At 40.6% G+C, this 125,325-nt stretch overlaps 2 protein-coding genes across 4 annotated transcripts; one reads left to right on the plus strand and one right to left on the minus strand.

Annotated features, from left to right (window-relative positions):
- Positions 1 to 6,411: 6,411 nt before the first annotated feature.
- Positions 6,412 to 121,468, minus strand: LOC148026711 (pentatricopeptide repeat-containing protein At5g67570, chloroplastic-like). Of its 3 annotated transcripts, XR_015692880.1 has the most exons (10): positions 120,230 to 121,465; positions 80,827 to 81,018; positions 69,598 to 69,679; positions 69,281 to 69,472; positions 46,493 to 46,606; positions 46,262 to 46,355; positions 46,025 to 46,182; positions 7,873 to 8,307; positions 7,291 to 7,622; positions 6,412 to 7,091 (listed from the first exon to the last, which is right to left on the minus strand). XR_015692880.1 is itself a non-coding variant. In XM_087691195.1 (9 exons), the coding sequence occupies exons 1-9, from the start codon at positions 121,369 to 121,371 to the stop codon at positions 7,377 to 7,379; spliced, it is 2,655 nt and encodes an 884-aa protein (XP_087547321.1). In that variant the 5' UTR covers positions 121,372 to 121,465; the 3' UTR covers positions 6,412 to 7,376. The 3 variants fall into 3 exon arrangements, 2 of the variants coding, with proteins under 2 accessions (XP_087547321.1, XP_087547322.1); XM_087691195.1 differs by having other exon boundaries at positions 6,412 to 7,622; XM_087691196.1 differs by lacking the exons at positions 6,412 to 7,091; positions 7,291 to 7,622; positions 7,873 to 8,307 and adding an exon at positions 29,546 to 31,696 and having other exon boundaries at positions 120,230 to 121,468.
- On the plus strand, positions 17,061 to 28,040 carry LOC148026712 (uncharacterized). Its single transcript, XM_087690646.1, has 2 exons — positions 17,061 to 18,062; positions 27,849 to 28,040. The coding sequence occupies exons 1-2, from the start codon at positions 17,061 to 17,063 to the stop codon at positions 28,038 to 28,040; spliced, it is 1,194 nt and encodes a 397-aa protein (XP_087546772.1).
- Positions 121,469 to 125,325: the final 3,857 nt, after the last annotated feature.

The following is a 125,325-nucleotide window of genomic DNA, read 5'->3' on the forward strand; positions in this document are numbered from 1 at the left end:
TGTATATACTCACCAAGAAAAAAGGTGCATGTCGGGGGAGATAATGGAATAAAAGAGATGTGAATGTCCCTCATTATCAAAAATCTCAAAGGGGTGCAACCAATAGACCCATAGGGGGACTTTTCCCACCTTGTAGTGACTCGAAGCTTGTGTAGGGAGCACGCTCCACTGTTTTTTATCCCTCACACAAGTATCGCAAGTAGAGAAATTAAAGACTTGAATATCTCAGCTACTAAAGATTTTTTTTTAGAAATCTAAAATATCACCTTGTTGATTAGTTGGTATGGAATTTTAGAACAATAAAATTTGACAACATAATGGATTTCTTAATAATAAGAATATATCACAATTCAAATATCAATCTGTTTGGATGTGTTACAAGCTTTTGGGATGTGTTTGAAAACTTGGTCAATAGATTGGATAACAATATCATAGTGCATTTACTCAATTCCAATAGCACTTCAACATTGATCAAAATTCTATTGGCAATCTAGTCTCTTGATTAATTAGGTTCACCCATCTATAAGGCACTTTCATTAGGGAATCGCCCTCCTACTTCCTAGCCATGCACCCAAGTTAGCTACTTATCTATTTAGGGTCCTATCACAATTAGTAAAGTTACAACTTCATTAATTAAACTCTTTAGCTTAGGTTTGTTAAGATAACTTAAGCCGTGGATATGAAAATAGTATTAACCAATCTTTTAGAAAATGCTTGCAAACATACATGTGAATTCCGTACTTTCTTGAAGATAGTATCCCTAAACTAAGACCTTTATTCAAAACACCCAAATACCAGAATCTATATGTATCTAGAATTGGGTCTTCTAATGTCTGCTACAAAAATTAGGTCGGGGGTGTTTCTATCTTCTTCAGTCTTCTTCAGTTTGAGCAATTGGCCTTTGCACAACTAAACTTTTAGTCATTGTATCAAGTAGTGCCTTTCTAGGTTTCTTATGTTTACCAAAAAGTGAAACTATGGAGGTTATCCATACCCATACAATATCCCTCATTTGAACTAGTCACATAGGCCTTAGAACAAGCATCATCTCCTCCTCAAGAAGTTCTTATTATCACATGAGTGGGGTCTCACAACCCACTCCATTGTGAGTGGCTAGTGATCTTGAAACTTAATTGACACTTCTAACCAATCACCTTAACATGTTATATTGAAAACAACATCACGATCTAGTCTTAACAAGCAAGTTACAACTTTTAAACATCACACAATTCTAATGCAAAGAGAAAATATTCTTCAATCTATGTCCTTGTTTAATCCTTGGGGGAGCCTAGAGAGAATACCAATATTTTGATAAGGTTTAGTCACTCACTATAAGTTATTCATAGCTTATTATTATCGTAATAGGAAGAGATACTTCAAGAGACATGGGATATTTAAATAGTCACTACCTCTTAGCTCATCAAATTTTCTCTCAAAGTAACCTCTCTTAGCATATCATTTAGTAGTTCTTGACGGTGAACCCACAATCTTATGCTAATACTTTCTTTAAATTCTCTAAGGGTGCACCCTTACACTAATGCTTTCTTTAAATTCTCTAAGGGTCCACCCTTACACTAATGCTTTCTTTAAATTCTCTAACCATCATTTAGAATAGATAGGGATCTTTAAGACTTGATGTGCATATTCATTAGAATAGTTCAATAAAAGTGTTTATCAAATTCGGTGGCATGTGGGAGTCCTAGATTAGTGTGGATCACCTCATAGTCACATCCACAGAAGGGATGTGTGATCCTTTGCAAGCATGCCTGGATTCTCCTCTTGGGTGCCATGCCCACTCCCTTGATTCTTGCATCTTTATCCTCTTGTGTTTTTGATCCTTGAATACTACAAAAGGGCATTAACAAATGTTCCTTCACTACCAAATGACATTGACCAATGTTCCTTCACATTGGTGGTAGAGGAGCGGTATGCTTTCGTGGCCAAGTAGGGGAATGGTGGGAGTATTAATTAGTAAGGTTTGCTATATGATTAATCACAAGCGTAATATAAGATAGAGATGCCATTGAAAATAAGAGAATAAAGGCCATATGATGTGGATAGTAGGAAATAAAGAGAGAGGCTTGTTAAGATTTAATACATGTAAAAAAGGTTAAGTAGAGTAAGATTAAGAGGAATAATTAACATGGAATTCAGGAGGAATTGTGAAGAGATGATAAGGAGGAATGATGGGTGGACCAAATTCCACTAAACATGCTAGAATTATGCAAGTTGTTGAGCTAGTGGTGGCCATGTTGCTGTGACATACGAGAAGCTAATCTCTTACTCCTTGAAGAGTTTCCTAATAACCCCATCTAGTTGTGGACAAACTTCCATTAGGTTGTGCTTAACCATCACAATGACCTCTTCATCTCCCTAATTGGTGAGAAACGGGTTGACATCGAAAAATAAAGTGACAAATCTATGAATGATGAAGAAGACTATACCACAAACATCAATTCAATCCACTAGGATAGCGATGGCCAAATGATAGAGCAAATGTTAGTTGACCAAAAGCCCTCACAACCAAAAGGTTTTCTCATTGATGTGGGTATAATTAGACCTAGGTCCAAAGTTGATTGATTGGACTACCTAGAAGTATTACACTATGAGCGAATGGGATATTAACCCATTGAACTGGTTCTTTACCGATATTCCATCAAACTAGTTTTCAAGTTTAAACTATTCTTGGTGGATAAGTCAATATGTAACAATATCTAGGCTTTGATGCTCCGCGAACAAGGAATATGGACTCAAAACTAGATGAAGCACTGATGGAGACCCTAAAATATCACCTTGTTCCAAGCCTCATGTAAGAGGCCAAAAGAGGAGCCTCGATGCATCTTAATCAGCATAGATACCTTAAAGAAAGAGCCAAAGGATCTCATTGTGCGCTTTGCACATTTAAAAAATGGAGATTGAGGTTTTTTTTTTCTCTTTTTGTTTTTAAGGATTAGAATAAAATATTTATTATTATCACTTGTGTTATCACCATTTTCCCCCTAATGCTTTATTGAGCTAAAGCCAATACAAAAACTTAAATACATTGTTGACACAATTGTTATTGTTGTAGCTGGAGATTCTCAACCCACACCTCCTTTGCATGAAACCAACACAAACAGAAGGTGGCAAGTAACTTGATCTTTATCGATGTCCTTTGACGACTCTTCTAGTTTGGGTAAACATTTATCAATAACAATGGTTGAACCATCGCACATTCTCCATGCAAAAGAGAACCTTATGGAATCTGTGGAGCCACTCTCTCTTGATTGGAGCTAGGCTCACATGTACACATCATGAAATCACATGTGGACTAAGACCCCTAATTGGTTCGGTACCGCTATAATATAAAGTGGAAGCATGTACACATTAGTTTTAAAATTGCTATCAATGGCCCATGCATCATTGGGAGACAAATACATCATCTCCCACATCCACTTGTCCAGGATGATTTTAAAAGAATAGTCCCTAAATCTCATTATTCGTCATGGGATTGTAAGGTTGAAAGGTCCATCCCCTTTTCCACATCCTTAGGTGCCCACTTGATCTTAAGCATATGCATCATGGTCCATTTGGCTATTGAATTGCACATACTTCATTTTTCATCCTTCTCCATGTGCTTTGAGTGTATCTTGTGTGACAAGCATGGACTCAATCGACTCTAACTCTATCAAAGAGTAACTTCTTTTGTTGAACACAAAGTAGTGGTATGAGACATGCGCAAATTGATTTGGCATACGAGATCATAGTATATCAATCCCATTAATTTCCTTGCACTCGGATGGTGTGTCCTTACTAGTTATGGAAACATAATCAAATAGTGTCTTATTTGTATCATCAACCAAAGTATACATATCCACAAAGATGCGATAACAACAATAATCCATAAGATTCCAACCATATATAGAGCACCTATATATTTTGCCACTCCAATTTGACCAATTCAATAGGTGAACACATTGGTAAATGGCTCTCAATGTCGCATAACCTACATTTTGAAAGACTAACACAGATCACTACCTATGACACAAGCTATGAACAATGCAAGTGATTGCATTGATGTAAGCCACTTGTATCACATTTTGATGCCACATGCCAATCTAGTTTACTTAAAAATGTGACTTTAGGGCTACCCATTTCTTGTATTCAAAATACATTCATGTTCCATGGAGCCACATAGTAAACTCTCATGCTTCCATTGATGGATTTGCATGGCATGGTTTATTCAAGTCAACCATGAGCCTTTGATTTTGCATGATGCTCCTCAATGATCCTTTAAGAATAGATGATTGATTCAAGTCAAGCATATGATTTCGATCTTGCACAGTGCAAGTCATTGAACCAAGAATGGCGTGCAACCATCTTTGTGAATGCACATAAAAAAACTGACCAATAGTGACCCAAAACATGAAATTACTGCCACCTACCTATCTTTAGGATACACATTTGATGGTCTCATAGATGAAGGCTTTCATTTCAATATATTGACATTTGATGTATGGATCTAAATTGGAAATTTTGAAATACCACCCACTAATAATGCTATTGACCCATATCAATACTAGGGAAGTGCAAGGTCTTAATGAATAACAAGACTAAAAGCATACCATTGATGTTTTTCATGCTCCCTAACTTGAAAGGACTTTGGGAAGGAGACTTTGTTTGATAGGACCTTTAGTGAAGGGCTAAGTGCAACACTAATTCTAATGCACAAAGAATCCACCTTAGCCTATCCAATGTCAAAATTATTATTGCTTTAGCAAAAGGAGCCATATGGCCTACCCAAACACTAGCAAGCAAGGTAGTGTTGAATGAATTCATCAAAGCCCAATGGGAGACACAAAAATTGACAAGCCAAGTTCTCCCACACAAGAAAAGAAATTTCAAGTGGGTAATAGAGCCTATCAAGATTACAACCTATGTTTTTGCCAAGAGGCAACAGCATGCAAACCAAACCACCTAGACCTCTTCATTGATGGTATCACAAGGAAGTCAATGTAAATCCACAATGGCTGCCTAAAGCCCTATTGCACACTCAAAAATATTGTCAACAAAACAGTTGGATCTGACTACCAAGGGCTTGACAACAAACTTCTATTAACCCACCACCACTTCCAATTATTACATTTAAAAAGAAATTTTGGAAACACCCACCATCAAGTAAAAGGTTACTAAATTCAAAGTCTTTCTTGATTTTGAGTCCAATTGCTTTCTTGTATTGACTTTTACCATGGCTAGGAACCACTTAGTAATATGCACCTATCAATCATGACAAAGTAGCATTCCCTAGATTGATGCAATTGATTTATTTAATACAGTTTTCATCTTTCACTGTTAAATCATTCATCCAAGTGTCATTTGTACTCATTAAAGTGATACTGATTATCGTAAACCCTGTTTTTACTATAAGGGTTCAGCATGTTACTCTTAAGGACTAAAGTTAAGAGAGTGTTTCTGAACTACAGTAGCATGGATTTCTAAACTATGAAGTGCACACAACCAAACACAAGTTTTCTGGTAAAACCATTGTTACTTAATTCATCAATATACAAGGGATAGTCCTAAAAGCATCTCAGACAATGAACAAGACAATGCAACACTAGTTTATGCTCCACTGGACTGTACTTTTAAGAAATTTCAACAATTTAAATGAGTTATGCACCCGTTAGAGAGCATTTAACATTGCAAATCCATCCATGGATGAGATGCACATGCTTGTAGGTACTACTTTTTACTTTTCTCACGAGGGAGATGATGGTACCGTCTGCTGATATTGATTTATGATTCGTGGCAAGCTCACATCATTAGCAGACACATGAAGATAAAGGTACGTATCCAAGATTATCAACTACACCAACAATTTAACTGATTGCTGACTAGGACATTTAAAGCCTTCACAAGCTCTTTCAACCACTAGTGATTTACCAAATCAGGCTAAATTTACGGTTTCCAATTGCATGGAGTCACCATTGACAAAAAGGGTCTTCTAATCTTGTACAAAGTTAGCTCGGCAGAACCTGGGAGGGTCAAACAACCATACCAACTTATTGAACATGTATACAACAATATGTTTAATTACTGAACAACACTAACGTTCAGTGAATTATTATTGTATCAAAGGGATACAAAAGGCTACACTCATCCAGGGCTCATCTGAAGCATAGTTCACACTATGCTGGTCTTCTTAGGTAGGTTCACCAGTCAGAAGGATAGAAATTGTACTTTAAATCTTACTTTGACAACAATTGAGTGACCTTGATATTTTTGAGCTTCCAAACTTGAAAGATTTGTGGCATACACAATAAATCATGAAAACTAGACAGCATAGCAGTACACTAGAGCATAGTAGACCTCACATACTCAAGGAGAAGCACATAGAAGTAACCTGACACACTTGAGCTGAAAGATTGATGCTGAAATACTAAACTGCCACCAGTAACTACGTCTTCATATTTTCACATACAAGTATAATTTACAATGCCAATAGGAAGCAACTTGGACTGGCCCTCAAATTGCCAACCAACTAAAGACTGAATTACAGATAATGATAGAATGAATGAAGCAGCTAATAACTACAAATAAGAATATGTACAACCCCTTGCGATGGTGCAACTGATCATACAGAAAAGGTTATGGAAAACGATACCACAAAGGTGCCTGCTTGCACATGAAAATTAGAAGCTTGGATGTATCTGAGTCATCATACTGGACAAAAAGGAACCAGCATCTCCAGAGAGGGATAGCTGTGTAACGCGAGGTGGTCAGTTTTCACTGTTAGCTTTGTAACCAAGAGTTTTTAAAAGACTGGTGTAGCCTCATAACAAGATGTGGTTCAGTTCTAGTATCAGCCTTAGAGCTCAAGTCACTCCTTGCAAGACTATGATGTGTTAGCGGGGTTCTAGCCCTGTCTCCAAGAAGACTCCCAATCCAGTACTCTAATTCACTTCAGCCGGTTACATACATAACCAACTGCTTGACTCTTGCCTCACCCATCGCCTGGAGTATGTGAGTACGTATGCTGGCTAAGAAGGGCTCCAGCTTGAGGCTGCATGACTGCTGCTTTTTGAGAACCTCAAGGATAGCTTTTTCCTTCTCTAATATACATAAGTGAACCACAACACGTATATTAACATTCTGGCTGGATGCTGCAAGGATGAGTTACTGAGCATAACATATACACCACCCTTGATATATTTGATTCCCAGACAAACTTGGTCTGACACATCTTTGTTTCATGAAGGAAAAGTTTAATTTTAGAAGGGATCACAAATGGTACTTTTTCATAATATTCACCTGTTGGAAAACGCTATAAATGTTTCCTCTTGAACTTGCACTTGGGTTAAATTAAAAGCAGACCAACTGAGGAATGGTGCAAGTCCCTAGCTTCTGAGCATGTCAGCCTGTTGCAAAAAGCTATCAAATGCCTCCTCTTGAGCATGCACTTTGATAAATTTAATAGCAGACTGAACATCAAGTCCATCCTTTTCCATATCATTAAGATATGCCACAGCCTTCCAGATGAGATCTCGACATAAACACGACAATATATGTGCTTCATACAACCTCTGGTCAGGAGTTTCTCCTTTATCTCTTAATCTCCGCATAATGTCATCAACCAATTCTATCTGTAGATACATAAAAGAACGTTAAGGTACCACAAACAAATGTATGCACTGTACAATAATGGCCATTCTAGCATAAGCCAGCGTGCATGCATGAACATCCCTATCTAGGTCTCACAATCCTACAAACCATGCAACAAACTTACTGTTTGCTGCTCAAGGAGAAGTTACAATCTTTCATGCACTTTAATTAAAACACAACATCACGTCTTAGAGAACTAGGCTGCAGAAGCAAGCTGTGCAAGGTACCCACCCGTCCTTGATCTGCAACTTTCACCATCAGCCATAAGCTTGTTGCAGCACTTAGATGATAACGGTGCAAAATCATGTGATTGTACACACAAGCAAGGTAGTCCCACTCTCCTGACACTGCTGAGGCCTTCATCATTAAATCAAAGGTCATGGAATCGGCAATCAGCCTATTTTTTCCTTTATAACATTTATGTGCCCCCAACCAACCCCTTCTCACAGCTTCATAGATTGATTTTGCCTCTCCAAACATGTGATTCCTTCCATAAAGTTTTATCATCTCATTGCATGTGCTCACATTTGGACTACATGTCTTCTGCATATGTTCAAACAGAAAGATGGCATCCTGTATGCGCCCTACCCTCCTGCACACCTGGATTAAGCCTGTGTATGTAATAACATCTTCCTTTTTTGAAGGAAGCTCTTGCAATTTACTTACCTGCAAAAAAGATCAATCTTTTCAGATATACATGACTTTTTTATAAAAGAAAGAAAACTGTTTCCCAAAGATGGGACTTCACATTATGTATAAAACTTGAGAGAGAGAGAGAGAGAGAGAGAGATTTAACATTTCTATTACGAAAAAAAGAGAGATTAACATCTTCTTTGCTGTGACTTTTGTATTCCTTTTGTGATTTGAAATAATATAACTACTCATTATGGGAAAAAAAAAAACATCTGCAGAAGGCCATCAAGGCCTATGAGACCTGAGTTTGTGGTACATTTACCAATGACATCTTGCCATCAATTGTTCAAAAGATGATATGCATACAATATGAAACTACATAATGTCAAAGAGAACATCAAACAAAAGAACTACTCTGATCTAATCTAGAAAAGGCAATCTGTCTCAATTTGACTCAGAAGTCTAGATCTGAATAAAAAGACTAAACCGTGGGCTGTCATCCATAAGCATCCAATCATAACATCTAGTGTGAGGCCACCCCTCCAGTCTAGAGTATGTCCTTCATGAAATGGTATCACCATGCTCTTCTCTCTTATTCTCGTTTCCAGCATTCAGGGCTTCCTACACTGCAGCCATCTTCGTCCAGAGCAGCTTCCATCTTCATCATTGACACATCTCTAAATGGACTGTGGTTCCCTCCCTTCACAAGTGCTGCCAACTGATGAGTCAGGAATGCACAGTCATCTTCGAGCCTTGTTCAAGTCATTGACTTGGTCAAGAATGCACAATCATTTTTGAGCCTTGTTTGACATCCTTGACTTGTATTTGCTGACCTCTATACCAGTCTATGAGAGAGAATCCTGAGGCTCCATTTTATCTCTGTCTCTGTGTTTGTTGTACACACTTTGTGTCCCTCTCCGCAAACCCTATCGTTTCTCCACATGGTATCAAAGCAAAGGTGCTCCAAGAGCTAAAGATCCCCATTGATGTGAAGGCAAATAAAGGTTATGAGAAGCGGCATCACTCTCTCAGATTTCCAGATTCTTCATTCCGTTGCATCATTCTAGAGAATTGTCTTCTTCTCCCTTCCACCCTTCCATGACAGGTTTGACTAAGTGGTGCCATGGTTTCTATTCCCAAAGGTGAGCACGGACCACTGGGTGTACCTACTGTCGCAAAAAGTTAGAACAATCACTCCACCGAAGGCTCTTGTCATCAACCTACCTTTGCTCCCTATGCCAACGAAGTATATGCATCTACCTCCAAGCACTCCATGTGCCACCTCACTGTTCTGGGGAACAGAGATCATTTTGCAACTGCTGCCAAAGTACTATGCTCACAGCAATAAGACACATATAATGCACACCAAGCCGATTTGAGCAATAGGAAGCTCTAAGATCTCATGAGCCAATACACCCTCCTAGAGACCACTGCAACAAGCTACAGAGGTCTCCCCCACTTGCTTTAGTGTCTAGTGGCTTCCAAGGCCCTTACCTTTGCCGTCACCCATCGAGGGGCAGTGGTTGTTCACCATTACCTTTGACTCCAGAGTCGGCTCCATCAAGAGAAAGAGGTGGTTGTCCAATACTTGTGGCTACACAACTTCCAATTTCCACTCCTCCCTCGTATGACTCCAGGGACACCGTCTCCCATAAGGGCATCAAGGAGATCATCTGTGAACCACTCCCTCCCTCTCTAAGTGGATTTGTGATACCCCTCCCTACCTTCCCTCTTCTCCTTAGATTCAAGAGAACACTCTGTGTTGAGCTAAAAAATGCATTATAAACTGATTAGATCTTTAAAACGGCCCCAAAACATGCAAATTACTCAAAGTTTCAGTCCTAGAGAGTGCCTATGTCACATAGGCCAAATCCTAATTTGTGAGGTTCCATTCATCTAGAAATAGACAAGCTGCCCATCACTCACCCTCATCCCTTGTCTTGCAGGTTTCAATCATCAACTCTCCCTCTAGTGGCTGTCCAGCCCATCACAGCTTTTGCCACATCATCAACCGCCCCAGCTGCCCTGTCCACTGTTGCTGCCTATTGACTCCAGTTGCTGTTTGCCAGTTTCTGTCCCTTGTGACAGCTGCGTTTACAGTCTAACAGAGCGCCCTGAGTCCAGCCACTTCCAGTGCATGCTACAACTTTTTTTTACTGCAGGGCAGGCCCAGTAGCATCCTTTTCACCTTTCTCCATGTCACCCAGCTTTCTACACCCTCCACTAATCAGCTGCCTTATCTTCAGGCAGTTAAAGTGTTGGATTTACCAAGTCAAACCCCAGAGACTACTGAGTTTTGGTTTCCAGCCTGCTGCCCTTCCATTTTCAACATCATCTCAGCTCCAACTAGTGGTTACAACACTCCGGATTTGTCTTCAATGGACATCACACTCCGACTACTCCCTTAACCTGCTTCCACAAGAGCCAATGGCTGTTGGATAAATCTACCCTTGAGCATCTTGTACACTCTTTCCTTCATTTATAGCATTCATTCACTCACTTTAGAGTTCTCTTTCTTCTATGTTGTGTTTTAACATTTTGCATTTTTGCGCTTTGTGTTTTGTATTTGTGTTTGAGTTCTGAATATTTCACCCGTGGTTGTACACTCGATGTTTTCTTTTGCAAACCCTAGCATATCTCCACATGGTATTAGAGCCAGTGCTCTTCTAAAGAGTTACCCAAGGCTATCATGGATTGGTTGGTTCGTTCTTGATTACACTATACCTCAAGTCTTGATTCATGATGGCTCTGACCACTCCATCTTCGGATCCTCTTTCTCAAGCTACTCCTTCAATGGAAGCTTTGTTTAGGCATTATGGTCTTGATTTGGAGGACAAAACTTTATTTTAAGGATCATTCATCGAGACCCAACTCTTCTTCATCTCATATTCCTTCACAAGGTGCATCAAAATTGGAGCACTCCACTGACAAGACTAATCACCTCTCAATTGAAGAAAGACTATCCACTCCAGACATAGCTAAAAGCTCAAACTCTTCACAATCAAGCCCAATAGCAAGTTTTTACAATCCCTTTTGTGCAAGTCTAATTACATCTACATTGCTCCTTCAATTATGCAAGAACCCACTGTATTTCACCTTAGAGACCCAATTCGGTATTAGTATGGATTTGAAGAAAACTCTATGTTCATAGATGTTTCACAAGGTAATCCTTTATCCTTCGTTTCATTTAAGCCTAAGTTTGGTGCTTCCCATTCACCTTCACACTTCCTGCCCTTTCTCCCACTTTCACTTCACATTTAGATCATCTACATTCAATCTACCCTTACTTTAGATCTACCATAGATTATCCTATCCTAGCTCACATTGTGTTTGATACATATTTTGATTTAAGTCTATCACTAGACACTCCGAGGTGTACCACTTTGCACCATGGTGCTTTGTTGCTGAGGATGCCAACCATACACTATGCACCTTCTCCATATCCACAAGTGCATTGCTCTCTTTCCTCTAGTCCTGTTGTGTGGGATTCCCCCCTGTACAATATACCACCTCCTCCACCAGTCAAATGCATGAATCCTTTTCCTCAGTTGATGACCCACCTCCTGTATTGAAGGACTCAAGGACTGGAAAGGGATCACCAACACATTTAGACCTAGTCCCACCCTCCCCTATTGATCCTAAACACAAACCATGTTCCAATGCCAATGCTTAGTCTCCTTCCTAGAAAAAAAAAGGTATTTGTAAAGTCCAAACCTCACAATGAACCTCCTAGCATTACTTGCCTTTAAACAATAGATTATGAACATTTTGCTAGAAACCCAACCATGTAGAAGACAATTGTATAAGGCACTAACGCATCCGCTCACGCCCGTCACGTTGCAAGCTGCCTCCACTCCGTCTGATCGCGATTGATCGCGCCCTTTCATTAGCTCGCCCCCCCTCCCCCCCCCCCCCCCCCCCCCACGCTGACTCCCCCCCACCCGACGACTCGCAACAGCCCGCCCCGCCTGCCTGTCTTTCGCCCCACCCTATTAGTTCCAAACCCCCCCCCCCCCCCCCCCCCCGGGCGCCTGCTCATCTTTCACCCCCCTGATAGTATTTTTCCTTTTCTTGTTTCCTTATGTATTTGATTTGATTTTGATTCTCCTTATGATTCAAATTATCCTGATTCACCTTATCCCCCTTACCCCAGCCTCCTCGATGAGAAGAATCCTTCCTAGGATTGAAGGGTAGAGTGTAGAGAGTGTTCTATGCATGGGTATAGTTCTTTACTTTTGCATGAGCCAAGCATAGAAGTTTGGATTATATTCCATATGAGCGTACCAGCCCATGTCGAAAGGTCAGATGCCGACCAGGGTGATGTAAGTAAGGACATCAAGCAAGAAGTCACCGGAGTCTATGCGACTAGCAATGTGCAGTTCCTTCTCGGTGAGGATGCGATCTAAGTAGGGGTGTACCTGAATATGTTCTTCCATGGGTCAATCATGAATGGTCGTTAATACCCTATAAGAGGTTGCAACGAGTCGTACTCCGATGCTTTGATTGCGCGTCATTGCTCGGTATTTGTCATGATCTAACATCCCTCGAGCTCCCATTGAAGGCGAAGAGTATACCATTTTTTCGAGAAAGGGGAGTTGCTAACTACAAGCTGTTTCAAGTCTTCTATCTCCTGATCGTTGGCATAAGCTGTGTACTTGTCATATGAGGTGATGAGGCATTGTTTCTGCGCTTGTTTGCGGGAAACCTCAATGGCAATTAGCTCCTCGGCTACCTTGGAAGCCTTGACAAACACAAATTCCGATTCTTCCCAAGAACAAGAAAGTCCGTCGCTATAGACTCATTCAAGAGTCCCAAGTCTAAGCGGTCATAGCTTTTAGCAAGCGACATGAAGGTGGCATGTAAGCTTCTTAGGCAAGCAACCAAGTCGTCCCCTGTATTTCCAGCCAAGTCCGCAGCCAAGGTTAGAATTGATCGTCACTCATAAGAGGGTTTAACGCTACTGGGTGGTTGAGGTTTGGCAATAAGTAGAAAGTTTCAGCACCTAATGGTTACTGTTGGATTTGCTCCTGAGGTTGTAGCTTAGCCTCATGTTTGATAGGTTTGGTTGTAGCTGCGGGTATCACGCTACTAGGTGCTTCTAAAGTCTGAGGAGCATTAGCGGGACTAGATTTGAGTGGTTTGTTAGTAATACGCTGCAATTTTGGGCGATAGATCGATATAGGCCCTGTTGATCTAGGCTTCCGAGGTTCTATAGACTTAGGGGCTTGGTTCTCTTGTGGCTTAAGTGCAAGACTTGCCAAGATGGTTCATGTGGTCAAGTTTGAAGGTGGCTTTTGAGGAGCACCTTTGGCCATCTTGCCTTTAGGCACAGACACAGGTGTTACCCTCATAGTAGCGTTGCGCTTGCAATAAGATCTTTGAGATCCATCGCGGCTTAACTGTTCGTCGATATCGATAGCTTCTACTATACCTCCTAGGTTTCGTGTCTGGGTTCTAAGCTTTGCAAGGGCGTGGGTGTCTACTTCTAGGTGGCACTCCTTGATGTTTAGGCACCCATTTAAACTGAGGTTCATGGACTTCAGCGTTGGGTTCAACGGGTTGCTGGCATTGAGGCTTGGCAAGTTGTGACGAGTCACGACCCCCCTTCTTAGACTTCACGGTGGGGTTCTCTACTGGTCGCTTTGAGGACTTGAAAGGAGTCACGCCGCCCTTGCTGAAAGCTATAATTATGTGGACGTTGCCCATGGCTAGTTGGATACACTACGACTCCTAGTCGACATTGCAATGAGCTTGCTTCTTAAAGGTTCGTTCTAACAGCGACTCTATGTCTGCATCTTTAGTGTTGGACAACACATAGAAGATCATTGGCATGCTTTCAAACTCGATAGAAACTAGAGCCTTGCACTTTTCCAAGAGTGCATATGATGGGCCCTCATATGGGCTGAGCTTAGCCCTCGTGGGCTGTAGCTGCAGTTTGCCGATTTGGATCCAATGATCATGAGTCAAGACATTAAAGTCAGCTCCCTCATAGATCAATGCATTGATGGTGCATGTGTACTCGACAATGATTGTTATGCTTAGGTAAGCTGGTTCTACAACTTCCTCATCCTTATCATCCATCTCAGTGATAGTGGCTACTCGTACTTTGACAAGGGATGCTAGCATTGGAGGCTCATGCAATGGGTGCGTGGGAGGGAAGTACTTCTTTACACGGCTACCATTGAAGAAGCCTATGCCCTCACCTTCTAGGGTTTGAAGTTCTACGTTGCCAATTCGGCTAATGGTTCGAACTCTAAAAGACGGAGCCCCAAAATTTCATTTTCTGTTTATGTCCCTTGACTGAGTACAACAATACTAAGTCGCCTCGTTCAAAGTCTCGTTGCTTGACATGCTTGTCAAACCAGCTTTTATATCTTTCCTTCTCGCATATTAGCGCATGGGTGGCTAGAAGCTGAGTTTTCGATAAGCGTTTGAGCTCAACCAGGTGTTCCATCCATGCCTCCTTCCCATTCTATCTCTCTTGAAGGGCTATCCTTAGGCTAGGGATGAAAAACTCTAAGGGTAGAATTGCCTCAGTTCTATACGTCAACCTAAAGGGAGTCTAACCCACATCCATTTTACAAGCCGTGTGGTAGGCCCACAAGGTAGCCATCAACTTGTTATCCCAATCATTGCACGAAGCAGAGACTACCTTGGTCAGGACATTCACCAAGATTTTATTTATGGATTCAACTTGGCCATTTGCTTGAGGATAATAAGGCGAAGACTTCCGATGGATGATTAGGAAGGTGGATAGAAGATGAGCTATCACTTCGTTGATGAAGTGTGTGCTTGGTCACTAACAAGTTCAATGGGGCAACCGAATCGAGAGAACACTTGCTCCCATAAAAGCTTGGTAGTGGTCCGAGCGTCCTTTATTCTCGTAGCACGTACTTCTGCCCATTTCCTTAGATAATCGGTGGTGACAATAATGTATTTAGCTTGTGAATACTGTGCGGCGAGACTAATGGGTCATGAAGTCAATTCCCCATTTCTTGAAGGATTGTTGTGCATAGATTGGGGTTAGCTCCATGTAATCCTTAAGAATAGGGACCTTAGTCTCTTGGCACTCATCACAATACCTTACGAATTGTGTATTGCGATGTAAAGATCCTTTATTCACCTCCGTGTATTTTACACATGTATTGTTATGTTGTACATGTGAATGCACCCTTACAGGCCCCAAGTATAAATACATTTTATTCTTTGTGTACCAACACATTGTTAGTACACCCAAAATCAGTTCGTCACTCTTACTCTCACTCTCACTCACATGTTCACTTCCTCTGCTCTGCAAATCTTCATGCTTCCGCTACCCGTGCGCTGCAACAACTGGTATCAGAGCTGAGGTTAAGGTGCTCGCACTCCTCGAAGTCCGTGTGAGACATCACCAGCTCTTCGCTCGCGAGAAATCAGTAAGTGGTCACTCATACAGGTCAGGTCGTCACTGTTTCCAGGCACGTGTATGTGCTGGACAGTCAGGCGGCAGTGTTGTAGGTCACGTTTTGTGCAAGCGACAGCCTGATAGATAGGCGACAGGTCGTTTTTGACCTGGCAGGCAGGGACAAGTCGTTTTTTGATCAGGCAGCAATCAAACAGGTCACGAGCAGCCAGGACAGGTCGTTTTTTATCAGGCGGCAGTCCAACAAGTCACGAGCATCAGGCGCAGGCTGGACAGGTCACGCGATGTTGTTTTTGTCACGTTTTTGAGCAGGCGACAGCTCACGCAAGGCTGCCGCAGGCAGCGCAGGTCAACAACGGTTACAGTTTGACACGTTTTTTTTTTTCTTCCAGAAAATTTTTAAATTTTTTTTCTAAGGTTTACTGTAAGCAACCTCTTTGCCACTCACGGGAGTTCGCGCGCGCAAGCACAGTTCTCAGATTTGGTCAAATTTGAACCTGAAAATTTGGGGCTTTTCCCAGATTTGATGTTGTTTATGCTTGGCAATGACATCTGTGTCACAAATTGTAGACATTGTGCGCATTGACCTCAATTAATTTGGAGATTTTTCAAAAAAATTTGGAATTTTGCTCATCCGAATAAAATTTCTTGGCATTGGACCAAGGAAAATTGGGGCTTTTCATGTATTGATGCAATTTTGCTCAGCTGAGTCAGTTTGGCTAACATTTGCGCACATTTGAACCTGGAAATTTGGGATTTTGTGCAGAATTTGATAAATTTCTACATTATTTGCCTGTGCAGTGGCTGGTTTATATCAAAACAGCAGAGGATTATTGCTGGTTATGTAAGAATAGTAGTGTATTTGCTGATTTATCTTGTGCTCTTGCAGTTCAGTGCTTTTACACTTGTACTTGTGAAAAAATGGCTGCAACTTTTTCCAGTTCTGACATTAAAAGTTTGATGGAAATCAAGCGATTTGATGGTCAGGGCTTTGATCTTTGGAAAGACCGTATGCAAGGCATACTCTTCTTAAAGGATTGTGAGGATGCTTTGCAAATGGATAAACCCGCACAAATGTCTTGAGGCGGATTGGGCCAAAGTCAATAAAAGGGTTGTGGCTTATATAAAGATGGGTGTCATTGATGACATTTCGACAGACATTAAGGGTTTAGACACTGGTCATGCAATATGGGAGAAGTTGAAGACTACCTATGAGATCACCACACCTGTTAATCAGGTGCATTTAATGCGTAAGTTGGTGAATATGCGGTTGGATGAGTCCAAGCCTGCAGCTGAGTACTTGAGTGCATTTACTTGCATTTTAAATCAGCTCAAGGATGCAAGTTTGGATTTTGATGATAAGTTGAGGGCGATCTTTTTGATCATGACATTGCCCGACTCTTTGGAGACTTTGGTTGTTTCTCGCAGCAATAACCCCAATCTCACATATGATGGTGTGAGGAGTTCGATCTTGAATGAAGAAATTAGACGTAAGTCTAGTGGAGAAGGCAGCAACTCAGCTTATAATGTTAGAGGCAGGGCTGAAAAGAAAAATGCAAATGTTGGACAGAGAAGCAGGAGCAAGAGCAAAGGAAAAGAAAAGAGTGATGTTACATGCTATCAGTGTGGTCGGAAGGGCCAGAAGAAGTCTGATTGTAGGTATTACAAGAAGGAACAAGAGAGAAAGAAGAATGCAAGAGACAAAAAGAAGAAAGAGGAAAAGACAGACGCATCTGAGGCAGGTAAAGGCAAGGAAAAGGCCAATGTGGCCTCCAGTGTTGTCATACAGGAGCTCTCAGATGCACAGGCTGATGTATTATGTGCAGTGGATTATGACGCCCTTGTATGTCACATGCAGGATATCCAGATCACCAAGGCTGATGTGATTGATGCACTTTTGTCAGTTGATGATTGTGTCACTCAGACTTGGATTGTAGACTCAGGTGTCACTTTCCATGTGACTCCATGCTTAGAGTGTTTTGCTACTTTTGATGCAAGCTGTTATGGCAAGGTTTACCTTGGAAATAATCATGCTTGCAGCATTGATGGGATTGGCACCATACACTTGTCTTTGGATAATGGGCAAGAACTTGTGTTGAAAGATGTCAGATATGTGCCTGGCATCAAGAAGAGTTTACTATCTGTTGGACAGCTTGACTTGCATGGTTACACCACACTGTTTGGTGGTGGTTTGTGGAAATTAAAAAGGGGTTCCATGCTGATTGCTAAAGGAACCAAGAAGGGCACTCTGTATTGTCTGCACTGTAAAGCTTTCAATGGCAAGTTTCTTGCAAATGCTGAAATTGGCTGTCATTTGGAGTTATGGGATAAGAGATTAGGCCATATGAGCCAGAAAGGTCTTGATGTCCTTATCTTTTTGAAGAGGGTTGATGGAAAAGGCTCTAAACTTGATTTTTATAATGACTGTCAGTTTGGAAAGCAAATGAAAAATTACTTTTACTCTGGTGTCTCCCATAAGTCAAATATATTGGACTTAGTGCATTCTGATGTATGTAGCATGCCTTTGAAATCGTTGGGTGGTGCTGTATACTTTGCCTCTTTTATTGACGATTGTTCCAAGAAGATTTGGGTTTATTTGTTGAAAAAGAAAAGTGCAGTGTTTGCTGTTTTTAAAACTTTTCATGCATTCGTGACCACTCAGACAGGTAGAAAGTTGAAATGCTTGAGAACTGATAATGGGGGTGAGTTCATATCTAATGAATTTAAGTCCTTTTGTGACTTGCATGGGATCAAGAGGGAGCTTACAGCCCCTTATAGCCCTTCTTCAAATGGTGTGGCTGAAAGATACAATAGAACTCTATGTGAGAGAGTGCGGTGCATGCTGTCCACTGCTAATCTTCCTCATGAATTTTGGGGAGAGGCACTTAAAATCGCGGTTCACATTTGCAACCGCTCTCCAAACAGGTCCCTGAATAATGGCATTCCTGAGGACGTTTGGTCTGGCAAACCGGCCTCATATGACCATTTACGAATATTTGGCTAGGATGCTTTTGTGCATGTTAGAAATGAGCTCAGGAATAAACTTGACACGAAATCCACCAAAGGCATTTTCATGGGCTATGGTGATGAGGGTGAATTTGGCTATAGAGAGTGGCTACCTCAGTCCAAGAAAATTGTTCGCAGCCGTAATGTTGTGTTTAATGAGGCAAAGTTGTTGAAAAGTACTTTAGCCTCTGATGAAGACATGAAAAAGGTCAAATTTCAGAATTCGCAGCCACCTATTACTTCAAATGATGAGCCTCATGGTGTTGTACCACAGGCTGAAACTGATGATCAGCCGGTTATCTTTGAGCTAGATGATGATGGACAGCAAATAGAAGCACAGGGAGGTTATGGACAGCAAGATAGACTTGCTGATTATGAAAATGAAGGTGCTGTACAACATGAACAGCATGCTGAAAATGGCTTACAGCAGCCAATAAATGCTGAAAATAACATGCCTCCAGATGTAGATCCGATTCCTGAGAATGTAGATCATTGGGTACGGAGGTCTACACACCTAAGAAGGCAGCCACATAGGTATGACCCCTCTTTGCATTATGTGATGCTTATTGATGAGGGTGAGCCTTTGACATATAAAGAGGCTAAGTCATGCAAATTCAGCAATAAGTGGGAGCTAGCTATGCAAGAAGAGATTAAATCTCTGTATGCTAATGATACTTGGGAGCTTGTGTCGTTGCCCAAAGGAAGAAAGCCTCTTCCAAACAAATGGGTTTACAAAGTAAAGACAGTTGATGGGAAACCCAAGTACAAGGCAAGATTGGTTGCCAAAGGTTATGCACAGAAGGAAGGGATTGACTTCCAGGAGGTCTTCTCACCTGTTGTGAAGATGACCACACTACGTGTGCTTTTTGCTCTCACTGCTGTATTGGATTTAGAGTTGTACCAAATGGATGTGAAAATAGCTTTTCTACATGGTGGCATTGATGAGGAGATCTACATGAAACAGCCCGAGGGTTTTGTAGTTCCTGGAAAAGAGCAATTGGTGTGTAAACTAAAACGCAGCTTATATGGGCTGAAACAAGCACCACGGCAGTGGTACAAAAAGTTTGACACTTTTATGGTCTCTCATGGGTTTACGCGCAGCCATGCAGACCATTGTTTGTATATGAAAAAGGATACAAATGGCAGCCCTATCATACTTGTTTTGTATGTGGATGATATGTTGTTAGCTGGGAAGAGAAAGACTAGCTTGGATGCTCTCAAAGATCAACTGAAATCAGCTTTTTCCATGAAAGATTTGGGGAATGCAGAGCATATATTGGGCATGAGGATTTGTAGGGATAGAACGCAGAAATTGCTGTTCTTATCTCAAGGAAAGTACATTGAAAAGGTACTGGACAGATTTAACATGGCTGAAGCTAAGCCTCTCGGAGTACCCCTACCTCCATACCCTAAGCTTAGTAAAGCCAACAGCCCAAAAGATGACATGGAAGCCAATGCTATGAAGGGAGTCCCTTATGCATCAGCTTGTGGCTCTCTTATGTATGCTATGGTGGCTACTCGTCCAGACATTGCTCATGCAGTGGGAGTTGTTAGCAAGTTTATGTCAAATCCAGGTAAACCACATTGGGAGGCTGTCAAGAGTATTCTTAGATATCTGAAGGGTACACAAAGAAAGTGTATTTGCTATGGGCAGGGTGTACTTAATTTGCAGGGTTATTGTGATGCAGACATGGTAGGTGACTTAGAGACTCGCAGGTCCACTAGCGGGTATGTCTTTACAGTTGCTGGAGGGGCCGTCTCTTGGTGTTCCAGGTTGTAGAACATTGTCGCACTGAGTACTACTGAAGCTGAATACATATCAGCTACTGAAGCTTTTAAGGAAGCTATATGGTTGCGCAGACTCGCAGAGGATCTCAGCATGTCTATGAGTACTCCAGTGTTGGGATGTGATAGCCAGAGTGCTCTGTATCTGGCTAAAAATGCCATGTATCATTCACGCACAAAGCATATTGATGTGCAATATCACTTTATCAGACAGATTCTGGAGCATGGTCTAATCACATTGACCAAGATCAAAACACAGGACAACCCTGCAGATGTTCTCACTAAAAGTCTAGGCAAGGCTCAACATGAGCATTGCATACGAATAGTGGGAGTTGGTTAAAGGTTGTTGGGATGTAAAGGTTCTTTATTCACCTCCGTGTATTTTACACGTGTATTGTTATGTTGTACATGTAAATGCACCCTTACGGGCCCCAAGTATAAATACATTTTATTCTTTGTGTACCAACACATTGTTGGTACACCCAAAATCAGTTCGTCACTCTTACTCTCACTCTCACTCACCTATTCACTTCCTCTGCTGCAAATCTTCACGCTTCCGCTACCTGTGCGCTCCAATAATTGTGTTCCATCTCGGAAAAGAGTAGGCCACCACAGTTAGGACTACATCACTTTACGGGCTGCCATGTCTCTACAGAAGTGTCCTACAATTCCATCGTATGGCTCTGTGAGTATGTCCTGCATTTCATGCTCACACACATATCTGCGCAACAACCCATCTTGACTCTTGCCTCAACCTGTAGAGTTGGCCTACTATCAGCTAATAGGGTTGGATCTTCAGGATGAGCCTCCTAAGTCGTGCCTTTTCTATTGGTCGTTCAGGTGGTCTCTACTCAAGCACTTGGACTATATCATCTCTGCCCAATACAGCGTCATGTCGGCCCTAAACAAATCTTTTTCACTGGATAAGCGAAATAAATGCATGTTCGACAATTCGTCCACAATACCTTCACCAGTACCTTCTCCCATGGGGATGCGAGACATATGGTCAACCATATAGTATTGCTTCCCTTTACATACCACCGCGAAAAAGTCAAATTCTAAAAGCAGAAGTAGCCATCGAGCGATGCATCGTAATGCACAAGGTTTATTAATAAGATATAATAGGGCTTGATAGTCAACAAAGAAGGTAAAGGGCGTAGCCAAAAGATAATGCCGAATTTTCTTTACAACAAATACCATGGCCAAACCCTCTCTCTCCATTGTTGAGTAATTCATTTCGGTCTCAGTGAGTTGTCTACTAGCAAAGCTCATTGGATAGTCTAGGTTGTGTTCACCAGGTTGGCACAATACAACTCCTACGACGAGTTTCGAAGCATTAATGTGCACATGGAACGTGAGTGTCCAATCTGGGGCATATAGAACTGGTGCCATGGTCAGAGCCTTTTTCAGTTTCTTATGTGTGTATTGGCATTCCTCGGTCCATTCAAATATGATCAACAGCTTGTATAGAGGTCTAGCAATCAACGCATAGTTCAACACGAAACGTCGATAATACCATGTATGACCTAAAAAGCACTGAACGTCCTTGTAATCAGTTGGGGCTGGAAGATCAACAATGACCCTGATCTTCCAAAAATCTGTAGCAATGTTGTTCTTCAACACCACATGTCCTAGGATGCATCTATGTTTCACCCAAAAACTAACACTTCAAGGGGTTCAATGAGAGACGATATAGTCAACATCGTTCAAAGACCGCTCGGAGTCTGTCTAAGTGTTCCCTCCAAGTAGAGTGAACATACAAGTCATCCATGAAGTCCTCTAACTCCTTCCTAAGCATGTCTTTGAATATCATGCACATCAGTCGTTGAAAGGTGGCTGGCGCGTTAATCAACCCAAAAGGCATAACTATGTAGGCAAAGACGCCCCATTCAGTGGCGAATGCGGTCTTATGCTTATCATTAGGATGCACTTGTACCTGATTGTATCTTGAGAAGCCATCCAGAAAACCATAGGCCTCTTTACCATCCACTCTCTCGAGCATGTGCTCAATGTACGGCAATGGATAATTATCTCTCTTCGTAGCTGCGTTTACCTTCTTGTAATTGACGCACCCACTAATATTCACATTCTTCTTTAATACGATGACTATAGGCGAAACCCAGTTCGTGTGTTCAATTTCATAGATGAAACTTGCTTTCATTAGCTTGCCAATTTCTTCCTTGATGGCATGGGCATACTTTGGATTCATCGGATAGATTTGCTACTTGACTGGTATTGCGTCAAGTGTCATGGTTATGTTATGAGTCACTATACTCGGGTCTACCCCTTTGAGCTCTTCTAGGAACCAAGCAAAGACGTCTATATACTCTCGTAAGAGAGTAATGAGACTTGCTTCCTCTTCCTCAATCAAGTCATCGGCTACAAAAACGGGTCATGGTGTCTCCCCTTCCCTACCTAAGTTAACCTCTTTGACCTTGGTGGGTCCTTCAATTGGTCCACTTGCTTGCCCCAATTGTTTGGCTCCCAGGAAGATCACCACCCTATCTCCTTTTTTGAATTCCGTAAATCGCTTTGGTAGGTCTTGCGGTTTTCGCTACTCTTATGTCTGTGTTTTCTTTGGCGGCTTCCACCGTTCCTCCCTTAACCGTCCACATCTTAGATGGACGGGTAGGTCCCTCTTAGTGCGTCTAATCTTGGAAGATTGAGGTATCTCAAGATCACTATCTGAGCTGACTTCAAACTCAGAATCCGTCTTCGCTAGAAGAGTCTCTCCTAGTGGTCGCAACTTAGAAGGTAAGTCCGTTCTTGGTAAAGGTGTGTCACTCGATTGGGCTAGGCCTATCTACTCGTAGTCAATTGCACCTATGCGCTCTAAAAGTTCGATCGCAGTCCTTGCGCATGACTCCTTTCTCTATCCTAAAGGTGTTTTGCTTGCATGGTCTGGAGTCAACTCATATTTGTTCGATTACATGTACCCCATCGTCGTATTCTATAGTATCTATTTCCCCTTCACTCTCATCACTGAAGGAACAACGGAGACTAAAGCCCAATTGAACCTCAAGTTTAAATCGTGCACCTTAGACCATCGCCATTTAGGCTTGTCCAAGAGATCGTTGAGTGGCCTGAGATTAGTTGTTGGATTGCCATCCAACTTATCCATCAGATATCCTAGGATTTCCAAGAGCTCTCGTCTATTGTTTGGGACTTGGAATGTGACAGGGTTGGGCTTTCTGCAAAAGCTTCTAGCTATCATGCAGACTAATACTGAGGGTGTGTCCTTGGGCTTGCCGATTGCCTTGATGGCTTGTTCATACTCCTCATTATCCAAGAACGGCAAGTCAATGGTAGCAAGAACATGCATGCAGCCTCACTCTTCCTAATCTCACCATCACCCTTCAGCATCTAGGTCACCCTTCAGCATGGTGGAGATGGCATCTAGGTCAACTGACGTAGTCTTCCAAGTGTCCATCTCTACTCTTATGGCCACTGTTGGATTGCCTAAGAAAACGAGACTATTGCCCCAATCTTCTATGACTATCGTGTTACACATCCAGGGTCCGTCTAGCAGGATGTCGTAGTCCACTCCCTTCATGGCTATAAGTCAACAAAAAATTGGACTCCCACAATCTTCACTGGTCAATTTTTTAACACGCCAAATAGTTTTACCTTCATTCCGTTGGCCAGCGTGACATTAAACCTAGCAATCTCGATCGACGAATTACCCTAAGTTTTGAGTACTGCATGGTTTAGCACACTAACTTTCACTCCCCTATCTACGATTCCCTTTCTTGTGACATCTCCAAGAGCTAAGACTGGCAGGACTGCATGTATCTCTATACCTTCCCAAAAGGCATTCGCGTGCAAGGACTTAGGTACGGAGTACAGCATTAGACTAGATATTTGTGTTTCCGCATCATGCTCGTACAAGTCTGCAATAGCTTGCTCATTTGATTCTTCAACCCACTGTTTCAGCTCTTGCCATAGCATTGGATACTGCCTAAGCAGGTCTCCTAAGCTTAGAGTCATAGGGATGGTCATCAATGTATTAAGGAGGTTGCTATCTACTTGCCTCTCTCCTAACCCCGCGGTTCCTAGCCAATGGCCTTGACTAATTTGCTAGTCTGTAGCATTTAGACTTTGTCTAAGCGGCACTGCTTGTGATGCAATCGCATCCCTCAATCTTAGTTGGTGGTGGAACTGATGTGCTTATGCTTAAGAGATCATCAATCTCATCGTCTAGTATGGGCTCAACATCTTTGAGGTGCTCTTCGGCTTCTTTCACCCACTCCTTCACCTTCTCAATGGCTTCGAACTAACACTTCGGATTGGGATACTCCTCGATCATGGCACTTCCCATTGCAGCCGTTTTCAGAGCTGACGTTTTTGCCTCTGCGTTAGTGACTTGTCTAACAGGTAGTCTCGTAGCACTTTCAGTTTTGAGCTTGATCTTAGCGTCTAGTCTCCTTTTTCTCTGTCTCCGGCTCTTCCTTCTAATTAAGGTTGCATCGAGATTGATAGGCCCTAGCAATGATATGCCAGCCTGCTTTGTTTGTGCACGGGTCATGGCATGCAACAGAATGGGTGTGGCCTTCGCATTGAGTGTCTCGACACCGAACAACCCCAATGGGACCGATGGCTCGTTTGACGAACTAGAGGATGGCTTCCTTCTAGGGCAATCGACAAAGGGATGAGTGATTCCACACTCCACGCATCTTAGGTCAATCTTGTCTCTATTAGCTTACTCCCTCTCAAGACAACGTGAAAAAATGTATCCTAGGTGACCGCAAGTCCAACATACAATTGGCTCTTGTGTCTGCCCTCCTAGGCCTCTTCCCCTCCCTCTACATAACGCCATCACCGATACTGGTCGGTGGTCCGCAAGGACTATGTTGCCCTCTTCATTGTACGATACATAAGGTTTTACATAAGGCTCATCGCCATTCAGCTCCTCCATGTAGTGAACTGGAGTATCACTTGGTGGATGGGTTACATAGGCTCCAGGTGGTCTAGGGATACCTGTAGGGTTTATCTCCATCCTAGGGATGGTCCGCTTAGCGTCATTAGGTGCTAGGAGAGCCAATGGGATTCCCCTTCCAAAGAAGTTCGGTAGCTTGTTTGCAAGGTAGGGTTGACTTGTAAGGCTATGAGTATGGGTTTCTTCGAGATAGTGGACAATGCATGGCGTCATGGCCGAACCTAGCGCAAGGTCATGACCTAGGATCTTGACACTCCACTGGCAAGTGGTTTCCACCACAATGCACGCATTGCATGTGTGGGCATGTTGGTTGTCTCATCATCTCTTGCAATTTGGCTATTTCCATCTTCATCTCTGCTAGCACTTGTCCTGAATCACTGCCCTTCCCTTTATCCTGAGCGCCTAGACCTGATCTCTCACTTGGCATTGAGACCCTCTCGGAATTCTTGGCGCTGGACTCTTCTTGATTCAAGCACCTGGAGCTTCTCTCCTTGAGCTAGTCGTCCACTCTAATAGCTTCTTCAAAGACCCTTGTCAGTGCGTCTCGATATAAGCTCGAGTTGCCTGCCAAGTCTTTGTAGCTCTTCGCTCCATATTCCATTAATGAATACCGTGGACACCGCTCTTTCGGTTGGTCTCTCGCCCATAGGGATCCTCTTGAAGAGGCTCCTCACATGGGTCACGTAATCTTGGATGTCCCTCTCTCTCTGCTTGACGTTCATAAGTTGCACTAGTAGGTTATCGGAGTATCTAAGTTTGGAAAATCTCTTAATGAAGAGATTTTTCAGGCCATTGAAATTGGCACACTTCATAGCATCCAGACTTGTATATCAAGTCCAACCCTTATCACCCAAGCACAGACCAAAAACTTGTCAGTGTTGAGTGGGGTCAATAAGGCCATTAGCCTTGCAAACCTGGTCGAACTACTCCACATAGCTGTACGGAACGTCATTTGCTTGATATTTGCCCAATTGCTTCGCCACCACGGGAATTTTTTATTGGCTCTTAGAGCTTTGGTTAACTCCTAATCCTACCAGAAGCGATGTTGCTAATGTTGTAGCGCTCTGCTCCGCTGCCGTGTTATCTAGCAGCCACTTCCTCAGAAGCTAGCTCAACGTGAGGCCTCCTTCTAGCGCTCTCTCGCTCTCTCTCTGATTTTTGCCTGCTAGGGCTAGCACTCTCTGGATCTCTCGCATTTCCATGCTCTGATGTAAGCTCCTAGTTAGCTAATCCTGGTTGTACGCGACTATGCCTTGCAGAGCCTTGCGTACTAGCTTCCTCTCCTCCTCAAGATCTGCTATGATGTGCTCTGCAGGTCTACTACGGTATTCTAGCCAGATTTAAGTATCATATTTCTTCACTAATTGCTGGATCGCCTCAAGAAGGTCTCCTAGGTCAAGTTCTTCGTTGTCTCTACGGTCTGAGCTGCTCTCTTCTATGTCTAAGACTTCCTATTCTGGCAAGTTGTCAATCAAGTTGATGAGGTCGGGTAGATCCACTTCCCCGACAGTGTCCATCCTTGTTGCGTCCGACTTTTCAGTTATGTCCTTCGCTTAGTCCTAATTTTTGGGATTTCGATCACTCGTCTATAAGTCTTGGGATCTTCTCTTAATGGTGGATTCCTTCAAGTTTTTAAGCTTGAGTGAGCTCCTTGTTAGTTACAAATAGTCCTCAACTTACCCTCAATCTGTGCATGTGTGTATGTGTATGTGTCTTCTTTTCCTTGCATTTTACACAATTAGGCTTTTAGCTTTTCTTCAGTGCATTGTAAGCGCTGGAAATCAGAGCAAGTGAGAAAACGAAGTATCTAAGTGGCTCTTGCACTCTCGTTTATGGGTTTGGCTTGATAGGCTTGTATATTCAGTTTCTGGCCGTCCTCGCTGGTTTATAGAGTTTTCGTTGCGCCTCCTGCTCAGTCAAGATTCGTTTGGGGTCTCCAACTCTGCTTGATGCCGCTAACAAGCTGGGTCACTAGATAGTTTAGTATCACCTTTATGTCTCTGTTTCGCCGGTTCCTCTATTCCTTGTGTCTATCTGGCCTTCAGAGGTTTGCGCGGCCAGTGTCTAGATGAGTCTAGTCCAAATTGTAAAATTTAAAAAAAAAATCAGATTCGGCCCAACAGGTCTGAATTGCAGGGGCCAAGTGATTGACTCTTCAACCCTTAGCTATAAGGGTCCTTACCCAGGATTGCTCTTCGGATGCATGTGAGAGAAATTGGAGGGCCTATTCTCTTATTCACACAGATTTACAATCGGCTTAGCACATGACAGTTAGAACGGCTAGTCTATTGCCACACTAGCTTACGCATGATGAGGGCTATGATGAGCATGGGTAGTCTGAAGAAGGTAAAGATTAAACACTTAACCATAAAATTTAAAATTTTTTATTTTAAACTTTGAACTTTGAAGTTTATACTTTAAAATTTAGACTTGAGCATTATATAGGTGAATGTTGATACATTCAAGTTAACGAGCGGCACTCTTCCGAGTGCACATCAAGAGGTGCATGAGGAGAAGGAGATGAATCTTGCACAGCTCTATATCGTCGTTATAGCAACAGATACTCATGACACTCTCAGTCAGAATGCTCGTGGGCGACAAGTTCGACTAGGTGGTAGCAAGGGCATGGTCATTTGATGCCCTCCAATATCGAGGGGTGGTTCGAGTGGCTTACAAACGTATATAAGATGAGGCTCTAGTAGCTCACATTTTATGCCTTGTGATGACATCCTATCCTTGCCTACACAACCATCACCTAGGAAGCCATTATTTGACGATGACGGTAATCTCATCAATGAGAATAAGTATGCATATGTCTCATCATCCAATGCTGAGAAGTCATCTTCAGACTCTCTTGATGTTGAGAGGTGGAAAAAACTAAATTTTTGACTAATTTTTGTTATTTTTGAGGTTTGAATGATTGATTTTTTATGGATTTAGAGTAATGTATGGTTATTAAAGAAAGTATTTGAGAGTATTTTGCATGATATTGATTATGTTTTGGAAACTCATGATAATTCTTAGTGGAGATATGAGGTTCTATGATGTTCTGTTGAGCTTCTGATTGGTTTTGTACACCTTCTGTATAACTTCTATTTTGTTCTCATTGTCTTTTGTATGAAGCATGGATTGATGATTGATGAAGATTGAGATCTTCTGAAAGTTTATTGAATAGTTTTTTATAGTATGGAATGATTTAAGTATGAGTTATGAGGTTCTGATGACCTTCTGTAGAGCCTCCGTCTCTCCTCTGTCTCTGTACTGTAACTGTACTGTAGCTATTCTGTAAACCTTTTATAAGTGTTCTGTAGAATGTATGTGTGACTTTGGGAAAGTTTTCTAACCTTTGAAAATGATACATCTAAGTTCAAAAGAGCTAAAACAAGTGGAAGAAGCAGGTGCTGAAGACTGAAGAGAAAACTAAGTGACAATGATAATAGTGAGCTGTAAAAAGACACTGTAGTGGCTTTGGTGACTCTTCATATCAGACATACCTCTTGGGAGGTGCATCCACAACCTAAGAAGGATTATTAAGGGTTATTATGAGAGTATTGTAATGAGGAGATAATGTATTATTGATAGGAAGAGAGAGAGAGAGCCAGAGATAGCAAATTCTATCAAAACAGTAACTGTATATGAGAGATTGAGAGAGAGAACTATGAAGACATTGAAGATGAATAATATGTGATTGATTTCCATTCAAAGATGGTGTATTCTTTTGTGTTCTTTGTTCTATTGATGGATTCTATGAAGATGTTGAAGATTATGGTTGATTCTATCAAATCCGTAGGAGAAATCTACTATGATACTGCGTGAAGAATTATTCTTTTCTTTGTTTTGATGATCAAAAGAATGAAATAAATGCTTGTTGATGTTACAAGATAGATTTTCTTGCAAGAGAATTCCCTTTTAGTTGGTGTTCCTCTTGGGGCTCCATGTTTTTGGTAGTCTTCAATAATCTCTCCAAAACACGACCCCAACTTATCACCTGTATCTCATAGAAGAAACTACTAAAGGAAAACTTTTCTTATTCATTAACTCATCTAATTAATCATTTTTAAAAAACCATAACAAATTTGAAAAGAATATGAGAGGTTCTCTTCAGCTTTCCACCATAAGCTTTCCACTCACCATCAATCGCTTGAAAAGAGCTCTCGAACAAGTTATTCTCAATCAGCACGAACTCATCACATACAATTATTACAACACACACAAACACTAACACAACCATCTGAATGACACCTCCAAAAAGAAATATATATCATTAAGAATCATCCAAGATACATTACAAAGGCATCAATGAAGATGATCCCTTTTCAAGGCTTAGTGGTTTCGAAAGCGATCCACAGAGAAGGATTCATCTACAAATGTCTTTGGAAGATTTTGAAAGAACTGCAAGCAGCACATCCTTTCTAGCAAAACAAGGTATCTGCTAGGTAAACATAAGGCATGAAAATACAGGACATCCAACTAGTGGGAGTCAATGTTCACATTGACATTCATACAAAGTTTTGGAATGGCCTTTTGATCTTTATGAGAATGCCTATGCATGTATGCTAGATACCAAGCAAAATGAGCTGTCAATCTCACTGAAGGATCTAGAGATTGTGAATATTGGTGAGCAAAATGAAGATAGTTCTGGTATGCTTGACTGCAGTTATCCAACCATCCTCTGGAAGAGGAAGATCCATCGTGGAAAGCTTCATATAAAATGCCAACTTTTGCAATTAATAGTAGACAAAGAAAGAATAGTCCGAAGGAACATATTCTTGAAAATGCTCAAATGCAGACCATAGCACATCCATCATGAACTGCAATCGTTCCACTTTATCTTGGAATAAAGGATACAAGGTAGCCTGTCTCTGGAGAACTGTCAAGTCCTGCTTTGAGAGAGAAGGAATAAGTGGAACATTAGGGCTTGAAGGAACAGACCGTGACTGTGCCAGTTGGTCTTGCAACTGCTTGATTTGGAAACCTTGTGATTCTACTGTGTCATTAGCAGTCTGTAAGGCGGAGAGTTTTGCATCTAAAAGGGTCTGAAACTCTTACGCTTCATTAGACATCCTCTCGTTCTCCTCTGAGATTTTAGCGACCTCTGATTGGACTCTATTAACTGAAACTTTAAAAAAGATATCTCTTCTCTTTGGGTCTCTATCACTTGGGTTTATTACTTCATCTGCTTAAACAGAACCGCGAGTGTATCTTTAGCAGAGACTAACTCTGATATTACCTTATGCAACTCATCTTTGGACAGCATCAATTCTTCATAAAAGGAAGCATACAGCTGTTGAACACAGGCTGTCACTGAAAGTCCAATTGAACTCGGAATGTATTTACAGAGGAATGAAATGGCATCGCCCGACACTAAACTGTTCAGTGAAGGGACTGATATGCACAAGGAACCCTCTCTACATGCCCTGAACAGGTTGTTACATGTGAGATACGCAGGAAGGTCACTGCCAAATATAGCAGAAATTGTAACCGAAGAAAGAACTCAATGAGCTTTATCTGTCACCCGCTTCAAGCGTTTTCGCTGAATGACCAGGGAAGGAGGAGAATCTGGATCCTTTATATCAATAGGTTCTGACTCTTCTGAAGGTGAAGGGGGAGGTACTGGATCAGATGGAGGAGGTGGAGGCACACCATTTTTTAGGCCTGTGTATGTCAAGAAAGCAGACACGTAGGACCCATTTGTGACATTGGTGACATTTCCCCTGGTTACTTTGATCCATCTTGGTGAGTAGGTAAGTGCTCCAATCAATAGCTACTCTCTTTAACACGATCCTGAAAGTTGTAAAGAGCTCTTTGGACAAGTAATGGGATGGTGTTTTGGCAGGCATAAACCTATCTTGAAGGAACTGGCAAACCAACTTCCACACAAGATCATTGATTACTTTCTTAATATTCAGAATTTCTTTGGTCTATTTCTGTAATAGCTTCAAAATCTCATCATTAGAGAATAGTTGTTGAGTTGTAACAAAAGGCTCTCCTTTGTAGGGAAAAGACAAAGCCTTCCCTAACTTGGGGTATCAATGTCATGGAAGCAACATGGACTAGTCCCGACTTCTTGTTGTATGAGGCAAGGAACTCATCACACATGGATGGATCTTCTGGAATCAAGGAAAAGGAAGCAACAACGAAAGTTGCGAGTCCTGCCTTCACTATAGGCTCAAAAGTGAGTAGAAAAGAGAATCCCTACTAACCTGTGGGACATACTGGATAGGGAGAGAAGCGTGAGGCACCATTCAGATGGAAAACACACACACCACAACACAAGCAATCCAAAAGAATGCCTGCAAAACAACCAAAGGGCTATCAAAAAGAAATCAATTAAGATACGGACACACATACAGACATAGACGTAACTAACCCATTTACCACCCCAGACAAAACACATCCTAGAAAAAATTCGGTATTACCTCTACACATATGCAACCGAAAACTTCATGCGATGCAACAAACAAGCATCCAAATCCCCTATCAGACAAGAAAGAAAAAACTTCACACCGCACCCATAATCATAACACAGACAAATCTAACTACTATAAAAATGTACCTCAAAACCGGATCATAACCTTGGCCATCAGTGTCAACTAAAATACGTTTACACATCCATCCCACGAAGCGTGTTTATTAAAAAGCTAGAAAAAGTGCAGTGAGGGGAAATTATTTTAATGAAGGGGTTGATTTTAAGAAATTATTAACAATTGGTAACATTTTATTAGATTATAAAGCTTAATAAGAAAACGGCGATTCCTTCTTAAAAATTTAATTACAAATTATGATAGTGAAACGGTACTTTAGCGCAACCCAGACTACGATTCCCAGACCGTGTGTCTCAATGAAAATTTCTTAATTAAAAATTAAGCGTGATGTGGAGCATTTTCTTGCCAGTGTGTGCTTCTTCATACAACGCATTCATTTTTATTACAAATTAAGGTGCTCCTTAAGCGCACATAACGCGTGCAAAGTGAATGACTGGTTGATTTTTAAATTATTAAATTGTGTGTATAACCGAATGCGCGTCGAAAATATGGATGAATAGATCATTCATTTTAGCAATTAATTGTGATTAAGGGGGATTGAAAATAAATAAAACTCACAAAATAAATACCTGGTAGGAGTGTGTATGCAATGCCTTGAAGGTGCACAGAGAAGTCCCCCAAAAACAATAAATCCAGTCAAACCAAATCAAATACCACTGACTAAACAAAAAAGAAAACACCTTAGAGGCTTTATTAAATTTTAATGTATTTTTAATTTTTTGATTTTGTGTTTTGTTTGTTTTCTATTTATTGTTTGGCTTGGTTTATTTGGTTTATTATTTGTTTTTTGTTTGTTTGTTTCTTATCGTTTTGTTTTTTAAGATTATTGTTTGGTTTGTTTCTTTTTTTTTCCTTTTTTTTAATAATAATAATTAAATCAAGATATATAGCAAATGGATATATGATGAAGGAAAAAAATAAAATTTCAGCCATGGAGGAAATGACTACCAGTTTTGTTATGAAAATTAGGGTTTTTTTTTCAAAGAATATTTTAACCTTGTATGAAAATATGTTAAAGTGAAAATTTAGTGAAAAAAGGTCAGGAAGGGTTAGTGAAATTGTTTTAGCTTTTTTTGAATTAATTTTTGGATTTTTACTCATTTTAAATGAATTTTATGCATTTTTCAAGTAATTTTTAGATGAACTTTCAAAGTTAAAATTTTTTGCAATTTGGTTGGTTCAATTTCCACCTGACAAATATTTTTAAAAACTGCAAAAATATAGGGAAATTTTTAAAAGTTTTTCTAGAATTTTTTTTGAATTTAAATAAATTTTTTAAATTAACTAAATCAATTAAATGAGATAAATCAAGTTAGTTGTGTAAGTAAAGTAAAATCAAGTTAATCTAGATAAGTCAGGTAAGTCAAAGTAAGTCAAGTCTGAACTAAGATTAGATTAGTCATGGTTTATTAGGTTAGTCTAGATTAGTTAGGTCAATTAAGTTAGTCTAGGGTTAGTTAGTCAAGTTAAGTTAGTCTAAGCAAGTTCTAACTAACCAGGGTGGGTTAGTGGGGATGGAACTAATCTCACTTAGGTTAGTGAGACTAAGTACAGTTAGGTTAGTGAAAACCTAACCCTAGTTAGATTAGTGGGAACCTAACCCTAATTGGATTACTTGCTAACTACAGTTAGATAGGTGAATTGGAGTGGGGTTAAGTTAACTAGATGGAGGTTAATCTAACTAAAGTTGGATTAGTTAAAATTAAGCTAGGTTAGTGTAACTAAAGGAAGGTTAATTGCTAACCTGGCTTGAGTTAGATGGTGGAAGGAGAAGGAGGAGGAGAAGGAAGAAGAAGAAGAAGAAGAAGAGGAAGCACGCGCAATCTCAACGGCCACAGATATGTTTTTTTTTTTTCCTTATTTTTCTTTTTTTTTCTTTTATATTTTCTTTTATGTTTTCATGTGTGATTTTAGTGTGTTTGTTTTTTTTTCTTTGTTTTCTTAGTTTTCTTTAATTGTTTTTTTTTAATTGTATGTGTGTAGTTTAGGTTTTTGTTTTAAATAATGAAAAAAAATAAAAATATAACAAAATAAAAGAACACATCTCCGACTCGTGCGCATGCGCGGGCAGGACTAAAAAATTTTGCAATGATGTGGTCACACAGGCAGGGACAGGAACGCGCGAGGCATGGACGCCACGAGGCGTCTTAATGCGCGTAAAACCAAAAACAAGCGCGTTTACGCGCAAGGCGAGAAACGTCCTTAACAGGAAAAATGATGAAAAATTAATCAAATCCAAACCATTTGTAGAATCAAAAATCCGTACAAAGGAAAAAATGGACCGGGAGACGAGGAAAAAATGTTAGAAACATGCGACACGGGTTCCAGGACATAAAGAGAGTGTTCATATGGGAAAAACGCAAAAATAAACCCGAAAACACATACGGGAATTAATATCGAAAAATCCGCGCATCGGAATGAAGTACGGAAAGAAGGAAAAGTGTGCGAAACAATGTGTCCAACAATCCTATCACGAGAAAACACGGTTTCGAGCGAGATAGGACGCATTCATGTTGGTGAAAACCCTACAAAATGGACCCTAAAATGAACTCGAAAATTAATACGGGAAAAACCGTGCGTCGAAATATCAGGTAAAAGGAAAAATGTCTGGAACAAAGAAATCCACAGGATTGGCGTATCAAAACTCGATGTGGGGAAAATTGGGAAGGGTTCACATGGAAAAAACACGAAAAATGCATTTAAAAACACTCGGAAAAAATAATAACTAAAAATCCGACAATCAAAAGAGGAGGGAGGAAAAAGGAAAAAGTGGAAAAAAGGCTGGCAGGATACGGTTGTCAAATCATACTGGAATTCTGGTGAAAATAGAGCAAGCTCATATGAAAAATTGTGAAAAATAGACACGAAAAAGACTCGAAAACCTGCAAAAATTAATAACGGATAAACCGTGCATCGAAATGACACGGAGTAAAAAGAAAAAATGTTAGGGGGAAGGGGCAGAATAGACCTGACTCATCAGATCAGGGTTCCGAAGCAATAATAATGCGTTCACATAGAAAACTGTCCAATTTACGGGAATTACTTCAAAAATTAATAACTAGAGAACCGTCTGTCAGAACAGGAGTTGGTAAAAATGAAAAATAAGCTGTTCAAAGGGACGAATAGGGCTGTAAGGTTGGATTGAGCTTTCAATGAACGTAAGGTCCATTCGTATGAAAGAAGCGCAAAACCAAGAATAAGGGCAAACCATCAAGGAACAACCCTGAGGACAGGGTGAAAAAGAACGTAAGGGTGAGGAAGGGACCCCATCAGGGTAAAATGAAATCACGGCATAGATGCATAATTAGAACAGGGTGTATCCATGGGGGTATGCAACATGGACGCGGAGGGATACGTCTCCACACTTCAGACCCTAACAGGAAGGGTAAACCGAACTTCACGAATCTAGTACCCGATATCAGACCAACCACAAACGTCCCCACACTTAAGACATAACCAGTACTAAGAAACAGAAGACGTAGGATTAGAAAAACTTGGCCCATATTGCCGAGAAGGAATGTCGACTATCAAGGTTGCGTCTAGTGTCGTTATGTCTGTTGCAAGAGGTAACAAAGTATCTGCACAGCACACGTTCTTCGTCCTTTGTGGCAGGGATCACGCGGCAGCATCCAAGAAGGTAGCTGGTTGAAGGAATCACATGAAATTCGTCGATAGCGAGGAATATTGTACTCAACTCAAGATCACTCAAATCGATTGAAAGAGCAGTCACTCGCCCCATTACTAACATTACTCAAGGAAATAAATATGAAAACCTAGAGCTCACACCCGGTTTAGAAATCGGCAAAGAAATGGTGTAAAAAAAGTATGCCAGGGTGCACAATTGATGGTGAATCAGTGCGTCCAATCCGCCTGGCATAGGTACAAGGAGACAAGCCAAGGAACCTTGTAGTGCAGTGTATAGAACAGAGTGATGTATCATGTGCTGATGGCAGAAACCCAGCCCGTAGGTATATAGGAAAATGGGAACGTACTTGACTCGAAAGGTCGTAACGTCCCTCAATCCTTACCTATCGGAAATTGATTGAAGAAACACCAGTTACGCTCAGCCCAGCCGCCGTCTCACGCTCGGTTAAAAGATATAGAGAGCAGCCTGTTCCTGAAACCCATCGATGTAATCCTCACGGTCGCTTGTGCAGAGGTTATATGCCTTGTGCGCATTTGATGGTGCAGTTGTGCATCCCACCCTGTGCTACTAAAATCTCAGAGGAGAACGAGAGGATATCTAACAAAGCGCAAGAGTTTCAGACTCTCTTAGATGCAAAACTCTCCGCCTTACAGACTGCTAATGACACAATGAAATCACAAGCTTTCCAAATCAAGCAGTTGCAAGACCAACTGGCACAGTCTTACGGTCTGTTTCTCCAAGCCCTAATGTTCCACTGATCCCTTCTCTCTAAAAGCAAGATTTGGCAGTTCTCCAAAGACAGGCTACCTTGTGTCCTTTATTCCAAGATAAAGTGAAACGATTGTAGTCTAGGATGGATGTGCTATGATCTGCATTTGAGCATTTTCAAGAATATGTTCCTTCGGACGATTCTTTCTTTGACCACTATGAATTGCAAAAGTTGGCATTTTACATGAAGCTTTCCACGATGGATCTTCTTCTTCCAGAGGATGGTTGGAGTGGGGCTTGGTCTCCTGAGTTACTCACAGAAGTGGCCCGAATGGTGTTTGAAGATTCTGTCACGACGGATACCATGTTGCTGTCATACATGTATGTACGGGGAGATCTGTTGATTTCAAATGAAGTAGATAGGGTTGGTATGTGGGAGATGTAGTTTTAGAAGCTGTTTTGTATGTCAACTATTTCGAGTTGCGAATAGATGACATGTTCCAGAGTTACTCCTCAAAAGTGGCTACTTGCCTTGAGAATTCCTGGCACTCAATGATTGATTCTGTGGTCCTGAATCAACATCAGAACACAGCTTCTACCTATGTACAGAGCACTAACTGAGGGTGGATCTCTTAGCTCACCTTTCCAAAAATAATCCATTTGATTCAACCTTTTTTTATGCCTATCAGAGAATATCTATCTAAGGTCCCTTTGTTCCTAGCCTACTGTATTACCAACAAATGGCTCACCGCTATGATACCTATCTTTCCCTTTATCAAACCAATTCAACCACAATCTTACCCCTTTTTTTCCACCTCAATCTTTTTCTCAAATTCCCATATTTACCTATTGCTCTTTTATCGAAGAGTATTTTTCCCTTCTCCACCATGCCCTTCTCTATCCATCCATGTACCTTCTACCTTTTCTATTTATCAATTAACACCCTTCCTAACTGATTCTCTAAAATTTTCAGCCACTCCTTTAATCTATTCCTCCTTTTATGATTTTGTCTACCCCTCTCTTCATCCACTTTTATTTATTCCACTTCCATCTCTTGCCACTTCTATCTCTCAACCCCCTCAGTTGGTTAGTGAATATAAAAGGTTTGATCAACAGATTTCCAGAAGACGAGGATAGAGCTTGACTGATTCTCGTACAGAACCTCAAATAAACTAGCCAATAATTCCAAGAGATTGGACAACTGCCAAGCATACTAGAACTACCTTCATTTTCCTCACCAATATTCACAAACTCTAGATCCTTCAGTGAGATTGACAGCTCATTTTGCTTAGTATCTAGCATACATGCATAGGCATTCCCATAATGATCAAAAGGCCATTCCAAAACTTTGTATGAATGTCAATTTGAACATTAACTTCCACCAGTTAGATATCCTATACTTTCATGCCCTACGTCTCCCTAACAGATACCTTGTTTTGCTAGAAAGGATGTGCTGCTTGTAGTTCTTTCAAAATCCTCCCAAGACATTTGTAGATGAATCATTCTCCATGTTTTTGAAACCACTAAGCCTTCAAAAGGGATCATCTTTATTGATGCCTTTGCAATGTATCTTTGATGATTCTTAATGATATATATCTCTTTTTGGAGGTGTCATTCAGATGGTTGTGAGCACTTAGATGGTTCTGATGATGATGATGATGATAGTGATGACTCATCATAGATTTATAGGTCTCTCTTTTTTTTGTATCACCTATCATTGTATCCACATGCATGATACTACTATGACACACTAGAGTCTAGATTCTAGTTGTATCGTATATTTTACACAGCCCATACAACTGCAATGGTCACCCTCATGTATTCATCTTATTTTGAAATAAAATGGCTATTTCCACTTTAAACATGTATTCTATCATTTAATGATTTATGGTTTTTTTAATTATGTTAAATTTTTTCGTACTAATATTGTACCATACCTTATAAAATCATAAGGTACCATTTTGTGCCATATTTTATCATATCATACCATATCATACCTTTCGTACCTGGCAACTTTGCTCTACCTACAACTTACAACTATATAGATAGCAGTGGATATATCATACATGAATGATTATACAAATAAGAGAAGTGTGGGCTTCAGAGAGAGAAGGTTGGGAGAAATTGTTTGAATCTCAAATAACCTAATCTCATGCGAGAATCCTATTAGTATAAGGAACATTTAGCTCATCCCAAAGTGCACTTGGAACAGAAAAAGATATATCCATTAAGTCGGTGCCTTATGGTACTAATATGTAAGATACAGTACCCAAAGTATGGTATGGTATGAAACCTTTCATATATAGTACTAGTGCAACTATGGAACTTCAGAGAGAGGGAGCGGCTAGAGAGTGAGAGAGAAGCTTGTGTGTGTGTGTGTGTGTGTGTGTGTGTGTGTGTGTGTGTGTGTGTGCGCGCACGCGCGCGCGTGAGAAAGAGAGAGAAACGAGAAAAAAAAAGTTGTAGGTTTGAAGGAGAGTGGTAAAAAAGTGTTTATTTTTTCATACTAAATCATATTGATACGTACCATGTCATACGGATCAATCCGTGCTACATATGGAGACAACCCTTGTACCTACCCTTTGCATTGCATGATCATACTGATCTTTGTAAAGGGACACTTTGACAAGAGCACAATTTTGCCACAAGGAACACTATCCAAGCAGCACCTGTTGCATGCGCATTCTAATCATGTAGCATTACTCCATGCATCTGCGTATAGGCTGAAATGCCTAAGGTCAAATAATGGGGGTGAGTATGTCTCTAAAGCCTTTGAGCAATTTTTTTATGAGAGTGGTATTGAGCGTCAATTGACCACCCCATACACACCACCCCAAAATGGTATGGTTGAACTCATGAATAGGACAATTCAAGAGCAAGTTCACAACATGTTTACCACAGCATTTTTAGGCTAAGACAATTATTACTATTGTACACTTTATAAATCAGTCGCCATGTACTAATCTTGACTCACACTAGAGAAAAGTATGATTTAGACAACCTCCCTTATATGCTCATTTGTGTGTCTTTGGTTGTGAGGCTTTTCTACCATGTACCCAAGAACAAGCACAATAAGCTAGATTCTAAGTCTAGGAAATGCATCTTTCTTGATTATGGAGATGTATGTGAGATGGGTTGACACCTATGGGATTTGCAGGCTCAAAAGGTTATACATAGCCATGATGTTGTTTTCCATGAGGAGAAAATGCATAAGCAGTCTAAGCATGTCATAGAGGTACGCAAGGTGATATTTCAAGAGGAGCCTCATGTTACTGTGTAGTCCACTAGACAACCTGCAACCGCCCAGGTCTCTGATGCTCCACATGATATGCAAGCCCTACCGCTAGCTTTGAGGCGGCACCTTTGAGCCGGTCTACTAGAGATAGATGACAGCCTGCACGGTTTGAGCCCTGTATGGATTATGTTATGGTGATAGATATTGGTGAGTCTCTTTCTTATGACGAGACCATACGCAGAGGTGGTAGTCACTCTTGGAAGAGGGCCATATAGTCAGAGTTGTTGGGATAAAGGCCCGCTTTAATCTCCATGTATAGTATGCGCACATAGTACATGTGAATGCACCCTTCCATGCCCTAAGTATAAATACATTTTATTGTTTGTGTACGAACATATTGGTTGGTACACTCATATTGCTTCATACTTTCACTCAACTCTCACTCTCATCAGCTACGACTCACTCTCACACTCTCCTTAAACTTTTATCACTCAGTTGAGTTCCACAACAACTGGTATCAAAACTTCAAGTTTCGCATGCTTCCCGGTATCTTACAGGATCAGCCAGCAATGCTGACGAACAGCAGCAGACAATTCGAGCCCCTAGCGACCAATGTATCGCACAACTGACACGACGGGTCTAGCGTCGGGCAGGCACAATGGTCGTATGACGTGCGACAACGCAGTCAAGCAACAAGGCAAGCACACGCACAGCGTGTCAAGCAAGACGAGACACCGTGGGCTGAAGCGCGCGACTAGACAGAAGCGGCCAGTCATGTCGCATGACTAACACGACAAGGCGGCAGGTCAACGGACCCCCACCCCCCCCTTCCAAACCCCCTGTTGCGCACCCGCTCGTCAATATTCTAGTTAGAAATTTCTTCTTTACTTTTTCTCATTACTTTCCCTAATGGGAGTTCACGCACTGGAGGCACATGTCAGATATCTGTGCAAATCTGGCCTGAAAATTTGGGGCTTCTTCCAGATTTGACATTGTTTATGCATGTCAATGATTTTCGAGTTAGAAATTGCAGACATTGCGTGCGGTGACCTCAATTAATTTGGGGATTTTGACAAATTAGTCAAAATTTTGCTCTTTTGAGTAAAATTTCTTGATATTGGATCCCATAAATATGGGGCTTTTCATGTATTGGCAAAATTTTGCTCACCTAGGTCCAATTTGCTGACATTTATGCAATTTTGGACTTGAAATTTTTAAGGATTTGCGCAGAATTTGGTAAATTTCTACATTTTTGTCCATGTGGTGGCTGGTTCATGTACAAATAGCAGAGATTTATTCCTCATTGAGAAAGAACATCGATGTATTTTATTGATTCAGCTTGTGCTTCTGCAATTTAGTGTATTTACTCTTGTGTTTGTGATAAAATGGCTGCAACTTCTTCTAGTTCAGACATCAAGAGTTTGATGGAAATCAAATGGTTTGATGGTCATGGCTTTGACCTTTGGAAAGACCATCGTATGCAGGGCATTTTATTCCTAAAGGATTGTGAGGATGCTTTGCATGAAGATAAACCCGCACTAATGTCTGATCCAGATTGGGCCACAGTAAATAAAAAAGTTGTGACTTACATAAAGATGGGTGTCACTGATGACATGTTAGCAGACATTAAGGGTTTAGATACAAGTTATCCAATATGGGAGAAGCTGAAAACTACTTATGAGATCACCACCCTTGTTAATCAAGTACATTTAATGCGCAAGTTAGTGAATATGCGACAGGATGAGTCAAAGCCTGTAGCTGAGCACTTAATGCACTTACAGGGATTCTAAATCAGCTCAAAGATGCAAATTTGGACTTTGATGATAAGTTGAGGGCATCCTTTTTAATCATGACACGGCCTGACTCTTGGGAGACCTTGGTGGTTTCACTCCACAACAAGAGTATGACTCCCTGCAAAAGAATCATATGTGAGATTTGGTTCCTTTGCCTAGTGGCAAGCATGCTTTACCATGCAAGTGGATGTACAAGTTGAAAAGTACCCCTGGAGCTACAAGCTAGGATACAAGGCCAAATTGGTTGCTAAGGGTTTCAAACAAGAACATGGTGTGGACTTCAATGAGTTTTTTCTCCTGTTGTGAAAATGACTACTCTACGCTTGGTACTGGCTTTAGTAGGTCAACTTGACTTGGATATTTATCAGATGGATGGCAAGATGGTTTTTCTTCATGGGGACTTGCATGATGAGATTTACATGGAGAAACCTAAGGGCTTTGCAAAAGATAGCACGGAACACCTAGTATGCAGATTGAGGAAGAGCCTTTATGGCCTTAAGTAGGCACCTTGGAAATGGTGCCGCAAGTTTAATGCCATTACACATTCATACGGGTAGTCCTGCAATGATATGGATCCCTGTTTCTACACGAAGAAAGCTCGTGATGGCAGCCTTATGATTTTGATCCTCTATGTGGATGATATGTTGATTGTTGGAAGTGCTCATGATGAGCCAGATGGCTTGAAAGGCCAGCTCAAGAAGAGCTTTAAGATGAAGGACATGGAAAAGACATGGGATACAGGAGTTGTGGGATACACTGACTCTAATTATGTCTTCACCTTTGTTGAAGATGTTGTTTCTTGGATGTCCACGATGCAAAAATGCACAGCCCTATCTCCTACAAAGGCAAAGTATATTGCAACCACTAAGGCTTGCAAGAAGGCTCTCTGGTTAAGCCATCTGATGGCTACCTTGGCATGACTAATGTGGCCCCTACATTCCATTCGGATTCTGAGTGCTATTCAGCTAGCCTCTAGAGTATTAGTGTTTAATGAAAATGGAATGAATGAATGCTGCAAATGGAGAAACCATATGACGGTAAAATGAGTTTTTACGTGAACGAATGAATTGTATCTACAAAGGCACACAAATATTCTCTAGGACCATGCACCATTTAATGAAACGTTTGATAATTTGCATGTTTTGGGGCCCTTTTAAAGAGCTAATCGATTTATAATGCATTTTTTAGCTCAACATCCCCTCTCAAGACCAAAACTAAAACCAAAAAGGGAGTCTAAGCATAGATCAAGCCCATAATCACTTTGATGCAAGATGTGCTTGTGGATGAATTGCCTAATTGTTTTTCCCCCCTTCACACCTACATCTAGGATGCATGCAATCTCTATTTTTGCATTCCTTTGCGGCTCCCTAATGAAAGATAGTGTGCTTGAAATACCTCAATGAGAGTGGCTTCTTTCTTAGGCCTCTTGGACCCAATTGTAGTAGCAATGAAGGCTCTTGATGCGAAATGGAAATCGGAGGAGTTGATGAATCCCTCCATAGTAGCTATAGCTCAAGGGGTGGCAGAGTTGATGTACATACGTCGGGTGATACAATCTCCTCTTGACCTTGGGCACTACCTATGGACATCTTGCCGGATGCCTTTGAAATGGGAGAGTCCATAATCTCATCAACCACTGCTTGATGAGGGATCTTCAGAAACGGGCCGCATTCTTCACACAACTTGGATAAGTAGATGTGAAACCTAGTCACACTACTTTGGATATTCCCACAATACTTATAATTCTATCAATAGGCATTGATTCTATTAGCAGCCATCTCAATTTGAGAGGCGTGTAAGGCAAAGGCTTCTTAAAGAGGCTTAGGCATTGTGATATAGACTAAGCATAGATAGAGGAGGTGGTAAGAGAGAGAGGACAAGACTCGAAAGGAAGGTGGTAAGAGAGAGGTAGGGGAAGAGGAGGTGGGTAGAGAGGTGGAGGTGGGGGTAGAAGAAGAGGAGGTGGTAGACAATAGGGGACAAGTAGAGCAAGAGGAGATGGTAGTCCATATGAAAGAGGTAGAGGTACAGGAACAGCAAGTGGTAAGAGAGGAAGAGGAAGAGGAGCTTGAGAGGTAGAGGTATAGAGCTTAGCGCTTGCTTGAAGTTGAGGTGAGAGCTTGAGCCTTGAGAATTAGAGATCAATCTTCAAAATAGACAGCTTGAGGATAAAGTTTGAAGTGTGAGAGTCCATTTTTAAATGAGGGCTAGGAAAAAAAATGGCTGAAAAATGGTCAACAACAGACTGCAACAATCCAAAAGATTAAAAAAGGAGTCAGAAGTCAAACAGACACCGTTTTCAAACTGCCAACAATCAAATCTTTATGGTTGTCGGACAGATTGGATAGATCCGGCCAGACTGGATGGATTGGATGAGATGGGTCCATATGCAGATGGGATGTAAACCCGACCTTGCCAAGTAATTGTCATTAATTGTTGATCCTAATTGTGTTTATATTTGCCATACATTTTATAGCACTCAATGGGCAGCACATCTCTCTCCCCTCGTACGGAACCTTTTTGGGCTTGAGAGGGGATTTTGAGCAACCAAAATCCCACCAATTAATTGTGGCACTACCCCTAATTTTGCTCTTCATTAGCAGCCCCGACAAGGCATTATCTGTTTTCATTGGCTTTTATTTTACATGGTAGGACAAATGCCCCGAAATCCCCTATAAAAGGGCATGTTGTGGGCATTCATCCTTACTCCCACTTATTCTTCATTCAGATCACATCACTCCTCTTCTCACCCTCTAACTACTGCTCACACCCATTCCGGAGGACATCGCAGTTTGTGGAGGTTTATCAGAGTGCTGCACTACTGTCCACCTGGTCTCTATCAGCAGGCAACCTGATTGGAAGCTTTGCAACTGTGGTGTTCTCACCGTCCACTGGCCACCCTGCTGTGCATGTCATCTGCCCATGCTGGTGACCTGGTCCAGACCCTCTACTACAGCTTTCGCACAGTCAACTTGCTGTGCAGCTGTTCAAGGTGATCTGCAAAACCCTGCATTTTGCTGCAGTAACAGGCTGCCCAGTATACCAGCAGTCTTCATCCAGCACTCTTCTTCTGTCTGGAGGATTGTATCTGCTGCCAGACCTATATTTTCTGGACAGGCTGGCCACCATCTTGTTCAACCCTCCAGCTATCTTCTTTTGGAGTGCTAACATCATTATCAGAATAGCATATTCTGTGTTTCTAGCATTCAGGGATTCCTATATTGCTGCTATCTTTATCAGGAGCACAAGGACTGTGTTTCACTGCCTTCAACAGTATTGCTGCCCATGTTGCCGCCGGTCAAACCGGAAAGCACAATCTTTTTCGAGCCTTGTTCGACAATGTTGACTCGTCTCCACTCACCTCAGTAGTACTGGTCTAGGAGACAGGGAACCTTGAGGCTCCATTGTACCACCGTTGTACATGATTCATTATTACATTCCTTCTCTAAGTTTCTATGTTATTTATCTGTGTCTGCCACACACTCAGTGTTCCTCCCTACAAACCCTACTGTTTCTCCACACGTTCCTAGTTGCCAAGTAGTACATCCTCTTACAACAAGATAGAGATTTGGGAGCTCCTTGGGGATCTTACAAGATGGCATATGTGGAAGGGAGGTGTGAGCTAGTCTTCACAGGAGTGGACCCTGCAGCCTATACTATGGGGGCAACAAGAACATTCTAATTTCTAGGGATACTTCGACCACCAACAAGAGCTTTGACAGGCCTTTTTTCCCACTTGGGGACCACCACAGCCTTCTCGCTCATCCCTCACAGAACACCCTTAAAGATATAGATAGATTTTGATGTTAACTCTTTAGCTCCAGCTACTTTGTTGAGCCCTTGACTTCTTTGACTTTGAGCAATGCAAATAAACAGTTTTTTGTGCAAACCCAAAGAAAAAAGAACAAAAACAACTCTAAAAGTGAGGGCACCTGAAAAATCTTTTGCACAAGTCATCGAGTGTCTGAAAGTGACACATCTTGACACTTGCAACATGCCAGCCATGTGACATGTGGCGGCTACCACAGCTGTAAACAAGGGTCTCTCATATAAAAAAATCTTGTATGATGGACTTGTATTACAAGCATTCAAGAGGTAATCTCTTTTATGTGTATTTCTTAATCCCAACTTAACTAAGTGATCATTCACCTCTCATTAGGCCCCAATGCCAAATTCATGCCAACATTAGAATTTCTTACAAGGGTACAGCGTGACCTCTATCAAAGGCTACACATTGCCTAGGTTCTTACAAGGGTACGGCGTGACCTCTGTCAAAGGCTACACATTGCCTAGGTTAACATTTTTCTAAGTCTATAAAGTCTTAGGGCACCTAGCCTAGCCCGGCAGAACACCAATGGCTTGAAGGTATGTCAGAATAGCAATGTGGGCCACCTGCCAGGCTACATATGAAGATGGATAGTGGCAATGCAATTCAAGCATCTCTGCAACTAAGTTGTGTGGCGGAATGGTGACAACATGGGTTGAAGCTTGCTTTCCACATGACTTTCTTGATTAATTAACAATAAATTGTTTGAGCAAAAGAACTTTGCAAGTACTTTTACCAATGAGGAAACAGACTGCTGAGTAGAACTCATTATTCATATTCAAATACAGCAAATACATTTCCCTAGGGAAAAAAAAAACAGGAAGAATTACAAATACAGTTTTCTAAGAATCAAAAACTGGGAACCAACCTGAACCAGTGCCTCTTGCAGTCTCCCAGCTATACACAGACTGCATGCAAGTACATAATAAACACTTGCTGTTGCAGCAATACCCAACTTTTGCATGTTATGGAAAAGTTCAGTTGCTTCATTCAGTCTTCTAGCTTTCCCAAAAATCTCTATTAAGCCTGAAATAAATCAATGGAGCTTTAAGTCAGTCTGAGAATTATGTAATGCTCCATATATTCAGAAAAACCAAGTTCCTACACTTATATGTCTGAGCATTGGGAAGGAAGCCTGCCCTCTCCATCCTCTTGTAATACTGGACTGCCTCATCAAACTTTCCTGCTTTCACCATTGCCTAGCATAAAATATGAGACAATCAAGTTTAGGTGCAACTCCCAGCCTGCTGGCATACAAAATATTATAGATTGCTGGATCTGATTCTGGTGTTTCAGATTTTGAGCAGAGAACACAAAGATGTTCTTGGAACTAAACCTCTATAGTCAAACCATATGTGGCACCATTTGGTTTGATATTAGATCTCTCTATTCGTTTCCAAGTCCATTGTATACCCGCCCATTGTTTTGTAGGTATGCAGGCATTCAAAACCTTCAAAGGTAGAACAAGCGTCAGATTTGTGGAGCTTATTTTGAGAAACAAACAAAAAATGCATCTGCAAGACATTCTTTCAAAGCCCCTACCATGCAGCAGAGCAATAAGAGCCCACTAACTGCCTGAGCTCCTGTGCCTACTTATCACAACAAAATGGTACCCAAAGACACTCTTGTACCTACAGCATTGTGATGCAAACATGCTGTTGAATATTTTGTGTTGTGCCTCTCTCTACAAATGCAAGCTGGCACAATAATACAACTTTTATGTGAGCAGCAACATATAACTACTTCTGATACATAGAGCAGCATATCAGGAGCCGAGAGATGTCTATCACTAAATTTTTGTCATTTTTGAAGATTTTTGACGCATTTCACCTTAGCAATTTTGTTTCCAAGGCTCATTTGGATCCCTCCTTCCCAATCGGGTGGTATATCCAAAACAGGGAACATCCTTAGGCATCTCTACACAGGGATCTCCCCAAACTGACTGCCCTAGGTCCCATTGTAATCTCTAGAAAGGCCTCAAACCTTGGAAGAATGACACTTGACTGACTGAGGGTGAGGGCTTTGAAGATATGCTAGGGTTTTTTCTAAGGAAACACAAAAAGTACCACCATGACTGAAACACAAAGACTCAAACAAAGACATGCAAAACTCAAACCCTAAACGCAAAATGAAGAACACACAAACACAAACAGAGAAGAGAGAAAACTTTGAAGTGAATGAATGAATGTTGTAAATGAAGCAAAGAATATACAAGATGCTCAAGGGCAGAGCTGTACAACAACCGGTGGCTCTCGAGCTAAGGGAGGTGTCGATGTGTACTGTCCAACGAAGATGGGACTTCAGTGCAGTAGCCACCAAGGATGATGAAGAAAAGTGCTGAAAATACAAAAACGACATGATGAAGATGATGGCAGATTATCATCGGCAGCTCTGGAAGGCTACGTGACAACATAGACCACGTAGCAACAATCCTACAAGATAAGTGGAAAGGGACTGATGGCCAAAACCTACAAGACAAGTATAGGGCTGAATGGTGGGCGACCTGTCTATTTAATAGTTGTCAAAGGATCCTTCCAAATTAGGGTTTTGCATGTGGAACATAGAAACTTCTAGAACCACTCCCCATTTAATGAGGTTTTTGGCAATTTACATGCTTTGGGGCTCTTTAAAAGAGCTAATCAGTATGGAATGAATTTTTAACTCAATACCCCCTCTTAGGCCCAAAACTCAAACTAAGAAGAGACTGCAAGAAAAGCTCAAGCCCATTTTCACTCCAAGGTATCCCACCCCAAAGCAACCACAGCATAGGACAAAAGGGTGCACATCAGCTACCCAATGGCCGACCAAGACTATAGAGACAATGGTTATCTTACCAAGGGAGTCCAACTGATCACCCCCGAGATGCCAAGAAGGCATCAGACAAAGGATGCTTGTAGGCTGCCAAGTGGCCTGCAAAGGCAGATGGAACCACATTGAATGGTTTTTCTTTTGGGTGGGTAGTGGAAAATAGCTATGGTTACAGCCTTTCAATTAACAGTGCCCTGTGGGAAGAATGAAAAGGGATGGTTAGATCCAACACATTACAAAACAAACAAGCAAACCCAACCACTTGTGGGTGTCATAATTCATTTTACGAGGGAAAAGGAGATGAAGGATGATAAGCTGGTGGTGAAGAACTGCCAGTGGAGACAACCCAAGATCCACCTAAGTCTGCTCCATACAATGAGATGCAAAGTAAGCATACTACATGAAGAGAATGTGCATGTACCCCTGAGAGGCCAATAAGGCATTAGACAAAGGGTGCTTGTAGGCTAACCAGTGGCCTGCAAAGGCGGATGGAACCACATTCAATGGTTCTTCTTTTGGGTGGGTAGCGGAAAATAGTTATGGTTACAGCCTTTCAAGTAACAGTGCCCCGTGGGAAGAATGAAAAGGGATGGTTAGATCCAACACATTACAAAACAAACAAGCTAACCCAACCACTTGTGGGTATCATAATTCATTGATGAGGGAAAGATGGATAAAGAATGGTAAAATGGTAGTGAAGAACCGCCGATGGAGACAACTCAGGATCCACCTGAATCTGCTCTACACAATGAGATGCAAAGTAACATGAAGAGAATGTGTATGCATCAAGTGCCACTTGGATAGTGTCCCTCTTGGGAAAATTGTTCGCTTGCCCAAGCACCCTTTACAAAGATTATAAAACCATGCAATGCAAAGAAGAAGGTACGATGGCAACTAAGGATTCACCCAAGTGTGCTTTGCACAATGAGATGCAAAGTAGTATACTACATTATGAAAATGCACATGCAGCAGCTGCCACTAGGACAATGTCTCTCTTGGAGAAATTGTTCACTTGCCCAAGCGCCCTTTACAAAGATGATGAAATCATACAATGCAAAGGAAAAGGTATAACAAGGGGGATGCCAATGTCGAAGAAAAGTGCCAAAACCTATAGAATACCAAGAAAAGGTAGGAACCCCCTCCCAACCCTCGATATAGAAGAGCAAGGTAAAAACTCACCCCCATGATAGCATCAAGAGAGATGCTACACGATCCACCTCGAAAGGAAAAATCTCCATACTACTAGAAGAGCAAATCTCTTTGAAAGATGAAACCACGAAAGGAGCAATGTGCATCCCATGTCCCCAACACAGCATGGACTGATGCAAACTTACACATTATCCCTACACCAAAATACAAAACCCTATAAGAGACCCTCAAATCTACAAAACAAAGGTTAGAAGTGAGATGCTCCAAAGCAAAACAAAAATGAGAGCTAAATGAAAAAACAATGCAATGAGTGTGTATGTATGAGTGAATGCAATGGAAGATTGAAGAAGAGAATACTAAAGATATGGCCACCATCGCGCATACATCCATTAGTAGCAGGTCATTGCCAATGATACGCCAAACATGTAGTGGTCCTAGATGAAAGTGAAAAGGATGACCTGAAATTGATGCAAAAAGTGCAATGGGGAGAAGCTAACAAATCAATCAGCTAATCCTTCATGGATACTAAAAGATATAGACTACCAAGACTATCCACGTGCCACATATTCGACAACCCCTAGGGCAAAAGGAATAGATGGGGCAGCATCAAAAGGCATAGCCCTACTGGACTGTCCAATAGGAGTGGAGGGAATCATAGCAGTCTGTTGAGGTTTCTTAGGAGGAAGACCCTCAGTCTTGGCACAACACTCGTCGTCCAAATAGCCCTATCTTTGATAGTGTATTTAATGCCAGATGGGTTTTGATTCTTTGTTTCCGCAAAGGAAGGGTGTCACCCTTGTTTTGGATTGCCTTCACATCTTATAGGTTCTTGCCACCTCTGGTTTTCCCTTACAAAGAAGAGGTAATCAAACCCCTCTATAAATAACAGTAGGTGGAGGACTTCTTGTGGACTTGATCGTGGAACCTAGCATAATACAAGAATTGGCATTCAAACTCATAGAAGGTTGACAATCGAGGCAACAAGATAATGTGCTAAATAAAATGAAAGTATTTTTCATGCAACTAGTTTAAAAAGAACATAACCTAATCATCCCCTGACTTCGAAGAAATGGAAAACTCCTGAAGGTCAAAGTCGAGATCGATATATTGAGTGCAATCTTGCACCGCATAGTGGTCAATGAGATGATTTCCACCCTCAAATGTGAGGGAGAAATGCTATAACTGAGAGTGAAACTCAGGAAGCAACCCCTGCATAAGCTTAACATTGGTTGTGGCATTACGGTCCCTCCATTAACAAATGTAATCAAGGTAAGCTAATCAAGGGTCCCACATAGGGTCTAGACCAATGACCAAATCCCAAGTCCCAAAAGTCTTAAGATTCAAGCACTTGTTGCATGAAGTTCAACCGTTGAAACAAGTTTTATCCGTGAAGGCATTCTTGGTCTAGCAACAAGAGTGGTAATGCTGTAAGAACGAAAATGTGGGTCGCGGGAATAGGGTGTGTAGGGTGGAGGGTGGAGAGTGGAGTATACTTGGGAATTAACCCCAGAGTGCCCGCCATGCATACATGAAGTGTACACAGTGGATCCAAAGGTGGGAATGGACTGACTAGGCATGGGTATGGTAACCACACGAGTAGCACATGGAAGACAAATGAGGACATGTGGAGCAGAAGATGGAAATCCCACATTATGAATCAATTATCTGTCATTTGTGTACCTCACACAAAGCCAAGTCTCCATAATATCCATAGAAAACTCTTTACAAGAGTACCACCTCTAATACCATGTGAAGATATGCTAGAATTTGCACTGAGAAAACACAAAAAGTACAACCGCGACCGAAATGTACAAACTCAGACAATGGCACACAAAGCTCAAATCCTAGATGCAAAGCGCAAAACACGAACACAAAAGAGAGAGAACTCTAAAGTGAATGAATGAATGCTATAAATGAAGGAAATAATGTACAACATGCTCAAGAGCAAAGCTATCCAACCGCCAGTGGCTCTCGTGGGAGTGGACTAAGAGAGGTGTCAATGTGTATCATCCATCATAGACAAATCCCCAAGTGCAATAACCACTAGTTAGAGTAAAGGCTAATGAAGAAAAGTGTTGAACATACAAAAACGACCTGATGAAGATGATGGCACTTCATCACTCGCAATAGTGAGAGGCTAGGCTATAGCGTAGACCATGTAGCAAAAAATGATGAGGGTTGGATAGCTAGTGGAAGAGGATTGATGGCCAAAACTTGCAAGACAAGGATAGCGTTGAGTGGTGGGCAACCTATCTATTTATAGGTGTGGAAGGATCCTTCCAAAAAAGGATTTTGCATGTGGAACATCGAAACTCTCTAGAACTACTCCCCATTTGGTGACATTTTTGGTAATTTACATGTTTTGTGGTGTTTTATAGAGCTAATCGGTATGGAATGAATTTTTAACTCAACAAGGGCAGCACATTGCTCATAAACAAGGCAAAGGCAGGGAACTACTCCAACCTGAAATGAAGATCAGACCACACAGCAACAATTTGGCCAACTTGCTGCCTCTTTGACAAGTACACTAAATCATGTCAACAACAAGCTCAATATGGTGAATTTTTTCATTTCTCCATTATTCACATTCGAAGATTGTGCTTGTTGTAGTTTAATAGATGTCTAGTAGACTCAATGTTATTTCCTTCTCCACCCATTGTGCCTGTGAAGGCTTGCTAAAGAACTTAAACTCCATGGCTATGGCCAACAAATCTTCATAAAGCATGGTGGAGGAGATGCAAATCATGTAGGAAAAATGGGTTTTACTATACAGAAGTTATATAACTCCACCACTCTCCTAAAAGTGCAACATCAATGAGTCAAATTAATTTTTAACCCTAGAATATGACCTTTTTCATTTCTCCCTGAACAAGGATTTTTGCGTCCAATTATATGACATGTTGAAATACCTGTTTTCTATACTTTACTTTGTAGTATGAGGTCTCCCAACAATTATTACATTTTTTTACACTCCACATTTGTGATACTTGGGATCCACCAAAGGTAGATACAAAAGTATTTGATTGTATGTCTTCTTAGTGCAAACACCATCATATCTTCACATGGAATCAAAGGCTCCAATGCAATTCTAAGGAGTATCTTGTGGCTATCATGGAGACTTGGTTTGTGCGAGATACACAGGTAACACATAACCAACACACACTAGTTGAGACACCTTACTCTTGAAAAGCTATAGTGTCTTCTCAAGTTTCTCCTTCACCGAAGTCCCTATGGCCTCATTATGGTCTCAACAAGGAGGGCAATGTATCATCACCCTCACCTTCAACAAATATAGAGAATCAAACGCAAATTCATAGGGTACTTGCAAAGAAGTCTAAAGATGGTGTCTTATATTTTGAGAGAGAGAGAGAGAGAGAGAAGCATAAATGTTGCTAAGTCTCTTTAAGATGCATATGTGACTAAAATGTCATATCTTAAGATTAGCTAGAATCCACTTCGAGATACCGCTAGCACATACAAAGATGTGTGTATATGTGTTTGTGATGAGTTGAGAGAAATTTGTATATTTTCTTTTGTTTAAGATCCAACAAAATCTAGGTAGACCCTTAGATGCCCAATCCAAATGTACGCTTGCATCATCTAGATTAGATTCACTTCCTTCAATTTCCAACACAATAGGGTTAGGATCTTTTGTTTCTATTCCTTGTACATTTTCATTTCCAATTCCACATGTTCCTATTAGCAGTTTTGTCAACTCATGAGTGAGTCTCAGCATGTGGTTTAATGGGCTAGGTTATTATAGATCTTTTAGGCATTTTTTTTTTGCCATTATTATGGTAATTTTGGCATTTATGGCTGGCCAACCTGCATTTATTGCTGGCCCACCTAATGCATTATTTGCATTATTTACTGCCTATTTATATAGCTCCCTCCTCACTCAAATCATTCATCATCTACAATCTTCCAAAGTATGTCCTTTTGAAGAGAGGGAGCCGATGCTACTGCCCACATAGCTAGTGACTCACTGTTGTATGCAACCATCTCGTATTTGGCATATGGATTCCATTTCTGAGCATATCTCTAAGTTCTCCCTTTGCAGTGTTCTTTTGTTTTCTTCTCTTTTCTCTTCTCTCTTACATTCTGCAGTCTATTGCAGCAGTCGTCTACGCTTCCATCACAACACCCACTTCTGACATGGTATCAAACCTCCACATTCGGGATCCAAGTGCTGTTTTATGCTGTGGACAGTCTGCCCTCACAGTTTTTTGGTGCTGGCCTACCTTCATCTGTCTGCTGCAGCCTCAGCAACCAGTTCTGGATATTTTCTGCCTGTTTTCAGTCTTCAATCTTCTGTGTTTTAGTGCTGTAGTCTGCATTTCGATTTTCTGCAATATTTTAACACTGCACAACTGCATTCAATCCTATTGCTGCTGCATTTTTGTCATCCGACTTCGCATTTTCAGAATTTTGTGCTCCTGCAGTCACCCACAGTGTTTTCAGCCTCTGTCAGTGTTTGTTGACTGTTGTCAGTCTAATTCTCCCAGATTTTGCAAACGTTTTGGGATCAGCTTCCTTTGCCACTACTTGCCAACTCATACTTCATGTAGTCTATGTTGTGCTTGGCTGTCTCTTTATCTTCTCTTCCTATCCTCTCAGAAGGCTCCTACCTGTTGTTCTACTAATGACAAATTTCACAGCCCTGACTACTTTACCTGGAGTGCTATTTTGAAAGCATGGTTTGTGCAAAAGCAATTGTGGTACATGGTTTCTAAACCTATTGAGCATCCTCAGCCTCCCACTTCTCTTCTAGATGATTGGGACCAGGACAACCACAAGGAAGTTGTGCTTACATGGGATCCTAATTATGCCCATGTGTACTCTACTCTTCTCTCATGTATCTTTAAAGCAATTCTACCAATAGTCACCCCCTGAAGGACAACTTCAGTGCTATGGGAGAAGCTCCAAATGTTGTATGAGGCTCCCTCAACCATGCGTGCAGTTAACCTCTATGGATACTATCTAGACATTCTTGCTTCGTGTTACATAGGTACAAGATCAGCTTCGTCACATACAATTTGCCCTTCCACAAGCTCATCTTGTGGAGATTGTGCTCTATGAGCTCCCTCCGGAGTTTGATGGAGTAGCCAATGCTTTGCAAGCCCAAACATCATCAATGCCAATGAGCTTTACTCGTATGTCCTCATTGCTACTTGAGCTAGTTACAAGGGAGGCTTCCATCTCAATATAGTGGCTCCAATGAGGCATTTGCAGCTTCAAAGGGGTGACAAGAAGAAGATTCAAAGGCCTAGTGCTATCACTATGGTAAGAAAGAACATTTACACAAGGATTGTAAGGAGTCAGAGGCTTCATGGAAGGAGGAGAAGAAGCAAGATACAAACTCCTCCGCCGAGTATCAACCTCCTCTAACTTCGTCTCGGATCCTCCAGCTAAGATGAAGGCCAAGGCACATAAGGGGTCATCTTCTTCAAACCGAGAGAAGGGGTTCATCAATTGTCCTTTTATTGCTTTCTAGTACAAGTGATGTGGTCATCCCTCACGACTCTCCATTGCTAGAGAGGGAACATGAGAGGGTGCTAAAGTGAGGTAAGTGAGCATCATCTATATAGGTATCTAGCTGTGAAGGATCCGAAGAGGGGCGTTCCTTCCGCATCAATTGAAGTTTGACCATTTGAAATCTAGGAGCTAGAATTGAAATTTGGCATCCAAGTTCATGATGGACTAGTTTTTTACAAAGAGCATGATTGGCTCATGGTCCGAGCTCACATGAGGAGACACTTTGGCAGTCTGTGGCCAAAGGCGGGGAATCCATGTTCATGTATACTCAAAGACATTAATGACAAGATTTCATATATACTACCATGAGGCATTGTTGACACACAGAGCTATTAGGATTATCATTGGTCAATATCAACATCAAGTTCTCTCCAAGGCACCTTGGTAGTGGCTTGATCACCAACAGCTTGGGTATCATTGGTCCTGTTCTAGTGGTCTTTTTTGTATGGACTATGATGTGTCATTATCATTGTATCATTGTATCATATCAAATCACCCATATGATTTGAGAGAGGATGTTAGCAATTTTGTCAAAATCATGAATGAGTTTGGGGATGTGGTTTAGGAGGTTGGGTATTACAAATATTTTTGACATTTTTAATTTGTCATTACTATGATGATTTTGACATTTATGGGCATCCGACCAACATTTATTGCTGGCCAACCTGATGCATTATTTGCATTGTCTATTGCCTATTTATACAACTCCCTTCTCCTCAATCTAATCATTCATCATCTGCAATCCTCTAAAGCAAGTGTTGTTGGAGAGAGGGAGACAGTGTCAATGCCCACACAACCAGTGACTCGTTGTACGCAATCGTCTCGTGTTTAGTATATGGATTCCATTTCCTAAGCATATCTCTAAGTTCTCCCTTTGCAATGTTCTTTTGTTCTCGTGTTGTCCAATCTTCTACAACAGTCTTTTGCGCTTTTGCTGTTAGACCCACTTCTAAAAGTTCCCTACTCTCATGTGAATGCCACTTTGGCCCAAGGTACTACGTCATCACAAATGCCATCCATCCACAATGTCCCATACACATATCCGCAAGTGAGCACACTTGTATCCTAGAATGGTTGTGTTGGGTATCCCCCTCATTCCCCCTAGACATCTAACCACAACCACTCAGATGCATGGGCTATCATTCTCTACTTATGGTATGCCTTCACATATTCCATGGACCACTCCAACACAAGGACTTACATCCCTTGCTTATTATGCACCTATCCATCCACCCTAGGCTACTCGTATGGTTACCATGCCTATGTCTAGTCAGCCCACATACACATCGATCCAGTGTGCACGCATTTCCTATCCAAGGTAGGGGCAATTTGGGGGCAAATCCAAGAGTATACTCCCATCACCCGCCCTCACCAACCTACTCACCCCTCAATATGCTCACTCCACTTGCTATGGCCAAGAATGCTTTTACTAATAAAACTCCCTTTTACAAGTCAAGTTTCATACTTGATCCAAACCTGGTTCAATAAGTGCTCGAGACTCAAGTCTTTGTGACCTAGTACATGGTCTCAAGGCTAAGCTAGCCAACATACCTTGATCGTATCTATCAATGGAAGGCTTGCAATGCTACAACAAATGTTAAGTTGATGCAAGGACTACTTCCAAAGTTTCACTCACAATCACGACACTTTCCCTAACATCTAATCATTGGAGTCATCTCATCGACTGCTATGTGACGAGGGATCGAGCTAAAGGTATCAATCTTAATCACAAGCTGCACAAGTTTATCATTACCGAAGGTAATGCTCTGAAAATCAAAATGCCAAAATATAAAGAATTACTAAGTTCTTTATACAACAAGTCATTTCACTATGCCAACTACCAACCCTTCATGAGTACAAATACTAACTCTTTCATTACACGAGGCTACATGACCAAGTCCACAAAAGGCCTCCCCACATTCTCCACTATAAAGGGAACTCAAGTATCCTTAAAGGGGAAATTTGGAGGTAGCAAGAATCTAAAAACGGAAAGCAACCCCTATCAAGGGTGATACCCCTACCTCCAACTAGTAGCAACTCCCTAAGAATGGGTTTAGCACTCGCTACCAACACTCAAGTCATGTAGATAAGTATCATAATAAGGCCAAGGGCCTTCTATCTAAACACACTCCATGGCACATCATAACTGTACCCAGGAGTGGTACTCACCTCGGACAACTGAGAGGGGATTCTCCTCCAACCATTGCACCTACTACTCATATTCCTCCTAGGTACCAACCACCTTAGTGGCACACCACTAGACATGTGGCATATGAACAGCCCCCACCTTTCACAACGTCCTTAAAGGTTTGGGTGATTGGTCTACCATACATGCCCCATTAGACTTCACACCACAAGCTCTTCTAGCCACTCTTCTAGGACTCCTAATGCAGCCCCACTTAGATCCATTTCTCCTCCTTCCTTGCTTTGGCAAAGACCTATTGATGGATGTGCGCAATAGTGACCACATCCTTAGGTTAAACTACCCTTTAGGCTACTTAGCTTTAGGATTTTTATTTGCCTTTTGCTACACACTTTCCTTTACTAAGTTACTCATTCATTTTTTATCTTACTTTTCAATTAGCTTTGCATTACTCTTTCTTCGCTTAGCACCAAAGGAGCTAAATATGAAGCATCGATATACATGTTCTAGTCTTTTTGTAATACTTAGATGCTGAGTTTTGTATTTTGATAATAAAGGACTAACTTTGTATGTTTGCATGCGTCCTTACTAGTTGAAGACATGGATTGTTAGTCATTCCCTTGTGGTCTCATCTTCCTTTGAGCCTTGTTTATTCTACTAGCATGGAGGTTTCATTTCTCTAGGAAAATCTTGGAGTATATCATGATGCTACAATAGTAGTTGCTTCTCCCTAGATCTTCCAGATAAGGTGTTTATGCTTCTTCTTTCTTCAGTACATGGTTCTCCGTACCACATATAAACCAGCATGAAGCTCCTCCTCCTTTGGCATCGACAATCATGGGAGATGGGGTTCCCTCCCTCCATTGGGTACCTACAAGTTTTGCCTTTGGCAGGCTTCTCGAACATGGTGGGGGGACTTCCAAATTTCCCTCCCATTCACACTTTATGCCCCAGCTACTTCAAAGGCAAGCAACATCGGCAACCTCATCCACAAGTTGCTACTCAGAGGGCTTTCACACCACTTGAGTTGGTTCGCCGCGACCTTTGTAGATCTATGGGCATGTGTTAGCCAATCATTTCCCAGACAATACGGACATCAATGCCATGTTAGCAAGTGCCACATCAGCACCGACAGTCGGACAGGTTGCTGCAGTTTGACAATTTTTACTGCAGTTGGCTGCATTTAATGCAGCCGAACTGCTGCAATTATTTCCTATTTTTCGGCTATTTATAGCCGCTTTTGTGGCACACTTCAGCATTCATTATTCAGATTTTGATCTTGAGATCTGTTGGCTGAGACAAATTGTGCTCGGGCTGACGGAGATCGAGCTCATCAAGTCGGAGAAATATGCAGATATTTCCTTTGCCCCCTTGTGTATTTCTACACTCTTATACAGCATACTACACCGCAGATTTTCTGCGTTTACAGTCTCCTTTTCTCTCTCTCTTCTCTCTCTGTGTTCAGTCTCTCTCGGTCATTGTCCTACGCTTCCACATCGCTGCACTCTGACATGGTATCAAAGCGGTGAAGATGGACTGACCGAGGGTTGAACGCGCGACACAAGGCTGCGTTTCCAAGATTCGAGGGCGAGTGGGAGGGCTGGGCATCGGATCAAGGCTGAAGCAAGTGTGGGCGTGCGGGAAAGGAATCTGATCGGATTCAAACCACTTTGTAAAGTAGTCTATTGCTACAATGATATAATGCTTCTGCGTTAGTTGATGAAGGATATATTAGTCCAACAAAATCAATATCCCATTTTTCAAAGGATAACGTATTTAAAATAGGGTTTAGTAGTCGCTTATGATTCTCCTTGGCATCATGTCTTTAGCAAACACCACATCGCTTAACATCATTAAAAGCATCCTGAAAACTTGATGGCCACCAATATCCAGCAAGGAGAGCTTTCTGGGCAGTAAGCCATCTAGCCCCACATGTTGAATCATGGCATTCCTCAAGAATGAATAAATGGTATCTCATCAGGTACTACACATCAAGGATGAATCTCGTCCACACCTTTCCGATACAAGACACCTGCTATAATCGAGAAGCATAGTGCTTGCTACTTAATCTTTCTCTTCTCAGACTTTGATAGAGTGGCCCCAACCACTCCTATAGATAGATAATACATTATAGCTGCATACCAGGAAGGGATGGAAGCTATATCAATTTTGAATAGACCTTCAATGTCACTCCCTTCATCCAAAATTTCCTTTGGCTCCCTGAAATCCACAAGACATTCCACAATGCCCTGTAGCTTTGGTGGCTTACTTCTAATGTCATAATCGAACTCTTGCAAAGTGATTAACCACTTTGCTAAATGGTCAGGTGGTTGCAACTTGTTTATCAATAGTCTAAGTCCCTCCGCCTTCATAAAAAATACCACTTTCTCATAGAGAATATAGTGTCTAAATTTATTTGTCATGAAAACCATTCCAAGGCACAATTTCTCCATATAAGTATACTTAATTTTAGATATCTCCAATTTATGACTAGTAAAGGCTTTGTTGCAGGTTATTGCTATTCGAAGGGGAGGAAGGCTGCATTTGAGGCCTTCCATTGCAGATTTTACATTTTCATCGCCTCCAGCGGGTGAAGAAGATTTGGGTAGCGGAGGAATCAATCCTAGAAGACTGTTTCATCGCCTCCGGCCGGGTGAAGAAGGTTTGGGTAGCGGAGGAATCAATCCTAGAAGACTGCATTTTCACAGTCAGAGGGGGCTGCTTTTGCGTTTATGCAAGTATTGCAGGTTAACATGTCTGCAGAGACTGATTTGAAGTTCCAAGCGATCATGGACAGGAAGATTCCTATCCCACCGGCTCTTCCAATGGATCAAAATCTTGATGGTGACAATTACCGCATCTGGCGGGTGATGATGTTGGCCATTTTAGAGTCTTATGATTTGGCGGAACTGGTGATGGAGGAGCGGTTAGGGATGAGTCCAAACTCTCTTCCAATGCTCGTGTGGAGTTGACCAAGGCCCAATCTCATTGGGACAAATTGAATGCCAGGATTTGATCTTTTCTGCTTCTGTCTTGCACCACAGCAGTGATAGCTCACATCGAGCACTTAACAATAGCTCGTGAGGTATGGCTGGAGCTCGACCAGATGTACAACCGGATGACCCTTATGAAGAGGGTTTCTTTGGAGGTGCACATGCGGACTTTGTCCGTGAATAAGTCTTTTTCGCTCTAGTGCTAACATCCCATTCCATGTGGGTGGACTCTCATATAAATGGAATTGTTTATGTTTCTTTCATGTTTTTTTTAAATTGTTTTAAAAGTTTTGTTTTGTGTTCCTTCTGTAATTAATGAAACTTTCGAGTCTCTAAATTGTTTCAATTAATTTATAGTTGTGACTTTCCGTTATTTCAAACAAATAGCTATAGATAGATAATGTATGAAACAACTTGTTAGGTGCGGAGATATGGCAACTCCAAGAATTGTCAATATAAGTATGCACCAACATTTAAATTTTAAATGATAACCAAATCTGCACATAAATCATACACTAACCAATACATTGTTAAAGGGTTGGATAAATAAATATTGAAACTCCCCCACACAAAATAATTTTCATATGCTCATGTCACAATCTCAATTAATGGATCTATCCTAATTCTTCCACTGTCTATTTGTTTATAGCATTGCATTTCTCCACTCGATAACTTTACCCCCATATAGTCACTTTACTTGGGAGATATTGCAACAGGAGTTTGACATGGCAGATCTTGGGATCCTTCACTTCTTCCTTGGTTTGGAGATTTATCAAATGGCACAGGGTATCTTTATTTTCAAGTACATGTATATCTTCAAGTTACTTTTACACTTTATATGGTAGAGTGTCGGCCTATATCTTGCCCCATGGACCCTGAGTCCAAGTTATTGGCAACAAGTGATCCCCTTCCAAATGTTATCCATTACATGCGCCTTGTTGGCTCTTTGATCTGATTGATTCGCACTCAGTCGTACATCTCTTTTATGGTGGCATTGTTGTCTTCTTTCATGAAGACTCCTACTCAAGCTCACTAGAGAGCCGCTTTGCACATTATACACTATCTACAAAGGACTCGATCATGTGAGATCATGTATGAAGGGAGGGTCATTCTTTCTAGATGGAGTAATTCTAATTGAGCAAGTAATGTGGATTTGCGGCAGCCTACTACAGGTTTTTCTTTCTCCCTTGGTTTGAAAGCTATCTTCTATAAAGGTGGAGTACCACACACTTTGTTCGACTACTATGGAGGTTGTGTGGCTCTGTTGTATATTGGCAGAGATTGGCTTTTCCCAAACAAGACTCGCTTAACTACGCATGGACAAGCAAAGTGCCCTAGCTTTGGCTAAGAATTCTATGTTTCATGCTTGCATGACACAAGAGTGGTCTCTAGCACTGTTGGAGAGTGATGCAAGGACACTCTTTTTTGCGGATCATGGATTTTGACAAATGGGTGGCCTACTGTTCCATCGAAAACAACACAACGAATCTCTTCAGAAAGCCTTTACCCAAGGCTTTTATGCTTTATCACATGAGATTGTTGGGTCTTCAAACACTCCCATGATCTGAGAGGGAATGCTAGCTTGCCCATTTTAGGGTTGTCAGTCTATTCTCTCCTGGTTATCAACTCCTAGCGATTCAATTTGGTTATTGCTTGACATATTTTAGTGAATTTCACTTCACACCTTAATTTTCAATTGCTTCATCTCCACTAACACTTGTTCACGCGCAACCCCCATTTAGGCACAAATTCTTGGGGATTTTGCAACAGGCATCAATTTTTCCCAAATTTCTTCAAAAATTTTAGGGCTTTTACCTAAAAACCCCAAATCTCACCAAAATTTTGGTGATTCTACATTCCATGCTTAGAAATTGCTCAATCTTGCACTAAAATTCAGGGCTTTTCACATTTGAGCTCAAATTTCACCAAATTTCACCAATTAAATTTGGGGCTTTTGCGATATTTTTTCAAATTCATTGACATCAAGGCCAATTACATGTTTTACACCGATATTTACACACATCGGAACCCTTTCTGCTGCAAATTCTTCATTGATACCATGAATTTTCTGATAATTTGTGAGATTTTGCTCTTTTCTTTGCTTGCATGCATTTACAAACTATGATTGGGCTGGTTATTTTGACGCAAGAGTGTCCACTAGTGGTAATTGTTTCATGCTTGGTGATTCATGCATTTTTTCACTGACCAAGAAGCAATCTACAGTGGGCACATCTAGCTGTGAAGCTGAATACAGGGCAGCATTTACAGATACATTGGAATATGTACGGCTCACACCTTTTGGTCGGCCCTAGTGTGGGACAGCAATCACCCACTCCTATCTATGCTGGCACTCAAGAGTGCCATGGCAATTGTGAGGAATCCAATTTTTCATGCTCGCCCTGAGCACACTGAGTTGCACTATCAATATATTAGAGAAAGGCTCCATGAAGGGGAGATTGACTTGGCTTATGTCCCTACACAAGACAACTTGGCAAATGTGTTTACAAAAGTTTTTTCTAGAAAGAAGTTTGAAGCCTTTCACAAGGGTCTCGGCTGATACCATTTGGGGATTGATCTACCTATTCCTTGTATATGTTCACATCATTCACTCGAGGGGGTTTTGTTACACTTATCGAGTTCCTCCTAAGTTCTCGTGTGAACGCTCCCTTATCCCATGGGCACTTTTACCTTCTAATTGCTAAATCCTAACCTAACATCCTCATTCTCTCATCCCCTTGTTACCGTTTGGTGCACACACAAACGCATAGAGCTACATATTGGGGCTGATTGTTGCAACCTTGTACCTTCAGCCATTGCAAACACATTGTTTCTTCTCTCTTATACATTCTCTTTGTCTCCTTCTCTCCGTGTTTACTTTCCTCCTTTCACTGCACACTCACACAATATCTCACTTTATAGAGCACCCATAAGCACCTTACTCACTTTAGATCTTGAGCATAGTTCAATCACGTACATACCTTTTCTGCATTACTTCAACTTCAACACACTTGTGGATGGTTGGATAGTTTTCCTATTAACAAGCATCTGAGCTCACCATTACTAAAGAAAATTAGAAGTCTTTTTTTAATCAAAAGAAAGAAGACTCAAAAAAATAACCATCTCCTCTATAGTCTCAGTGGATTATTGAGTAATCAACAAGCACACATTGATTGATGTCATGGCTTCTTTGGGATAGAACCTCTCGGGGTAAAACACTAGTACTTCCTGGTCGTCATCATAGTCTCGATAGGCCATTGGGAAAATGTGCATCCTTGGTCTAATTACCTAGCTCCTTTGGGGTGAGACCTCTTGATCCAATTATCTACCTCCTTTGGGAAGAGGCCTCTTGGTGGAGCTATGCTTTACTCTCCCTCTCTTTAAGTTTTTGGACTAAGAGGGGGTATTAAGAAACAAAGGATCAACTAACTTTAACCCCCCTTTTTCAGCCCATTAAATATCCCCAAACTGCCACCAAAGACAACTCAAGCATCACCTGGACGCTCAGTTGGCTCATGTGTCTGTAAATACGGATCTATCTAGCCACTTTGCACATGCTAGATCCGCTTTTCAACACACTTCAGTTGTTGTAGCCATCATTGACTACTGTGTTTACTGTCTACAACAACCCAACCTACTAACGTCAACCCTCAAAGATCCTCTACTACTATGTAATGATGTAACTAGCATTTTGCATATCAATTGTTACCAAGACATTGGCTCAATGATTCAAATTAATTTGATGCTCATGTACTCTCAAAGGCGATTTGTATTATTTGAATGGTCCAAATATGATTAAATATTCATCTTTCTATTAAAGGGTAGCCAATGGTCAAAATGCCCTATAATCATACTTAGGTCGTCATTTGCAGGATGCCTAAGAGAAATTAAAAGTTTAGTCAAGCGGTCAGATTAACTAGAAAGCTCAAATGACTAAGACTTTTACACTCAAATAGTCACATTGACTAGAAGCCCATATAATGAGTAATTTCAAAAAGTAAAATCAAATGCTCTTAATCAAACAAATAAATCTAAATTTAAGGACTCCTAAAATTTACAAGGTTACTATTTTTGAAAGTTGCTCAATTGGAAATTTTGTTCATATCAAAGGCTTAAAAATTTTGCAGGGAATAATTTTTTCGTCGTGAGTTTTTCCAAATTTTAAACCATTTGAAATATTTTTAGAATAGAAGGTTTAGAAGCTTTTTTATTTAGAAAAGTGACATGTGGCATCTAGAATAGCACATGTCATTTGGAAGAGACAAGTGTCCCTATACTTGCATTTTCAGCAAACACTTGTTATTCGTAGCCACTACTTTTCACTTTTGAGCACTCCAGTCATGTCTCCCTCTTCATTTGGAATAAGCTCTCACGCTCGACTTTCAATCACATGCTTTGGACTCTCTTATCTATCTCTCATTCAACAAGCACTTTCTACTTAGCTTGATCTAATATTCAAGCACTAAAGAAGAAAATCAACTTGCTGACAAGAGTTTGCAGAGATTAATGTCTTGAAATACTAATTTTCATAATTACAACAAATCAACCCTTTTGTATACGGTTCAAGCACTCGGTACCCGTGGTTTGTTTCAATAAATTACTAGGTGTGTGTGGTTTTGGGAAGGAGGGAAGGGGAGGGGAGAGGAGAGGAGGGAAGGGAAGGTGAAATCCCCTCTTAACGTGGTGTCAACTCTCTCTCTCTCTCTCTCTCTCTCTCTCTCTCTCTCTCTCTCTCTCTCTCAATTTTCATGGTAATAATTAATCGAGTTGATTACATTTAAAATATTGTCATTCTCTCGCTCTTTCCTATGCTTATATATGTATCAAAGCAAGGACTTATTATTTGCAAGAACTTTTCTAGGTGGCAAGACCTTTGGGCATAACTTTCTCACCATGTCAAGAGACCAAGGGAAGAATTTTGGTGAATAATCGAAAGGCTCCCAACACTCTGTATTTGTATGCTTCTCTATTTATAAGAAGATACAAAGATACAAGGAGTTGGAAGCTGATCCAAAAATTCAAGCTTTGATGGAGAGAATAACTAAAGCATAGGCTAAATTGAAGGTCTTTGGAGATTTCCTTATTCAAAAGGCTCTTGAGACAAATGGTATTACGGTTACAAAGGCCTACCTCAACATGAATAGTATCAATGTTATCAATGCAACTAACTCTATGAAAGGCAACACGTCACCTTTTATTCGAGGATCCACCCAAGCAATGACTTCAAGTCTCATCATACACAAGATGCCTTCCCTTGTCTCAAGAATCCCTTCATGTAGAAGGGCAAGGAGAAAGTCAAAGAACCGGCTATTTCCATGGTAGCAAAGAAAAACGATACTAAAAGAGACTTCAAGCCTAGAGAGAAGACCATCAAGTTTCTCAAAAAGCTGTGCATTTTACTGGATAATTTAATGCCACTTTTGGTACTGAAAATTATACAGAAAAATCAAAGATTACGATAGGAAAAATGCATCTGAAGGATGCCACTTTAAATTGGTGATTCCAAGTTATCAAGAGGGAAAGGAACCCAAGTCTTGAAAAGAGTTTAAGGAGATGTCCAACAAGAAGTTTTTGCCTTTATCCTTTGAAGCCGATATACAACAAGAACAGGATGAGCTAAAGAAAAAGCCAAGAAGACAATGTTGAAACATATATCAACAAGTTTGCAACTGTTTCTCTTAAATTTACATCTCTTAATGAAGTCCTTCCAATATGGAGTTGAGAATGTTTATCCATGGATTATATCCAACAGTATGGCAAGCTATCAAGATGACAAAGCCCAATACTTTGAAAGCAGCCCAAGATGCGGCCCTAGAAGTTGAATAACTGCATATGCCATGGATGCTTGGTAAAGCCTCAAAAGAAGAACCACAAAGGAAGAAGACCAAGATGTTTGACCAAAAGAAGTCAAATAAACAAAAACCAAAGCATAAGGATGGAAGTACACTACCTTTGCCATCCAAAAAGAAGCTAACATATCAGCAAATAGCAGATTATACAAGAGAAAGACGATGTTTCTCTTGTGGAGAAAAAAAACACATGGCTGACCAATGTCCTAATAAGACAAATAAGAAAAACCAACCCCAAAAGACACCTCAAGCAAATGTTGTACCTAAGGAATCCTTGCAACAAGATGAAACTCCATCAGAGGAAAAGAAACTTTTTATGGCTTGGGATGAAATTGCTAATCAAACTGTTCTCATTCATTTTGATACAGGGGCTACATATCATTATATCCATCCTCGAATTGTTGAAGCTTTACATCTACCAAAGGAGAGTTTGGGACACCATAAATATTAGGTGCTACTTTTCAAGGAATGAAACTTGAAGTTGCTCTCATTCTTAGGAGACTAAAAATCGAGATAGGAGATTATGTAGATCATAAGAGTTTTGTCATGAGAGATCTTGGTCATTGTGATGTTGTATTAGGAATACCTTGGCATAGAAGAATAGATCCAACAATCGATTGGAAACAAAATAAGTTTAGATTTCCTTTCAAGAGTAAAAATGTATCTTTTGATATGGGAGTGAAAGGAAACAAAATCCAACAATCAATTGGAAACAAAATAAGTTTAGATTTCCTTTCAATAGTAAAAACGTATCTTTTGATGTGGGAGTGAAAGGAAACTCTATTCCCATCTTATCTGACATACAAATTCGTAAAGTAATGAAAAAGTCTATTTCCTTGTACTTGATTTTTGTCAAAGATTCTAACAAATTGATCTAGTTGGTTGAGTTCAAAATATTGTCATTCTCACGTTCTTTGCTGCGCTTACAACTGTGTTTACTTTCTCCTGGAATCAACCAACCTGCTGGTTACTTGTGCAGCCTGTCACCGACATCAAACCATGCTATGTTTATAGTTTCTAACCACTTCTACATCAATTTGATCTGCACTTTTATCTACGCTAGGTTATTTTTGCATTTTAGCACTATTCTTCAAGCCTCTACTTTGATCCATGGTTACTGCACTCAAGATCTAACTTTGGTAGATGGCAAACTTCAATATCTCCCTCAGCCCACTCCAATGAGTCATTAGTGGTTGGACTGCTCTGCCCTTCATTGTGTACATTCACTCGTTAACATCCAACATCCATTAAGTTTTATCAAATTCTACTCTCCCCTATTTTTGCACTTTTTGCATTTTTATCTAAGTTATTGTGTTTATGTTGTGTTTGCACATTCTATGTTTTCTCAATGCAAACCCTTGCATATCTTCACAACTAGAGCATCATCTTGACGCCCTACTCATTTCTATACACAAAGCAAGTTGAAAGTGAACCTAGGGAAGACCAAGATCATGATCTTTAATACCTATTACCTCAACTAGTTGGATTGCCACCTTAGCACCATGGTGAAGCCCCTCATTGGGAATTTTAACTGGTTAAGTAGAGACGAAAGCCTGCTGACAAGGCAAAGGTAGCTTGGGATGTTAATTAGTCAGCGCACATACAAAGAAGCCTTGGGCATCATAGACCCAAATGGCCTTGCAAAGGCTTATTGGTTAAGCTCATTTTCAAGGATCTTTGTCCAAGCATCCTACAAGAGCATAGGAGTATTAGAAACAGTAGTGCAATGCAAGAATCCGTCTCTTATTAGACGGCCAAGTGCATGCTCAAGAGTAAAAAGTTGCTTGATAAGTTTTGCTTAGATGCAAACATATGTGCCACTTATGTTTTGATCATATGCCCTACAAGAGCCTTGAAGAAAAGTTGCTGTCAATAGAGATTTTATCTTTACTGAAAATTTCACTTCTTCATTGCTGGACTGTCAAAAACCGCACAATATTGATACCTCTAATGTGTTTCACAAGTTATGACGCTTGTTCAACAATGGTTTTATAGTTGATAAGCCTCCTAAGGCTCAAATTACACCCATTGCAGGTTGTTCTCAACCCTCTACTCAATCTGATTTACAACAACAAATTCAGCCTAGTTTTCGGCAAGCAACCCCCTCCATTGGCTGCCTACATGCAAGCTGAGGCTTGGCAAGAACAAGGACATCATTTGGCATGTGCATTGGTGGCTACAACATGCAATGACGAACCCCTATGTCACAAAGATGCCTTCGAAGATGATCAATGGTGGGATCTGGACATTATGAAGGCTGATTTTGATTCCATCCATCAGACCCAAGGATTCAGAACCCTCATGTGTCACCATCGCAGTCATTACCAAAATCTGATACCAATGCACTGTCAGTTACTTGAATTGACTCCTCCAAATGAAACCTTACTTGAATTGACTCCTCCAATGAAACCTTATTCCTTACATCTATAAGGATGCTCACAATCATGTGATCTCTTTTATTTGCACCCAAAACACTTGTTTAGATGTTCTCCTCCCATAGCATCTATGCCTCCCCACCAGCAGTTCCTTCTTGGAAGAAGTCTCCATCCACACCATCCTTGGAGGCCTTTTGCCTATTTGTTGCAATGCCACCCTTCTTTCACTCTCCCACTTCTTGTAAGGGCAGACGAATCCATCATTTGATCCAGCATACACTGCATTTGGTGCCTCCACATCACAAGAGATAAACTGCATCTAAATTTTTCAGTCTTCCACACAATGTCATATGCAGAAAGAGGAGAAAGGTACACAAGTACAAGCTTTGTACACCTGCTGAAGAATCTATTCACATCCTTACTTGGCTTTTGTTTGAAGCACACCTGCCTCTTGCACTGTTGCAAGTTGTAACCCATCAGGATAAAATGTTGGAGAATGGCTAAGTGCATCTCCGCCCGAGTGCTCACATTGTGCATTCGGAAATATGACTCCAACTATACAACTGGTCCATCTATAAGCCTCTTCTACATGCAAGGGAGACAAATCTTCTAAAACTTCTGATTTCACCATGCATCTGCCATAGATACCAAATCTTCTTTTTTTTCAAGCTGCTAATCCAAGACTGAAGTGATGGAACATGACTATGACTGCCAACAGCTGATCCATGTGAGATTTGTGATGACTTGGATAGCCTAAGATGCAAAATATCAATTGACACTATCCATGAGGCACCAGAGCCTGATTTTTGTGCTAAACAACCTAAATTCCGCACTATCTGCTTATGCGTAAAGAATTTTTTGTCAGCTGATACAAAATCCGATACCAAGGGGATGCCTTGAGTTGGCCAAAGACGAGCTAAATGAGGTTCTTGAAGAGCTAAAGGGATTGTAAAAACTCTACTCCAAAATGAATGCCTTTCCACCTCAACAAGTTGCAATGATTTCTTGATCTCCATCCATTGAAAGTATTGAATTACCTTTTTTCATTCAGCAATCAAATGAAAAGAGTAAAATAAACCAAGAATCCTTTTCTTCAACTTGTACAGACATTATATCTGAATGCACAAATTGCCAATAGATGCTAGTAAAATACTAGAGAGACGTATAACATACACTATTTTAAATTACTGTGAGGAACTGCACACACACGTACACACACAAAATACATAAATATTCTCAAAACACTTCGGTAAACCTCAATGCAAGATAACTTACAGCATTGTAAATGACAATGTCTGGATTTAAATAGAGTTTCCAATCTATTCTTGGAATACATTTGAATGGCTTGACAGGTCCAATTTCCAAGGATTCAATTAGCTCTAATAAATCTCTCAAATGACCACACTGGCCAAGTGTAACTGCCACAGAATGATAGGCTGCCATATCTGGATAAGAGTAAAAGCTTTCCTGGAAACAGAAGCATAGATTGTTGGGAGAGTCATAGCCTTAAATTTTACTTAAGGATAGATTCTAGAACCCATAAATGAAATGAATGGACTCCAGAGAAAAGAAAACAGGGCAGAGGGTATTACACGCATCACATTAAAGACCTTCAAAGCCTCAATTGGCCTATGCGCCTTCCCAAGTATCGCAAGCAAGGTCGTGAATACATATCTACAAAAAAAATGCTCCAAAGATGTTAAGCTCCCTGTATTCATCTCTTGCACACACATATCATGCACATGAATTGCCACTTTTGGAAATCCACAAAAACATAGACTCACCATCACAAACAGTCATTCAAATGTTAATTCTAGCAAGGACACAATAATAGGAGCTAGCAACCCAATCTTTGTCCCACAAGGACCACTTTTGCCCCTCATTAGAAGCCAAGAGAAAGAATTAAAAAGACGGAAATGAGCTAGCGAGCAACTGTCACAAGACTGTGACAACTATTACCTTTTTGTTGATTTCTTTATTACATGTTTTATTTGGTTTTTCTTTTTGGAAGGATCCCTCCTGAAATCTAAACGCCTGAGTTGCATGGCCAGTATGTGAAACGGACAGGAATGTCTAGTGAGTCAAGACTGGACAGTTAAGGTCCAGTATAAGTCTGGAAGAGACTGATGGCACTGTAGATTGACAAGCTTGGAAGAGACTTGTGAAAGTGTATATGGAAAAGTGTGTTGAAGAACTAGCCTGGAAGAGACTAGTTCAAAGTGAAGATAGACAAATCTGCAAGAGATTAGTCCATGTGGGGTCATCAGTGAAAATTCACTTTCAGTTGAGCTACATTACAGATTTGGATGTAGCCATAGTCAACAAAGATGGTCAGAAGACTAGTGGGGATGCAATGGAAGCAACTCCTAAAATTTAGGGAGTTACTAATTTTGGACCTCAGAATCTGTTCGCATCATTATCTTCATTTTTGTAAGAGGATTAATCCTCTGGTCTATGCCGAGGTCAAATTTTGAACCAAGGATGGAGAATTTTAGACCGAAAGGTTTAAACAGGAAAATTGTTACATGTGTGCCATGTGTCACGATTTGGGCATAAATTCCCAAAAGAGAGAGAGAGGGCAGTATAAAAGATTGCTGCAGATGGAGAGCTCTTGAGAGCTGGTCTACCTTGTCTATGATGCACAGAGGCTTGAGCTTGCTTCCTACTCTCTCTCTCTCTCTCCCCCTGACAATATGGTTATGCTGCAGAATCAAGGGCCTTTCTTCTGATTCAGGTATAACTGTGTGGAATATGTTGTTTTTGCATGAGGCAAGAGCCTCTTTTCTTCAGGAACAGGAGCAGTTGTTTGCAGTTCCCAGCAGGGACAGGTGAGGGTGTTAACCTCACCAAGCAAGTGTCTGAAACAGCACTAAACCAAAACTGATTCTGGACTGTTCAGAGGCTATTTGAGAGCCCAATTGATGCCAAAATCAAGAGGCATTTGGTCCAGATGATGCAGGACAGTGCAGGGAACAATATGAGCTGAGAACAGGTGTCAGAACAGGTCTGAACCAGTAATTACAGTGGGCTGAACAGTACAGGGAACAGTATGAGTTGTAAACAGGTTTCAGAACAGGTCTGAACCAGTAAATACAGCAGGTTGAAATGGTCAATTCTGCACTCCAACCAGAAAATTCAGACTTGGGCAGAGTTTTCCCTCCTAGCCAACTTGTTTTGGGTCAGTAATTGTACTGTTATGCTGCCAAATTTCACCCAGAATAGGTGAAAGACAGCCCATTGTAATTTTTCTCTTTCTAAAGATAAAGAAATACCGCAAGGGGCGCCTAACTTAGGGGCCAACAGGGTGTCTGTGTGGCAACAGGAGCATTCTAGCTTCCTGTATTTCTTCTTGATTCTGTGTCTTTAAGTTCACGTAAAGTGGGCGACTGTTAAATTGGGTGAAAGCATTTATATATTTTGGTTGTACACTACCGCCCTTCCTAGTGAAGAGGCCGGTTTCAGCAACCGCTTAGGTGACCATTTCCCTCCCCACCATTCTCCCACACTACTACTACTACTTACAAATGCACAACCCACCAGCTTAGGTGACCATTTCCCTCCCCACCATTCTCCCACACTGCTACTACTTACAATTAAAAAGACGGAAATGAGCTAGCAAGCAACCACTTAGGTGACCATTTCCGTCCCCACCATTCTCCCACACTGCTACTACTTACAATTAAAAAGACGGAAATGAGCTAGCAAGCAACCGCTTAGGTGACCATTTCCCTCCCCACCATTCTCCCACACTGCTACTACTTACAAATGCACAACCCACCAGCTCATCCTTCCCTTCTGCAGTTGTCCGTTCCTTCCTCTACTCCCACCACCTCCTTTACTACTGGCCTTCTTTCTTCCTCTCTACCACCTCTCCCCTCTCTTCACTGCCCCTTCTTCTGTAACCTCGCACCTTCATTGTGCTATTATTGCCGCTCCCTTGCCTCACACAATTTTCTTCAACTGTCTGGCTGGATCATGGTTCAAGGTCAAAACCCCATGTACATATGAAGGAAACCAATCGCATGACAACCCAGCACAACAGACTGTTGCTCCCAAGTCGTGTACCTTGCACATTGTTCTTTAGGTGGGAAAGTTTGGTTGGTCACAACTGGGTCATTCCCCCTAGTATCTACTGCATTCAACTTTGGGTTTGATTTCATTCTACTCTTCTCATTGGCCCCTCCTGCATCACCAAGGCCTTGTTGCTAGAGAGAGGGATCTTAATTGTTAAGTTCAGCATGCTTAAGGCTGCCCAAGAATTTGGTGATCACTACTAAATGGCATCAGTCGATGGAATCACCTACACGCTTCTTGGTTCAGCTGGTTCCAAGTGGCAGTGCTCAACATGCACTACCAAGGTCCCAATCATACTACTCTTGCCACGTTTAGCAGAGGAATGCCACCATCTAGTCAACCACCTCTTCAACACAATACATCCCACATCCTTTGTCAATGTCATGATGGGAGCAAGTGTAAACTTAGAAAGATCCTCGTAAAAATCAAGATTGTAGTAGGGGACACCACGGTTGGTACCAATCATCATCGCTAGATAGCCAAATCAATGTGTCAAATGTCACGAGTTTGGGCAAAAAGTCGTTCAGCAAAAGCCCACCCCAAAACAATACCTACACTTGCAATTGATGATGAGGTCTTTGTTACTGGTCATGGTCATCTAATGGTTATGAGCCTTACACTTAGTACATCCAATCATTTTGATCATTCTATTCTTTGTCCCTATTTTTGGGTCCGTCCATCTTTCTCGCCCAATATGTTGTCACACTCTCCCTTAGTTTGCTCTCACGAGTGCAATCAGCAATTGGAATACTCTCCCTTTTAGCATTGTGTACATACATTCTTTCCTTCATTTATTCAGTTATTCAATATTCAGCATTCATTATTCATTCAATCATATTTTCATTCTTTAGTTTTGCTTTTTGATTTTTTGTATTTGTTCCGTCATGTTTGTACACTATGTTTTCTTTTGTAAATCCTAGCATATCAATCACATCATCAATCATAAAACACTTTGTTTGTACACTCTATGTTTAATTTTGTAAATCCTAGCATATCAATCAGATCATCAATCACAAAACACTTTCACGAGACTGATTAAGCTCCTCTGCCCATCCTTTGGCTTGAGACGTAGTCTTGCCGACCAACCATATGCATTCCCCTAGAGCATGATTTGTCATAGCCCAATGCATGGTCCACCATTAAGCTAATACAAATCAAATTAGGACATCCACTTGGCAAGTCATGAGTCGAAATTAGTCTCATCACATTCCTTCTTCTCCCATTGGAGGGGTGAGCCAAAGCCCGAAATGGGGATTGCAAAGATCAATGAGGAGTAGTTGAGATTCTTTAAGCTAAGCTTGGAGAGTTGCCACAAGAGACAAATCCCTACCAAACATGAAAGAAAAAGACACTTCAAGATGGCATCCATGCACATGCTTTGGACCAGAAGAAGTCAAACAAACGTCCTACATGTGTTGAGGGTCACTCGCAACAAAAGCCTCAAAAGGAAGCACAATTGTGGCCCTAAGAAGCCATGATAAAAAGAAGAGATGACCATTTTGTATGGGTAAGAGTGGTGAGAGGGTAGAAGAACAGAAATCTATATGGCATGGGTGTAATGACGAAAAACTTCTTAGCAAGAAGAACTTCAAACCCAATTACTCTAAAATTATCCTCTTTTGATAAAGATAGGTTTTGAGGGTACTATGAGGGGGTGAGAGGATCAAGGTGCAGCTGAGAGTGCAATAGACAGTGTGAGAGTGAGAGAGACAGAGTGAAACACGACACCCAATTGAATACACTGAAAGAGTATGGAATGAAAGTACAAAGTACAACCCTTAAACCTTAGGGTTGTAGGGGGTGCACACCTGAACACGATAAGTGTCCATAAGTGTGTAACATAAGCACATAAGCACATACGAAAATAAGACTATAAGTCTGGGGGGAAAAACCTCTCCTACCGAGAGTAAAAAGTGCCCCAGTGTCCTGATCACCGACACTCCCATATAAGTGTAGGCATAAGTGAGGCGTGAGTCAAAGCGTGAGTCAAATACCCAACAAACCCCCCTGGAGTGAAGAGTGATCAAGAGTACAAGGATCATCCGCCACCAAAGGATATCAAATTTAAAGCATCGCGAAATGCTTCAAATTTGTCACGAGGAAGAGCTTTGGTGAAGATGTCTGCCACATTACTGGTGGTAGGACAATAGACAAGGCTGATATCACCTGCATGTAGCCTCTCTCTGACAAAGTGATAATGGATCTCAATGTGTTTCGTGCGGGCATGAAACACTGGGTTCCGTGCCACTGCAATGGCACTCTGACTGTCAGTGAACAAAGGAGTAGGCTCCGTAACAAATACATCCAGATCAGCTAGCAAGCGTCTAAGCCATACGCATTCAACTGTGGTAGTAAAAGCTGCCTTGTATTCAGCTTCACATGACGATGTGGCAACAGCGGATTGTTTCTTGCTAAGCCAAGAAATGCAAGAAGAGCCAAAAAAGAAACAATTGCCACTAGTGAGTGACGTGTATCATAATCACCAACCCAATCAGAATCACTGTAAGCATGTAACTGCAGTGGTCCCCCCTTGGCATAAAGCAACCCAAGAGATCGAGTACCCTCCAAGTAACGAAAAACACTCTTGACTTGCCAATGTGACATACGTGGCTGATGCATATACCTACTCAAAGCTGAAATTGCAAACTATATGCCCGGCCTAGTGTTACATAGGTAGATAAGACATCCAACTGCAGGAGCATATGTATGTATATCAAACGAATCACTGTCATCATGTAATGACAGTTTTAGTCCAGGTTCCATGAGGGTACAAACTGGCTTGCAATCCTGTAAGCCAAACTTCTCAAGAAGCTGCCCAATATACCTTGACTGTGATAGCCCAATACCTCGAGCACCATGTATGAACTGGATGCCCAAGTAGTAATGCAAAATTTCCAAGTCAGACATGTCAAAAGTTTGCTGCAAATTTTGTTTGCATGCTGAAATCTGATTAGCATGTGTTCCACTGAGTAAAAGGTCATCAACATAAAGACATATAATCAGCATAGATCCCCCTTCTTTACATGCGTAAAGGGTAGACTCAGATGAGCTGTTTAGAAACCCCTGACCAAGCAAGAAAGCATTTATTTTTGCATACCAAGCTCTAGGAGCTTGTTTCAAACCATATAGTGCCTTTTTAGCTTGCATACCAAATGTTCTGAGCCTTCAACTGCAAAACCAATGGGCTGTTGTACATAAACTTCCTCTTGAAGTTCCCCATGTAAAAATGCAGTCTTGATATCCAGCTGATGCACTGTCCAACCATAATGTGCAGCCAAAGCAATCATAGACCTGATGGTCGTCATACGGGAAGTAGGAGCAAATGTCTCCTCATAGTCAATGCCCTTTTTCTGTGCGTAGCCTTTAGCTACAAGCCGTGCCTTGTATTTATCAATGGATCCATATGCTTTCCTTTTCAATTTATAGACCCATTTCGTTCCAATGGCTTTCTTCCCAAATGGCAAAGACACCAAATCCCAAGTTTGATTCTTAGTGATAGGATCTAATTCAGCTTGCATTGCTGCCATCCAATGCACACTGTGTTGTGCATCCTCAAAACATTCAGGCTCTTCATTATCAAAAGTACTTGCTGCCATAACAAACTCCATGGTATGTGCTGAATCATGCAAACGAGTTTGCCTTCTAGTACGACCAGCCATGGGTGCATCCAAAGGACTATCTTGCATAGTCTGTAAATACCATCTAGGTAACTGTCTAGCTTCCTGACTGTGTGCACGCTCTGGCTGAATTTCAGTTTCAACATTATGCTGAATATTCCGATCAGCCAATGGCTGAATTTCTGCACTTTCCATAGGAGCAGCTGGCTGAACATTAGGTTCATTTTCTGAAGCTCCAGCTGAATCACCAAAAGTAATGGGCAGCAGCCCTTCAAAAACATCACGGGCAGCCTGATATGTGTCCAAACCAGCCAAGGATAATTCTGATTTTTCATCAAAAACAACATCCTTGTTGACAAAAACCTTCTTTGTAACGGTGCTCTCACTACTATATCCCATAAAAATACACTTAACAGCCTTGTTGTCCAACTTCTTTCTAAGTACCTGTGGAATATGGACATAGGCAAGACACCCAAAGGTACGAAAGTGACCAACAGAAGGTTTACGGCTATTCCAAGCCTCAAAAGGTGTGATGGTCTTCAAGGCTTTGGTAGGGCATCTGTTTAAAATATGGCAAGCACACATGACTGCTTCCATCTAAAAACTATGAGGCAAGCTCTTTGCCTTCAGCATACATCTGGCCATCTCCATTAGTGACCGATTCTTCCTCTCTGCTATCGCATTCTGCTGTGAAGTATAGGCAATAGTATACTGATGGACTATGCCTTTCTGCTTCAAAAAAGAATTCAGCATAGAGAACATGTATTCCCCCCCTCGGTCCGAACGGAGAGTCTTAATTTTGCATCCAGATTGATTTTCAACAAGTGCACTGAAAGCCAAAAATGCATCATACACTTCTGACTTCTTTTTCAAACAGTAGACTCAACAAAAACATGTAAAGTCATCAAGGAATGTCACAAAATAGTAACAACTGCCCAATGACATTGTTTGCATAGGCCCACAAACATCTAAATGCACCAACTACAATCCGGCTGTTGCTCTGAAAGCAACATCATGAGGAAATGAGAAACGATGCATTTTCCCCAAAATGCATCCCTCGCATAAGTGCTCAGGAGGTCTCTCCAAGAAAGGTAAGCCATCCAGCATCTGAGTACGCTGCAAAAGCATCAAGCTGCCAAAGTTTACATGCCCTAAACGAGCATGCCATAACTCCGCCTGTATCATAGCAAGAGTAAGAGTGGATGTCAAGTATGCCGACTGATCTACTAAAAGAGCATCCAACTCATATAAACCATGACACAAAGATCCTGTCAAGACCAAAGTCATGCGTTCTTTATCTCTAACCATGCAACGGTCATCATCAAATGTGATCTGCAAACCACAACGTGCCAAAGAAGAAATAGATAGCAAATTCTTCTTGATCCCAAGCACAAACAAAGCATCCTGTAGGCAGAGAATAGAGCCATCAATGGCTGTGAGCTAAATCTCCCCAATACCAGAAACAGGGTAGGATGCATTATTGGCACACTGTACAAATCTCCCAACGAGAGGTGCACTAACTGAAGCAAACAAATCTCTGCAAGATGTAATATGCCTAGAGGCACCACTGTCAAAGAACCAAGTATCAGCATCTTCTATAGAGCTAAGTGCTCTATCAGCCCAAGAGATGTCATAACTGCAAGTGTAAAAACAATAGTCCTTGTCTACAACAAAGGAAACGGACTCACTAGCAGTGGAATGAGTAGTAGAAACAGACATTCCTGACTCCTTCTTCTCTTTGGCAATGCGCTTCCTGCACTCAGTGATATAGTGGCCTGGCTTCTTACAATAATGACATTTTCCCTTTTTAGCTTGCGTGCCCCCTTGTGTTTGATTCTATGATGTGCCAGAAGTACCAAAACTCTGTGGAGCATTTTTCACCTTACTGTTTTTGCCTTTCTGTCTTGCCACAAAAGCTTGCTCAGAGACTATAGCATCCACACCACTATTTTTCCTTGTTTGCTCCTCCTCTAGAAGCAAACTAACCAGCTGAATAAAAGTAAGTGGGTGCTCGGCAATCCTCATGGTGAGGTTATGCATTATGAAAAGACAAGTACCAAGGAGGTAAGGAATTCAAGGTGGTAGATATCAACTGTGCATCCGAAAAGTACTCATCTACATTCATGAGCTGCTCCCGCAAGTCCTGAATCTTATTCAAGTGATCCTGCATAGAATCACCCTCATTCATCTTCAAAGTCTCTCTAACTCTTTCTTCAAGAAAGAGATTCGAGTCTCATTCTTTCCTGCAAACATATGCTCCAAAGTCAACCATGCATCTCGTGAAGAAGATGCTGAACGAATATGAGGGATGATGGACCGCTGAACTACCAAAGCAATCAGCGACAAAGCCTATGCATCTCGTGTATCCCAAGCTTTTTGAGCTGCAGTTCTTGGAGGAAGTGGCTGAGGTGGAGCGGACTGAGGTCCCCATTGTCCACATGCCCCTTGAGAAGGAGGAGTAACGGGAGCTACAACTCCCGGTCGAGTTTCCTCTCCACTGACATAATCCCATAAATTCTTAGCCACTAATATATTCTTCATCATGAATGACCATAGCGAATAATTGTTTCCATCCAATCTGTCTTCCTTGGATACATAGGTAAATACATCACCTCCCTGATTTGCCATGATGACAAATTTCCAAAGACAAATGAGCAATTTCAAAACAGTAAGGGCTGGAAATCTGCAAATTTCTAGAAATTGCAGCAAGCACACTTCTGCAATTAATGTGCAAGGGTGTACTATGTCAAAAACTGTCTTTAGTGCACGCTTCCCAAGGTGCAAACAATGCTCAAGGTCAAAGTAGAGGGCAAGGTCAGATACACTCAGAGAGGCAGTCTGGGCTATGCAAGGGATGAAAGCAAGGTCGTAGATGCCATGAGCAGCAAGGACATGGGTGCCATGAATAGTAAGGTTGTAGGCACTGCAAACAGAAAGAGTGCACCATCTGTCGTCTGAGTACCCAACTGTTAGCAAGCAGCCAGCACTCACTGTCGGAACAGTGTCAGCATGTCAGTGTTATGATAGACAACCACACAACAGGATAAGGCTGAGAATCCAGCTGTCAACTGTATGACATGGCAAACTAAAAACCTGCATTTGCAGCAGCAGACAACAGCATGAATCTCTGGAGCACCAGGTGCCAGCACTCAAGTAGGAGTGAGGGCAGTAGAGGGCTGTGTTTGGGGCCGCATAAGTTCTGGACAACATGATGACACAGCAGCAGTCATAGATGGCTGGAGCAGTCCAACAGCAGCCCAGGGCAGGCAGTGGACTGCTGAAACCTGCATTTGGAGCGCAGGACAGCAATGTGCAGCACAAGGAACGTTGCCAGCCAGTAGAACAAACAAAAGGCGAATCAAGTTCACAATGAACAGTTGGGTGCTGACAGCAGAAATGATGACATTGAATGGCATTGAGTGTGACTGCCCTGGCCACTTTTACTGGATTCATCCTACCAAACTCAAAGAAAACAAGTGAATTTATTTTCCAGGTTTTAGACCATTAGTTGTATGTTTTTGCACTTTGTATTTGACCTCAGGGATTGTTTGGAACAGGAAAACCTATCATTTCAAGTATAAAAGGTATGTCATAACATACTAGCAGATCTCCAAGCATTAGCACAAGTGGTTTGAACGCTCACCCTCCTAGGGAATTCAAGGAGGGACTCACTTCGCATGCAAGTGAACATGCTCAGCATAGCCTCTGGTGACCACCACTATCTGCAACAGCAACTATCCCTAGCCTCTAGTTCCACCCATCCCATTGTTATTGAATGATGCTCCATATGACAAAGTGTCCCATCTCATGCAAATTTGCAGTCTAGTTCCAGAGCAGATCATAATCAGCAGCCTCGCATTTTATTAACTGTTAACATTTGTATGTCTAGAGAAGTACCTTCCATAGAAAGCGGCCAATTTTGAGGGACGCACACCTCCCTTATGGGTGCTAGGATGCATAGTATGAAAAAACTGACCCACTATCTCTCAATTTACAGCTCCAGCAAAATTCCACACCTAGCCGGAAATAAATCACAGTTGAAAGTTCCAATCTTAGAATGTTCATGTGCTCTTCCCTCATCCATCCATGCAAATTTCATTGTGGACCAAGAGCAGTAGTCAATGTCATATGAGGTGTGGCACAGCCATAAGACTGACTCCTGATTCAAGTCAGTTGATCAAGCCATCCACAGCAATCAGCAAAAAAAAATTTCCATCATGTCAGACCACCTAACAAAAGGGAGGGTTTAAGAAAGCCCCCAACATCACTTCTTGCTTTCATTGTCTGGTAAGATTTCTTTGTACCTGCCTCCTTCCTTGATAAATTGGAACAGCCCCTTGCAAATCAAGATTTGCTCCCTCACATCCTGTGTTGTACCTATACCCATTCCTTGGAAACAAGGCAAACCAGGACTTTCAAGAATACATTGTGCTTGTATTGAGTTGAGAATCCAACTTCCAGCATTCTCTCATTCCACCATCTTGAACTTGATCCATCAATTGTGTTCTAAAAATTGGACCTCCTTGTCGAATTCTCATACATTCTTGTTCTTCCCATCTCACAACACATCTTATGTCAGACATCCCAAGCCAGTTATGGGCTGCAGAAAATTATTTGCTAGAAGAGTCCAAATACGCCTAGATGTGTTCAGGCACCAAAACGACCTCTTCATCATCAGATCAGCATCCTCAGTGAGCTAGTTCAGCACTATATTTCTCATTTTCCTGAACGGAATGTTGTACTTGTCCGACTTGTGCATTAAAAATTTTCCTCCCGTATGACAATAGGGCACCTCAAGGTGCTCATCAAGAACGTGATTAGTACAAATAGTACAGAATTAAAAATCAAATGGGGAGTTAGCAGTAACAAGTCAAGACAAAGATTCTATTTCTCAAGCACTAGGATAGCATTTACAGATGGCTACTGATGATAGAAGTTGTGCCAAGATGCACTCAGCCTCGATTAATCATCTAGTATGGTGGCTACATGTGACCAAATAAGAGGAAGATAAATGCATTCCAAGACATATAGCCTCAAGAGGTTGACACATTGAACTTCATGTGGTTTTCATGGTCTTTCAGAGTGATACCTATCTGCGACACAAACAAACAACAAATGTGTTCTCATTACCTGCTCTGTTGAAACTGATAACGCTGGCGTTTGTGCACCCAGTGTACAACTTGCATAGCACGCCGCCAATTGCCCCATTCACCCAAAATCTTTATTATCCTTAAGACCCTATCATCAGTCAGCTTTATCCTTCCACTATGCATCACCTTGCCAAAATGCATTTTTGAAGTCCAATAGTTTGTTTCATTCAACCTGCAAAAATAAAACAACATTAGAACTGAATATTACGAATAGAAGCAAATCTTTTTCTACGTACGAATTCAAAACATGGCATAAAAGACTAATATAACGCTAGCACACATGAAAGTAAATCATGGTTAACAACACCAGAGAATGCAAGAAGCACAGTAATCTGCAAATAGAATATGATCAATGAATTCAAAAACATGGCATAAAAGACTAATATACAGCTATCATACACGAAAGTAAGTCGTGGTTAACAACACCAGAGAATGCAAGAAGCTCAGTAATCTGCAAATAGAATATGATCAATGAAAGTTCACTCTCTATCCAGAAGGGAATTAGTAAACAATAATCCCCCCAATGAACATGTTGCCACGAGATTTGCTGTTCGTAAGAGCTCTCTTGAAAAGTGCAAAAACTTACTTTCACAACAGTAGTATGGAGTTCCAAGAAAATTTTAAGAATGCTAGGTATCCATCATAAGGGACTAGATGTTGTCAGTGGAGGGCAGCTTTAGAGAGTTTAAAAGAGGAGGTGGTGTAACCATAAGGGACTAGATGTTGTCAGTGGAGGGCAGCTTTAGAGAGTTTAAAAGAGAAGGTGTAACCATATATTTCATATTGCTTGCAAGAACAGTAATAAATGATGGGTTTCCCCATGGCAAAAATCCACTTCTTTGATATCTTTTTATTTCTTTGATACCCTATGGAATATCTTGTTGAATAAGACTCATATTTACAAAAGCATTCTGATTGTGTGCTACATAAATGGTACCCAAATTTTGTCAAAGTTAACGATCAAATTCCATGAATTTTGAGTTTGATTAAGTGATGATGAAGCACCAAAAGCAACTGTGTTAGAGTAGACATGAGAATCAAGACCCAAAGTAATTACCTAACCTCTTTCTATAATCACCTCTTCTTGTGTTTACTACTGATATGGGTTTGGATCTTCATGATTACTTGTACCCATTACCTACATTTTAAATGGAGGAATGAAAGAACTTGCAAATTTTGGACTAGATATATCTTGCACCTGTTTGGTAAAACAGATGACATTGGATACCTCATGTTTCCCAACTCAGTTTGCTCTTTCTCTTGGAATTTGTGATCTATCCCAACATAGACCTCCGACTAATGTGCAAGATCCACCAGGTTGGAGACTTCATTGGAGGATTCATACACCGAAGGTTTTGTGTGAGGTGGATTATGAAGTGAGTGATGCGCAGCAAAGATGGAATGGTCAGCGACGGCGATGGCAAATGAGTTGCACCTCTTTATATGACAAGTACAGTCCTAAGGGTGTGTTCACACCCATGCACATATAAAAGGCACCGTGACCCTTTATCCCCAACAACCTCCCACCTAAAGGCAACGTGCCTTGAGGTTGAGGAAAAGAATTAGCTAAGTCTATGTACAAAGCTGAAATACATATACTATCAAACTCCCATTATCTTTCGGCAATGAGCAAACCATTCTGCTAGAAGACTCTTCATGAGAAGATTTGCAGGGTTATCATCTGTATATACCTTGACAAGCTAAATGTTTTTGCTATCAAGTACATCCCTGATAAAGTGACACTTCACCTGTATGTGCTTCATCTTTGCATGAAAGACGGGGTTCTGTGCTAGCATGATAGCACTCTCACTATCACAATGGAGAACAAGGGTCTCAGTAATGCCAAGCTCTCCCACCAGACGTGAAAGCCATAAAGCTTCCTTGCATGCCTCAATGGCAGCCACATACTCTGCCTCTATAGTAGACAAAGCAACACACTTCTATAGCCTAGAGATCCATGAAATTGCTTCTCATATGAAGGTGAATACATACCCTGAAGTAGACCTTCCACAGTTAGCATGACCAACATAGTCTGCATCCGTAAAGCCAACGACAGATGCCTTTTGCTTTCCAAAGCAAACGTGCAAATCCTTTGTGCCCTTAAGATATCTCATGATACCTTTCACCGCTTTCCAATGCTTTCTACTAGGATGTGCCATGTACCTGCTAACCACTCTTACCACAAAAGCTATGTCAAAACATGTTGCAACCAAAGCATACATCAAGCTCCCCACAATTGTAGCATAAGGAATCTTGGCCATTACAACCTTTTAATCATCAAATGTAGGATTGTTCTCTGCACTGAGTTTCACATATGGAGGCAATGATACACAAATTACTTTCCCCCCTCCACATTGAATCACTCCAAAATCTTGGATACATACTTCTCCTGTGATAGATAGAGAAGACCTTCCGATCTCTTCCTAAGTATATGCATGCCAAGAATGTGATTTGCCTCACCAAGATCTATCATGTCAAAACTATTGTGTAGGTTCTACTTCATTGTGTCCAAAGCATGAACATCCCCACCACCAATCAGCATGTCATCCACATATAAAACCAGTATAATAAGGCTATCATCTGTTGCCTTCTTGGTATATAAGCAGTGATCCACTCGACTCCTTTAGACTCTTTGAGATTGCATGAATGTATCAACCTTATGATACCATCCATGTGGTGCCTATTTCAGTCCATACAAGCTTTTGTTGAGTTTACATACCTTCTTTTCCTACCCCTTGACCACAAAACCTTATGGCTATTGCATATATATATCCTCATGCAGATCACCATACAAGGTAACCGCAAAACGTTTCACCTCCGAAATGTTTCACCCTTGAAACGTTGAGTTTTACCCCGAAATATTTAAGCTTTGGGCAAGTCCCAAGGGAAACACCAAGTGAAACGGTTGGATAATATATATGAGATAGTTTTTTGTATAAATAATCACTTGCAACTTACATATTTATACATCTATCTCCGATGGACGTCACTCTTCGACACTGCATTGCTCTACCCTTAAGCATTCTGTATACTCTTACATTCATTTACAACATTCAAAGTTTCTTCTCTCTGTGTTTGAGTTTTGAGTTTTTGTGTTTTGAGTTTAAGGTTTAAGTTTTGCTTATCTCTGTCTGAGCCTTTGTGTTTCTGAAACCAGCCTTCCTTCCGTGGATGGATAGTAAATCCCTGCTTACAACTTAATTACAACAGCAAACAATAAATGCAAATCTGAATATACAATTTTACTTACTAATCTTGGACAATGCACACTCGATTGGCCCCAAAATCGGCGCTCCTTTCGATATTTCTTTAGATTTATTGAAGAAAAAGTTACGATGGGATTCTCCCAATCCCCTTCGCAATCCAAACTCCCTTTGCTGTTCAAAGTGACCAGCAAGTCTTCAATCTGCTTTGCCCCTTGATTCGGGCACTTAATTAGCCTTCACTCACTTCATAGACGATGGAAATGCCCCAAATTCAATGGCTAGCTAGTCCTCCACCTGAATTTAGCTGAAATTCACCTTCAGCCCTGAAAAATCCAAGTCTTGGAGCTTCCAATTTCTAGCATGCTTCCCAAGGATGCTGCTAAGCCCTAATTTCTCCTATAAATTAGGGCTTACAGCAGAGAAATTTGCAATTTCTCAGCCTCAAAGGGTCCAAATGCTGACATCTTCAAAGCAAGGCTTTGAAATGGCTAGGAGATGAGAGAGAAAGCTGTAGAGAGAGAATTCAGAGTTTTGTCATGAAAAATGATTGAAAATCAATCGAATGCAGCTACTACCCTACCACAACAGCATTAAATGCTGTCACCTACAGTTGAGACATCCAAATCAGCTGTCACCTTGTACCTGGATGCAATCGCCTAGCTGTGGAGGGTTTGAATTTGCAATCGTCTCCTCAAAACTCACTCGTGGCTGGTTGCAATGGGTGAAAATAAGGTGGCCATGGCTGCTCAGAACTCTCCTACATTTGCTACATCAAGAATGATCTCGTTTTTCCTCTTCTTCAATCTTTTACCAGACTATATGGGCAAGTTTGCCAAGTGGCAACCTTCCCAAATGGTTTTTCCAACATTATCCATTATTAAATATTAATTTTCAGCCTTTAATTACTGAAAATTAATCTAATAATTATTTTAAAATTGATTGGCCAATAATTAAATTAGCTAGGCATCTTCCACTCCCTAGTCTCTCTGCGCCATCTTTGACCATTAGATCGGTGTTAGCTACTATTAAACGCCACGTCTCTAGTGTCACCAATTGACATCTATGGCCAAATGAATGACCTAGGCCAACAATTGACACCAAATACCACTAAGTACCTGTGCAACATAACTTATAGCAACTTTGGCCTTTGACATCCCGTGATTTTCTCAGGTCCCAAGCTCATAAATTTACTCTAACCCCAATTGCACCTCACATGTGCAACATTTACTTAATCATGTGATTAAAAATTAATCCACACGTTAAGGTTTCAAAAATACATGTCCTCATGATAATTTCCGTCTTGGTCATACAATGAAACATGAGATAGCATGGTACGGACCTCCTCTTGAATAGGCCTATTCATACGCTTTGCAACACCATTTTGGGACAAATTATAAGAGAGGTAAGCTCCCTCTTTATCCCTTTACTATCACAAAAGGCTTGAAAGGCTTTTTACACATATTTCCCACCATTGTCAAAGCGAAAACACTTTAATGTCTTACTAGTCATATTTTCAACACATGCCAAGAATTTTTAACACTTATCTAATGCCTGGTCTTTACGACAGATTGAATAAATCCATACTTTGTGTATAGCATCATCAATAAATGTAATAAAATATTTATTTTTCCCTAGAGACAACCTTGGCATTTCATATATATCTAAATATACCAACTTTGAGGGTGAATCTCTTCATAAAGCCTTTTCCCTAGGCTTCTTTGCTTCATCACATGAGGTTGTTTGAATCTTCAGACACTCCTAGACTTTGAGAGGGGATGTTAGCTTGCGTATGTTAGTCATGTCAATCCCTCATCTCTTGGTTGTGAGCTTCTATCAGAAGACTTCAATGAAAGAGACTTTCTATGTGATATTTAAGTATGCTGACCAAATATAGAATGATCAAAATCAACATACCTCAAACACAGAAAATAACCTAAACAAGAAAGCACTTTCATTCCAATTTGACTCATATATCCCAACCAATCATGCCACGAAGATACATTTGGCTGCTGGGTTATGGGGACAACATGGTCACACACACTAGAGACATGTAATGGATACAAAGTGTCACTCTTAGAGCTTATGGCAACAATTCTAGATCCCTTACATATCTTTTATTTGCCATCCCCAAAAGTAGTGTGATAGCCCTCATCATCTAGCTGCCTTGTGCTTATTAAGCTCTTCTTGAGCTAGGATACATGCCTCACATTATGCCAAGTGAACACTGAACCATGCTGAAATGCCAATTACACACTACCAATCCCTGCAATGTCACATACATAGTTGTCTCCTAAGTGAACAACACCATGTCTACCATCACTATAGTTAGAAAGTCACTCATGATGTGGTGTCACATGGAATGAGGTACCTAAATCAAGAATCCAAGTGCACATGTCATCATCAAATAGAGTTAAACTCATTCAAATGTACAAACATAGCTATTCCTTCCTTCAAACAAAGGTCCATTAATTTCTTCAACCAATAAGCATTCACCCACAAAGCATTCCCCCACAAAGCATTCGCCACTCCATCAAAATCTGAGGGGAGCTTGTAGAGTACCGCTCCCACTAGATGTGCCTCGGAAAGGGTAAACTACATGTGTTGAAGCTAGTCGTGTATCTATGTAACATGAAGTAAAAATGATTAAATGTTATCCGTCGGCTCAAACTTCATCTGCTGAAGGTTTCCATAAGGGATCACACCATGCAAGGGGGAAAGGTGCCTCATACATCTGAAGCTTCGATCATATTTCATGTGATGTCTTGCAGGAGGTAACCACTGCGAGAACTTTAGAAATACACCAAAGTAGTGCAGTCTATGCACATGCATCGTCCAAACCCCATGTAAACACCACTGAGAAAAATGACACTCGTAATGTAATCAGTGGAGCTATTCCTCATCAAAATCATTGGGAAGAGAAAAAGGACATTGAGGCCGAGCAATAGCTCCATTGATAATGTACCAAATCCGCTTCTACACAAACCAAGCTTTTATCACCAAGTTTTCATCACAGCACTCCATGTAAGATAGTCAGGTCCATGTAACTTATCATCTGTAGAAGTGCACGGAGGAGCCATTGGGAGAGGATAAGAGAAGATACAGAATAGGAGGTATATAGAGAGAGAATACAACCAAACCAACAACAAAGACTTCACAAAATCAGAGTTCATATGCAATGTAACCAAAAATCTAATCAAAACCAAAGGCCAACGGCTACAAAATGAAGAAAAACCAGTCAAAAATAGCCTATACAAAAGATCGCCCAACCACGATTACGGTCAGAATATGAAAAATGTTGGCTAGTGGAGCATTTTATACAACAAACTAACAATTGTAGGCTAGAATCCAGGTATAGGCTGAAAACGCAAGTTGCTAGTCTTAAAAACCTAGGCCTAATCACCAAGGGAGAGAAAGACCTGTAATCAGCAAAAAAATTGTAGCAAGAACCCAAATCCTGCAATTTGATACCATGTCAAAAGTGGTGCAGCAATGGAAGTATAGTTCAGTGCTCACATAAACTGTTGAACACAAGACACAAAAGAAAGAAAACACAAGAACACTGCAACAGAAAAAAACTCGGAGATGTGCTCGAGAAATACCAAACACGAGAATAATGCATACAAGAGTGAGTCACTGGCTGCGTGGGCATTGACACTAGCTCCTTTCTCCAACAAGAATATCACCTGAAGAATGATAATGATTGAATGAGGAGGAGGAGGAGCCATTGAATAAATAGGCCCAAAATATGCCAAATATGATAGCTGCTCGACCAGCATTTAATGTTGGTCAACTGACATAAAATGCCATAAATATCACATAAAAATCACTTAAATAATGCCTAAAATATGGACTGAAATGCCTAGCCCAAATCCATATACCAAACACGAGAATGATGCATACAACAGTGAGTCACTAGCTGCGTGGGCACTGACACTGGCTCCTCTCTACAACAGGAACACAACACCACCTAAAGAATGATGATGATTAAATGAGCAGGAGGATGAGCCCTTGAGTAAATAGACCCAAAATATGCCAAATATGGTAGCTGCTTGGCCCGCATTTAATGCTAAACGACTAGCATAAAATGCCACAAATGTCACACAAAAATCACTAAAATATTGCCTAAAATATGGACTGAAATGCCTAGCCCAACTAGCATGCACAAACTCACACATGAGCTAACAATCTTACTAACAAATCTGGAGAGTTGTCGGAGAATAGCCTAAGGAAGTGCCTTCCACAAACAAATCTATCAGATTATCCTGTGTCTTACAGTAAACCACATCAATAGTCTCATCCAAGATCTTCTCTTAAATGAAATGGTATTATATCTCAATGTGCTTCGATCTAGCATCAAATACACGGTTCCATACCAAAGCAATGCAACTCTCATTGTAGCAATGAAGGGTCGTAGGACTTATCTGCAAGTAGCCAAGCTCTCCTAGTAACCACTGAAGCTACACTCACATGTGGTAGAAGATGCTGCTCTATGCTCTGCCTCTATAGAAGAAAGAGCAACCATGGGTTGCTTCTTGCTAATCCATGATATAACACCTGCACCAAAGTAAAGCAATATCCTGTTGTTGACCTCCGTTGGTCAACATCTTCAGTCCAATCTACATCCATCCAACCTATAAGAACCAAAGCCAAATCTCCAGTATCTACTGGATAACGAATACCAAGTTCAAGGGTTCCCCTCAATAATCACAAAATCCTCATAGCAGTCTTTCAATAAACCGCCTTGGGTTCAATGATAAAGCGGGGTTCAATGATAAAGCGGGCCAACAAACCTACAAGAAAGCACGAATCAATCCAAGTGTTAAGAAGTCAAATCAATGATCCAATAAATTGCCAATAGCCAAAAAATATCCACCGTTGTGATGAATCTGCATGGGCTATAGCCTTCCAATTCGCATCCAGAGGAGTAGAAATTGCCTTATGTCACAAAGACATAAAATTTTATTGTTTTGCTTAGCATTAAATTAAAAGTTAATCAAATGTGCTAATGTGACTTACACATGTCAGGTGCAAGTTAATTGTTTCACAATATGGGGACCCAAGACCCCAAGATAACAATCGGTGCCAAAGGCAAAAGTTATAATAAGTTATGCCTGACAGGTACTTGGTGGTATGCGGTGTCAGGTTTGGACCTAGACCAATTTATTAACCACTAATGTCAATGGTAACATTGAAGACTTTAATTAATGCTAATCTAAGAGTCAATAACTACTCAAGGATACTTGGAAAACAAATTGGCCTAGCCAATTTAATTATTGGTAGATGAATTTAATTTTTAAACACGAGTAATTATTAAATAATTTTTAAAATTAATATTTTAAAATTTAATTTAATAAGCTGAATAATGCTTAAAAATGGGATTAGAAGGCTACCACTTAGCCAAAATTGCCCATGTAAGTGAAAAAAACGTTCTTAGACACTGATAAAAGCCTATTCTAATCATTGTGAGAGAGAAAGAGACTGTTAGAGAGCAAGGATAAGATGCTGATGTGATTTGCAATCACCAGGGATCAATTTTATAGCATGTTAGAGCAGTTTGGAGCCCTCCAAGAGCAGGTGACAACAGCCGAAGATCCTTCTAGTGCATATGACAGCATACAAGAGAACACAACAATCTTTTTAGTGGTCCTAAGCTGTAGGTAACAGTTTCCACGATTGTTTGAGCAAGGCAATAGTAGCTTTTCAATGTTTCTCGTGATGAAACTTTAAAACTTCTCTCGCTACACCATTCTTTCTCATCTCCCAGCCATCTCTCAAGTTATCTCAACATTTTCCAACTGTTTGAGCCATCAGAGAAAGAGATTTCAATCATCTCTGCTATAAACCCTAGTTTACTAACAGCTTCCATGGCTGTTTGAGCAAGGCAGCAGTAGCTTGTCAGTATTTCTCATGATAAAACTTTGAAATTTCTCTCTCTATAGCATTCTCTCTCATCTCCCAACCATCTCTCAAGTTATCTTAGCATTTTCCAACAATTCGAGCCATCAGAGAAAGAGATTTCACTCATCTCTACTATAAACCCTAATTTAAGTAAAAATTAAAATTTGACAACCACCTCAGGATGCATTCTCAAAATTGAGGACCTAGGACTTAAATTTTTGGAGCAAAAAATAAAAATTTCAAAGAGATTCAAGAGGCCAGCCAAGCAGTCTTAGATTTGGGGCTCAATTTGTCTTTCAAGGAGCAGAATAAAGATCAATCCCCAAGCAAACCAAGGAGCAATTTGTTTGGAGACTTGCTAAACAGTTTTGACGACAAGAGGCACTTGGATTAGCATAGGAGATCATAGAATCTCAATTGTACTCCATCCATTTGCAATAAATGTTAAAGAAATACCACAAGATGCACTAGTTTTGGGGTCAACCTAGTATCTATTATCTAAGATTAAAGTGGTAAAGTGTGCATTCTCAATTTATGTGAATTAACCACTAGTTATAATTAGTGCTTAATTAGATTATTTACCATCTTATCCAAGAAAAAAGATTGATTTCACCTTATATCCCTCCACCTCGACCATAGCCAAAAGCTCCTGTGTATACTATTGCTAGGAAATGAAAATTCCCCTCGAAGACTGCCAAATCTTATGAACTAAAAAGAAATGGAGAAGTCCCATATCTGTCATCTCAAACACCTCATGTAGTGCTTCCTTTGTCTACTTGACCTTCTGGGCATGGTCACCTTTCAAGATAAGATTATCCACATAAGCATAAACAACATGTATCCTCCAGCTAAGGTATAGACATACAATTGGGGATCAAAAGAGAAATGTCGATACCCTAAGTTTCATTAGACGACGATCAAGTCTACCTTCTCATTCCAAGCACATGGAGCCTATTTGAGGCCATAAAGGCCGCCTTCAATCTGTACACCTGCCAATCAAATGAGGAAAAGCTAGGAGGCTACTGAATATAGATCTCCTCCCTCAAATCACCATTAAGGAAGGTAGACTTAACATCAAATTGATAAATCAGCCATCTCCTATAGCTAGCTAAGGCAAGAATAGCCCTAATGGTAGCCATCCAAGCTATAGATACAAAAGTCTCATGGAAATCCACACTTGGCTGCTATGCGAAGCCCTTTGCAACAAGCTGCACCTTGTGCTTATCTAGACTGCCATCACTATGGTATTTGATCTTGCATGTGAAGATATGCTAGGGTTTGCACTGAGGAAACACAACATGTACGGCCAAGACTAAAACACAAAGACTCAAACAACACAAGCAAAACTCAAACCCTAAATGTAAAATGCAAAACTCAAAACTCCAATATAAAGATAAACACAAAGAGAAGAAACTCTAAAGTGAATGAATGCTATAAATGAATGTAAGAATGTACAGTATGACCAAGGACAGAGCAATGGAGTGTCGAAGAGTGACATCCCCCAAAGATAGATCCAAAGTGTTGTGACCACCAGTCAAAGCAACGGAAGACCAAGAAAACACTAAATGCTAATTACCAGAGTGTCAAATGACTGAGGCGACAACATAGAAAGTGCCTAGACAGTAAGCGGTATGCAAAAGCTCTAAACGCAACTATAGAAGGACTACCAAAAGGGTGGAGATGGTCACCAACCACCTAGAGGAGAAAAGGCCAAATGCAAGCTACAATACTTATGCCTAATGAAGAGGGAGGGCTGCCACTTATTATCTGGCTAATGAAGAGTCGAATGCAAGAAGGAGGTAGATTGGCGACTGGCGATGATAGATGGACCAAACACAACAAAGAAGGGTGCATGTCAACTGCCCAATGGCCTACCAAGACTACAAAGGCGATGGTTATCTTACCATAGGAATCCAAGTAGTCATCCCAAAGAGCATGGGGCATTGGACAAAGAGTACTCATCGACTGCCCAGTGGCCTACCAAACCTTTCAAGGCAAATGGAACCACATTGAACTTTTTTTTAGAAGGGTTGGAAAGTTAATTTGAGGGGTGGTAGCTGATCAAGTAAAAATGATCCAAAGGATGGGAGTAGAGATAGTACACCCAACACATCACAAAACAGTACAAACTTATCCATCCCCTCCAGGATATTGATGATGAGGAAAAGGTGATGAAATGTCACGTGAAGAAGGATGGTGGTGTAATCCATCAATAAAAACAGCTTAAGATCTATCCAACGGTGATCTACATAATGGGATGCATAGTATGCTACATGTTGAAGAATGCTCATGCAACAAGTGCCACTTGGCTAATGTCCCTTGTGGAGAAAATTGTTCACTTGCCCGAGTCTCCTAGTACAAAGATTATGAAGGACGAACGAAGGTGCCCACGTTGTATGTGCGGCAAAGGTGTATTCTGTAGTACAAAGAGTGCAAAGAGTGTGGAGACTCGAGAAAAGTGTGTAGCCACAAAGAATAAAAGAATATATTTATATTTAGGGTATAATACACTTACACGTAGAAGGATGTGTTTACATGTACAAGTAAATATATACACGGGAGTAGCGAAAGGGCCTTTACACCCAACAACCTCCCACTTAAAGGTCCTGAGCGAACCTTTAACCAACTCCCACTAGCCGACTACAATGCTCATGTTAAGCCTTTGCAATACTTTTAGTGAGAACGTTTTGCAAGGTTATCACATCCAAGCACAGGTGTTTTTGTGGGCAGTCCAAATTCCTTGACCAAACAACCAAGCCAAACAGATTCTTTCGAAGCTTCAATAGCTGAAATATATTCACTCTCAGTGGTAGAAAGTGCTACTATTTTTTGTAATCTAGAGCACCAAGATATGGCCTAATTAGTGAAGGTAAAAATGTATTCACTCGTAGACTTGCGAGTATCCAAGTCACCTACCATGTCTACATCACAATATCCCTGCAGAACTAACGTACTCTTTCCATAGCAAATACATTTTCTTTGTGTGCTAAGGTACTGGAAAATGCATTTCACTGCCTCCCAATCTGCTTTGCTAGGATTTGACATAAACCTGCTCACAACTCCCACTACATGAGCAATGTCAGCTCTAGTGACAACCATAGCATACATGAGTGGCTCACAAGTTGAAGCATATGAAACACCCTTCATAGAGCCGGTTGCCTTATCATCTTTTGGGTAATTTGCTTTGATAAGCTTAAGGTATGGTGGTAAAGGAACACCAAGTGGCTTAGCATCTCCCATAGAAAAATGATCAAGTACTTTACTTATGTACTTTTCTTGTGAGAGAAATAAGTGTTGCTGCTCTCTATCTCTCGTCACACTCATGCCTAAAATGTGTTCAATTGCACCCAAGTCCTTCATGGAAAAGGCTGAATTCAGCTGCCTTTTCAATGCATTAACTTGGCTTCCATGCTTACTAACAATAAGCATATCATCCACGTAAAGCACAAGTATTATAAGGCTTTTATCATCAGCCTTCTTTATATATAAGCAGTGATCTGAATTGCTTCTTTTAAACCCATGTGAGAGTATGAAGGCGTCAAATTTTTTATACTACTATCTAGGAGCATGTTTTAAACCATACAAGCTTCTCTTAAGCCTGCACACCAAGTGCTCCTTTCTTGGCATAACAAAGCCCTCTAGTTGTTTCATGTACAGCTCTTCTTCTAAATCACCATGCAGGAATGCAGTTCTAACATCCATCTAATCAAGTTCAAGATCCATAGATGCTACGATAGCAAACAATACTCGAAGAGTGGTCATTTTGACAATAGGTGAAAAGACTTCTTGAAAGTCAATCCCCTCGTATTGTGTATAACCCTTAGCCACAAGCCTGGTTTTGTATTTGGGTTTGCCATCCACACTTTTGATTTTATAGATCCATTTGTTAAAAATAGCTTTCCTATCTTTGGGCAATGGAACCAAATCCCAAGTATCATTCCGATACAAAGATTTCATTTCTTCCTACGTAGCTGGCTCCCACTTTTTCTTTAACTCACATGATAATGCCTCTTTTTATGTGAGAGGCTCACCCTCATCTATGAGTAAAATGCAATCCAAAGAGGGATGAAACCTCTGTACACGTCTCCTAACACGTGTAGACCTTCTCACCCAATGATCTGTGTTATCAGGAAATGGATCTACATCCAAAGGAATGTCAATGACCTCATTACTTGGCTGCTGAACTGCATTTCCAAGTTGTCGTGACACATTTTTAGCATCCTGATTTTGTTGCTCGAGCTAATTTTCAGCATCCCTTTGCTGCCCATTGTCATCTGGCTCAATAATGATATGCTGATTATCAAAACCAATTTCAAATGGAGATGAATTTTCAATGGCTGATGGCAATCCAAGTGGCTGATCATGCTAAAATTTTACTTTCTTTTTATCTAAATCACTAGATGTGGCATTTTTTAGCAGCTTTGACTCATTAAAATACCACATCTCAGCTACGTAGCACCTTTTTCATGCTTGGAACCCAAACTCTATAGTCCATTTCACCTTTATCTCCATAACCCATAAAGATGCCTTTGTGGAATTTCATGTCAAGTTTGGTCTTGCTATCAACACGTACATGTACATAGCATTCGCAGTCAAAGACCCTTAAGTGGTCATATGAAGCAGGTTTGCTAGATCAAACCTCTTCAAGGAGGCCACTTTTAAGTGCACGATGTAGAGATTGGTTGCAAATATGCACCACGGTTTTAAGTGCCTCTCCCCAAAACGATGGTGGGAGATTAGCTATGGACAACATGCACCGAATCTTCTCGCATAAAGTGTGATTCATTCACTCAACCACACCATTAGATGATGAATTATAAGGAGTTGTAGGGTCTCATTTAATCCCATTGTCATCACAAAACTTAGTGAATTTTTAGATACATACTCTCCCCCATTGTCTGTTCTTATGCATTTTAATTTTAAACCCCTTTGATAACAAATGCATAAAACCTTTTAAAGGCATTCAATGCCTTGCTTTTTTACTTAAGCAAATAAACCCATAGCTTTCTAGAATGGCCATCGACAATAAAAGACACAAAATAACAGAAACCATTATGAGTTTTTATTGGCATGGTACATACATCAAAATGGACTAAATCCAAAATGCATGTCTTCTTAGAGGCTCCATGAGAGTATGAACTCTTTACATATTTTCCCAAAACAGTCATCACAAAAGTCAAGCTTTGAGTTTTTCACATCAACTCTTTCAAGTGAAGAAAGTGCCTATAAACCCTTTTGGCTCATGTGTCCAAGACACTTATGCCATAACTCCATGTGTGAATAAACTTTTGCGACTGCAACAAACTTTCCAGGAAGTGCCTTGCAATGAAGATAATATAGAGTTCCCTTGTTACCGCCTCTAGTTACTAGCATGGATCCTTTCTATATCTTCCACATTCCAACACCAAAGGTAATAAAGTAACCTCTCCTGTCTAGCTACCCAACAAAAAGCAAGCTCTTCTTAATGCCAAGTACATACCTAACATCGTGAAAAATCAATTTCTGACCATTTTCAAGGGCCAAGTGTATGGTGTCTACTCCTGCAATATCATATACATGGTTATTCCCTAGGTAAAATTTCCCAAGGTTACCTTCTGCGTAAGAAGAAAAGCACTCCAAAGATAGAGTTACATGAAATAAAGTATCACTGTCAATAATCCACGATTGTAACAAACCATCATGAGCAAACAACAAGGCATCTATCACATCCCTTTTAGTGATATACATATCTTCTACTATCATAGCATGTGGATTTGAAGATGCAACTAGCGAATCAACATCTTTATCTTCTTCTATCTCCTCAATAACAACATTAGATACCACGTTTGCCTTCTCCGTTTCTTTAGGGGTAGAGTTGCCATCCTTCTCATTCTTTTTGCGTTTTGCATTAGCCTACTTCTTGCATTCTTGCTCCTTTTTATAGTACCTACAATCGGGCTTTTTATGCCCTTTGCGTCCACACTCATAGCAAGTGACATCTTGCTGTTTTTCCTTGCTTTTGTTGCAATTTTCGTTCTTATTTGCAACATTTTGACCTCTTTTCAGTTCGTCCTCTTACATTATAGCCTAATCCACTGTTTTCCCCACTTGCCTTGCGTCTAATCTCCTCATTGATAATAGAACTACGCAAACGATCAAATGTTAAGTTGGGGTTGTTGCTCAATGACACAACCAATGCTTCCCATAAATCAAGCAAATTCATGAGGAAGAAGATACCCCTCAGCCTAGGGTCAAAGCTGGAAAGCTTGTATCCTGTACTGACTCAAAATACCAATGAAAGCATTTAAATGCTATGAGGCGGGATTAGACTCATCAAGATTCAAGCTAACCAACTTTTGCATGAGATAGACCTAATTGACAAGAGTAGTATTCTCATAGGTAGCCTTGAGTTTTTCCCAAACTGCATAAGCATTGGTAAGTCCTTTAATATCAACCAAGATATTATCTAGGACTGCCCTTTTAATGTAAGTAATGGCTTTCTTATTCATTTTAGCTCAATCCTCATCTAACAAAGCAACAAGCTTATGTTCTGCTAAGGCATCATCACAATCCTTCAAAAAAAGTATACCATGCATACGATCTTTTCAAATATCAAAGCCATTGCCGTGAAATTTACGAATCTAAGATTCTTTGTGTCACATATAGATGCACTACTAGCCATCTTCACCAATTAAAAAAACTACAATAAAATACTGAATACTCTCAGCCAATAGCAAGCTTGCTAAATATAACAGCAAGTATACAAACTTGTACTTTCAAAAGTGCCCAAGAAGCAGATATTTTGATGCAATTTCAGTCCCAAAAGCTGATTACAGCATGTAGATGAACCAAATCTGATACATATGCAGAAATGACAGCTCCCACTTCAATAATACATCACCATAATGCCCAAGTGCAATAACCAAAGTACTGTATGTACCACTATTTGACTACATAATGAACATTCAGCAATACATGTACCAAGAGAAGCTGCCCTTTTACAACATTTGATACATCCCATGTCCAAAATTTCTCCCATTCAGTAGTGAATCTACTGTAATTTCATTGTCAAAGCACAAGTCCGTTCAAAATGCATCACCAATGCAAAAAGCCCCAAAATATTTGAAGTAAATCTGCCCCAATTGCATTCATACATCATCCCAAGAGTCAAATATGTGCAAATGTTGCAGAAATTTCACAAATTCTGCAAAACCCCCAAATTTCAGGGTCCAAACGTGCACAAAACACAAGTGAAATTGGGTCAGCTGAGCAAAATTTCACTTCTTTATGAAAAGCCCCAAATTATTGAAGCAAATGCGCACAATGCCTGCAATTTCCGGGTCAGATGTCACTGTTTTGCATAAACAGCATCAAATCTGGGAAAAGCCTCAAATTTTTGGGGCACAAATCTGCACAGATCTGAACATTATGCTTACATGCGTGAACCCTTGTCAATGAGAAAGGGGACAGACCGCAGAAATAATTTTAAAAAACTAACAAATGAAAATGACAAGCGTGCTGCTGTTGACCTGCAGCCATCACCTATCACCCGTTGCGTGTGTCCTGCCACTTGGTCATCACAGATATTGCCCTGTCCCCGTCAACTGCTGGAATGTGCCACCTGCCTAGTCACGTTTCTCCCGCCTGGTCACAAGCCTGCTGGTCACGACCTAACCTGCCGCAATCAACCTATGCCTGACGCCAGCTGCCATCGAAATCAACGCTGACTCTCGAATAGACTAAACGATCACAAGCTAACTCCTTCACATGAGCACTCTTGCCACAGCTCTGATACAAATTTAAAGGGCGAGCAGAAGTGCAGTGTGTACCAGTGTGGTACACACAAAGAATAAAAGAATATATTTATACTTAGGGTACAGTAAATTTACACCCAAAAGGGTCCGTTCACATGTATAAGTAAATATATACACGGGAGTAGCGAAAGGGCCTTTACACCCAACAAATGATAAAAACATGCAATGCATAGGGGAAGGTACAACAAGGGGAGAAGATCAGTGTCATAGACAAGTGCTAAAACTAGTAGAATACCAAGAAGAGTAGGAATCCCCTCTCAACATGGATGTCAATGCCGAAGAAGAAAGAGGAGCCTGAGGATATCAGTCTTCATGTGGTGCCGAGAACCACTATGGATCAAGATGATGAAGCATCTTTACTAGAAGATCAAGGATAGAAGGCAACACTATGATAGCAAAAAGAGAGATGTTGTATGATCCGCCGCAAGAGGGGAAGCCTCCATACTAGTAGAAGAGCACAACTCCAAGTAGATGGAACCATGAAAGGAACGGCGTGCAGCTCCTGTCTAGAGCTCAAGAAGGACCGGTGCAAACCTGCATATTAGCCTTACACTAAAATACAAAACCCTGCAAAAGAGATCAAAATTTGCAAGTACGGAGACGAGTAGTGAGACACTCCAAAAAAAAAAAACTGAAAATAAAGAAAAGCAAAGCCAAGTGCAATGCAATAAGTATGTAAGTAAGCAGTGGAAGTCTAAAAAGGGAAAGGCTAAGTGTGTAGCCACCATCATGTACATCGAAGTGGAGAAATTGTCCTAGAAGGTGCAGTAGATGCCCTAGGAATGGATGCATAAAGTGCAATAAGTGAGCCATTAGTAGACCAATCAGCTTACTCTTCAAAAGTAGTGAAATATATAGGCTATTGAGTCTATCCACATGCCACATGTCCAGTAGCCACTCGCGCAAATGGAGCAAATGGTGCAACAATAAGAGGCATAGCCCCAATGGACTGGCCAGCCAGAGTGGAGGCAATTGTAGCAATCTACTGTGGTTTTCTAGGTGGGAGACCTTGGGCCTTGGTATGATAGTCCTCATCCAAATGGCCCAACCTCTGGCAATGTGTGTAAAACCTATTGATCTTAGAAATTTGCTACCAAAGGGTCATGTTTCTATGGTTCCATTGGAGGAAGAGGTGTCACCCTTGTTTTGGCTTGCCATTGCATTTGTGAGTTCTTGCCACTATTGCTTTTCCCTCCCGAAGAAGAGGCAACCAACCCTCACCCCTCTAAATGAATGTGTGTGGAGGACTTCTTGTGGACTTGATCATGCAACCTCACATAACACAAGAACTAGCACTCAAACTTGTAGAAGGTCGGCAACCTAAGTAGTGAGATAATGTGTTGGATAAAATGGAAGTATTTGTCAAGCAACTTATTCAAGAGAAACGTGACCTTGATCGTCGTCTGACTTTGGGGAGCCAGAAATGGCAAACTCGACAAGTGACCACCAATATTCAACCAACTTCCTTTTCTTAATGGAAAACTCTTGAAGCTCAAAATCGAGATTGATATGTCGAGTGTGATCCTCATGCTACATAACAATCAACGAGATGACTACAACACTCAAATGTGGCAGAAAAATGCTGTAATTATGAGTGGAAATCAAGAAGCAACCTCTTTATTAACTCAACATTGGTCATGGCATTGCGTGCTCTCAATTGAACGGATGTGATCAAGGTGAACTGACCAAGGGTCCTACCATAGGCTCAGTACCACCGACGAGGTCCCAAAGGCCTTGAGCTTCAAGTACTTGTTGCATGAAGTTCAACCAAGTAACGAAATTCGACCCGTTGAAACAAGTCTCAGATGTTGCAACAGGAGTGGTAGTGCTAGAAGAGAGAGAGAATGTGTAATGGGGTAGGGTGCATAGAGGGGATAGGGTGGGGGAGTGGAGTACACTTGGGAAGTAATCCCACAATGCCTACCATGTATACAAGAAGTATGGAGAGTGGTTCCAAATGTAGGCATAGGAGAGTCGAATGTAGGAAAAAGGAGGTAGTTTGTGGACTAGTGATGGCAAATATAGCAAACGAGTGAGAACCTACACAAACGGGATCAAGTTGAATGGAGGACAACTTGTATATTTATAGATATTGAAGGGTGTCCCAAACATTAGGTTTTGGGACACCACTAAAAATCTCTCAAACCGTGCACCACTTTTGCATTTTTCATTACTTGAGCATATTTAAAGGCTATTTAAATATACTAATCAATTGTAAAGCATGTTTTAGCTCAACATTAAAGAACCACTTGACTCTAACTACCTTCCTATGAGCGGGCCAAGGCACAAGATCCCAAGTGTCATTCCATTCAAGAGCATCCAACTCCTACTCCATAGCCTTCTATCAATGCTCTAACTATAAAGCCTCCTTCACGGAGGTGGGCTCCCTATCTTGCATGGCACGAGTCATCAAACAATAGTTAGTACAAACAAGCTTGGTGGAATGTGTCTGATTCCTCCAAGAGCATCATGGGCCATCCTGCGGCTGCCACTCCTTAGGACTCCCTCAATCACGGAGTGTATCACGAGCCCAACAGGGAGGTCAATACTCCCCTTGCCGCTCTACCTCTACCGAAGTCTCTAGAATATCCATTGGGGATGAGTCAACAAGTAAATCCAATAGTGAAGCAATCTCCTCCTCCACTGAGGGTGGAGCCTTAATAGGTAGGGGCTCCAAAGACACTAGGGCAAGTGCCCAACTGTCACCTAGATCTCCAAGAACAAGATGCTCAGCACCCCCCTCTACCACTAGACACTCCACGAACCAAACATCTCAACTCGTGTATACCCCCAAAGAAGTGGGATCATAAAGCCTATATCCTTGGGATCACAAGCTATATCCCATGAACACCCGTTTCTTAGAAGCTAGCTCAAAGTTGTCCCTCTTCTTCGTTGGGATGTAATATATCTGCCACATCCAAACACCCTGAAACGAGGGACATTTGGCTATTGTCCAAGTAAGCCTCAAAAGGGATCATACCAACCATGGCTGAGATAGGAGATCAACTAAGAATGTGGACAGCAATGGCCACTACTTCGGCCCAAAGGCATTGAGGTGTCTATAATGGTCCATCATAGTCCACACCATCTCAATCACACTACGATTCTTCTGCTCCTCTTGAGGGGTATTTGTGTTGCCAAACTCTTGGTAAATGCCATGATTGCACAAAAATGAGTTAGCTCTTGGGAGACAAACTCCCCTCCCTTATCGAAAAGCAAGGTCTTGAGTGTCCTACCAGACTTGTTCTCTTTATAGATCAACCAATCCTTAAAATGTAATAATGGTTCAGACTTCGATGCCAAGAAGTATGCCCACATCATCCTACTAAAATCATCAACAATTAGCATAAAATACAAACTCCCCTTAAGAGACTCTGTCCTCATCAGTCCACATAAGTATATCGATACAAGCTCCAAAGGCTCCTCAACCCATCATGAAGCCCTTGTTTGGAATAGCATCTCTATGTTACTTACCATAAATGCAAGATACACATGGCAGGTGGCTCACCTCAATCTCTAGCAATCCATACACCACCTAACCACCAATTGCTTTCCAAAGGTACTCGTAGTTGAGGTAGCCAAACTGAGCATGCCAAAGCTCGGTCTGAGTATGAGAAGAAAGAAGAAGAGAAGGAAAGGTAGAAGAAGACCACATCTTGTAGACTCCATTCTCCTCATGTCCTACACAAAGAACCTATTGAGACACTCCATTAAGAACTCAACAGGAATCCTTATCAAACTTGACTATCAAACCAAGAGCACAAATCTTGCTCATTGAAAGAAGACGATACCCTAGACCTAGTATCCAGAATCGGATGTATATCATCCTTGCCTTTTATAGGGATCGAAGAATTGTCACCTATGAAAATTTGCCCGTGCATCAAATGCATATGTACAATCCCATCGGCAGGAGTCATGTGGCAAGAAGCGCCGCTATCCACAATCCACTCACGAGACTATGGGGCATCATCACTACATCAATGGCCGTCAAAAAAACATCCTCTCATCTCCTGTTGGGTGTAAAGTCCCTTTGTCTCCGTGTAAATAGTCTTATGGGTGTGAACACACCCTTAATGTACCCTAACATATAAATCCATTCTTTTATTCTTTGTGTACCATCACATTCCGGTACACCTATCTCTACGTTCACTCTCTCTAACACTCAGCTTTGAAGCTTGCGCCTCTCTCTCGCACTCTATTGCATGCACTCTCCCCCCTTCAAACTAGTATTAGAGCATTGGTAATGGTGTTCGCGCTTCCCAAGAAGTGCGAATCAAGTCTGCACAAGAGAATAAGCTTGCTTTTGCACAACAGTCGATGGTTGAGATGACACGTAACAGGCATTAGGTCCAAGTCAGCAGCAAGCGTGACGGCAGTGGACTTCGTGTCCAACGTGACAACTAGCAACTGTTGTGCGATAGGCGACATCCCACAGAGAACCAGTGTGGCAACGTGCAAGTGACGGCTGCAATGAGTCATCGTGGCCTGCATGACGCGTCGACAGATGGGGGACAGGCCGGCAAGGTTCCAAGTCACACGACGTGACTACCGCCAAACGGGCAACTGGCCGGGTTCCAGGTCACGCGACATGACTGGCAGGTCAATGGACCCCGTCACTTCTTTTTTTAAGTCACAAATCGGTTTTTTCTTCAAAATCCTCTTTGAATTTTCCCTTGGCTTGATGGGGGCTCATGCATGCAAGCATAGAGTTCAGATTTGCGCATATTTATGCCCAAAAATTTGGGGCTTTTCAAATTGAGTGCTGTTCGTGCAAATTTGAGGTGTCTCCATCAAAAATTGCAGACATTGTGCACATCTAAATTGGGAGATTTCGCCAAATTTACTAAAATTTTGCTCATTTGAGTGAAATTTCTCAACATTGGACCCATAAAATTTTGGGCTTTTGCTATATTGGTGAAATTTTGTTCAGCTGAGTCAAATTGGCTGGCATTCGTTCACACTTGGACCCGGAAATTCTAGAGCTTTTGCAAAATTTTGTGAAATTTTGTTAAATTTGCCAATTTTATGCTTTCGAAAACATGTATTAATGCAATTGGGGCAGATTTGATAATAAAATTTTGGGGTTTTTGCTGAAATTTGTGGATTTTGGCAAAGTTAATGCGTAAAATGCACTTTGGGAATATTGCTGACGCAATCTTGTTGTCATAAGCAGAGTGATTTGAGCATTTTTATCTCCCACTTGTGGGATTTTGGAGAAATTGCATAGATTTCTTGGTATTTTGTGTATTAGAAGTTGATACGAGCACATATATATGCAGTACACATGTTGGACAGCTCCCATTGAGTTGATGTATTGCTGATTATTCATGTTGCAGCAGTCTTAGTGATCATTTGCAGATTTGGGATTGTTGCAAATGTATTTTTGATGATATTGCTGAAGTGGGAGTTACCTGGCAGTGATGTATGCATTTAATGTATGCTGAAATTGCAGTCATACTGCTGAAAGTCATTCGTTCTACTGCTGTACACATACCTAAACTGATTCTTGCTATTATTAGCTGAAAATTTGGGCTGAAATCAGCTGAATATTCAGCTCATTTTTGCTGTCATAAATTGCAGCATTGAATTTTTGGTGTATTGCTTAAAAATGGCTGCAAATGCTTCTAGCAATAGTGACACTAAATGCCTCTTTGAAATCAAGAGGTTTGATGGCACTAGTTTTGACTTGTTGAAGGATAGGATGCAAGGCATTTTGTTTCTCAAGGACTGTGAAGATGCTCTCTTGAAGGCCATTGCATACATCAAGATGGCAGTGTCTAATGATGTACTTATAGACATCAAGCGTCTTGATACAAGTTATGCTATATGGAAAAAGCTTAAGGACACTTATGAACATACAACTCCTATAAATCAAGTGCATCTTATGCGTAAACTTGTGAACATGGAGTTGGACGAGTCTAAGCCAACAACTGAGCATTTGAGTGCTTTCACAAGGGTTTTGAGTCAGTTGCAGGACTCTAGTTTAGCAACTTTCGATGATAAATTAAAAGTTATTTTCTTATTGATGACTTTGTTTGACAACTGGGAATCTTTGGTTGTGTCACTTAGCAACAACCCCACTTCGACTTTTGATGTTGTTAGAGGTTCAATCCTTAATGAAAAAATCAAAAGAAAGTTTAGTGGTGAAAGCAGTGGTTTAGCTTACCATGTAAGAGGCACGTCTAAAAAGAGGGGTAATGCAGCTAGTAAAGGGAAAAGCAGAAGCAAAAGCAAGGGCAAACAGCAGGATGTCACATGCTATCAGTGTGGGCGTAAAGGGCATAAAAAGCCCGATTACCGGTACTTCAAGAAAGAGCGAGAAAGAAAGAAACAACAAGGTAAACAAAAGGATGATAAGAAAGATGATGACAACTCTTCCTCAAAAGAAGGAAGGTCCATAAGGGCTCTATACTAATTGTTAAAGGCAACAAAAGGGGGACTTTATAATACTTGCATTGTAAAGCATTACTTGGCAAGTTCTTGGCTGTGGCTGAAGTCCATTTACAAATGGAGCTTTGGCACAAAAGACTTGGTCATATGAGCTAGAAAGACCTTCAAGTTCTCTCCTCTTTAGGAAGATTTGATGTAAAAGGCTCTGGTCTCGAATTTTGTAATGATTGCTTATATGGAAAACAAGTGAAGTCTCCTTATTACTCTGATGTCGTTAAGAAGTCTAATGCTCTTGACTTAGTACACTCTGATGTGTGCACTATGCTTGTTAATTCGTATGGGGGTACACACTACTTTGTTACTTTCATTGATGATTTCAGTAGAAAGTCATGAATGTATGTACTTAAGAGCAAAAAGGAAGTGTTGGATGTTTTTAAAAAGTTTCATGCTTTTGTTACCACACAAAAAGGACTTAAGTTTAAAGCCATGAGAACAAATAATGGGGGTGAGTATTTTTTAAATGAATTTAACAAGTTTTGTGAGATGCATGGCATTAAGAGGGAGTTGACAGCCCCTTATAATCCTGCATCAAATGGTGTGGCTGAAAGATTTAACCACACACTTTGTGAGAAAGTCAAATGCATGCTGTCCACAGCTAATCTCCCGCAGCAATTTTGGGGAGAGGCTCTTAAAACTGCAATTCATGTATGCAATTACTCTCCTAATCATGCATTGAAAAATGGCATTCCTGAAGAGGTTTGGTCTGGCAAACCTGCTTCATATGACCATTTGTGTGTCTTTGGTTGTGATGCCTTTGTGCATGTACCTATAGAACAAAGGATCAAACTAGACATGAAATCCATCAAGGGCATCTTCATGGGATATGGAGATGAGGGAGAGATGGGTTATAGAGTTTGGCTTCCTCAGGGCAAGAAGATAGTATGCAACCGAGACGCAGTATTTAATGAGGCAAAGTTGCTGAAAAATGCTACACATGGTGATCTTGATAAAAAGAAGGTCAAATTTCAGCATGAACAGCCAGCCATTGCTGAAAGTTATGTCCCTTTCGATGCTGAAAATGAGCAGCAACCTATTGAGCTACAGCCAGAAGATCATGGACAGCAAATAGATGCACAGGATGAAATAGGACAGCAAGAAGAATATGCTGAAAACATATTACAGCAGCAAGAAAATGCTGAAAATCGGCCACCCGGTGATGGTGTGCACATTCCTCAGGATGTAGGCCCACTGCTTGATAATACAGATCATTGGATAAGAAGGTCTACATGTGTCATAAGGCAGTCACAGAGGTTTCAGCCATCTTTGGATTGCATTTTGTTGACTAATGAGGGTGAGCCTTTGACATTTAAAGAGGCACAGTCATGTGAAAACAAGAGAAAGTGAGAGCTTGCTATGCAAGAGGAGATGAAGTCTCTATATGCAAATAATACATGGGAGCTCATACCTTTACCCAAGGATAGGAAAGCTATTCCTAATTTACAAAGTGAAATGTATTGACGTGAAGCCCAAGTACAAGGCACTGCTGGTTGCTAAGGGCTATACACAGAAGGAAGGCATAGACTTCCAAGAGGTCTTTTCACCAGTGGTGAAGATGACTACGCTCCATGTTTTCTTTGCTCTCACTACATCCTTGGATTTAGAGTTGGATCAAATGTATGTGAAGACTGCTTTTCTTCATGGTGACTTGGATGAAGAGTTGTACATGAAGCGGCTAGAAGGATTTGTTATTCCAAAAAAAGAGCATTTGGTATGTAAGCTGAAACGCAGATTATAGGGTTGAAACAAGCCCCTAGACAATGGTACAAAAAAATTGATACCTTTATGCTCAGCCATGGATTTAAACACAGTCATGTAGATCACTACTTATACACTAAAAAGGCTGATGATAGAAGCCTTATTGTGCTGGTTTTATATGTGGATGACATGCTAATTGCACAACAGCATAAGAGTACTTTGAATGCTCTCTTAAAAGGCATTTGAGTTCAGCCTTCTCCATGAAAGATTTGGGGGCAGCTGAACACATTTTGGGCATGCCCATTAAAAGAGACAAAGGACAACATTTGTTGTTTCTCTCACAGGACAAGTACATCAGCAAAGTACTTGACAGGTTTAATATGGCTGATACTAAGCCTATTGGTGTGCCTTTACCACCACATACAAAGCTTAGCAAATCTGATTGCCCTAAAAATAATGCAGCTACTAGTGCCATGAAGGGCATACCTTATGCATTAGCTTGTGGATCTTTGATGTATGCCATGGTTGCAGCTTGTCCTAACATTGCTCATGCAGTGGGAGTTGTTAGCAAATTTATGTCTAGCCCTCGCAAGCCACATTGGGAAGCAATGAAATGTATCTTCAAATACTTGAAAGGTACACAAGAAAAGTGTATATGTGCTATAGAAAGGGTACACTAGAGTTGTAGGGATTTTGTGATTCGGACATGGCAGGAGATCTTGACACTAGGAAATCTACCAGTGAATATGTTTTTACTTTGGCTGGTGGGGCTATCTCTTGGTGTTCAAGATTGCAGAAAATTGTGGCACTAAGTACTATAGAAGCTGAATATATTTCAACCACCAAAGCTTCTGAGGAAGTTATTTGGCTTGGCCGTCTAGTCAAGGATTTTGGTCTTTCTTCACGTACTCCACTACTTGGTTGTGATAGCCAAAGTGCAGTATGTCTGGCTAAGAATGCCATGTTCCATGCACGTACCAAATACATAGATGTTTGGTACCACTTTATTCGACAGGTCTTGGATGATGGTCTTGTCACAATGACTAAGATCAAAACCCAAGATAACCTTGCAGATATTCTCATTAAGTGTCTTGCAAAAGCTCACATGAGCATTGCATTCGTTTAGTGGGAGTTGGTTAGCTTAAAGGTACCACTTTGGGCCTTTAAGTGGAAGGTTGTTGGGTGTAAAGTTCCTTCATCTCTGTGTAAATAGTCTTACGCGTGTGAACACACCCTTAATGTACCCTAACATATAAATACATTCTTTTATTCTTTATGTACCATCACGATCTAGTACACCTATCTATACATTCACTCTCTCTAACACTCAGCTCTGTAGCTCGCGCCTCTCTCTCGCACTCCATTGCGCACTCTCTCCCCTTCACCTCCAAATGGAGGAAGGCAGCTATTGGAGGAGCAGCCACCGCTCCTGAGTCCTTTGTAGTCTTCTCCTTCTTGTTGTCCTTCTTGTCCTTGTCGGGGCAAATTGGCAATCTTTCTTCCAATGATATGTCTTGCCACAAATGTAGCAAGTAGACTCCTTGGCTTTGTCCTCTTTAGACTTCTCGTCCTTCTTCTTCTTCTTCTTCTTCTTCCCCTTTTGTTGGGAAGACTAACTAGTCCAAGACCATCAAAACCAACTCCTCCCACCTAAGGATCTACCCCAACCTAAAGCAATCAAGGCAAAATAGAATGCACTAAATCGAAGTGGTAACTAAGAGGGAAGAGTTATTGCCATATCTTCAAAGGTAATCGCCTTCCCTATATTCTAGATTTGCATCCACAATTGCCGAAGCTTATTAACATATTCCCGTATAGAAGACTTGTTAGGACTTAAAGTCCTCGTTTGAACCTCGAGAGACAATTGCTTCATCATGGTCATCCGATTGTACATTTGATATTATATCTCCTGAGCCACAGTTACACAAACATAACACTACTTTTAATAAAGGATTGGGGGTGCATTTGTTCTACTATCAAAAATAAAGCCATTTATTTTTTATAATTTAGCATTAATTGCTCTTTGAGGATGCTTTTAAGGAGACTAAATTAGTGGTTAATTGTAATGTACCAACCTTTCTAGATTAGATGATATATTGCAAGGTTTAATGCACATGAACATGGTTCTATACTGATAATATAAAGGAATTTTCGAAAATCTTATATTCTTTGGAAATTCTTGACAACAAAGTAAGTAGAATAAATTTTGACTTTTTTCAACTACCTCCAACACTTGGTATGAAGTGACAGAATCGTGTAGCATGTTGCTACAATTCCAATACTTCAAACAAATTTGAATTGCAAATTCTAGATTAAAAGTTATGGCTCTTTGAAGTGTTGTCCAGTGTGCAAAAAATTTCAAACACACTGTATGTAAACACAAAAAACACAAAAAAGCGTGTTTTTGCATTTTTGGGCCATTTTGAAAGGCAAACACCTTACTTCCACATCCCAAAAGCTTTGGAGCTTGCCTTTGTGTTTTGCCTTAGTGCTTGCCTTAGCATTTACGCTTTTGCATATAAAAGAAAAAGCATACCCCCTAGCCTCCCCCCTCTAAAACTATTTAAGAAACACCTATGGACCTTCTAGCACACAACCACCCTCCACACTCAACATCCAACAAAACACATAATGCATGTAGTGACCGGGAGGCAGGAAGATCGAGACAGTCGGTGTTCGTTACGTGCGGAGAGACTGAGAGAGTAAAAGAGAGCAAAGTAGAGAGTGTGTACGATTTGTGGATACAATGACAAGTGTAGCACTTTAGGTTTTTAGATAGATAGATAGATATATATATATATATATATATATATATATATATATATATATATATATGAAAGTACAAGTGCTAAGGGTGTGTTCACACCCGAGCACATTAAAAGGCACAAGAGCCTTTATTCCCAACAACCTCCCACCTAAGGGCAATGTGCCTTAAGAGAAAAAAAGAATCAACTAAATCTAGGTATGTACAAAGCTGAAATACATTAATCTATCCAACTCCCATCATCTATCGACAATAAGTAAACTGCTCTGCTGAAAGACCCTTCGTGAGAAGGTTTGCAGGATTATCATCTGTATGCACTTTGATAAGCTCAATGCTCTTTCTGTCAAGTACATCTCTAATGAAGTGGTACTTCACCTATATATGCTTCGTCTTTGCATGAAAGACGGGATTCCGTGCTAGCATGATAGCACTTTGACTATCATAATGGAAAATAGGTAACTCTGTAGTGCCAATCTCTCCCACCAAACGTAAAAGCCATAAAGCCTCCTTGCATGCCTCAGTGGTAGCCACATACTCTGCCTCTGTAGTAGATAATGCAACACACTTTTATAGCCTCGAAATCCAAGGGATTGCTCCTCCTATAAAGGTAAACACATACCCAGAAGTGGACTTTCTGCAATCTGCATGACCAATATAGTCTGCATCCGCAAAGCCAACAACAGATGTCTTCTACTTTCCAAAGCAAATGCACAACTCCTTTATGCCTTTGACGTATCTCATAATACCTTTCACTACTTCCCAATGCTTTTTACTAGGATTTGCCATATATCTGCTAACCACTCCCACTGTAAAGGCAATGTTAGGACGTGTAGCAACCATAGCATACATCAAACTGCCAACAACTGAAGCATATGGTATCTTAGCCATTTCAACCATCTCATCATCAGATGTAGAGCTGTCCTCTGCACTGAGTTTCACATATGGAGACAATGGAACCTCAATTGTTTTCCCCCCCTCCATATTGAACACTGCAAAACCTTGGAGATATACTCCTACTGAGATAGATAAAGTAATCCTTTCGATCTATCTCTGAGTATTCGCATGCCAAGAATGTGATTTGCATCACCAAGATCCTTCATGTCAAAGCTGCCATGAAGACTTTGCTTCAGTGAGTCCAAGGCATGACTATCCCTGCCAGCAATCAGCATGTCATCAACATACAAAACCAAGATAATCAGGCTGCCATCTGCTATCTTCTTAGTATACAAGTAGTGATCTACCTGACTTCTATAGAAACCTTGGGATTGCATAAATGTATCAAATTTATGATACCATTGTCTTGGTGCTTGTTTCAGCCCATACAAACTCCTTTTGAGTTTACATACCATTTGTTCTTTCCCTTTTTTAACAAACCCTTCAGGTTGTTGCATATATATGTCTTCATGCAGATCACTATGTAAGAATGCAGTCTTTACATCCATCTATATGAGTTTCCATATCTTCAACTGCAACCAAGCCCAAAATGGTTCTCAATGTAGTCATCTTGACTACAAGAGAGAAAATCTTATCAAACTCAATTCCATGCTCCTGCTTGTACCCCTTTGCAACCAATCTAGCTTTGTACTTTGGTGAGGAACCAAAAGTGACCATCTTGTAAACCCATTTGCATAGAAGTGTTTTCTACCCTTTAGGCAACTACACCAAGTCCCAAGTGTTATTTTTCTCAAGAGATTCCATCTCTAACAACATGGCTTTATACTATTTCTTGCTATCCTATCTGTCCATTGCTTCCTTGAAGCAAGATGGTTCACCACAATCTATCAACGTAACATAATCAGTCACATTGTTTGCACCAGGAACAAATCTATCAGGTTATCTAGTAGCCCTAGACGATCTCCTAACCCAATGATCATTGTTTGCTGGCTATTCCTGCAAATTTCCATTTTCACATGCTGTCCTAGCATTTCAGCCTGCAAATCAGCATTAACAGCTTGTTGTCCTAGTTGTTCTTGCACATGTAGTGGCTCATTATCATGGGCAATAGCTGGCTGATTATTTCCAGCATTATTTTCTGCATTTACAGGTTCATTTTCAGCAAGTATTTGCTGCTGTACAGTGGGCACATTTTGCTGTGTAAAGGTATTTCTTCCCGGAATACAGCCCTACGGACTTCCTCCGTTCTTTCGGACTGTTTGTGCATGCAATCTTCCCGGAAGATTGTCATTGATGCGTACTACTTTCCTTTTCTCGAGATCCCATAATCTATACCCCATTTCACCCTTGTCGCCATATCCTAGAAAAATGCATTTATAGGACTTTGGCTCAAGTTTGCTGCATTTTTCTTTACGAATGTGCACCAAAGCCTCAGCCAAACACTTTCAAGTGAGCATATGAAGGTGGCTTGTTTGACCACGCTTCTTGGGAAACTCCCCCCCCCCCCCCCTCCAAAGACCTATTTGGTGACCGATTAATTAAGTGAACGGCTGTCATAACAATCTCTGTCCAAAAACCATGGGGTGATGCAGCATGTGATAGCATCATATACAGACCTTATCCTATATGATCCAATTCATACGCTCTACAACTCCATTTTGAGGTGGATTATGAGGACCAGTGAGCTCCCTCTTTATCCCTTTGCTGTAACAAAATGCTTCAAAGGCCTTGGACACATATTCCCCACCATTATTAGAGCGAAGACACTTGAGTATCTTATCAGTTTGATTTTCAACCAATGCCAAGAATTTTTTAAACTTGTCAAGCACTTCATCCTTACTACAACTAGGATAAACCCATACCTTCCGTGTAGCATCATCGACAAAGGTGACAAAATATTTCTTTCTCCCTAAAGATAATCCTAGCATCTGACATACATCTGAATGTACTAACTCTAGAGGAGACGATTTCAATGAAAGAGACTTTTTATGAGACATTTGTGCATGTTTACCATAAATACAATTATCACAATGCTCAAAATCAACATAACGAAGACAAGGCAAGTAACCCAAACAAGAAAGCACTTTCATTCATGTTTGACTCATGTATCCCAACCGGCCATGCCACAAAGAAACGCTTGGCTACTTGGTCACGGTAACAACATGATCACTCACACTAGATACATGGGGAGGATACAAGGTATCACTTTTACAACCTCTGGCAATCACTCTAGATCCCTTACAGATCTTCCATTTTCCATCACCAAAGGTGGTATGAAAACCATCATCATCTAGCTGCCCTGTACTAATCAAGCTCTTCTTAAGCTGAGGTACACGCCGTACATGCTGAAGTGTGAAGACAGAGCCATGTTGAAACTGCAACTGCACACTGTCAATACCTGCAATGTCACATGCATAGTTGTCCCCAAGATGGACAACACCATGTCGACCCCCTGTATAGGTAGAGAACCACTCGTGATGAGGGGTGACATGAAAGGAAGCACTTGAATCGAGAATCCAAGTATGCATGTCATCACCTGTATTTGCAAGTAAAACATGTGCACCAAAGTGTGAAGAGACCAAAAGGACGTCATTCCCACTGTCGCTGTCATGAGTGACTACATTCACCTCTTCAATTTTGACATTGCTCTTCTTGGGTTGACCCTCTTTCTTCTCTTGCTTGCTATCATCTCTCTTCTTACCCTTTCCTTTCTCTTTCTTCCATTCGTAGCAGTCACGTTTAAAGTGACCCTTCTTGCCACAATGATGGCATTCAACATCTTTGCTACATGATTTATTGCATCTCTTGCTATCATATTTGCCTTTCTGCTGTGATCTTCCCCTAGTACGCAAAGCATTCGAAGACTTACTGGATGCATTGTTTTGCCGATTCATTTCTTCCATGAGTAGAGCACTCTCTATATCAGCATACAAAAGGATCACATTAAAATTGCTCATAGAAATCCTAAATGTATCCCAACTCTCGGGTAGAGTGCAAAGCAAGAAAGTAGCCTTAAATTCATCATCAATCATGAACTTCAAGGCAACCAGCTAGCTGAAAATGGAGTTAAACTCACTCAAGTGAGTAGTAGACATTGTTGTACCTTCATTCATACACAAATCCATAAGCTTTTTCAGCCAATACGGTTTGCTTGCAGCACTCTTCTGTGCATACAGTTCTTCCAACCGAGTCCAAATAGCATATGCAAAATTCAAACCTTCAATGTTGAACAACAAGGTATCAAAATTTGATAGCTTGATGGTTGAGCATGCAAGCTCATTTAACTCATCCCAACCGTCGTGTTCCATATCTGCGGGCTTTGCCCCTTATATCTTAATCAGCTTTGCCTACTTCTTTTGCAACAGGATATTGTAGCACTTATTTTGCCAAACTGCAAAGTTATGTGCTCCTTCAAGCTTCTTTATGTGCATGAGATTACTGTTGTCACTGCTGCCAGCCATGATTTTCAACCCAGATGTGACCAAAAAATCAGCAAATGCAGACCTAAACTATCACACAGGTGACCAAGGTGCAAACAAGTACCATCCAGCAATAAATGACCTCATAGAAGCAAAGATCTCAGATATGTAATTAAATTTTCAGAAGCACCAAACCATGTGCTACAGCATTCCACAACTGATTACAGTTGTTCCAAGGAAATATACATCACATTACATGAGAAATCCCAAATTTTAGCTGCAATTTCTGTTGTACATGTACCCATGGGCATAAAATTTGACAAGAACAGTCAAAAGCCCCAAAATTTTTGTACTCAAAGCATCAACCACACATCTACATTTTCTTTGTCATGCATAGAACAGGCCAATTTTGCCAAGATAGAGCAATTTCAGTAAAATCCCCAAATTTTCCAAGTGTAGGATGTCCAAATTGCATGGAATTGAACCTACATGTACATAAAATGACCAAACGGTGCACAAATTTTGCCCAAACTGCAAAAGCCCCAAATTGCACAGGGTCCAATGTGCATTAATGTCGAGAAATTGGGTAAATTTTGGCCCAATTTGTGCATGTACATGAAAAGCCCCAAATGTCGGGAACAAAATGTCACAAATTCCTGAAACTTTTGAGACAGATATCACTGATCTATCTTGCTCGCACCAAATCTAGACAAATTCCCAAATTTTCCAAGTCCTGCGTGTACTAATTTCAGTGAAATTGAAAGAATTTCACCAAAATGTGAAAAGCCCCAAAATTCCCGGGTAAATGTGCACCAACTTTGCAATTTCTAAGTCATATTGTCCAGTTCTGCGTTAAGATCCCCAAATTCGGGAAAAGCCCTAAATTTCTAGGCCTGGAACTGCCCAAAATCCTGACTGTGCCTACACACGCAAACACACATCAATGGGCAAAGGGCTTGTTTGCAAGGAACCTTTGAAAAAATTAAAGGTTTTGCAAAGGAAAGTGACGAATCTGCTCTCATTGACCAAACACAGCCGTCGTGACCTGTCACCTTGCAGAAAAAGTGATGCCTGATGCTACGAGAACTGTCGCCTACTGTCGGAAGCTGCTGCCAGTCAGTCACTGACTTGTCACCTGCTTGAAAGTTGTCACCTAGTGTCCGATTCATGCTTGCTTGCCAGGTCAGGAAACGACCTGCTATCGTATGTCTAGAGATGACGTTTTTAACCTACGCCTCCACCTTGAAACTATCGCCTAACAAAAACGTGACCTGTTGACCTCCACGAACTCCGAGAAGTACGAACGCCTGATACCAATTTGTAGTGACCAGGAGGCACGAAGATTGAGACGGTCGATGTTAGTTACGCGCGGACAGAGACAGAGAGAGAGAGCAGAGTAGAGAGTGCGCACGATTTGTGGGTACAATGACGAGTGTTAGGTTTTTAGATAGATATACATATAAAAGTACAAGTGCTAAGGGTGTGTTCACACCCGAGCACATTAAAAGGCAAGAGGGCCTTTATTCCCAACAATGCACACCAATCTCATTCCCACTCAAGGGAAGTGCTAGGAGGAGCCATCTAAAGAGAAGTGAGAAAGAGACACAAGTACCATCTCATGTCCGAAACACCACCTGAATAACTCCAACTCTTAGACCTTCACCATCATAGCCACTACTATTGATGTAACATGAGAACAACATGAATATGGCTCTATCCAATAACAACATTGCTACACATCAAAATAATATTATTGTAGCCCGAGTTCTATTGTTTGCATATTAATTAGCTGAAAGGGATGGTTTTGTATATGAGAAAGGTACATCAAAACTCTTATTTTCATGCTTAAATGTATTGGCATTACCAACAAACTCGGATATTTCCCTTTAGTCAAAAGTAACATCATAAAACATTGCTCGTCTCAAGTTAGGGTTTAAACTCCTAAGAAAAAAGTTAAGTTTCCAATGTTGGGAAAGCAATTCAAAATCTAATATATAAAATTAATTGTATCCTAAACAAAACAATTTGTGGTCTCATTACCACCAATCTCGTCATGAATATTGTGTTAATAGTGATCCCTCTATCATGCTTGTGTAGTTGGGGACTAATATTTGTGTTGTACTCAAGGCATCCCTCTAGCCTTGGAGTAGGACGGCCACTATTGGTGTGGACCATGTGGTCACAATAAGCAAGTTGTGTTCTTTGTGAGACTGCCTAACATCATGGATGCGAAGTAGACAATAGAAAGCCTATCTCTAGTGTGTGACATCCCTCAAAGGAGAGAAAGGGTCAAATGATAGGGCCTATTTGGAAGTGAGCTCCCAGAAATGAGGTCAATGTAATGATCTTTTGGCCTTTGTGATGGTTGCTCATCAAGTAAAGTCCTTAGTTGCATCAATAACATTAATACCTTTCATGTTGAGATAGACCTTTACAACCGTAATACCATCTGTCTCAAGGACATCCCTCAAAGGAGCGAAAGGGTCAAATGATAGGGCCTATTTGGAAGTGAGCTCCCAGAAATGAGGTCAATGTAATGATCTTTTGGCCTTTGTGATGGTTGCTCATCAAGTAAAGTGCTTAGTTGCATCAATAACATTAATACCTTTCATGTTGAGGTAGACCTTTGCAACCGTGATACCATCTATCTCAAGAGCCTTCTCAATAAGGAAATCTTCAAGGACCTTCGCTTCAGCCCGTGCTTTAGCCCTTCTCTCCATCAAAGCTTGAATTTCTGGATCCGCTTCCAACTCCTTGTATCTTCTTATAATCAAAAAAGCCACATTCAGAGATGAACCAGCCCCTTCCCCTTTACATAAATTTATTGAAACAAACCACAGGTACCAAGTGCCTAAACCATATACAAAGAGGCTAATTCACTATAATTTTGAAAATTAGGATTTTGAAACCCTAATTTCTGCATACTCCAAGGAGGAAGCTGATTTTTTTCTTTAGTCATTTGGCTAGATCAAGCTAAGTAGAAAGTGCTTCTTGGATGAGTGATAGATAGGAGAATATAAAACATATGGCTGAAATTTAAAAAAAGAGATGTCTAATATATAGATTAGGCTTAGGAGCTCAAAAGTGAAAAGTAGAGGCTACAAATGATAAGTGTAGAGACACTTGTCTCTTCAAAATGACACATGTCCTATTCTGGACGTCACATGTCACTTTTCTAAAGAAATAAGCTTTTAAACCTTCTTCTCTAAAAAATCTCTCAAATGATTAAGAATTTGAGATAGCCGTTAAAGAAAAAATTGTTCCTTGTGAAATTTTGAAGCTTTTGACGCAAACAAAATTTTCATTTCAGTAACTTTGAAAAAATAGTAACCTTCTAAATTTTAGAAGTCGCTAAATTTAGACTCTGAAAAACTTCTTGTAGATTCACTAGTTCATGATTTGTTTCTTTAATCATGAGCATCTAGTTTCACTTTTTGAAACCACTCATTCTATGGGCTTCTAGTCAATGTGGCTATCGAAGTGTAAAAGTCTTAGTCATCTGAGCTTTTTGATCAATCTAACCACCCAGCTAAACTTTTAATTTCTCAACGACAATCCAAATATAATTATAGGGCATTCTGGCCATTGCTCACCCTTAAATAGAAAGACGAATATTTGATCATATTTTGAAACACTCAATTAATACAAATCGCCTTTCAAAGTATATAAGTATCGAATTAATTTAAATCATTGAGCCAATATATATTGGTAACAATTGATATACAAAAGTTTGGTTACAGTTGATGCATGGGCCATTTACTTAAGGCCAAGTTTCCAATGATTGTGTAGTCTCCATGTGTAAGTCATTATTTGAACTTGCTCATGGAGAACATCGAAAAGCTCAAGTGGGTGAAGAGGATGCTCCACAAAGTTACATCAATTGTCACCCTTTCGCAGTAAAGATAAAGGTGCTTGTGATGTATCACAACATAGCACACTCAAATTAAAGAAGCCTTCTTTGACTCAGTTTGGTTACATGTGGTTGTTGCTCAAGCGCCTTTATGAGGTGTAGTCCGGCCTAAACAGTAGTATCCACTCTATGCAATGAGTGGGATGAGCATCGTTCACTTCTTTAGAGCAGCATTGATGGAAGCACGGGCTTATACAGTGATCACAAAGACACAACGTGCACATGTTTTACAAATAACAAAGAGAATATCAGCATGGATACATAAGTCTATCCAAGGTTTTACACCTTGGTACATATGGCCTACAAGTCACCGGCAATATACGCTAGAGAGCTCCATTCAAACCAACTTGCATATTTGATTCATGTGATCCCCATGGATAACCACAATGCATTGCTGGAGGAGCTAGGATACTATGGAGATTAGAGAGGACATGTGGCATTTGCTTCTCCCACATGTGGAGCAGAGTCACTTGTGAAGCCTCTCTTTTGGTGGCAAAAATTTGAATACGCGCTAGAGACTCTTCAACCCTTGGCAATGAGAGTCCTTACTTGAGATTACTCTTCGGGTGCAAGTGAGAGAAATCGGAGTGTCAATTCTCTCATTCACATGAAGATTTGCAATCAACTTAGCACACGACAATTAGAGTGGCTAGTCTATTGTTGTACTAACTTACGCATGATGAGGGCTATGATAAGCATAGCTAGTCCAAAGCAGATAGACACTTAACCATAAAATTTAAAATTTATTGTTTTGAACTTCATACTTTACAATTTAGTATTTACAATCTTGTGTGCATTGTGTGGCTGAATATTGATACACTCAAGTTGACGGGCGACACTCTTCCCAGTGTACATCAAGAGGTGGATGAGGAGAAGGAGATGATCTTTACAAAGCTCTATAGAGAGCTTATAGCAGCAGATACTCGTGACACTCACAATCAACGTGCTTGTGGGTGAGAACTTTGAGTAAGTGGCAATGAGGGCATGGTCATTCAACACTCTCCAACATGGAGAAAGAGGTTTGAGTGGCTTGCAAACATATGTGAATTAGGACTCTTAGACTCTAGTAGCTCCCATTCCATGCCTCATGAAGACATCCCCCTGTGCCTACATAGCCATTGCCTGGGGAGCCATCATTTAATGATGTCAATAACCTCATCAATGAGGATGAGTATAAGAATATCTCATCATCCAATTCCAGGGGGTCATCTTCAAACTCTCTTGATAAGCACTCAAATGGTTCTAATGATGATGATGCCTCATCATACGCCTATCTCTTTTTTGTATCATTGTATCCACTATAATCCATATATGTGCTAGTTGTGTCTGGCATTGCTATTTTCACTTTAAACATGTATTTTATTGTATACAGTTTTTAAATAATCAAGTTAATTTTTTTTATCATACTAATATTGTATCGTACCTTATAAAATCATAAGGTACTATTTATTCTGTATTTTATCAAAGCATACATTTCATACCTAACAACTATGAGTGTAATTAGACCAAAGGCAAGACCAAAAGATAGAGGCGACATAGCGAGGAGATCATGTCAACAATTCAGCTTTTGGAGGCAATAGCAAGATGAGGCCAAACCAGAGCAACACGCAACATGATGTACAAGGGGTTGTGCAAGGAAGTGACATCACCTTCACAAGTGGTAGTAAGGACTATCTATCAACAAGTGTAGTCTCAAGCTGTCATGGTGATGTAACCAAACCAACTATGCGACCAATAGGTAGTGGCAACATGGCAAGGGGATCACTTAGGCAATGGTGGCAGCACAACAGGGGATCAATCACCCTCTCAAATGCACAATAAGACACGAAACTGTCCTTTGTCCAAACCCAAAAGGTAGAATATAAAAATGTCACATCACAATTACTTCTAGGTACAAATATCGTTTTTATTAGTACATTGATGAGGATCTTGCTCATGGCCTTTGCTTAGCCATTGGCTTCAGAGATAGTATAGTGATAACTTTTGGTGAATGACCAAGAAAGTTGCCAACAGACGCTCAATCACTTTGTTCAACCCATTCTATATTTGTGCAATTGTATATGGATGCTTTGTACCATATGGATAACTCTAGTTTGCAATATATATAGAACGTGCATATGGCAACAACAATTACAAATGAAATTTGGGTCTTTTTTGTCATATAAATTCAATTTGATAGAAGAGTGCTACTTATACAAATGTCCTTCCTACTATGAGATGTGATACCACTACGCCTACCATTTGCAATACTTGACCCAAGATGCCTAGGACTATCTCTTAAAGACTCGCAAACATTGAGATTTACTCATTCAGCCTTAATTAGCAGTAGCAATGGCTGTGTAGGAAGTGAAGAAAAATACTCAGATACATCTTCAAACACGCAATACCACCAATACATGGTCAACCATCAGTACCAACTCCACAATGTGGAGAATCACCCAAGGTGACTAAAGATAGAGCTAGAGAGTTAGGAGCCATGTCCTCGACCTAAGTGGAGTGTGCACAAGATTCTCTCAAGATCTAGATTATCATCTCTTAAAACCACTACATATTCGGGGAGGAGATTCACTTAATGAGGCACTTGTGACTTATCATAGAGGAGCTAAGATCCCTTCCCCACTACCCTAGGATGGATCTTGTAGGATGGTAGAAGGTTCATGATCTCTCATAAACATTTGGCTACATTGGCTTTTGACCTCATTTTCTATGATGAGATATTCAATTAGGTTTTCTTCATCTATCCATGATAACGCATTCCATAGATCCCATTTACTCTTCATTCATCCCTCCAACATGGACTCTCCAAAAGACGGACTCCTCATAAGTCCTACAATCTCATACGCCTCCCAACATTGTGTAGTATAGTTATACCAAAGCGTTGCCCTGAACTAATCTGCACTTCCTATGACACCATAGTCTCATTCAGGGTCAATATCACACTAGTCATCATATCATTTTGAGTGCAGAAAAAGATCTGTATGAGTGGTTGGTCCCAAAGCAATGGAAAAAGATGAAGGGGGGACATGTACGGCTCTATAAGCCCTGCCAATGACTTTGATGTGAATGATTACAAAACTCTATCCGGTTCCAACTGCTTTTTCCTATACAATAATGTTTATCTAACCAGATGCCAGTTCATATACAACCACAAGCCTCTTTAATGGCAGAGACAATCTTCAAGCGCAGCATTATGTCTTGGCTGTAGAATTACATGTGATCTAATTCTTCAATTTGGAGAGGGCATGTGAGAGTGTTTGTGCTGTCAGAAAGATGCATAAGGTTGAACATTGAAGCCAAAACTGGAGCATGCAATTGGCAAAACAGAGAAAAAGGTTCAATATGGTCACCTTCTACCTGGCTGCCAACCTCTGAATTTTCCGGTCCTCTGCTATGGCTGACCTTCCATCAAACCCAAAGCTTGTGCACATGCTTTCATCAGAGTTTACCTCTTCAACTATTATCTCATCAGAATAGACATTTTCCCACTCATCTTTTCTCCTAGATAGAGTAAAGTCCTTGATTTCTGTTGAGTAAGGTAATTTTGTCCTTTTCACTAAGCCCGGTCCTTTAATCCAAACCTCGGGTTCCCTTGGCAGATGCTCATCAAAAAATCTCTCTATTCCAGATATTTGACTGTTCTCTGCGTTACCAAATTGCTTGACTGATGAAGGTTTGTGAACATTTTCGCTCAAACTCCCTAATGCAGATGCTTGTGCTTGCTCCAACTGAGGGCTTGTACTCATGCTTTGTATCGAATCACATTCAATAGGAATTGTCCTTTGAGCAAACTCATGTTGTTGTACAGTGTGTGCAGCAGTCCAAGCTGTATTGCTTGCTGGATCAGCAGGCTCTATAGTTCTCTCCTCGGGCAAACTTTGAGGTCCCCCTTCCAAACTCTGTCCTGCCAGGTGTGTATTTTGATCAGGAAAAGTCTCTGCCTGAACAGGTTTTGATGTTCCATGCTGTATCCTTACAAATCTTGCCATTTTCAGATTCCAAGGGGCTATCCGCCGTATCGGAGACGTCTTTTTGGCTGCAGCGGCTAAGGTTTTTGCATGTGAGGTGACCTCGCCTTTCACAAGGATCCTGTTGGGAGGCCGCTGGTCACGGATAAAGCAGAGAAAGTCATCAGTCCTGCTATCATCTTCTTCCTTTTCATGCATCTGGGACCTCTCCACGTCCAAGTTCTCCTCCTCGTACCAGTCGTACCACACGGGGTGCTTCATCTTGTCGGCTTTCGCTTTCTCCTTCCTATCTCGTCTTCTCTGCTTCCATGCCTCCTTCTTCCTGAGCTGGCGCAGCATCTTGGAACTGGGCTCGATGTCTCGCTCTTTCAATCTGAACACGGCCTTGGAGAAGTTCACGTCGAGGCTGCAGCGCACTCTGACAGGAGCGGGCTTGCCTAACCATTGGACTTGAGACTGATGTTTTCGAAGAAGACAGGACTGATGTCTAGCCGAATGAAGCTCACGAAAGGGGTTGCCGAGCAAGGCCATCGCCTCCCTTCCCTAGATAACAATGGAGGCTTCAAGATCTCTAAGATACTGCGCGGGGGTCAACTTATCTTCCTAGTAAGAATCGTAGTAGAGCCCTACTAAAACTAGGGTAAGGGGGCTGATAAAAGGCCCAGATTTAGTGACGATCTATTCTTGCACAGCAACGCCATTTCAAGGACATTATCGCTTGTTTTTTTCTCCAAAATTAATGATGTGTTATTCACTTATTGGAGGAAGCGGCCTGTCGAATTGTCACTAAAATGGTGTTGATTCGTTTTTTTGGCAAGGTTCACTACCGTCACAATTCTCTGGGTATTTTATGATACGTAGAAATGCAAAGATATGCAATCTCCATGTGAGCTACTCATCAGCTTCATCCAAAATTCTAATGGAGAGCAAATTTTAACCTTATGAAGCCATGGCAACAAGCGAAACTCATAAAGTCAATGGATTCGAAGAGATCAAAATGGGGACCAGTAGCTGTCATTAAACCGACGCATTTACCCTAGTACTAGTATTAGTATTATTAGTATTAGTTTATATATATATATATATATATATATATATATATATATATATATATATATATATATATATATATATATATATTTGGTTATAGGTTCGCAAAAGTCTCAAAACTTTTAAAGGGTTTCTTGAACTTACCTTTTTTTTTAACTTCTTCATTTTAATTAAAATCTTTTTTTCATATTTAATCTCTCTCTCTCTCTCTCTCTCTCTCAATTAAACCCCCCTCTCTTTCACTTTATAAGTTCTTTCTCTTTCTCTTTCCTCTCCCTTTTTTAAGTAAATCAAACTTTTCAAAAGAAAACTTTCTTTTACTTCTCTCCTTTTATTAGTTAAATTAAACTTTTTAATTTAATTTTTCCTTTTTTTATTAAATTAATTATTTTTGTATTTTTAAAAATATTTTTATTTTAATTAAACACTTTTTAAAGTCATATTTTGAGGGTGAGAGAGGGAGAGAAAGAACAAGAAGAAAAAGAGAGGAAGCGGAGGAAAGAAAGAGAGAATTATAAAGAGAGGAAGTATCTATTTCTCCCACTTTTCAAAAAAAAGTTTCTCTCTCTCTTCTCTTCCTCTTTTAGTCAAATTAAGCTTTTTATTTTATTTTTTTAAATTAAATATTTAAAAAAATTAAATACATTTTTCTTTTAATTAAACATTTTTTAAAGCTATATTTTGAGAAAGAGAAGGGAGGGAAGGGAGAGAAAGAACAAGAAGAAGAGACTTGGGAAAGAAAGAGATAATATAAATTTTAAACAAATAGGAGAGAGAAAAACTAGTATATTATTTTGGTTGTAGGTTCGAAAAGCCTTGGACCTCTAGAGGGCTTCCCAAACCTCCTCTTTTTAATTAAAACTCTCTTTTTCTCACATTTAATCTCTCTCTCTCTCTCTCTCTCTCTCTCTCTCTCTCTCTCTCTCTCTCTTTTAATTAAATCAAACTTTTCACAAACATTTATTTCTCTTCCTTTTTAAATCAAAACTCTCTCTCTCTCTCTCTCTCTCTCTCTCTCTCTCTCTCTCTCTCTCTCTCTCTCTCTCTCTCTCTCTCTTCTGATTAGATTAAACTTCTTTTCTTTTTTTTCTTTCTCATTTAATTAAATATTATTAAGCATTTCTAAACATTTCTTTTTTTAATTAAACATTTTTAAAAAGCCATACTTTGAGATAAAGAGAGAGGGGGGGAAGGGATAAAAAGAACAAAAAGAAGAGAGAGAGGAAATATAAGATTTTAAAGAAAAAGAGCATTTTAAAAAGAAAAAAATGGGAGAGAGTGAGTGAGTGAGTGAGGGAAAAGAGAGGCGAAAGGGGAGAGAGAGTAAGAGAAAGAAAAAGCGCAAAGAATGAAAAGAGATTATAGAGATGAAAAATTTTAAAAATATATAAAAAGAATGAAGATGAAGAGATATTATTTTGGTTGTACATTCACAAAGCCTCGAACCTCTAGAGGGCTTCCCAAACCTCCCCTTTTTAATTAGAACCCCCTTTTTCTCACATTTAAGCATTCTCTCTCTCCTCCCCCTACCCTTTTTAATTAAACCTCTCTCTCTCTCTCTCTCTCTCTCTCTCTCTCTCTCTCTCTCTCTCTCTCTCTCTCAATCAACTAGATTGAGCTTTTTAATTTAAACTTTCCTCTCTTTTTTCTCCTCCTTTAGTTGTTTTTTTAAAATATATTTTAATTAAATATTTTTAAAATTATATTTTGAGAGAATGAAATTTATAGAGAGCTGATATATCAATTTAAAATAGAAAGAGAGACAATTAAAACAAGAAAAAAAGGAGAGGAGAGAGAGAGAGAACTACAAAGAGATGAAAGTTAAAATTTAAAAGAGAGAAAAAAATTAAAAGAGAATGAAGAGTGTGAGATATTATTTTGGTTGTAAGTTCGAAAAGCCCTGAACTTCCAAAGGGCTTCCCGAACCTACCCCCTTCCTAAACCTCCTATTTTTAACTAAAACCCCTTTTTTCACATGTAATCACTCTCTCTTTTTCTCTTTCCCCTCCCCTTTCTAATTAAACCCTCTCTCTCTCTCTCTCTCTCTCTCTCTCTCTCTATATATATATATATATATATATATATATATAAACTTTTCATAAACATCTCTCTCCCCCTTTTTAAATCAAAAGTTTATCTCTCTCTCTCTCTCTCTCTCTCTTCTTTTCCTCGTTTAGCTAGATTAAACTTTTTAATTTAAACTTTTTTCTTATTTTAATTATATGTTTTATATATTATTATTTTTAATTAAAAGTTTTTAGAAGCCATACTTTGAGAGAGAGAGAGAGAGAGAGAGAGAGAGAGAGAGGGAGGGAAGAGAGACAAAGAACAATAAGAAAAAGAAAAGAGAGAATTATAGAGAGAAGAAATATAAAATTTAAAAGAGAAAGAGAGAGAAAAGAAAAAGAGAGGAGAGAGGGGGTAGAAAAAAGGGGAGAGAGAGAAAGGAGAGAGTGAGTGAGTGAATGATAATATTTAAAAGAGAGAGAAAGAGAATAAAATTTTTAAAGAGAGAATGAAGAGAGAGAGAGAGAATAGAAAAAAAAAGAGAGAACAAAAAGAGAGGAAAGGGGAAGAAAAGAGAGAGAGAGAGAGAGAGAGATAGAGAGAAAAAAAAAACTAAAACAAAAGGTAGAGAGTGGGGGAGGAATCAGAGAGAGAAGGGGGCGGGGAGAGAGAGAGAGAGAGAGAGAAAATGTCAAATTTAAAATAGAATAAAAAAGAAAAAAAGAGGGGGAGAGAGAGAAGGAAAAGAGAGCAAAGAGAGTGGAGAAGAAAAGGAAAGAGAGATAAAATTTAAAAGAGAGAGAGAATAAATAAAAGAAGGAGGAGAAGGAAAGAGAAGGAAAAGAGATGAGAGAGAGAGAGAGAGAGAGAAGAAAAGTGGGAAGGAGGGAGAGAAGAAAAAGGAGAGAGAGAGAGAGAGGGATGAAAGGAAGGGGGAAAGAGAGAGAATAAAAAAAGAGGGATAGAGAGAGATAGATATGAGAAATAATAAACTTAAATTAGAAGCAGAGAGAGAAGGGGGGAGGGACAAAGAGAAGAGAGAGATAGAGAATAATAGAGAGAGAAAATATCAAATTTAAAAGAGAGTATTAAAAAGCAAAAAAGAGGGGGGGGGGAGAGAGAGAGAGAGAAGAAAAAGAGACAATGTCGCAGCGCGTAGGGTTGAAGGTCACCACATGGGTTTGGCAAGAAAACTAGAAAAGATAGATAGAGATGTGTCTTCGAGAGATAAATAGATTATAGTGAATGTTTAAAAATTCAAGAGATACTTTATGGTCAATCATAGGGATTTGAGTGAGAATAATGTATGGGGTTTTAAGAGCTTAGACTCTAGAGATGGTAGAGATAAGAGAAAGGTTGAAGATTTCAAGCCAAGTTCTTGAAGATGTTGATAGAGCTTCCAACTGTATATTCTTAGCAAAGATCATA

Source organism: Lygodium microphyllum, chromosome 13 (genome assembly GCF_053477565.2).
Source record: "Lygodium microphyllum isolate KBCC chromosome 13, Lygodium_microphyllum_v1.1.10, whole genome shotgun sequence".
Lineage (NCBI taxonomy): Eukaryota > Viridiplantae > Streptophyta > Polypodiopsida > Schizaeales > Lygodiaceae > Lygodium > Lygodium microphyllum.

Excerpts from the sequence above, each read along its gene's own strand:
- LOC148026712 (XM_087690646.1), top strand. The coding sequence starts at position 17,061 with ATGACATTGCCCGACTCTTTGGAGACTTTGGTTGTTTCTCGCAGCAAT. Across the intron at positions 18,063-27,848 it reads TCCTTATCTTTTTGAAGAGG|GTGAATGTTGATACATTCAA; the intron begins GTTGATGGAAAA and ends AGCATTATATAG.
- LOC148026711 (XM_087691195.1), bottom strand. The coding sequence starts at position 121,371 with ATGGCCTTGCTCGGCAACCCCTTTCGTGAGCTTCATTCGGCTAGACAT. Across the intron at positions 69,680-80,826 it reads TATCAGTTTCAACAGAGCAG|ATATGTATTCACGACCTTGC; the intron begins GTAATGAGAACA and ends TTTTTTTTGTAG. Across the intron at positions 46,183-46,261 it reads CAATGCTCAGACATATAAGT|GCTTAATAGAGATTTTTGGG; the intron begins GTAGGAACTTGG and ends GATTTATTTCAG.